Here is a 143,948-nt window from a genome sequence, read left to right on the forward strand (position 1 = left end):
CATTCCCCATTTCCGTTCTCAATTGTATTCAGAGGGATAACGAAAACGATCCTTTGTTGGTGGGCTTGGGGATAATGTATATCCATGGCGGACTGCAAATCCAGTGTTCTCATCCTCGGCATCGGTGGAAGAATCCTTATACCACAGTTGGTTGAGACCCTTGGAGAAGTCGTCGGGGTAGGATAACTTTCCAGCATAGTGGTGGCGATGCCGGGTCGTTAATATGTTCGATCTGCTGATCGGAAAGCCTGTAACTGATGCTCTTGAAGAGATACATTATACCATTATGGGCGAGGGACACAAGATCGGCATTGGCAAATGCTATGTCGTCATTCTTAAGAAGTCGACCTTCCACCACAAGATACATGTAACTCTCGGTGGGTGTATAAACAAATCCTGGGTTTCGATGTTGATTCTGATTTCGCCGGAATGTTCAGCTGGGCACCGGCTTGTGGTTCGTGTTCTCGAAACCTGATATTCCTAGAGACTTTCGTAGAAGGCGATTGTAAGGATGTCAGACATAATGTATTTATTTATAGCGTTAAACGAAATCGTGGATGATTTTGATACCAGAGCCGGAGATTAGATTGTTCACCCGAAATTGCTCAGGTTTCTTGCGTTGAACACTGGGCTGTTGAGGGGTTTTACTGCGTTTCCTGGGGCGGGACACTTTATTAACCACATGGTCGACGGCTTTGGAAGCACCTTTTTCAACACCTTCCAATGCTGCATTGGTGGCAGCACTCACGGCCTTACTTCCTAGGGTTTAAACGACAGAGAAAGTAAACATGCGGCCAGCCAAACTGGCGATTGTGTCAAACAGTCCTCTACCACCGTATGCATACTTTCGAGCGTAACCTTTCTTGATTTGCATCATTTATTTATATGATACTACAATGAAGCGCCTTATATTCCTCGATGCTGATATGTCTACCCTTTTTCAAGCATCTATAATCGACACAATTTCGTTGCGCACACCATTATTTCCTGCTCGGTATGCTGCGGCACACAGTTCCAAGCGATCGAGAAGCTGCTTGAAGTTGTAAGGAAGAAACGCAGTTTTCAGCCCTCTGCCAAACTTATCCTTCTGTCAGATGTAGGACACGATTCTCTTCCACTTGTAACTCTTATTCGCCTTCGGGGTTTACCTTGAAACATGGCACCGGATCTCTTCAGGATCTCTGCATAGTCGTCAAGGTGAACGGACTCGAACGATTCTGATTTCTTCACCATGAGTTCCTTTGTACCTCACACCATCCATGATAATATCATCGCCGTCAACGCGGTTGGCATGGGTGTGTGCACTGGTGGCCTCGAATCGTCTTGGCAGAGCATTATGATTGAGGAAAGCGCTAGTCCTTGCCATACTGGCGATCAGAATTACATGCGTCAAAATCACCTCCACCGCTATAGATTTGGTGGGGGATCGCGCGACTGCATTTCCAACATAGAATCCTCTGTTCGTCTGGATCCCACTCAATCTTGCATTTGCAGGGTCATTCGAACTTGCAGGGCTTGGGTTCCTCAGTGTCCAGATATTCGTCATACTCCAGTTCCAGGAAAAAATCTCCGAACTGATCCAATCTTTATCTTATACCTACATCGTTGTAGTGGCCACGCCGGATATGATCGAGTTTCTCAGGATCTTGCTGAAAGAGACAGATAAAGTTTGCATTCTCACGGATCAATTATTGAGACAGTTTGACGTAGTTTTGGCACAGGTCGAAACAGTCAACATTATTGTGAAAACCGCAACCAGAGTAGTCTTCACACAAAGTTTGCTTGCTCAGCATCAAATCATCAAACACCATCAGGTTTTTGCAGGCTGGATCCAACTCTCGAGGATCTGGCACATCGCTCCCTTGCTCGAAGAAAAAAGTATCGATTCCACTGGGGCTTCGGGATGGTGGTAGGAAATCAACCACATTGGCCAACGAATACGGTGATTTACACTGCGTGCATCAGGTTTCGAATATCTTCCTTCGAGATTCCTTTTCCCAGGGCTCGCCGTAGGAGATGGTAGATGGGTTGGTGAAGCGATTTTCCAAAAACATACAACCGATTGTAGTCCAGCCATCCATGTCGCAGAAGATTGTTGAGCAGGGTCGTTTTACCACAATCCGATTTTCCAATGATCAATCCTCGGATCGATCGATGTGATGGGAGATAGTGGTTGCTTCTCCTCGGGGTATTATCGCTGTAAGAAAGGTGAACAACGTCCATTTCTTTAAAGAAAGCAATGTTTTGTGTGCAATGTCGAAGGAAGACGGACACTGTAAATCTAGGCGAGGCAGTGACCAACACGGACGTAGGAGAAAGGATGGTCACTGTAAGGTTTGCGGTGCCAAAAAGTCACAGTTTATCGGTGCCACAGGTTCTGGGTTCATGAACAAGATTATTAACCGATTGCCTGTAGAAATGCATCTTCAAGGGCATAATTGTACCGCACCGGGAACCAAGCATAGCAAGCGACTCCTCCCCGATAGTACACCGAAGGCTTGATCAAATCCAAGTTATCGAGTTGACCAGGCTGCATATCACCACGATCTCTGTTATGCACATTACAAGGATACAACCGCACACAACTCCATCAGTGACAAAGCTATGCTAGCCTCGCTTAACACCATTCCCAACACTACCACACACGAACGCATGGACCGCAGCATCGTCGGACCTATCATCGGTACCAAAGATCGATTCGGGCTGGGTGTTAAAAAATTTATGCTGAACCGATAAGTTAGCTGAGAAGGTGCACAAACCCGTTCGACGCAAGTTTCAAAGGCGTCCAGTGGTAATGGGTGGAATAGATGAAACTTGGGCTGCTGATCTCTTTGACATGAGTGTCTTCTCTCGGGATAACAAAGGATTCAAATTCATACTCAGCATTATTGATGTGTTCTTCAAATACGGTTGGTTGATACCCCTCAAGAACAAGAAAGTTTGACGGTGCAGGATGCCTTCCAAGCGTTGTTCAAGGAAGGCGTTCCCGAGAAATGGACTATGTTCTACAACTAGGATATAAAGCAGCTGCTCCAAAAGCATGATATTGAGCTCTACTCCACCGATGATTCCGACTTATCCACTTTGCTACTTTTCAGGGCAATCAGTTTTTTTGGTGAGATCCATAATTTCCATTTCCAACTGATTACACTCCGATTCTAAATCATCAATGTCATAGCCCTTCATTCCATCCTTCAATTGTTGGGTCCCCCAACGTTTGGTCACATCATCCGAGCTGTCCTTGGGATATCCTAGGCTAGTAATGAGATTGTCGTTCGTATCCACACTGAGCGCGGTGTTTACATCAATATAATCATCAAGCCATTGACTCTAGTTAAACCTGATAACCCTGTGGATTTTCGGAGCTTGAGGCCGAGTGCGAGGAACTGATTAGGTTGACGTAGTGTATCACATAGTTATTTTCAGTTTGTTTCCGAGGTTTGGCACCAGTTTCTTTACCTTCTTCAGCTGTACAGCCTCCGGGGCCAGCAGGTAGTCATTGTGGTGGTCATGAAGTTCCTTGGAATATTCCAAGTCTACCTCAAATACAAATCCTTCGTCATCTTCGACAGTAAGGGTATAAAAGGTTGGCATTTTTTCGGGGTTAATCCACTCAAAACCACCGGTCAAAAAAGTAAAATCACAAAAATACTGAACTTTCCTGACTTGGTACAGGCATTTTCAAATGTAGAAAATGGTCGATTAAACCTGGTTCTATAGCGCTAACCCTCTCATAGGTACTTGCTCATAGCCCATCCATACGGGTTGTTGGCATCCACACACATCAAGTGGTTACTAGAAGTTGGCTTATCGGCATTGAATCCTTCGACGTAAGGGTTGTCGGCTTTGGCATACCGCTGCGTCGCGACGATGATCCCACCTCTGATCCCTTTCTCAAACATATAAAAAAAGCATGTCAGGATCCGAAATGAGTTCAAGTTTTAAACCGTTAGTTTTCAATACCGCATCATAGGCAAGTCCTGGTGCTGTTAGGTACCACGCGGGGTCAAGTTCATAATACTTCGAGCATACATGTCTGATGTTTTCAAACACATCGCACAGCTGTCTTTAGATACAAGTCGTGATACTCTCTCATGCTGGTGATACCCATCTCACTGCGCGTGTTCATAGTCTATCTGGCTCAGGTGAGGGTAATATAGAATGCTTTCCTGGCGGCAACTCGATCTTCTGGAGTTTCTCAAACCCATCCATATAGTCATAAGGGTACACACCCTTTCGCAAGAGTAAACTCACATCCGCAGCCTAGCCCGGCACTTCATCGGATATATCATAGCCTTCATCCATGTCTTTGCTGGTGAAGGTGATATCACATCCCATGACCTCTTTGACTCTCTGTAAGCACCCGGCGAACACCTGTGAAAGTTGTTCTGGCGTCACATTGTCCTTGTAAATCATGATACCGTCGAACACAAGTGATCCCACTTCAATGTCCTGTTCTGGCAAGTAATCAAACGCCGCTATAAGTTCCTTGTTCTCCAGACTGCACATTACATATTTCACCGTACTTCAATCGATGTTTTAGTCGGTACCCCTACGTTCCTTTGAATTCTTCGCCTGCTCAAGGTCCGGCTGCAGTTTAACAATGGAGTCTGTGATATGCCTCATTCCGTTGTAAAACTCCTGATACCATTTCTGATCCTTCGGCGTAAGCTTGACTCGCCTCCCATTGATGATGGCCAGAAGATGTGTCTTGGCTTCATCCCGAACATTTTCCGTGTATACCATTTAATCTTCCAGATACTCTTCCCTGTTTGCAATGTAGGCATCAAGCCCGGCGCAGTTGATACCGTTGTCGTGACAGTACCAGGATAGCAGTGTAGGTTGAGCATTCTTCATGTCGATGTCATAAATCTGATCTTGGCACAGGGTGTGTCTGCTCTTCTGGCTCATGTCCTGGATGCCGAGAGCACTCGAGGTCCAGTAGCGCCCGAAACCGTTCCGTTGGTAATATTGCATTGTGCTCTCTCCTCATCTGTTAACCCGTGAAAGATAGCCCTGCATGAGGGTCAGTTGTGCGTTCTTGTCCAACTGCTTTCCCTTGATAAAACGGCTTCCCAGATCAAAATTATTGGGATGTGTCACAATGTATTCTAGCTTACCGCCTGTCTATGACCTCGCGCAGTGTGATTTTCCGACCGTTTTTTGGACTGCGCGGGTATCATCCTGTACAATTCGGAATCCAATGCTTCTCTACCGAATAGCTTACGAATGTTCTTGAATACTTTTGCTGTAGTTGAGTCTACCAAGCTCTGTAAACTCGCACTCATAAACTTGAGACTGTCAACAAACCTCAAACTCTGGTAAAGGGGTTTCATTTCCCCGTCTTTAGCCTTGTACTAACCTACCTGGATTTACTTGCTGAACGAGATATACTTTTTCTCCGTGTTGGATATACATGTGAGCTGCCCCGGTGTTGATCCCATGTTCTTAATGAACAGATCTGTCGTACCCGGTCAGATTGTGAAAGAATACAGGTATGAACTTCGAGAGTTTGTACTTCAGATTACACTGGTTATGTGCTACGCCCCAAAGCTCACCATCACAGATCCAGCACTGTGTGGCTTCCCGGTGTTTTATTCTTTTCCTCTTCCGTCAAGACCATCGGCTTCTTAATGTTGTTTTCGGTGTAAATGGCCTTGATTTCTTTCTCAAGGCTTTCAACAAAGACCTGCGCCACATCTTCTCTCGGCTTCTGCATGATATACATTACCGGTGCTTTGGCATACACACTGTCTTCAAATCACTTGATATACATGTAGTAGCAAAATCCCGACGGCGTGTGCTTTTGGTAGGATTTGGTGTGTGGTTTGACGTTCTCGCCGTCCGTCAGTTTCATGATCTCCTGTGGGTTGATTCCACGTCTTTTGGGCAAATCGGTGAACTATGTTTCCTAGCATCTCCACAACTCGATCTGCAGGGGCGGCTGTGGTGTCGGGTTCAACCTTTTCGGTAAAGCACTCAAATCCGCGTACACCACGAAAGAGACTCTCATCAAGTGGGCGTTGTTGGCAAAGCTTTGGTAGATCCCGTCCTTGGGTAGCTCGATCATGACCGCCTTGTGTATGACGCAGCACTCGTTGTGGGTCACCGGGACTTCCTGGCTGTGAAAATTGTTTAAACACCTGCAGCACATGTGGGTCTCACCGTTGTGATCCAAAATCTGGCTCAACATCAGCAGGGACTTATTTTTGATCTAGCAATAGCGCTTTCGCCCGTCGACCTCGAACAGCAGCAAGTTGGTGTCTCTGTCCCGCTGTTCGCGAACGACTGAAATGCGCAGCGGGTATACTTCTTTGTCGTTTATTCGAAATACATTGACCGCCATGGTGGAGTCGGCCTCCTCAAACCTGCCGATACCTTTGAGGCAGACCGGGAACTCAATTCTTTCAAGATTGAGCTTTTCCTTTTAGCGGTAGTACTGTGTTGATATGTCCGTCGGTTTTGGGTCTACTTCGTCATGGTGCAAGGCCGAAATTATGGCCCACATAAAACACTCCTCGTCGTTATTTTTCACATTGATTACAGCCTTTATAAATATTTTGATATGAGCGTCACTGATGAGTCTTATGTAGACGAAACGCGCGTCTGGCGTACTAAATTATAATCCTGGTACCTTTGATAACTATTTACTGATGATCTGCAACAGGTGATGTTCACATTTAGTGATAATCAAGAAACCAACAATAACAACATTATTTCTATAATAATAACACGAATGTTACAATTAAGGCATTACACTCCTGACATTTTTGGGTATATTTTCAGACATTATTTTTTTATACAGAGCTCAAACAGCTACAATTTTTGGTAGTAAGAACTTATTATGATACATTATCTGACATAAAAGCAGCATATTATATATATATATAATGTCAAACAAGAGACTGCCAAAGGTATAAAGGAAAGCCATCTTTTTTTTTTGAATAGACCACAAGCAAAATTTTTAAATATGTAAGAAATATATAAAAGTTTTTAAACCTGTTCTTAATGCACTTACATTATATGTTAAATGTAAAGACTCAACTTAATTTCTGGTCAGAATTGTACTCCTGACAAGTTTGTGATGAAGCTTATCTATAACAAATTTAAATTCAACATGCTTCCTTATTTAAATAAATTGCTTCGCTGGGCGCAGCTAAATACGACCGCAGATGTCCAACCCTGAAAAGTTGGGGCCAAAATGGACACAATGTTAACGCTTGATAAAGGTTTGAATTTGGATTGTAATTAAATATTTGACACATAATAGGTTGCCACAGAATAACTGTAGTCAAAGAACTTAAAAATTGGTAACTATATATGATTTGTATTTATATTCAATTGTTTGCTTCTGTGCAATACATAATGCTGTTGCGAATTGACCCCTCCCCCTTAAATAAAACGGGTTTATTTTGCTATTGTGCAATACACTATCCTGTTGAATATAAACACCCAAACAAAATAAATTGAAAATTTTTCTGAAATCTGAAATGAGAAAAAATAGTCCCACCACCACAACTTCTTATTAACCTACCCCTCCCCCCCCCACACACACACCAATTTTTGCTCACCTCCCCCTTTCCATTACTTTAATAAAAAAAAAATCCAAATTATAGTCATAAGCAGTGTAAGGGAGGTAATCAAACATTGTTGTTTTACATTTTGTAAATTGTTTTGGATTACCTCCCTTAGACTGCTCTCAACCTTATGTTAACATTTTATTGATTTCTATGTTCTTATATTCAAGTTATTATCCGGAAACCAACCGTCTTCGGACGACGCTGACGGAGACGACGACGACGTGATAGCAATATACGACCGATTTTGCGGTCGTATAAAAATTGAAACATCTTTCAAATGCCATAAGAAAGTCGATCTGTCTTGTATTTGTGATTTTTCTGGACACTCTTTACCCAAGATTCTTAAAAAATTAAAGTGTATTTCACATAAACAGATAAAATATGTTAAAAGTTTGTTTTTCGCTCAGAAATTTAAAAAAATCAAGTGTCTAATAGGTTTATTTTTTTTTGTTAGATTGAAAATTTAAATCAGATATCACTTCTGATTTACTAAACATTCTTTTACAAACAGTCATATTAGTTACTGAAAAATATGACAGGAGTGTAACAAATGAATCAAAAACATATTTTTGTATTTTTTAAACAAAGAAAATTTAGAATTGACCGAATCAATTGGTGTGAAATTTTCATAGGAGGTAATTAGTTAATATCTGTTTTATACAAGGTTTATTAAGCTTTTGCCAAGAGATATAGAAACTTATGTTATAAGATACCACAGAATACACTAAAAATTGGTGAAATTTACATTTTTAAAAAAGAACACTGGATAGAAGTTAAAAATTGCTGGAATCAGCCTGGTTTAAAGCAACAAACATAAACATTACATTGATATATTTATTCTTGTTTATGTTTCTAAGTTGATTCATGTAACAGTATGATTTTGTTTCCTTTGAAAGTTGATGAATCCTTGAGTAAAATGTTAAAATATTAGTTTTTTTAATTTGGCATTAGCCCATGGTAGTTTTGTAAACTAATACAGATCTGCAGCATGCTCATTGATGTCAACAACTTTATCTACACAATTTTATGTAATGAAATATATCCTTAAGTCTTTAATAAAAATATATTATCATCTAATGCAAATAATATTTGCGAATCTTGACCCCCAAACAGGATCAAGTAACAATTTAACATTAACACACACACAACAAAATTAAAATACCACTCACAAATAAACTGTCACATCTACTTAAAACTATACTTTTACAGATTTTTTTTAAAACTCTTGACCATTAAATTGAACAGATACAATCATTGGTAGACTATATATTCATAAAACTCAATTGCAAAATAAGGATCACTTTTGAATTATATCAAAATTTAACCATATTGTTTTCATGTTAATAAACAGACATTGTTTGGCAGCTGCCCGAAAGCTCGACATCCTAACATCCCCAAATCAATAACCAGTGTTTCTTCGAAAATTCAGATAAAATTAACAAAAATATTTTAAAGATATTTCCTAAAACTGAGTGTTGATCATACAAAAGTTACTGTCAATCTAATGAAAAATACATAGACGGTTTGACAAAGTAAGTAATGAATAAACTATAATCACAGAGAAATATCTCGCTTTTTTGTTATTTCCATAATGCAAATTTTGAAATTAAATAGCAACACTTTAGCATGTAAGTTTTGCAAATATCCAAAGTAAATGAACCATGACTGAAGGAACATGGCTAAACAACCTCAATGGAAATGAGATGTGCCAATGCTGATACAACTGCATACCAAATACTATTGACTTAGTAGTTCCTTTTGAAAAAAACTTAAACACAAACAAATAGATGTAAACTAAGCAAAATCTCACAGTCAATAAAACCATGACTAAGGGGACAGGGTAAAGTAATCTCTATGTTAATGAGTTGTACCAATGCTAATACAACTGCATACCAAATATCATTGACCTACCACTAGTGGTTCACCATAAACCGACCTAATCACAAACTAATACATGAAAACTAAGCAAAAGTTTTAACGTCAATAGACCATAACTGAGGGAGCGGGGCCAAATAATCTTCATGATAATGTGATATGCAAGTACTAATTCAACTGCATACCGAATATCTTTGGCTTACCACTGGTGGTTCACCATAAACTAGAACTAATCACAAACAATACAGTGTTAACACCGCCGTCGCCGCCAGAAACATCAGATATCTATGTCTCGCATTTTGACTCTGTCAAGCGAGACAAAGACAAAGGAGATGCTCCTGTATCTGTACAATCAGTTACATGTATAACTGCATAGTTCAGTAATAACTTTACAATGTTTGTATGATTTTTATGACAAGCAATATATAAAGGAGATGCACCAGTATCTGTACACTTATTACTGTCTGCATTGTTGTCCAGTAATATCTTTACTGTCTCTTTATGGTTATTCTCACATGTAACAAAAAGAGGAGTAACTCCACTATCTGTACACTTATTAATGTCTGCATTGTAGTCCAGTAATATCTTGACCGTCTCTATATGATTATTCTGACACGCAATGAAAAGAGGGGACACTCCACTATCTGTACACTTATCAATGTCTGTGTTGTTGTCCAGTAAGATCTTGACTGTCTCTATATGGTTATTTTTACAAGCAATATGCAAAGGTGATTCTCCAATATCAGTACACTTATTACTATCTGCCTTGATGTCTAGTAAAACCTTACCCGTCTCTATATAATTATTGTGACAAGCAACAAACAGAGGAGACTCATTAGTTGCGCATTTATCAATGTAATCAAGTAATAAATTTACTATCGCTATTTGATTATTCTTACAAGCAACATACAAAGGAGATACTTGATCATCTCTACAAGTTTTAATGTCTGCATTGTTATCCAGTAATACCTTTACCGTCTCTATATGATTATTCTGACACGCTACAAACAAAGAAGATGCTCCATCATCTCTACGCTGATCAATGTCTGCATTGTTATCCAGTAATATCTTTACCGTCTCTATATGATTATTCTGACATGCTACAAACAAGGGAGATGCTCCATCATCTCTACGCTGATCAATGTCTGCATTGTTATCCAGTAATATCTTAACCGTCTCTATATAATTATTCTGACAGGCTACAAACAAAGAAGATGCTCCGTCATCTCTACGCTGTTCAATGTCTGCATTGTTATCCAGTAATATCTTTACCGTCTCTATATAATTATTCTGACAGGCTACAAACAAAGAAGATGCTCCGTCATCTCTACGCTGATCAATGTCTGCATTGTTATCCAGTAATATCTTAACCGTCTCTATATGATTATTCTCACATGCTACAAACAAAGAAGATGCCCCATCATCTCTACGCTGTTCAATGTCTGCATTGTTATCCAGTAATATCTTTACCGTCTCTATATGATTATTCTGACATGCTACAAACAAGGGAGATGCTCCATTGGTTATGCATTTGTCAATGTCTGCGTTGTTGTCCAGCAATAGCTGCACTACCCTTGAATGACCTTCAAGTACTGAACCAAACAAAGGACTCATACCATCACAATTACACTGATTAACATCAACGCCATGATGTAAACACCACAGAATCAAAGGAATATCATCATATAGACAACAACGAAACAGTACAGTAGTTTTGTAATTAACATCACAGATCAGTGCTAATTGTCTCTGGGATGAAATATTAACTGTATTCAAATGACAGAGGAATTTCTGTCTGAACGCTGGTATCTTCATATTGATGTTATCAAACACATGCTGTAATTTACCATTATACCAATCATCAATCATTCTTTCCATGTACATCACATGATAATAAGATGGTATCACAGTTACAAACTGATCCATGTAACTATTGCTCTGTAATAAAAATCTCTGCCCAATTACTGCACTGTCTGCATTCTTAATAACACATTGAATCGTGTGTTGTCCAAAATAATAAGCCAAGAAGTCAAATAGTTTAGTATGTATAGTTTTGTATACATCTTGTTCTTGTTTTATGAAAGTATATTGAAGTGACTTTATCTCATCAAGTAGAATAAGTGGAGAAGTATATCTGTCCAAATTACATGTTTGACAAGTGTTCTCTATGATTGTTCTTAGTTCTGTGTTAACCTCATCTGTCAACCATTTCTCTTCAAGTCTGTTGTTGAACATTACACACAATGCCAATACACAATATTTCCCAAAATGTCCATGTTTGTGCAAATTATCAATCTCCGCTTCAAACACTGAGTATGGATTCTGAAAGAAATCTGTTATATTATGATCAGGATTATCATTATATAGTTTACAGAGGAGGGGAAAACAATCATATAAATCGCTGTACTGGATAATCTCTGGTGATCTTGTTTCTAGATATAAGTCTGCTATTGACTGTTTCTCTGTTTGTGATAAACACAAATCTTTTGATAAAAGGTTACATACACATGTCCTGAAAATTGATAAGCTTTCAAATTTCTCATCCTGATAAACTTGAAGTCGACATGCCACAATTAGTTTTGTAAATTTATCCTCAATCAATTCTTCAATACGTTCCATAACTAATTCCAAACTGTTAAGGTCAAACTGGTTTATGGAATATATTCCACAAAAATCATCCATAACAAACAATGTTTTCTGATTTGGGTTGTAAAACTTAACTATATCATTCGGAGCTGTTACCAGCATAATATTATACCCTCTATCTGCCATTTTTAATGCCACATGTTGTATGATTGCTGTCTTCCCCACACCATTACTCGCTGTAATAGTTACACAACTGTTTTCCTGTACACATTCAAGTACATTTTTGGCAGCTCTGGTTTCAACAAAGTAAACATTAGTCATCTTCCATCCTGCCAAAATCTGGCTCATTTGAACTGAAATATATGTATATAAACAAATAATTCTTAGCTTTTAATATCTTTAAAACATGCAATGTACTTTGGTTGATGTTTAGCTGTTGGTATATATCACCCAATACGGCTAAAATAGTATCCGTCAGTGTTGAACGTTTTTTTTACAAATCATGATCTACTTCTTAATTTTAACTATTATAGACATACTATATAGTTCTTTTTATCCAAGACATAGTTAAATTATGATACAGAAATAAGAAGATGTGGTATGTTGGGTAATGCGACATCCATATATGAAAGACTGAATGATTGATTGTTAATTGGGTTGTTTTGTTATTTTTTAATACCACTGTAAAACTGATAAAAGTTCAGATAAGTAACTGTATGTCAACAATGAGCAGAACCCAATCCTGACACGCTGAGTTAGACTTTAGAAATAAGTCCACATTTGTTTTAGGTTCATGCATGACACTTAATGCAGACAGAAGTAATAATCAATGTTCAAGACTTGAATTTGACTGGACCAGAGATAAATATACAAGAGTGCACACGCTGAAATGTCTCGCCTTCTTTACTAATCATTGATATTATGTTGATAGACCTAAATATAAAGCTTTATTACAACTGTCACATACACTCAACATTAACCAAGAAAACGAAACATTGATCAATGAACCATGAAAATGAGGTCAAGGTCAGATGAACCATGCCAGGCAGACATGTACAGCTAACAATTCTTCAATACAACAAATATAGTTGCCTTATTGCTTATAGATTAAGAAAAACAGACCAAACCACAAACACTTAACACTTAGCAATGGACCGTAAAAATGAGGTCAAGGTCAAATAAAACCTGCGTAACAGACATATAGATCATAAAATATATCCATACACCCAATATAGTTGACCTAATGCATAAAGTATTAGAAAGTTAGACCAAAACTCAAAAACTTAACTTTGACCACTAAACCATGAAAATGAGGTCAAGGTCAGATGACACCTGTCAGCTAGGCATGTACACTTTACAATCATTCCATACACCAAATATAGTAGACCTATTGCATATAGTATAAGAAAAACAGACCAAAACACAAAAACTTAACTATAACCACTGAACCATGAAAATGAGGTCAAGGTCAGATGACACCTGCCAGTTGGACATGTACACCTTACAGTGCAGTCCTTCCATACACCGAATATAGTAGACCTATTACTTATAGTATCTGAGATATGGACTTGACCACCAAAACTTAACATTGTTCACTGATCCATGAAATGAGGTCGAGGTCAAGTGAAAACTGTCTGACGGGCATGAGGACCTTGCAAGGTACGCACATACCAAATATAGTTATCCAATTACTTATAATAAGAGAGATTTTAACATTACAAAAAAATCTTAACTTTTTTTTCAAGTAGTCACTGAACCATGAAAATGAGGTCAAGGACATTGGACATGTGACTGACGGAAAGTTCGTAACATGAGGCATCTATATACAAAGTATGAAGCATCCAGGTCTTCTACCTTCTAAAATATAAAGCTTTTAAGAAGTAAGCTAACGCTGCCGCCGCCGGATCACTATCCCTATGTCGAGCTTTCTGCAACAAAAGTTGCAGGCTCGACCAAAACCTGCCCACACTCAAGGGGAACACAAATTATCATATGACCATCAAGGCAGATGATAAACAAGAGAAAAACTGAAAAATTAGGACAAGTACAGCTATCTATAGCTATCTATAGTTCAAATAAAGCCGATTTACAATTCACTTTAAATGAGACACAGATCTTAACTTAAAATATTTACATTGAATTGAAAATTTGAAAAAGATGAAAAGTCAGGTAACTTCAGTCAAAAGAATGTGTATATCTTAACCACTCTATCATGTCTATAGACAAAGTATAGATGACATATTATTCATAGAAAATGAGAAGCTAGTGGATAGTACCAGGCTTATAATTTGATACGCCAGACGCTTGTTTTGTTTACATAAGACTCATCAGTGACTCTCATGTCAAAACATTTAGAAAGCCAAACAAGTATATATTTGAAGAGCATTGAGGACCCAAAATTCCCGAAAGTTGTGCCAAACACAGCTCAGGCAATCAATGTCCGGGATAAGAAAACCCCTACTTTTACGAATAATTCATCTCTTGCAAACGGTTAATTTATAAAAACTTAAGATTATTGGTGTAGGTCCAAAGACTCTACGACTTCCGGTTCTCTAAATAACTCCTTATAAGGGTTGATAACAAAATGATTGTATATGTTCATTAACATTGCCATCTGTTCCTGTATCTGTTCCAGTTTTCAAATCGATTCTATCTCTAACACTTTTTGAGAAAAATGCAAATAAAAGAAAATGCTTCAAGGGGATATAACTCTCAAAGGAGCCTCATATGGTAATACATCATGATGAGATCTACCTATGGTCCAAAAAAGGTCGCCAAGTCAGGAGCCTGTAATTCAGTGGTTGTCGTTTGTTTATGTGTTACATATTTGTTTTTCGTTCATTTTTTTACATAAATAAGGCCGTTAGTTTTCTCGTTTTAATTGTTTTACATTGTCTTATCGTGGCCTATTATAGCTGACTATGCGGTATGGGCTTTGCTCATTGTTGAAGGCCGTACGGTGACCTATAGTTGTTAATGTCTGTGTTATTTTGGTCTTTTGTGGATAGTTGTCTCATTGGCAATCATACCACATCTTCTTTTTTATATGATATCTTTAAAAACAACGAGGGAGGGCCATGTTGAAAAAAAAATCAATAAAAGGGAGATAACTTCTTAAGGGGATGATGAAATCCTTAACAGGGTCATCTGGTAAAACTTCATGATGAGGTCTATCGATGGTCCATTTTTGGTCTTCATAACTGCAACAGAAACAAGAGGCGGGCGTGTCAAAAAAATGTTGGAAGAAAAAAAGGAAGAAAAAAAAAGAAGAAAAAAAAAGGTTAGAGAAACAATAAGATAAGCTTATAGACAAATAAAAGAAGAATGTATCTGTGGGGTAAAGATGCCCCCTTATAAAAATGCGTCAATAAAGAGAATAAATATTTTACTTTTTGATTATAGTATCTGATAAATTGACAAAGCAATGAAAACTTATCATGACCAAAGAACCTTCAACCATGAAAAAAATAAAATCCCAAAAATGCTGAACATTCCGAGAAAAATTCTAAAACGGAAAGTACCTAGTCAAATGGCAAAATCAAATGATAAAACACATCAAACGAAGGACATTAACTGTCATATTCCTGGCTTGGTACATGCATTTTCAAATGTAGAAAATGCTGGATTAAAGCTGGTTTTATAGCGCTAAACCTCTCACTTGTATGACAGTAGTATCAATTTCCATTATATTCACAATGATGCGTGTCAGAACTTAACAGACTAAACAGGTAAAATAGTAAAAAAATGGGTACATCAGTCATCATAGTGTCACGATCTCAAAACAAACAAATATCAAACAAAAAAAACCAACACAAACAGCATCTATCAAATTTAAAAACCACATTCAAAATGAGGTTAAGTTAAGATGAAATCTGACAGTCAGAAATCTGCATCCATCGTTTTATACACCAAATGAAATGAAGTTGGTCTGTTGCTTATAGTATCTGATATATGAACCGTACAACAAAAACCTAGCCTTGATCACTTATCAATGAAATGAGGTCTAATTCAGATGACGGGCTTGTAAGATATTGCAAGGATTTATATACCAAATATATACTAACGGACTAACGTTTCTCATTTTAGAATATGCAATTCTTGTAAAAGATTTGAAAAAAAATCATTCATTACTGCATTATCTAAAAAATGTTAGCAGTTAAAAAAAAAGTTGAATTGATAACGTCATGTTTTAAGTTCAAATAATGTTGTTTTCGATGGAAACTCGGTTTTCCCCTATTAAAAATCAATGGTTTTGTCACCGTCAAATGCAATGACTGTGTGTAATGAACGCAAAAATGACTGACATAAAAGTCATTTAGTTCTGTTTGTCATGTTTGCCTATGATGTGTCATTTTAGTGTTTTTGCAACTATAGGGTTTAAACTGTAGGGTTTTAAATGTTTTTGCAACTATAGGGTTTAAACTGTAGGGTTTTAAATGTTTTTTCTTTCGCATTTCAGTATATGGAATCATTCATGGTCACGTCTGAATCTGTCTGCCACTTCATACAAGGACTTTGACCTCATTATCATGTTTTAGTCAGTCAGTTGGGATTTCACATGACAGAACCAAACAGTACTTTTCACTGAACTATGAAAATAAGGCCAAGGACAAAGGACATATATATGACAGTTGAAAACTACTTTATATGAATGCATTCACATAAAAGATATGAATCACCTGTGATCCCAATCTTTGTTGTTTGTTTAAATTATTGATGTTCATGATGAGTTTGTGTTCTTTTGTCAATGTTCCACCGATTCACCTATACATCTTAAGTGTTGGTGATCTTATATGCTTTAAGGATCTGATTATTCGATTAGTTCTTGGTTCCAAGGTACTAAGAATTTGTCTTAAATTTTGCTCTTTACTTATTTTTCCAATGATTATAATTGGTCTGAATTTGTGAATACCTTTAATGTCGCAAGGTACTGTTGATTGCTCCAAAATTGATGTTCTTAAATCTTTACATTCATCAATCATATGTTGGCCACCAAGTCTTCCTACGGCCTGTTAATATTCAAAAGGTCAGTTACATGAAACTCTTTTCATTCATTCTACTTCAAAATCATAATGACACTGTATATGAAGGCTTTTTCGTAGTCTGCTCAATAACTATAATGGTTTTCAACAGGACAATCATGTTAATTAACATCTGAATGGACACCATGCCTAATTCTCACCTTCACGCTTTCATGTTTAGGTAACCGAGAATTCTATGTACATTGTATAAACCCAATTATTTCTTTTTGCATATATTGAGTAAAAAGTTTACATAGGCGGGCTGAAAACATTACTGTCGGTTCCAACCTTAAAACCAGACATGTCAGTAAGGGTCCCAGATGGACGTTGAGCAAACAACAGGGGGTATGAATTCTCATAAATTTTGACTCCATATATTAAATCAAGATGAAAGTGTTCTGATAAAATATTGTTAAAATTCACATTTTATACACCTTTTTTCGTAAATAGTGTGCAACGAACTTTTTTTAAACATATTGAAGCAAATTGTACTAATAAATCAATTTCCATGGAATACTGTGGAAATTGTTTATTTGTGCTGTATATCATTATTTTTTTTTCGTTCATTGTTTTGAACATAAATCAAGCTGTTAGATTTCCATTTTGAATTGTTTTTATTTTTCATTATTTTCGATCATGTAGCTTACTAAGTGGTATTGGTTTTGCTCATTGTTGACCTATAGTTGTTTAAAAATTGTACGTCATATAGTCTGCGGTAGAGAGCTGTCTCATTTGGACATATCTCATCTTCTTTCTTTGTACATTTTTGACATCTGAACCAAAATCAATTTCAAATCAATTTCAAATTTCAATCTGTACACCAAGCCCCTCGTTACAAGATACACTTTCTGTCTATAAACCAGAAACTTTGAAAGTATATTATACCTACTTCTTGATGCTCATTTACGTGATAGCAAAAAGACATTTCTCCTAATTTTTAAATAAACTGTTAACACAGACATATTTCACGCCTTTTTGTAATTTTGATAATGCAAATGTTGAAATTAAAACAGCAATACTTCAACATGTAAGTTATGTAAATACTCAACGTCAATGATCCATGACTGAAGGTACATGGCAAAACAATCTCCATGGAAATGAGATATGCCAGCGCTAATTAAATATTAATATAACTGCATAAAAATACCATTGACTCTTTAAACATGTTAAACAAACTTTAACACAAACATTAACTTGTAAGCTATGTAAAAGTTCAAAGTCAATGAACCATGATGAAGGAGTGGGGCCATATTTCCATGGAAATGAGACTTACATACCAAATATCATTTACAATAAATGGTTCATCTTAAACTGACGCACTGAGTAATCAGAAACTAATACATGTAAACTTAGCCTATGTTTCAGTCAATAGACCATGTCTGAGGAGGCATAGACAAATAATCATCACGGAAATGAGATATGCCAATGCGTGTACAACTGCATACTAAATATCATTGACCTACCACAAGTGGTTTCCCATAAACTGACCTATTAAATAAAAAACGACAGTTTATCTCTTTATACTGTATTCCATAATAAAACTCACAAAGATGTGTAACAAGAGTGCACACGCTGAAATATCTCGCCTTCTTTTGTAATCATGGATATAAGGTTGATAGTCCTAAATATAAAGCTTTACTACAACTATCACATAAACTTAATATGATCCAGGAAAATGATGTCAAGGTTATATAAACCAAACATGAAATACATGTACTTCTTACAATCACTCAAATTCGATTTTCCTCTGAGTTCAGAATTTTGCGATTTTACTTTTTTCAATACACTAAATATAGTTGACCGATTGCTTATAGTTTCTAAGAAACAATCTTAACCATGACAATTAAACCTTTACCAATGAACCATGAAATTGAGGGCAAGGTCAGATGAACAATGCAATGCAGACATGTACAGCTTAAAATTCTTCCATACAACAAACATAGTTGACCTATTGCTTAAAGTTTAAGAAAAACAGACCAAAACACAAAAACTTAACACTGAGCAATGAACCGTGAAAATGGGGTCAAGGTGAAATAAAACCTGCGAGACTGACATGTACATCAAAAATATGTCCATACACCAAATATAATTGACCTATTGCATATAATATTAGGAAAAAAAGACCAAAACTCAAAAACATAACTTTGACCACTGAACAATGAAAATGAGGTCAAGGTCAGATGACACCTGCCAACTAGACATGTACACCTTACAATCATTTCATACACCAAAAATACTAGACCTATTGCTTATAGTATCTGAGATATGGACTTGACCACCAAAACTTAACCTTATTCGCTGATCCATGAAATAGGGAGGAGGTCAAGTGAAAACTGGCTGACGGGCTTGAGGAATTCATCATTTACAAAAAAAATGTGGTTATCACAATTTGGTTGACCATTATTTCACAAATGTTTATAGACATGTCGTACATGTCCATTGGTTTCAGACAAGTCATTGAACAATATGTACTGTATTGTTTTCCATTTGCTCAAAATTTGCCATAGATTTGGAAACAACAAAAATCCGCCATAGATTAGGAAATTACAAAACTTGCCATAAATTTGGGATGGCATGACGTCACATTTGCCACAGATTAGGAATCTGTCATAGATTTGGAACCCACCATGGATTTGAGTCCTACATAAATACCAGAGAATTATGTATGATTGAATCTATACACATTTTCTTGAATATCCTGAAAGTGTGTATCAAAAATGGATCACTTTCAACTTTTCTAAATATTGAAATATCTGGTTAATATCCTTTAAATTATTGAACCTAGCAATTATTCATACCTGAGCAATATCATCCCATGCTGAGCCGAAAAATGAGCTGTCAATCTTTCCATCTTTATTATGTGATATGAGGTTCCTATAGTATTTTATCCTCCCAACATCAGCCGATGGTGTAATGTCTGTAACTAACGGCAACTCGTTGTAGAGATCTAACTTAGTTAGATTTGCAAGCAATGTTATAAGTAGAGTTATATCGAACATGTTTGAATTTGGACCACCTGTAAAACAAATGATACCACATCTTGACAAAACATTCAACAAAAAACTAGACATAATGATTGCTTAAAATCGAGCAAATATGAGCAAATATTCGGGCATATTCAAGACGCCAGGATTGCAGAAGATGACAAGGGGACATGTAACTGAGCAAAAGCAAAAAATATATACACCCAACAGACAACAGATACATATATTTACTTCTATATATTAATAAACTAGAGGCTCTTTAGTGCCTGTGTCGCTCAGCTTGGTATATGTGCATATTAAACAAAAGACACAGATGGATTAATGACAAAATTGTGTTTTGGTGATGGTGATGTGTTTGTAGATCTTACTTTACTGAACATTCTTGCTACTTACAATTATCTTCATCTATAATAAACTTGGCCCATTAGTTACAGAGGAAAATATTTTGTTAAAAATTTACAAAAATTTACAAAATTTATGAAAATTGTTAAAATTGATTGTAAAGGGCAATAACTCCTTAAGGGGACAACTGACCATTTTGGTCATCGTAACTTATTAGTAGATCTTACTTTGCTGAACATTATTGCTGTTTACAGTTTATCTCTATCTACAATAATATTCAAGATAATAACCAAACAAGAGGCTGTCACAACGACAGCAAACCGGATTTATTAACATTTATTTGTGGCAATATCACAAGAACCATTACTGATGAATGGTGAAAGTGAAAATCGTCAATATCAAATTTGACCTCCATTTTGTCATCAGTATCAACATATTAAAATTTGAAAAGCTTAGATTGAATGGTTCATGAGTAAATGCAACAACGTGAATGGAAACACCATTTTACGATCTTTCAAGAACCATAACTCCTGAACGGTAAAAGTCAAAATCGTCATTATTGAACTTGACCTCTATTTTGTCATCAGTAACAACATATTAAAATTTCAAAAGCTTTGGTTGAATGGTTCATGAGAAAATGCACGGACACGACGGGAAACACCATTTTTCAATCTTTCAAGAACCATAACTCCTGAACGGTAAAAGTCAAAATCGTCATTATTGAACTTGACCTCCATTTTGTCATCAGTAACAGCATATTAAAATTTCGGAAGCTTTGGTAGAACAGTTCATGCATAAATGCACGGACACGACTGGAAACTCCATTTTTCAATCTTTCAAGAACCGTAACTCCTGAACGGTAAAAGTCAAATTCGTCATTATTGAACTTGACCTCCATTCTGTCATTAGTAACAACATATTAAAATTTGGGAAGCTTTGGTAGAACAGTTCATGCGTAAATGCACGGACAACTCCATTTTTCAATCTTTCAAGAACCATAACTCATGAACGGTAAAAGTCAAAATCGCCATTATTGAACTTGACCTTCGTATAGTTGTCAGTAATAACATATTAAAATTTTAAAAGCTTTGGTTGACGGTTCATGAGTTAATGCACGGACAACATTTGATTGCCGCCCGCCCGCCCGCCCGCCCGCCCGCCCGCCCGCCGTACATCCCCAAATCAATAACCGACATTTTTGTCACAAAAATCCGGTTAAAAACGGCAAAACTTCCTTAAAAATTACCAATTCAGGGGCAGCAACCCAACAACCGGTAGTCAAATTCGTCTGAAAATTTCAGGTGAGATAGATCTTTACTTAATAAACAATTTAACTCCTGTCCGATTTGCTTTAAATGCTTTGGTTTCCGAGTTATAAGCCAAAATCTTCATTTTACCCCTATGTTCTATTTTTAGCCATTGTGGCCATCTTGGTTGGTTGACTGGGTCACCGCACACATTTTTTTAAACTAGATACCTCAAAGATGATTGTGGTAAAGTATGGTTAAATTTGGCCCAGTAGTTTCAGAGAAGATTTTTGTAAAAGATTACAAAAATTTACGAAAAATTGGTAAAAAAATACTATAAAGGGCAAAAACTCCTTAAGGGGTCAACTTACCATTTTGGTCATGTTGGCTTATTTGTAGATCTTACTTTGCTGAACATTATTGCTGTTTACAGTTTATCTATAATTATATTCAAAATATCAACCAAAAACGCCAAAATTTCCTTAAAATTGCCAATTCAGGGACAGCAACCCAACAACCGATTGTCCAATTTGAATGAAAATTTCAGGGCAGCTAGATCTTGACTTGATTAACAATTTAACCCCGTGTCATATTTGCTCTAAATGCTACGGTTTCAGAGTTATAAGCCAAAATCAAAATTTTACCCCTATGTTCTATTTTTAGCCATTGCGGCTATCTTGGTTGGTTGGACGGGTCCTCGGACACATTTTTTAAACCAAATACCCCAATGATGATTGTGTCCCCGCTTGCATATCATATAAAGTTATGTGGTAATAACAATTGTGTATAAGTCTCATAACATTTGGTTGAGGCAAACTTAACAGAAACGAAAAAATCAGCAATTTGTCCAGTTGTAATAGGCATTACTCTACAGTTACAGCGACTCCTCCAAAATGGAAACTTTGATCTGTGTTTTGGTGTAATTAGCATTTTTTATCAGTTTAAAATCATTTGGTTGAGGCAAACTCAAGTAAGAGAACGGAAACGAAATATTCAATTTTTTCCCCATTTCTAATGGGGCATAACTCTAGAATTATTTAAAGTGACAACCCAAAAATCCCTATTTGATCTGTTTTTTGTGGAAATAGGCATTATGTTCATACCATACGCATTCACACAGTACATACCATTTGGTTGAGGCAAACTAAAGTTAGATTTTGGGAAACGAAAAAATCAAATTGTAAAAGGGCATAATTCTTTAACGATTAAAGTGATGCCCCAAAAATTCAAATTTGATCTGTTTTTGTGGTAATAAGCATGGTGTATAAGTGCCATAACATTTGGTCGAAGCAACCTCAAGTTAGAGATCGGAAACTAACTTTGAAAGTACGTACGTACGGACAAGGGTAAAACTTAATGTCCCCTCTCCTACGGGGGCACACAAAACCGGTAAGTAGATAATAAAATATCTGCATCATTGTACTAACGTTTTCATCTTTCACATGTATATGTTACAGGGAATTTGTAAAATCAGGGATTTTGTAAAATCACTGGACTAATCAGTGATTGTGTAAAATCACTAACAGTTTCAGTGGTTTTGTAAAATCCCTGAAATTGTTAGGGATTTTACAAAATCACTGAAAATAGAGCTAGGGATTTTGTAAAATCCCTGATTACAATAAAGTATAACATGCTATTAGAAATATGTTTTTCTTAATATAAAGATAGACCAAATGAATGATCACTAATGATTTAGAAATATATTTGTTTAATAAACACTGTGAGCTAGAACTTGTGTATAATGATAATGACTAAAAGGCATTTAAACGGGTATTTAGACCACTCTGAATTTGCTTATTTTTGCAAGACAAGTTTGGGTGACATCCCTACCACTATAAGCTATTGATATGTGAATTTTCTTAACTATGCTGTATATGTCTTCAAGACATACATAATATTTTTAAAACATCTTCATCTGATGAATATCGTTTTTAACAATTTTTTCAAATCTCCACATTGAAGAACTTCATACCTTCATTTATCAACAAAATATTTACTTTATTTGGATTAAAAGAGTTGAGAAATTTTAGAAACTTATTCAAAGTTATACCACTTTGTGATAGAATACATGTGTCTGACAAATGACCAAAGTAAGTAAAACTTTGTTTATTTTTGCTTGGTTAGATTAACCTATTCATAAACATGCAAGTACAAAACAAAGTATTATTACCAATATTTTCTGTTGTCTTTTTTATTATTATTTTGTGAATATAAATGTTATTTTGTAGGCAGCAAATTAATAATACAACACTTATTTGCTTTTTATATATCAATTTCCATGCAGCAATAAGATGCTTTTGATCTGATATGCATGACATATTTGCCACTGGATCACACTCCATTTCTTATACCTTACATATGTGTTTTTCTTCTCTAATGACAGCAATCAACATAATGTTCAGTTTTTATATTTGATTTAAAAAAATTGATATAATTGGTTTTATTTTCTACAGTAATTATACAGAAAAACTATAATAAACAGTAACTTTCTTTCAAACACGGTAGTGATAAGAGCTTGTTTTGTCTTCTTTCGGCTGATTGACAAAATATTCCAAAATGTTTATCATATTTTCCCTGGTTCCATATGTTGCACTTTAAATTTGACTCAATTATTTGAAGTAACTTTTGTGTGTATGTTTGCACTTGATTTCAAGACATTTGTGCCTGAGCCATTGTTCTACAGTATGTCAGTTGTTTTGTGCATGAAAACCGCTCACTTAATATTAAAATAAAGACTAGATTAACCTCAAATTTATTGAGTGTTACTGTTGTAGTCTTTTTCACAGAAATTCTTAATAAAAATGAATGAATGTATTTTACAAATTCCCTGAGTTTAATCAGTGAATCTGTAAAAAAGATCTTAATTATTTCAGGGATTTTGTAAAATCACTAGTCAAAATCAGGGATTTTATAAAATCACTAATCAGTTCAGTGATTTTACAAATTTCCAGAAATTCCCTGTAACATATATACATATAAATTTAATCATCATCTTTAAATGCCCAGCTAGTCTGTTATAATTGCTCTTATCTTATGAGAGCCCTTTTGTGTCTTGCTGGGGCCAAGAAAACATGGAAATAAATGATCCAGACATTTGAAGACAAGTTTCTATTCATAATAGATCCATTGTAATGCAGATGAATCATTCTCAACGAATATGTACTTATATTCACTGATAACCCTCCTGTATCATGAACAAAAGTTTTACACAAATTAAGCATGTTAAGCTCACAATTCAGTGAATTACATTTGTTTTCTCAATGATATTTCAATCATATGTTATTTCATCTGCGAACTTATTATCATGGGAAGTAATTTATTCAAATATGTCACCGGATCATAATCACACCTATACTTCGACATTATGTACAGGAATTAACACTTTGGCCAAAAAAAAAATTATATCTACAAGTAGTTTTGGGAAAAGCAGGACGGGATCAAACAGAAAGAGGAGGGGAGTGGATCGTAATCCTTGGCTATCGAAGATATTGTGCGCCTGACAGAGGTGGAATGCACAGATTATGTGATAGGTAACAGGAACTATTGGAATCAGTATCAGAATCGAACTTGTTTACTATTGTTTATAAATTAAAATGAAAACAAAAGGGCCTGGAATGTTGTAATTTTCTATCAACACTGTTGTTCTTTATTAGCTAGATTTCACGGGCAGTTTGTCGACGGAGAATACACGAAGGCATACTTTTTTTTAAATAAATAAGGCCGTTAGTTTTCTCGTTTGAATTGTTTTACATTGTCATTTCGGGGATTTTTATAACTATTAAATTTATTACAAGCTTCTAGTAAGTCTCTCACGATCAAACTATGTAATTATGTAATAGCTGCATGGAATATTCGATCTCATATAGTCTCATAACTTAATTTATATGTCATTGTATTTTACTATTGTTCTCTGTTGTCTATTCATGTTTTATATCATGTAATATATGTTGTTAATTTTGCCTTAGCATGTCTATGCTTTGCAATAAAGATTCATTCATATAGCTGACTATGCGGTATGGGCGTTGCTAATGTTTGAAGGCCGTACGGTGACCTATAGTATTTTTTTACATTGTCATTTCGGGGCCTTTTATAGCCTTATATGCGGTATGGGATTAGCTCATTGTTGAAGGCCGTACGGTGACCTCTAGTTGTTACTTTCTGTGTCATTTTGGTCGCTTATGGAGAGTTGTCTCATTGGCAATCATACCACATCTTCTTTTTTATATAGACATGGATTGATAACGGTCTCCGAATTTGGATATTTTCTCAAAAATTGTGTTTTCTGCTGAAAAAAGACAAATTTAAGAAAACACTACATGTATACGTCATATATCAAAAGTATTTCCTACTTTGTGTGGTTTCAAAGCGGCAATATGTTCTTTCATTGGGTTTAGTATTCACATTTGCGAAAATGTGAAAATCAAATTTCGCTGGCAAGTTAGATCATGAATGATTAAAGGATTTGTGAAAAACGGTATATCGAGCTTCAATTTGTTTAAGCAAATTATTAATTAAGTTGAAAAAAAATAACCTGCAAAGATGCACAATTCAATTTAACAAAAAAAATTAATGGATCAAACTAATTGTACAAACTGATTTTTATGTTCTTCACCTTTCAACTTTGTATTTGATTTGGCTTTTTTCTGTTTTGATTCATGTGCCACTGATGGGTTATATGTAGCACTTCTAGCATACCAAACTATAAGTACCATACATAAGCTTTTGTTATTCTTGCGTTAATATGACTTAATCAACCCTTTTCGTCTGATGCAATTCTTGACTATGGCCAATGTTCATTACATTCAATAATTTTTTTATGAAAATATAAATACTAGCTATCCATTGATATCTAGATTACTTCCCCCCAATACAAATAACTGCATGAGTACATTAATCAGTAAAATACTAACACAATTACATTAAAAAAAAGTTCGTCAAAATCTTGCTCTGGATACTGTCTTTTAGTCCCGAAAAACAGATGCATTTTACCCAATCCAGGAAGTACATTAAATTTTATGTAATTTGAAAGATTCAAATTGATATTTGAAAACTTTCAATTTTAGACTAAAAGGTAACAGCAAACATATCCAACAAAGTCCAATTACTAGATCAGTTTTAACATATTTTAACAGATTTTAACACTTGACTTGAATGGAATAGTCTATCCAAAAGTATACCCCTGTCTTAAATAAAATAGTCTATCCACATGTTTACAATATATATCAATGACTGAGTTCATTATTGTTGCAACATGCTAAAGGAATTTGACTTTTTAAAAACATTTGATCAACAATGAGCAACAGGTGGTATGTGATAATATGGAAGACTCCATTTCCGCTGAATGGTTGTTCTACTTCTGAGTCTACCAGTACGTTGTTGACAACATTTTTTTGTTTACATGTTGCACATGCTATAAATTCATGCAAAACGAATTGCCCTTAGTAACAGATAGACACAGAAAGGATCTCTTGGGTTTCTACCTCTTCCATATTTTGCCCACATTTAACTTTCTTAATATACTGGCAAATAGCTTTATAGGTTTCTGCATGGTTAAAAACAGGTTAAAAACAAGTGTTAATCTTCATTTTAATAGGTTGGTCATTTGAGATTTAAATGTCTCAAATGACTGTGCTGTGGCGATCTCCGGGGAAGCTTGTTCCAGTCTTTGTTTGCGTTCAAAAAGAAGGACAATTTCCTAGAGTCTTTGATTGCTGTTTATACCATTTATCCATGATGTTGTTTGTGTATGTCTGGATACTCTAGTTGGTCTTTGACGATACATGTTTGTGTTGATGTCTACTTTGTCGTTGACGATCTTGTACAGTATTCAGGGTTTCCGCTGGCACAATTTGAGAAAAAATAATAATTGTGGCGATAAAAAATCGTCATTTGCGAAAGAATTTGGCGAAAGAAATATTTATAACGATTTATTTCCTCCATCTTGTTTATTTTCTTTTTTTTTCAAGTTTCTCGGACTTTACCCGATCAGACAATAACGGAATTCACCTTGACCTCATTAAGATTTGGACAGAAAATCAATAATCAGCTGATTGCATTTTATAGCTATCGACAACAAAGGACTAATTAATAAAGGTGTTGATTGTATTGTTTGAAAAAAATATATGGTTAAATGGCTACCGCTAAATGTCACATACATAATTTATTTACCACTTTGCGGCGCACGTGTTTGAAGCTAACTTTTGACGTCTCCACTCCTTTTAAAGATAGTTTAGAAAAGAAAGCTGTTGTTGTGACGAAAAATGTTCAAAAGCAAGAAAAATCTCTGTTTTAAAACTTTAATTATCCTTTGACTTTAATATAGGTAATTGCTTAGGGAGTCTACTGTAAAGTCGTTTGAGTGACACACGTGTTTGAAGCATAAAATTACGTCTCAACTTTTTCATTTACGATGGTCAAGAAAAGAAAACTGTCCAAAAGGTTGGGAACAATCCCTCGAATGAGAGTAACCCTTCAATGAAATGACTACACATGAAATGAAGGATCAATTTCATTTGATAAAAGCTTTTGTTTTGTTGTAAAAACACTTCTTAGCTAGTACAAAAGGGCACATCAGTATTTTTCTTTTAAAGAAACTTTCCCAACGAACTATACTGGTATTATATGATCAAAACATGTCCATGAAATTTGGTTATATTCCAGGACTTATATCTTCTTTATTATTAAAAGTATAGTGGCCCCTCATTTAGAAAAGTTGTTTAAAATACAATGAATATTTTTCCCTTTTAAGTTAAAAAAAATTCTGTTGTTTTAAAGTAAATGTTTAGTGTTTCTTCATTGAAATGTAGACTGTAAAATAATTTTGAGAGAATAATCATAGACGCAATGGCGCGAAATCATCTTATTTAAAGGAAGTACGGGGGGGGGGGGGGGTAGAAAAAAAGGTAAATTTTAAACGAAAAATATATTTATGTTACTTGGCGAAAAAAATAATCAAGTGGCGAAAAATATATTGTTTTGGCGAAAGAGGTGGCGAAAAAAATAATTGACCCAGGGGAAACCCTGACAGTATTGCAACCCTGGTCTCTCCAACCAAATTCATTAATCATGTCCATGACACTTGATCTGTTTCTGTAGCGCTTGGTAACGTATCGTGCAGCCTTCCTTTGAACTTTTTTAATTTGGTCAATATGTTTTTGATGATATGTGGCGTATTCTAGTTGGGGCCTTGCTTGAGTTGTGTATGCTTGCTCTTTGATGCTTTTAGAGCCGATTTGTAGGTTTCTGTGCAGGAAACCAAGGCTTCTACTGGCTTTGCTGGTAATGTTGTTGATGTGTTATCCCCAGTCTAGTTCGCTTGTGATGGTGCAGCCCAGGTACTTAATTGACGTTTCATGTTTAAGAACAGTCAGCACGCTACACTTTTCTGGGTGAAACTCCAATCTTCCACTTTTCCTACCATAGTGCCAGTTTATCAAGGTCTGACTATAGGTGCCGGCAATTATTATCTGAGGCAATGGTTAGGTAGACTACTGTGTCATCAGCAAAGAAACGAACTGTTGATTTTACGTCATTCGCTATGTCATTTATGTAAAACCAAAATAGACTTGGGCCTAGGACTGGCCCTTGGGGAACTCAATCTTCTACCTTTGCTCTGCATGTCTGTTCATCCTAATCTACTACTACTTGGGATGTTTTTGCCGGGAATGCTTCCATCCAGCTGTTGGTCTTTCCCCTAATTCCATAGTGTTTGAGTTTATGTAGAAGTAGGCTATTGAATACCTTGTCGAATGCCTTCAGTAGGTCAGACTGTTTTCCCAATTCAAGGTTCTTTGTCAGGTCATCAATGCATTCTAAGAATTGCGTCGCGCAGGATCGTTTACTTCGAAATCAATGTTGTAGTGGATAAAGAATATTGTTTGCATCTGCGTGTTTCATAATGTGGCTGGTAACAATGTGTTCGATGATCTTGCAGCAAATACATGTAAGAGATATTGGTGTGTAATTTGCTGGGATGTACTTTTGACCCTTTTTTTTTGCTGGTGTGACTGTTGCTGCTCGCCATTCAGCTGGCACTTTGCCTGTCTCTATCGAAATATTAAATATAATGTTAAGTATGTGAGCGATTTCGCTTGCAAGTTCTTTGAGTGTCATTTGTCTGATGTTATCAGGTCAAGCGGCTTTGTGTGGGTTAATGTTTCTCGGTTGTTTTTCACTCCGTTGATTGTGATGAAGATGTCTCTACAGTCAATGTAATGTTTTGGTGAATCGGACATATGATTTTGATTGTAGAATTCACTGTTGCTGATGTTACTTGCTGTGGAAAATACAGATCAAAATTGACATGATTGTTCATTTAAAATGTTTGGATCTGTTTCTAAGCTACCATTTTTCTTAGAGGTGCCGCTTTTATCGCTTTTCCTATGCTTGATGCATGTCCAAAATCTTTTCGAAGTGCATGTGTTTCTTCAGGATTCTCTTAGGTGAATCGTGTTCTTATTTCTTGTAGACTCTTGCACTAGCTGTGTTAGTCCATTGTCGTCAAAGATTTCTGCAAAATGGTAATTTTGTTCTATGTGCTGTGTTCCCTGGTATAGACATTTTTTGCATAGTTCTATCCTGGGAAGTTGAAGTCCCCCCCCCCCGATCAATTGGCATGCATTTATTGCGTTAGTTTGATGTTTCAAATGTCTTTAAGACTTTCAACATCCGATTTCTTTGGGTTATAGCAGGCGCATATGTATAGATCTTTTGTGCCTTTCTGCTGTATCCGTGCCCAAATTATCTCACAATCTGTGTCAATTTCCAGTACCTCAGAGCTTAAATATCTCTTGTTTAAGGCTATTAGGACGCCTCCTCCGGTTTTATTTCCTTTCCTGTATTTGCGATATATATATTATATTCTTGCGGATATCTTTGGCTGTTTGTAATTGATTGAACTAGCCATGTTTCTGTTGCTTTTATGATATTAAGTTTGGTAATATCTATGATGTTTTCAACTTGGTGTTGCTTTTTTCTGATGGACTGACAATTGACATTCAAAATGGTGTAAAGCGCATATGTTTTTCCTTTACATCATTTCATTTTGGTGTTGAGTAGTGGCTTTCTGTTCCGAGTTTCAGCACTGTTGTTAAAAGTTTTCCAATGGGCTGAAACTGTTTTCTGTTTGGATGGATGTTGAGCCTTAACATAACAAGTTGTAGTTTGGGCTGTTGCAAACAATGCAGTCACATATTAAAGCGGCATTTTCGTCTGCTTTGAGGTAACTATATGTTCCACTATGAATGTCCTTACAATTCATGTAAAACCACTGGTTGCAGGTGTCACATTTGACAGCTCTGTGGTTCCAGGTGAAAGGTTGGTCACTGTCACATATGCCGCAGTGTATATTGTGCTTTTATTGTGTTGTGTTGGTCCTGGATTTGGGTTGACATCATTTGTTTTTGCTAATAGTATTAATATCAAGTATGATGATATTAAGTTGCATCTGTAAGGTCTTGATTTTCGTGATTTACGTTGTTTAGTCACTGTTAGCAAGCTGTTTGCTGTTATATACTGTGTGATCTGTGTTTCATCATCACGGAGTATTTATAGTTGGTCTACTTCTGATTTTTCTACAGCTATGTACTTCGCAATTGTGATTATGATGACGATTAAGCTGGTTCTGAAACGCATTTTATTTATACAGTATAGTAAGGTTAATTTGTTCTTGGCGTATTGTCTGTTAGTTACTTATTCTTGAGTTCTTGAATTGCATGAGGATGTGGATACTTCTGATCGTTGAGTGCATGTAGTAAAGACAAACTCACATAAACCCTTTACTACAGCGTCTGTCTTCAGTATTCTTTTCCTCAGTTTCTTTAATTTGCAGCTAGAATAGTGACAACAGCTCTTCTTCTGAAACTTGGAGTTGAATTTCTTCAGTCTCTGTTGCAATATGGAAGCACTCTCTGTATGTATTAAGGAGAAGTTGTTTTGTGATGACTAAGCTATGAAGGGGTCCTGGATGTACACTATCTGTTTTGTTGAGTGAGATGTTCACTGATTTTCTATAGCCTCCTCTTTTTACTTCCTTGCTCAAAAGAAGTATTTCCTGGTTTTGACCGTGTTCTTTTTTATGCCTTGGTTTAGTTCAGATATTTTGGTGTTCAAATCAATCAATAGATTGGTGTATTTATATGGCAGCCATTTAATCTGAGCCCCTTGCATGCTTTTAATAACCTAAACAAATCTTTCAAATTATGATTTGATTGAAGTCAATTGTAGCAGGGATATTATATGTTAGTTATACGTCCTTGATTGTGGTTCTCCATTTCTATCAGGAAATTCAATATCAAAGTTTCATAAAGGTAAAATATCACTTCAGTTCTTATCTGACATAAATAGTTGTATTCGGAACCATTCTTGCATTTCAACAAAACGGTGGAATTCCCTCTTTGACGTGATTCTAAATATATATAATGCTTTATTCTGATTTTCTCTATTTAAAAATAACGCGTATAAAAAAGGGAGATACCTTAACATGAGGATTTTGGGATGAAAATTAACAGATTTTTTTTAATTCAGTCTATTTGTTTGTTTTTGCTTTTATAACAGGACAATCTTAAGAATCTGAGTTGTTCCTAATGCAAAGCACAAAAATATTGATGTGAGAGCTTTGAAAGGAGTCAATGGTAAAAGTCTACAGATTGTCTGACAGCAATCATATCCCAAATACTTGTTACCGTAGGGATGGCTGTTGCAAAGTTTGGTATCATTTAGCCAAGAAAGCTTCAGAGGAGAAGAATTGTGTAATAAAATGCTTTGCTGAGCGCAGCCTGACCACAGAGGTTGAACCCTGAACAGTTGGGTCAAATTTGAACACAATATTCAAGCTTGATACTGTCTGAATAACTATTGTGATCAAATTTTTTGACATATTAATATAGGTCTCTGACACAAAACAAATGTCCAGTTCTTACAAATCTATTGCACAATACTGTGCAATTAAATATTTCTTCTTGAAACTTTTCAAAAATTTGAAATTTGAAAAATTTTGAAAAAAAAAATGTAACCCCTTAAAAAAATTGGACCCCCCTCAATTTTTTTTTAATCCCCCCTTGGAGCAATTACCTCCACACTCACTCCTAGCCTTTCCTGTGTAGTATTGAACCTTGTTAGGCTTGTAGTACAATTTCAGAGGGATCCATACACTTAAACACAAGTTATTGTCTGGAAACTGAAAAAATGCTTGTTTTTGACCCTTTTTTGGCCCCTAATTTTTGCATGAATGGGAAAATTACCTCTCACTGTCAGCCTTCCTCTTGTGATATGTAACATTGTTGTATAATGTCAGAGAGATCCATACACTTACACACAAGTTATTGTTCAGAAACTACAAACAAGCTTGTTTTTTGCCACTTTTTGGTCCTTAATTCTTAAACTGTTGGCACCATGACCCCCAAAATGAATCCATACCTACTACTTGTGGTATTAAACATTTTGGTACAATGTCAGAGCAATTGAAATACTTAAACACAAGTTATTATCGGATAATCCAGAAAGCAGAAAAATTCTTGCTTTGGGCCCCTAATTCCTAAACAGTTTTGACCATCATCCCAAAAACCTGTAGTGAATCCCAACCTTCCTTTAGTGATATTGAACCTTTTATTAAATGTCATAGAGATTCATTTAATCAAACTAAAGTTATTGTCAAGAAACCAAATATGTCTTCAGACAACGACGCAGACGACATCATACCATTATACGATCCCAAAAAATGTTTGCGGTGGTATAAAAATTAACCGACCATGACATGCGACAGAAGCCTCGGTAAAGTATGAACTGCCACTTTTCCTGTGGTCACTGTAGAGCTAAAACAAAAATTTATCAGAGCAATCTTGCACCAATTATCAGTCTACTTTATTTTCCTTTCAACAAGCGCAAATTCAACATTTCAATATTATATACTGTTTTCTTTGCATAACTGTTTTCAAAATCATTGTTCTATTTATTCATTTCTATTTATCAATAGTCGTATTTTTACCAGAGGTTGTTCTTTAATAATTATTCTTTTGAACTGCGCATTAACTACAAATTCTGTTTTGTGGATTCAGATGAGTTTCGATTACAAACTGTTGCAATTAGTATATTTAGGCCAAAATTCTAATTTCCAAGGGCATAACTCCTAGAAAATAAATTGAATCATAATTTCCTGTCGATATGCACATCTACAAAGTATGTCCTAATTATCTATAAAGTTTCATGAAATTCTGTTGTGTTTTAGGAGTTGCGAAGACATACAAATGTAACTGTTGCGTATATTGAGGTCAATAAGTTCAAAGGGGTGACTCTTAGAAAAGAAATTGAATTATAATTTCCTGTCGATATGCACATCAACGTAGTATGTCCTTATTATCTACAAACTTTCATGAAATATGGCTGTGTGGTTTCAGAGAAATTTTAATTACAAATTACATGTCTGTCTGTCCATCTGTCTAAGGACAGAAAGACAGAGGGATGAGTCAAAAACATTATACCTTGCCCAATAAATTGAGTGGGGTATAAAAATATATTATTTCAACCCTAAGACATAATTGTGAATAGTGTCCCCCCTTTTTTCTTCAAATTGGAAAAGGTACATTTTTGGAATAAACCATACTTCTGTGGTACAACATAGATTATTAAGATCAATTTATCTATTCCTCGGCTGTATAACTAGCTAAACTGGTTAACCATTGCATGTACAGTGAGATTTGGTCACAACCTTCCTTTTGTGGTTTCAAACTTAGTGTTTAAATTTCAAAGTGATTCATTCACTTAAACTAAAGTTATTGTCTGGAAAACTAAGTGTCTTCAGATGACCCTGATGACAAGAACTTGATACTATATACGACCACAAAAGTTTTTTGCAGTTGTTATTAAAATTGAATTTCTGATGATTCTCTGTAATAGGAAGTACATCACTTATTCATAGCTTTCTATGTTAAATTCCTCAATCTTATACTATCTTCTCATTTTCAAACTTAATCTAATATTTTGTGGCTTAAACCATCTGTAATTTTTCTAGACCTACCATTACGTGGAAATAAAAGGTCCCACTGGGTCTGGCTGATTACTCTTTTCCTTTTAAGGTCATTCAGTTTCTTGTAGGCTTTCCTGAGAGATGCACCTAAGCAGGATGGATGGAATTCACTGTCAAATAAAACTCGTACTCCACGAAGGGAGATCCCAGACAGCAACAAGCTCATCCTGGCATAGTTTTCTTCTTCTTGTGATATGGTTGACATGCTGTTTTTACCTATATACTCTGACTAGTTTTCTTGTTTTCTGTTATTCAAATGGAATAATGTTTCTGAAATAAATATAGATATTTTTATCTCATATATATCATCATGATCATGTATATCAAAACTCAAATTAATATGAAAACAAGAGGCTGTCAGAGAGACAGCAAACTGAATTTTCCTGCACTCAGGTCGAACCCTGAACAGTTGAGCAAGTATGGACACAACATTTAAGTTTTAAACAGCTCTTAATTTGGATTGTTTCAAAGAACACCAAGAATTCAATTTTTGATGAAATACTTCTTTGTTTAACCTTTTCTGTTCAAAGGAAAATAATATAAATCTAAAATTAGATATGATCATGAAGCACTGTCATTTTAAAACATTATTATATATAGTTGATAGTGGGCAAGAGTCATGAGAGCCAAAGTAGGATTTAGATAGTCTAGACAATTAAATAAAAAATTATTTTATTTCAATCACTTATTGACTTATTCATCTAATTGTAAAAATATCAATTTGCAAAACTCAATAAAAGTTTTTTGTTAATGTTTGTCAAAAATAAACCAATATGGTCCAATTACATGTATGGTCCAGCTCGTAATAGACTATATGTATAATGAGTATACTTGTACACCCTGATCATATTTGTTCGGACTGTACACGTATGGTTTGTCGGACCGTACAAGTATAAGAGTACAGTCTGGACTGTACAGGTACTGTCCAAATACTCATATGGTCTGGATCAACTATATGTGCTTTATAATTTTAACTTTTTTATTCAATATTTAAATAGAAAATAAATATTTGTAATAAAAATAAAATAAAATATACAAAAAAGGACATGGTGAAATGCATGGCATAAAATATATAAAAAAAAAAGGATATGATCTAAATGGTAAAGTTTTAACATAATAAATCAGAGACATATGTCACATATATATGTCATGTATGTCTCTGAATATATTAATGAATAATCTGCACAAACTGTTCACTTACAGTCATTTCCATTCCATGACTTTAAAAAAAATTTAAACTGACTAAAATAAGCAATTTTTTCTAAAACCATCAGGTAGATCATTTAATAAAACAGCAGCTGTATATATTTAAAAGAGTTCTTACCATAGGTTGATGTTCAAATCCTAGGTAGTCTATATCTATATATAATATTTGAATATCTAAAATTATCTTTACAATCTTTCAATACAATAAAGTCATGTAAGTTGTAACAACATGATGGTGACTATGTTTATATAAAATTTTAAAACATTCAATAGCCATGTAACGCACACAGCCATGTAACACACACGTCTAATTTTTAGTGATGGAACCTTCACTCCTATAACTAATTCATCATATGAACTAGCATATATATATATAGTCTTCACATATAAAGCACACTTGATACAGGTCTGAATTTGGATTGTAATTAAATATTCGACACATAATCATGATAATAGGTTTCTGACACATTATAACTGTACAGTTGGGTGCAGACCAAGCATTACATGTAGACGGGCCGAAAAAGTTAACGCGGCGTTTACTCGCGTGCACTTCATGTAAACGCCGCGTTAACTGTGCGTTAACGCCGAAATTGCAGTAGACATTAAAAGTAAACGGGCGTTTACTTTCGCGTTTACCTCCGCGTTAACGCAAAAACGGCGCGTCTTCTAATTTTGTAAAGAGTAAACGGGCGTTTACTTTCCCGTTTACCTCCACGTTAACGTGGAAAAATGGGCGTCTTCTATTTTCCTAAAAAGTATAAACGCGCGTTTACTGTTTGTAGTAAACGGCCGTTAACGCAGATTGTCATCGTAACCTGGATACACTGACCTAACATATGAAATGATAAGGAACATCAAAATTAATTGACCAACCGGTCATTTCTGCTTGACATATTGACGATAAAAGTTATTTAAAAATGTCACACATTTGTATTTAATTGAACAATAATTATAGTAAATTTCTTGTTCATCTTAGACAGACTGACTCGTAAAACAAAATTATTTGATATCATTAACCAAAACTGACAATATTTACCTCTTAACAAGTTATCTTATTCTATATAAAAGTAATTCAGTTATATTTTCATGCCATAATTGACCATATAATACGATTCCGGGTCCGTTCGCGCCCATTCACGTTCGCACCTTATCACGTTCGCCCCCTTTTACTTTCGCACCCTACACGTTCGCGCCCAATTTTAATTGGTTTTGTGTTTAATATGCAATCAAGTTTTGGCAAGTGTATTCCTATCCTATAAGTATATTTGTTGTAATTGTCCTAAATTAAAGTGAGACACCGTGTTTTTTTGTATTGCTAAATTTTATTTCATTGTTTTGAAATAAAGAGTGACTATGACAACGTTTCCTTTTGTGTTGAATAAATTTTAATTATGTTTTGGTTAGATTTTTTGTTACATTGTTTCAGATCAAAGGGGCCTATAAGCTGGTTAATCAAACCTTTTGTGTTTCATTTAAAATCTTCATTTTTTTTACCCATACCAAGCTAAATACATGCAGTATTTACATCAAATCAATTAAAAACAACTTGTGACAATCTTGATTTTCTAATTATTCAACTGGAATTTCATTTAAAATTGGGTGCGAACGGACCTTGGGTGCGAACGTGCGAGGTGCGAACGTGTGGGTGCGAAAGTGTATTGGGCGCGAACGAACCTGATACCATATAATACGTAACAATTGACAGCAATTTTTGTACCAGCCTGACGGACATGACCTCTTTTTATTTAAAATATTGAATAGTAAACAAAATTCAGTAGTTTTCATACATCAGACTAACTCGTAATATATCATTATTTGTTTGCAACACCAAAACTGACCATATAAGCAATTTATTATGTAAATCTATATAGCCGGCATAGTAAATGAGTTATATTTTGATATAAAGATTGATTGTATAATAAAAAAGGAAGCAATATTTAAATATTATGACATAATTTTTTTTTTGCATCAATTTAGAGTGACAGCATGTCCTTTTTCATTCAAAATATTGAATCACAAACAAAATTCAATAGTTTTCTTACCTTAGACTGACTCGTATAATAAAATTATTTGTCCGCAACACTCAAAACTGACCATATAAGCATTTCATTATGTAAATTTATATAGCCGCACAGTAAATGAGATATATTTTCATGTAAGAATTGATTGTATAAGAAAATAGGTAGCAATATTTGAATATTATGACTAAAAAAATTTGTTCGCATCAATTTAGGGTGCCAGCATGTACTTTTTTATTCAAAATATTGAATCGTAAACAAAATTCAGTAGTTTTCATACCTCAGACTGACTCATATAATAAAATTATTTGTCCGCAACAACCAAAACTGACCATATAAGCATTCTAGTATTTAAATCTATATAGCCGCATAGTAAATGAGTTATATTTTCATGTAAGAATTGATTGAATAATGAAAGAGATAGCAGTATTTGAGTATTATGACTAAAAAATTTTACTCACATCCATTTAGAGTGTTAGCATGTCTTTTTTTTTTTCAAAATATTGAATCGTAAACCAAATTCAGTAGTTTTCATACCTCAGACTGACTCATATAATAAAATTATTTGTCTGCAACAACCAAAACTGACCATATAAGCATTCTAGTATTTAAATCTATATAGACGCATAGTAAATGAGTTATATTTTCATGTAATGATTGATTGTATAATAAAATAGGTAGCAATATTTGAATATTATGAATAAAAAATTTTGTTCGCATCAATTTAGAGGGCCAGCATGTCCTTTTTTTATTCAAAATATTGAATCGTAAACCAAATTCAGTAGTTTTCATACCTCAGACTGACTCATATAATAAAATTATTTGTTTGCAACAACCAAAACTGACCATATAAGCATTCTAGTATTTAAATCTATATAGCCGCATAGTAAATGAGTTATATTTTCATGTATGGATTGATTGTATAATAAAATAGGTAGCAATATTTGAATATTATGACTAAAAAATTTTGTTCGCATCAATTTAGAGGGCCAGCATGTCCTTTTTTTATTCAAAATATTGAATCATAAACAAAATTAAGTAGTTTTCATACCTCAAACTGACTCATATAATAAAATTATTTGTCGGCAACAACACAAACTGACCATATAAGCATTTAATTATGTAAATCTATATAGCCGCATAGTAAATGAGTTATATTTTTATGTAAAGATTGATTGTATAAGAAAATAGGTAGCAATATTTGAATATTATGACTAAAAAATTTTGTTCGCATCAATTTAGAGTGCCAGCATGTACTTTTTTATTCAAAATATTGAATCATAAAAAAATTCAGTAGTTTTCATACCTCAGACTGACTCATATAATAAAATTATTTGTTCGAAACAACCAAAACTGACCATATAAGCATTCTTGTATGTAAATCTATATAGCTGCATAGTACATGAGTTATATTTTCATATAAGGATTGATTGTATAATAAAATAGGTAGCAATACTTGAATATTATGACTAAAAAATGCGAACGTGTAGGTGCGAAAGTGTATTGGGCGCGAACGAACCTGATACCATATAATACGTAACAATTGACAGCAATTTTTGTACCAGCCTGACGGACATGACCTCTTTTTATTTAAAGTATTGAATAGTAAACAAAATTCAGTAGTTTTCATACATCAGACTAACTCGTAATATATAATTATTTGTTTGCAACACCAAAACTGACCATATAAGCAATTTATTATGTAAATCTATATAGCCGGCATAGTAAATGAGTTATATTTTGATATAAAGATTGATTGTATAATAAAAAAGGAAGCAATATTTTAATATTATGACATAATTTTTTTTTTGCATCAATTTAGAGTGACAGCATGTCCTTTTTCATTCAAAATATTGAATCACAAACAAAATTCAATAGTTTTCTTACCTTAGACTGACTCGTATAATAAAATTATTTGTCCGCAACACTCAAAACTGACCATATAAGCATTTCATTATGTAAATTTATATAGCCGCACAGTAAATGAGATATATTTTCATGTAAGAATTGATTGTATAAGAAAATAGGTAGCAATATTTGAATATTATGACTAAAAAAATTTGTTCGCATCAATTTAGAGTGCCAGCATGTACTTTTTTATTCAAAATATTGAATCGTAAACAAAATTCAGTAGTTTTCATACCTCAGACTGACTCATATAATAAAATTATTTGTCCGCAACAACCAAAACGGACCATATAAGCATTCTAGTATTTAAATCTATATAGCCGCATAGTAAATGAGTTATATTTTCATGTAAGAATTGATTGTATAATGAAAGAGATAGCAGTATTTGAGTATTATGACTAAAAAATTTTACTCACATCCATTTAGAGTGTTAACATGTCTTTTTTTTTCTTCAAAATATTGAATCGTAAACCAAATTCAGTAGTTTTCATACCTCAGACTGACTCATATAATAAAATTATTTGTCTGCAACAACCAAAACTGACCATATAAGCATTCTAGTATTTAAATCTATATAGACGCATAGTAAATGAGTTATATTTTCATGTAATGATTGATTGTATAATAAAATAGGTAGCAATATTTGAATATTATGAATAAAAAAATTTGTTCGCATCAATTTAGAGAGCCAGCATGTCCTTTTTTTTATTCAAAATATTGAATCGTAAACCAAATTCAGTAGTTTTCATACCTCAGACTGACTCATATAATAAAATTATTTGTTTGCAACAACCAAAACTGACCATATAAGCATTCTAGTATTTAAATCTATATAGCCGCATAGTAAATGAGTTATATTTTCATGTATGGATTGATTGTATAATAAAATAGGTAGCAATATTTGAATATTATGACTAAAAAATTTTGTTCGCATCAATTTAGAGGGCCAGCATGTCCTTTTTTTATTCAAAATATTGAATCATAAACAAAATTAAGTAGTTTTCATACCTCAAACTGACTCATATAATAAAATTATTTGTCGGCAACAACACAAACTGACCATATAAGCATTTAATTATGTAAATCTATATAGCTGCATAGTAAATGAGTTATATTTTTATGTAAAGATTGATTGTATAAGAAAATAGGTAGCAATATTTGAATATTATGACTAAAAAATTTTGTTCGCATCAATTTAGAGTGCCAGCATGTACTTTTTTATTCAAAATATTGAATCATAAAAAAATTCAGTAGTTTTCATACCTCAGACTGACTCATATAATAAAATTATTTGTTCGCAACAACCAAAACTGACCATATAAGCAATTTATTATGTAAATCTATATAGCCGGCATAGTAAATGAGTTATATTTTGATATAAAGATTGATTGTATAATAAAAAAGGAAGCAATATTTTAATATTATGACATAATTTTTTTTTTGCATCAATTTAGAGTGACAGCATGTCCTTTTTCATTCAAAATATTGAATCACAAACAAAATTCAATAGTTTTCTTACCTTAGACTGACTCGTATAATAAAATTATTTGTCCGCAACACTCAAAACTGACCATATAAGCATTTCATTATGTAAATTTATATAGCCGCACAGTAAATGAGATATATTTTCATGTAAGAATTGATTGTATAAGAAAATAGGTAGCAATATTTGAATATTATGACTAAAAAAATTTGTTCGCATCAATTTAGAGTGCCAGCATGTACTTTTTTATTCAAAATATTGAATCGTAAACAAAATTCAGTAGTTTTCATACCTCAGACTGACTCATATAATAAAATTATTTGTCCGCAACAACCAAAACTGACCATATAAGCATTCTAGTATTTAAATCTATATAGCCGCATAGTAAATGAGTTATATTTTCATGTAAGAATTGATTGTATAATGAAAGAGATAGCAGTATTTGAGTATTATGACTAAAAAATTTTACTCACATCCATTTAGAGTGTTAACATGTCTTTTTTTTTTTCAAAATATTGAATCGTAAACCAAATTCAGTAGTTTTCATACCTCAGACTGACTCATATAATAAAATTATTTGTCTGCAACAACCAAAACTGACCATATAAGCATTCTAGTATTTAAATCTATATAGACGCATAGTAAATGAGTTATATTTTCATGTAATGATTGATTGTATAATAAAATAGGTAGCAATATTTGAATATTATGAATAAAAAAATTTGTTCGCATCAATTTAGAGAGCCAGCATGTCCTTTTTTTTATTCAAAATATTGAATCGTAAACCAAATTCAGTAGTTTTCATACCTCAGACTGACTCATATAATAAAATTATTTGTTTGCAACAACCAAAACTGACCATATAAGCATTCTAGTATTTAAATCTATATAGCCGCATAGTAAATGAGTTATATTTTCATGTATGGATTGATTGTATAATAAAATAGGTAGCAATATTTGAATATTATGACTAAAAAATTTTGTTCGCATCAATTTAGAGGGCCAGCATGTCCTTTTTTTATTCAAAATATTGAATCATAAACAAAATTAAGTAGTTTTCATACCTCAAACTGACTCATATAATAAAATTATTTGTCGGCAACAACACAAACTGACCATATAAGCATTTAATTATGTAAATCTATATAGCTGCATAGTAAATGAGTTATATTTTTATGTAAAGATTGATTGTATAAGAAAATAGGTAGCAATATTTGAATATTATGACTAAAAAATTTTGTTCGCATCAATTTAGAGTGCCAGCATGTACTTTTTTATTCAAAATATTGAATCATAAAAAAATTCAGTAGTTTTCATACCTCAGACTGACTCATATAATAAAATTATTTGTTCGCAACAACCAAAACTGACCATATAAGCATTCTTGTATGTAAATCTATATAGCTGCATAGTACATGAGTTATATTTTCATATAAGGATTGATTGTATAATAAAATAGGTAGCAATATTTGAATATTATGACTAAAAAATTTTGTTCGCATCAATTTAGGTTGCCAGCATGTCCCTTTTTTATTCAAAATATTGAATCGTAAACCAAATTCAAAAGTTTTCATGCCTCAGACTGACTCATATAATAAAATTATTTGTCTACAACAACCAAAACGGACCATATAAGCATTCTAGTATTTAAATCTATATAGCTGCATAGTAAATGAGTTATATCTTCATGAAATGATTGATTGTATAATAAAAATAGGTAGCAATATTTGAATATTATGACTAAAAAATTTTGTTAGCATCAATTTAGGTTGCCAGCATGTCCCTTTTTTATTCAAATATTGAATCGTAAACCAAATTCAGTAGTTTTCATACCTCAGACTGACTCATATAATAAAATTATTTGCCTGCAACAACCAAAACTGACCATATAAGCATTCTAGTATTTAAATCTTTATAGCCGCATAGTAAATGAGTTATATTTTCATGTAATGATTGATGTATAATAAAATAGGTAGCAATATTTGAATATTATGAATAAAAAATTTTATTCGCATCAATTTAGAGGGCAAGCATGTCCTTTTTTTATTCAAAATATTGAATCGTAAACAAAATTCAGTAGTTTTCATACCTCAGACTGACTCATATAATAAAAGTATTTGTCCGCAACAACCAAAACTGACTATATAAGCATTTAATTATGTAAATCTATATAGCCGCATAGTAAATGAGTTATATTTTCATGTAATGATTGATTGTATAATAAAATAGGTAGCAATATTTGAATATTATGAATGAAAAAATTTTGTTCGCATCAATTTAAAGGGCCAGCATGTCCTTTTTTTATTCAAAATATTGAATCATAAACAAACTTCAGTAGTTTTCATACCTCAGACTGACTCATATAATAAAAATTTTTGTCCGCAACAACCAAACTGACCATATAAGCATTCTATTATGTAAATCTATATAGCTGCATAGTAAATGAGTTATATTTTCATGTAAGGATTGATTGTATAAAGAAAATAGGTAGCAATATTTGAATATTATGACTAAAAAAATTTGTTCGCATCAATTTAGAGTGCCAGCATGTACTTTTTTATTCAAAATATTGAATCGTAAACAAAATTCAGTAGTTTTCATACCTCAGACTGACTCATATAATAAAATTATTTGTCTGCAACAACCAAAACTGACCATATAAGCATTCTAGTATTTAAATCTATATAGACGCATAGTAAATGAGTTATATTTTCATGTAATGATTGATTGTATAATAAAATAGGTAGCAATATTTGTATATTATGAATAAAAAATTTTGTTCGCATCAATTTAGAGGGCCAGCATGTCCTTTTTTTATTCAAAATATTGAATCGTAAACCAAATTCAGTAGTTTTCATACCTCAGACTGACTCATATAATAAAATTATTTGTTTGCAACAACCAAAACTGACCATATAAGCATTCTAGTATTTAAATCTATATAGCCGCATAGTAAATGAGTTATATTTTCATGTATGGATTGATTGTATAATAAAATAGGTAGCAATATTTGAATATTATGACTAAAAAATTTTGTTCGCATCAATTTAGGTTGCCAGCATGTCCCTTTTTTATTCAAAATATTGAATCGTAAACCAAATTCAAAAGTTTTCATACCTCAGACTGACTCATATAATAAAATTATTTGTCTACAACAACCAAAACTGACCATATAAGCATTCTAGTATTTAAATCTATATAGCCGCATAGTAAATGAGTTATATCTTCATGAAATGATTGATTGTATAATAAAAATAGGTAGCAATATTTGAATATTATGACTAAAAAATTTTGTTAGCATCAATTTAGGTTGCCAGCATGTCCCTTTTTTATTCAAAATATTGAATCATAAAAAAATTCAGTAGTTTTCATACCTCAGACTGACTCATATAATAAAATTATTTGCCTGCAACAACCAAAACTGACCATATAAGCATTCTAGTATTTAAATCTATATAGCCGCATAGTAAATGAGTTATATTTTCATGTAATGATTGATGTATAATAAAATAGGTAGCAATATTTGAATATTATGAATAAAAAATTTTATTCGCATCAATTTAGAGGGCAAGCATGTCCTTTTTTATTCAAAATATTGAATCGTAAACAAAATTCAGTAGTTTTCATACCTCAGACTGACTCATATAATAAAAGTATTTGTCCGCAACAACCAAAACTGACTATATAAGCATTTAATTATGTAAATCTATATAGCCGCATAGTAAATGAGTTATATTTTCATGTAATGATTGATTGTATAATAAAATAGGTAGCAATATTTGAATATTATGAATGAAAAAATTTTGTTCGCATCAATTTAAAGGGCCAGCATGTCCTTTTTTTATTCAAAATATTGAATCATAAACAAACTTCAGTAGTTTTCATACCTCAGACTGACTCATATAATAAAAATTTTTGTCCGCAACAACCAAACTGACCATATAAGCATTCTATTATGTAAATCTATATAGCTGCATAGTAAATGAGTTATATTTTCATGTAAGGATTGATTGTATAAAGAAAATAGGTAGCAATATTTGAATATTATGACTAAAAAAATTTGTTCGCATCAATTTAGAGTGCCAGCATGTACTTTTTTATTCAAAATATTGAATCGTAAACAAAATTCAGTAGTTTTCATACCTCAGACTGACTCATATAATAAAATTATTTGTCTGCAACAACCAAAACTGACCATATAAGCATTCTAGTATTTAAATCTATATAGACGCATAGTAAATGAGTTATATTTTCATGTAATGATTGATTGTATAATAAAATAGGTAGCAATATTTGAATATTATGAATAAAAAATTTTGTTCGCATCAATTTAGAGGGCCAGCATGTCCTTTTTTTATTCAAAATATTGAATCGTAAACCAAATTCAGTAGTTTTCATACCTCAGACTGACTCATATAATAAAATTATTTGTTTGCAACAACCAAAACTGACCATATAAGCATTCTAGTATTTAAATCTATATAGCCGCATAGTAAATGAGTTATATTTTCATGTATGGATTGATTGTATAATAAAATAGGTAGCAATATTTGAATATTATGACTAAAAAATTTTGTTCGCATCAATTTAAAGGGCCAGCATGTCCTTTTTTTATTCAAAATATTGAATCATAAACAAAATTAAGTAGTTTTCATACCTCAAACTGACTCATATAATAAAATTATTTGTTTGCAACAACCAAAACTGACCATATAAGCATTCTATTATGTAAATCTATATAGCTGCATAGTAAATGAGTTATATTTTCATGTAAGGATTGATTGTATAAAGAAAATAGGTAGCAATATTTGAATATTATGACTAAAAAAATTTGTTCGCATCAATTTAGAGTGCCAGCATGTACTTTTTTATTCAAAATATTGAATCGTAAACAAAATTCAGTAGTTTTCATACCTCAGACTGACTCATATAATAAAATTATTTGTCTGCAACAACCAAAACTGACCATATAAGCATTCTAGTATTTAAATCTATATAGACGCATAGTAAATGAGTTATATTTTCATGTAATGATTGATTGTATAATAAAATAGGTAGCAATATTTGAATATTATGAATAAAAAATTTTGTTCGCATCAATTTAGAGGGCCAGCATGTCCTTTTTTTATTCAAAATATTGAATCGTAAACCAAATTCAGTAGTTTTCATACCTCAGACTGACTCATATAATAAAATTATTTGTTTGCAACAACCAAAACTGACCATATAAGCATTCTAGTATTTAAATCTATATAGCCGCATAGTAAATGAGTTATATTTTCATGTATGGATTGATTGTATAATAAAATAGGTAGCAATATTTGAATATTATGACTAAAAAATTTTGTTCGCATCAATTTAGGTTGCCAGCATGTCCCTTTTTTATTCAAAATATTGAATCGTAAACCAAATTCAAAAGTTTTCATACCTCAGACTGACTCATATAATAAAATTATTTGTCTACAACAACCAAAACTGACCATATAAGCATTCTAGTATTTAAATCTATATAGCCGCATAGTAAATGAGTTATATCTTCATGAAATGATTGATTGTATAATAAAAATAGGTAGCAATATTTGAATATTATGACTAAAAAATTTTGTTAGCATCAATTTAGGTTGCCAGCATGTCCCTTTTTTATTCAAAATATTGAATCATAAAAAAATTCAGTAGTTTTCATACCTCAGACTGACTCATATAATAAAATTATTTGCCTGCAACAACCAAAACTGACCATATAAGCATTCTAGTATTTAAATCTATATAGCCGCATAGTAAATGAGTTATATTTTCATGTAATGATTGATGTATAATAAAATAGGTAGCAATATTTGAATATTATGAATAAAAAATTTTATTCGCATCAATTTAGAGGGCAAGCATGTCCTTTTTTATTCAAAATATTGAATCGTAAACAAAATTCAGTAGTTTTCATACCTCAGACTGACTCATATAATAAAAGTATTTGTCCGCAACAACCAAAACTGACTATATAAGCATTTAATTATGTAAATCTATATAGCCGCATAGTAAATGAGTTATATTTTCATGTAATGATTGATTGTATAATAAAATAGGTAGCAATATTTGAATATTATGAATGAAAAAATTTTGTTCGCATCAATTTAAAGGGCCAGCATGTCCTTTTTTTATTCAAAATATTGAATCATAAACAAACTTCAGTAGTTTTCATACCTCAGACTGACTCATATAATAAAAATTTTTGTCCGCAACAACCAAACTGACCATATAAGCATTCTATTATGTAAATCTATATAGCTGCATAGTAAATGAGTTATATTTTCATGTAAGGATTGATTGTATAAAGAAAATAGGTAGCAATATTTGAATATTATGACTAAAAAAATTTGTTCGCATCAATTTAGAGTGCCAGCATGTACTTTTTTATTCAAAATATTGAATCGTAAACAAAATTCAGTAGTTTTCATACCTCAGACTGACTCATATAATAAAATTATTTGTCTGCAACAACCAAAACTGACCATATAAGCATTCTAGTATTTAAATCTATATAGACGCATAGTAAATGAGTTATATTTTCATGTAATGATTGATTGTATAATAAAATAGGTAGCAATATTTGAATATTATGAATAAAAAATTTTGTTCGCATCAATTTAGAGGGCCAGCATGTCCTTTTTTTATTCAAAATATTGAATCGTAAACCAAATTCAGTAGTTTTCATACCTCAGACTGACTCATATAATAAAATTATTTGTTTGCAACAACCAAAACTGACCATATAAGCATTCTAGTATTTAAATCTATATAGCCGCATAGTAAATGAGTTATATTTTCATGTATGGATTGATTGTATAATAAAATAGGTAGCAATATTTGAATATTATGACTAAAAAATTTTGTTCGCATCAATTTAAAGGGCCAGCATGTCCTTTTTTTATTCAAAATATTGAATCATAAACAAAATTAAGTAGTTTTCATACCTCAAACTGACTCATATAATAAAATTATTTGTCGGCAACAACACAAACTGACCATATAAGCATTTAATTATGTAAATCTATATAGCCGCATAGTAAATGAGTTATATTTTTATGTAAAGATTGATTGTATAAGAAAATAGGTAGCAATATTTGAATATTATGACTAAAAAATTTTGTTCGCATCAATTTAGAGTGCCAGCATGTACTTTTTTATTCAAAATATTGAATCATAAAAAAATTCAGTAGTTTTCATACCTCAGACTGACTCATACAATAAAATTATTTGTTCGCAACAACCAAAACTGACCATATAAGCATTCTTGTATGTAAATCTATATAGCTGCATAGTACATGAGTTATATTTTCATATAAGGATTGATTGTATAATAAAATAGGTAGCAATATTTGAATATTATGACTAAAAAATTTTGTTCGCATCAATTTAGGTTGCCAGCATGTCCCTTTTTTATTCAAAATATTGAATCGTAAACCAAATTCAAAAGTTTTCATACCTCAGACTGACTCATATAATAAAATTATTTGTCTACAACAACCAAAACTGACCATATAAGCATTCTAGTATTTAAATCTATATAGCCGCATAGTAAATGAGTTATATCTTCATGAAATGATTGATTGTATAATAAAAATAGGTAGCAATATTTGAATATTATGACTAAAAAATTTTGTTAGCATCAATTTAGGTTGCCAGCATGTCCCTTTTTTATTCAAAATATTGAATCATAAAAAAATTCAGTAGTTTTCATACCTCAGACTGACTCATATAATAAAATTATTTGCCTTCTAGTATTTAAATCTATATAGCTGCATAGTAAATGAGTTATATTTTCATGTAATGATTGATGTATAATAAAATAGGTAGCAATATTTGAATATTATGAATAAAAAATTTTATTCGCATCAATTTAGAGGGCAAGCATGTCCTTTTTTTATTCAAAATATTGAATCGTAAACAAAATTCAGTAGTTTTCATACCTCAGACTGACTCATATAATAAAAGTATTTGTCCGCAACAACCAAAACTGACTATATAAGCATTTAATTATGTAAATCTATATAGCCGCATAGTAAATGAGTTATATTTTCATGTAATGATTGATTGTATAATAAAATAGGTAGCAATATTTGAATATTATGAATGAAAAAATTTTGTTCGCATCAATTTAAAGGGCCAGCATGTCCTTTTTTTATTCAAAATATTGAATCATAAACAAACTTCAGTAGTTTTCATACCTCAGACTGACTCATATAATAAAAATTTTTGTCCGCAACAACCAAACTGACCATATAAGCATTCTATTATGTAAATCTATATAGCTGCATAGTAAATGAGTTATATTTTCATGTAAGGATTGATTGTATAAAGAAAATAGGTAGCAATATTTGAATATTATGACTAAAAAAATTTGTTCGCATCAATTTAGAGTGCCAGCATGTACTTTTTTATTCAAAATATTGAACCGTAAACAAAATTCAGTAGTTTTCATACCTCAGACTGACTCATATAATAAAATTATTTGTCCGCAACAACCAAAACTGACCATATAAGCATTCTAGTATTTAAATCTATATAGCCGCATAGTAAATGAGTTATATTTTCATGTATGGATTGATTGTATAATAAAATAGGTAGCAATATTTGAATATTATGACTAAAAAATTTTGTTCGCATCAATTAAGAGGGCCAGCATGTCCTTTTTTTATTCAAAATATTGAATCATAAACAAAATTCAGTAGTTTTCATACCTCAGACTGACTCATATAATAAAATTATTTGTCCGCAACAACAAAAACTGACCATATAAGCATTTAATTATGTAAATCTATATAGCCGCATAGTACATGTAAATGAGTTATACTTTTATGTAAGGATTGATTGTATAAGAAAATAAGTAGCAATATTTGAATATTATGACTAAAAAATTTTGTTCGCATCAATTTAGAGTGCCAGCATGTACTTTTTTATTCAAAATATTGAATCATAAAAAAATTCAGTAGTTTTCATACCTCAGACTGACTCATATAATAAGATTATTTGTTCGCAACAACCAAAACTGACCATATTAGCATTCTATTATGTAAATCTATATAGCTGCATAGTACATGAGTTATATTTTCATGTAAGGATTGATTGTATAATGAAAAAGGTAGCAATATTTGAATATTATGACTAAAACATTTTGTTTGCATCAATTTAGAGTGCCAGCATGTACTTTTTTTATTCAAAATATTGAATATTGAAACAAATTTTAGTAGTTTTCTAACCTCAGACTGACTCGAATTTTAACCAAAATAGACCATATTAGCACTATATATAGCTGCATAGTAAATTAGTTTATTATATCCATGTAAAGATAGCAATATTTGAACATTTAAATTGACGAGATGACCGGTACAAATGTACATACTTATATTACCCTTTATCGATATCCCTTTCAATACACTGTACAATTTACGTCTTTTTTTTATCATTTGTCAAAACAGAATCTTATCATGTAAATCCAAGGCAAACAAGGTGAATTTCGATTAAAAATAATGGTTTTAAATACCCCGAGTTATAGTAGGAATTCGAAGAGACAATTATGAATGGGGAACGAAACAATAAAAACCATGATGTTTATATCCCATCATATTGAAATATTCTCCCGATGTCTCGGATAACCTTTCTTTTCGTATCGATATTTGCACATGTAACTTTTGGAAGAAAAATATAGAAAATCTGCCTATCAGTAAAGTTAATGGACTTAATGAAAGTGATTTTGTGCAATTTAATATTTCGAATTAAAAGAGTTTTTGAATTGTTCTGGTTTGAAACACATATACGTAAAATATTTAGACTAAAGGTCGTTTTTATAAAATAAATGTGCAAATGAACTTGAAGTTTATTTCTAAATTTACCCAATCAGTTAACGCGAAAAGTAAACATGCGTTTACTGTCAAGTGCACGTAAAAATATACTTGTAAAATCTGTACTAAACGCCCGTTTACTTTTAAGTGCACGTAAAAATAAATTTGAAGAATTCTGAAGTAAACGCCCGTTTACTACTGACTAAACGGACACATAGTAAACGCCCGTTTACTAAGGTAGACATTAGAAATTTCCATTTCAGCCACGTTAACGTAATTATAGTAAACGTGCGTTTACTAGTAAATGGGAGATTTGAAGTTAACTAACGAAATATGTGCACGCGGCGTTAACTTGCGTTTACTTTATGTAATGCTTGGTCTGCACCCAACTGTAGTCAAAGAACTCAGAATTGGATAGAGTGGGGTGCTCTTTTTTTAACCATAATTTTCCATGTTTTCTACAGTTTATGTTCAGGTCTTTATGTCATGTATGTTTTTGGAGTACATGTATGCTGATATTTCTATATAAAGATAACATCATAAGCACAATATTCTTAGCTTGAAAACGTGTTTCTTGAAAAAAATCAGCTGAAAAGTTGGACTAAATGCTCTTTGAAATTACCTGATGTTTTGTCAAAAGGAAACACATGTTCCCCTTTTTTACACATCTATTTAAAAACAAAATAACTGCAGCTTTAAACATTATTTATCAAATCAATTTCATTATAGATGAATAGCAGACATTACAAAGCTGTAAATAACTGAAATTTCAGGCAATCAGTCTAAGAATTACTAAGAAATACCTCTTTGAAATTGTTTTTTTCATTCAGGTAATTGGCCAAAAAATTGAAAGATCATTGTCCTTTAATTTTTGGTCCTTTGTGGTATTAAAGTGGTCGAAGACCACAATTATTTTGTAGTGCATTTCTTTTAAGACAATAAATGCAAATTAAAAAAATCCCACCTGCGCTTTCTTATTAAAATTTTTACAGTGTGTTGTAACTTGTACCACTTTTGGGACAAATTATATCAAAATTATAGAAAACTTCATTGGCTATAACTAAAAATTTGGACAATTTTATGTTAAGGGGGTCTTGAAATCTTTTGACAGCTTCAGAAGTGATAATTTTTAACCTTTTTCAACTGGACCAAATCACTATTTTACTTGAAATTTATTACCCAAATTTTTTTGACTGACTGTCATTTCATCCTTTGACTTACTATTTGAGGCATAAAACATGGAGAAATACTTTTGCAAGGGGTACAAAAAAAATTGGCAAGTAACACACTGTCAATGACTGTCCAGACTCTGACACTAGGGACTACATTCGTGGATAAGGAAAATCAAGGGACGACAACTGTGGTCTCAGACCAAGTGCCGAAATTTTGTCGAAGTTTAAAAAATAATCATATTTGTTATAAAAATATAAAACTATAATTTAACGGCATATTTCTTCCATTTCAATCATCCTTTGAAGTTTTTACACCTCAAAATCATAAAAATGCGAATTGTGTCCCCCAGCTAATATCTTCCCCCCACTCTACATTCTCTATATGATTTGAATTGATAATCAATTTTTATGCTACTATGCAATACACTATGCTGTAGTGAATTTTAACCCCCCAATAATTTCTTTTCACTACCCCCCCCCCCCCATTTTTTCCCAAAAAAACAATTCCTTCCCTCAAGATATGGTCAATGTAAATCTCAATTCAAATTTCCAATGGAGTTTGCTATCATAATTATATACCCATTTAATAATTTAAAAGCAGTGGAAGGGAGGTCATTCAAATTTTACTTAAAAATGTAATCGTCCATTTACCAGGACACCCTTGTTTTCCCCCCTTTGTTGCCCCTAATTTCTAAACGTTTCGAGCCATAACCCCCAAAAGCCAATCATAACCATCCCTTGCTGGTATGGAACCTTGTGGTATAATTTCAGAGAGATCCATAGGCCGTATAATAAAATATTGTCTGGAAACTAGAAAAATGCTTATTTGGGCCCCATTTTGGCCCCTAATTTCTTCACTATTAGGACTTTAGGTGTCAGACCACCAATTACTCCCTCCAATTTAGAACGTATGTAAAAGTAGTCCTACTTTGACACAAAATAGTGCTTTTGATGTCATTGTTTACTTAAACTAACCAACAAATTTGCAGAAATGAAACTTTTGGTGAAAGGGAAATATATTTAGACCATTTTGAGCCAAAATTCACTTGTCTATGAGTTTGCATTAAAAATTCAGGATTAATGCGCTACATAGTACACTAATTTAAGATTTCCAGAAAACCGGGAGTTATTTTGGTAGTACCTGTCTTTTCAAAATCAGAAATTTGTTACAAGACTTTAAACATTGGTTGAAAATTGGCATGTAGGAAGGTGATACATGTACAATTCAGGATATACCTGGTTTCCTTGAAGTTAAACTTAAGGTAAAATATTTAGAAAGCTGTGAAAATTGCAAAATTTGGTTAAACAGATAGGGATTTTTAATTGGTGGTCTGACACCTTTAAGGGAAATGCGGTGAAACCCCAAATTTAGAAAACAATTGATTTTTTTTACTTATCTGATCATATGAAGTGATAGTAGTCACATTTCAATCTTTTTGGGGGCAAAAAGTCACATATTGCAAATTTAGAGCCTTAGACCTGAATTTGTGCTATTTTTAGCTTTTCCCACCCTGACAATATGCTTTCACATAAAAAAAATGTCCCAAATTGTTATAAATGCACAGCAAGATGTTTCTGTGGTATTAACATTAAAACATGGTTATTTTACAACCCAAAAAAGTTCTTGTCATCAAGATTTAATGAAATTATTTGATTTTTATCCCTTATAGCATTGCGTCATAGCATGTATTTGGCAGATAACATAGCCTGATGTAAACATTGCAAAAACTCACAAAAATCCCATTTATTATCTCAAATGAAAGTTTTATGCCTTAAGTTGTATTAACTGATAGAAAATAAAAACATTTAAATGACCATGACTGCACTTTTGATCATTTAATAGTCCCATTACTTACACCAGGTGTAAAAAAGGGGGGTCAATATTCCTTGACTCTTCAATACCTTGAATTTTTTACTTAACCCATTGTAAAAATTGTGGAAAGTCTTTTAAGAAGTAGAACAAACAAGAAAAAAATCAACAAAACTGATCTTGATATTGAAAGTTTATGTTCCTGTAGTCCAAAATGAAATTTTCAAGTATTTTCTATCAAAGTCATACATTACAGTCAGTTTAAATTGAGCTGTGAAATTTGTAATATAAGTCACATTATGCTCAGATAGGATGTTTCTGACTTCAAATTGACTAAGGATTAAGAATAAAGCAAAGCAAAGATTTCTGAGCAACTTTTTTGGCTCTTTAGGTGTCAGACCACCAATTACTCCCTCCAATTTAGAACGTATGTAAAAGTAGTCCTACTTTGACACAAAATAGTGCTTTTGATGTCATTGTTTACTTAAACTAACCAACAAATTTGCAGAAATGAAACTTTTGGTGAAAGGGAAATATATTTAGACCATTTTGAGCCAAAATTCACTTGTCTATGAGTTTGCATTAAAAATTCAGGATTAATGCGCTACATAGTACACTAATTTAAGATTTCCAGAAAACCGGGAGTTATTTTGGTAGTACCTGTCTTTTCAAAATCAGAAATTTGTTACAAGACTTTAAACATTGGTTGAAAATTGGCATGTAGGAAGGTGATACATGTACAATTCAGGATATACCTGGTTTCCTTGAAGTTAAACTTAAGGTAAAATATTTAGAAAGCTGTGAAAATTGCAAAATTTGGTTGAACAGATAGGGATTTTTAATTGGTGGTCTGACACCTTTAAGGGAAATGCGGTGAAACCCCAAATTTAGAAAACAATTGATTGTTTTTACTTATCTGATCATATGAAGTGATAGTAGTCACATTTCAATCTTTTTGGGGGCAAAAAGTCACATATTGCAAATTAAGAGCCTTAGACCTGAATTTGTGCTATTTTTAGCTTTTCCCACCCTGACAATATGCTTTCACATAAAAAAAAAATGTCCCAAATTGTTATAAATGCACAGCAAGATGTTTCTGTGGTATTAACATTAAAACATGGTTATTTTACAACCAAAAAAAGTTCTTGTCATCAAGATTTAATGAAATTATTTGATTTTTATCCCTTATATCATTGCGTCATAGCATGTATTTGGCAGATAACATAGCCTGATGTAAACATTGCAAAAACTCACAAAAATCCCATTTATTATCTCAAATGAAAGTTTTATGCCTTAAGTTGTATTAACTGATAGAAAATAAAAACATTTAAATGACCATGACTGCACTTTTGATCATTTAATAGTCCCATTACTTACACCAGGTGTAAAAAAGGGGGGTCAATATTCCTTGACTCTTCAATACCTTGAATTTTTTACTTAACCCATTGTAAAAATTGTGGAAAGTCTTTTAAGAAGTAGAACAAACAAGAAAAAAATCAACAAAACTGATCTTGATATTGAAAGTTTATGTTCCTGTAGTCCAAAATGAAATTTTCAAGTATTTTCTATCAAAGTCATACATTACAGTCAGTTTAAATTGAGCTGTGAAATTTGTAATATAAGTCATATTATGCTCAGATAGGATGTTTCTGACTTCAAATTGACTAAGGATTAAGAATAAAGCAAAGCAAAGATTTCTGAGCAACTTTTTTGGCTCTTTAAGGGAAATGCGATGAAACCCCAAATTTAGAAAACAATTGATTTTTTTTACTTAACTGATCATATGAAGTGATAGTAGTCACATTTCAATCTTTTTGGGGGCAAAAAGTCACATATTGCAAATTTAGAGCCTTAGACCTGAATTTGTGCTATTTTTAGCTTTTCCCACCCTGACAATATGCTTTCACATAAAAAAAATGTCCCAAATTGTTACAAATGCACAGCAAGATGTTTCTGTGGTATTAACATTAAAACATGGTTATTTTACCACCAAAAAAAGTTCTTGTCATCAAGATTTAATGAAATTATTTGATTTTTATCCCTTATATCATTGCGTCATAGCATGTATTTGGCAGATAACATAGCCTGATGTAAACATTGCAAAAACTCACAAAAATCCCATTTATTATCTCAAATGAAAGTTTTATGCCTTAAGTTGTATTAACTGATAGAAAATAAAAACATTTAAATGACCATGACTGCACTTTTGATCATTTAATAGTCCCATTACTTACACCAGGTGTAAAAAAGGGGGGTCAATATTCCTTGACTCTTCAATACCTTGAATTTTTTACTTAACCCATTGTAAAAATTGTGGAAAGTCTTTTAAGAAGTAGAACAAACAAGAAAAAAATCAACAAAACTGATCTTGATATTGAAAGTTTATGTTCCTGTAGTCCAAAATGAAATTTTCAAGTATTTTCTATCAAAGTCATACATTACAGTCAGTTTAAATTGAGCTGTGAAATTTGTAATATAAGTCACATTATGCTCAGATAGGATGTTTCTGACTTCAAATTGACTAAGGATTAAGAATAAAGCAAAGCAAAGATTTCTGAGCAACTTTTTTGGCTCTTTAGGTGTCAGACCACCAATTACTCCCTCCAATTTAGAACGTATGTAAAAGTAGTCCTACTTTGACACAAAATAGTGCTTTTGATGTCATTGTTTACTTAAACTAACCAACCGATTTGCAGAAATGAAACTTTTGGTGAAAGGGAAATATAATTAGACCATTTTGAGCCAAAATTCACTTGTCTATGAGTTTGCATTAAAAATTCAGGATTAATGCGCTACATAGTACACTAATTTAAGATTTCCAGAAAACCGGGAGTTATTTTGGTAGTACCTGTCTTTTCAAAATCAGAAATTTGTTACAAGACTTTAAACATTGGTTGAAAATTGGCATGTAGGAAGGTGATACATGTACAATTCAGGATATACCTGGTTTCCTTGAAGTTAAACTTAAGGTAAAATATTTAGAAAGCTGTGAAAATTGCAAAATTTGGTTGAACAGATAGGGATTTTTAATTGGTGGTCTGACACCTTTAAGGGAAATGCGGTGAAACCCCAAATTTAGAAAACAATTGATTTTTTTTACTTATCTGATCATATGAAGTGATAGTAGTCACATTTCAATCTTTTTGGGGGCAAAAAGTCACATATTGCAAATTTAGAGCCTTAGACCTGAATTTGTGCTATTTTTAGCTTTTCCCACCCTGACAATATGCTTTCACATAAAAAAAAATGTCCCAAATTGTTATAAATGCACAGCAAGATGTTTCTGTGGTATTAACATTAAAACATGGTTATTTTACAACCAAAAAAAGTTCTTGTCATCAAGATTTAACATGTTTAATGAAATTATTTGATTTTTTTCCCTTATATCATTGCGTCATAGCATGTATTTGGCAGATAACATAGCCTGATGTAAACATTGCAAAAACTCACAAAAATCCCATTTATTATCTCAAATGAAAGTTTTATGCCTTAAGTTGTATTAACTGATAGAAAATAAAAACATTTAAATGACCATGACTGCACTTTTGATCATTTAATAGTCCCATTACTTACACCAGGTGTAAAAAAGGGGGGTCAATATTCCTTGACTCTTCAATACCTTGAATTTTTTACTAAACCCATTGTAAAAATTGTGGAAAGTCTTTTAAGAAGTAGAACAAACAAGAAAAAAATCAACAAAACTGATCTTGATATTGAAAGTTTATGTTCCTGTAGTCCAAAATGAAATTTTCAAGTATTTTCTATCAAAGTCATACATTACAGTCAGTTTAAATTGAGCTGTGAAATTTGTAATATAAGTCACATTATGCTCAGATAAGATGTTTCTGACTTCAAATTGACTAAGGATTAAGAATAAAGCAAAGCAAAGATTTCTAAGCAACTTTTTTGGCTCTTTAAGGGAAATGCGATGAAACCCCAAATTTAGAAAACAATTGATTTTTTTTACTTAACTGATCATATGAAGTGATAGTAGTCACATTTCAATCTTTTGGGGGGCAAAAAGTCACATATTGCAAATTTAGAGCCTTAGACCTGAATTTGTGCTATTTTTAGCTTTTCCCACCCTGACAATATGCTTTCACATAAAAAAATGTCCCAAATTGTTATAAATGCACAGCAAGATGTTTCTGTGGTATTAACATTAAAACATGGTTATTTTACCACCAAAAAAAGTTCTTGTCATCAAGATTTAATGAAATTATTTGATTTTTATCCCTTATATCATTGCGTCATAGCATGTATTTGGCAGATAACATAGCCTGATGTAAACATTGCAAAAACTCACAAAAATCCCATTTATTATCTCAAATGAAAGTTTTATGCCTTAAGTTGTATTAACTGATAGAAAATAAAAACATTTAAATGACCATGACTGCACTTTTGATCATTTAATAGTCTCATTACTTACACCAGGTGTAAAAAAGGGAGGTCAATATTCCTTGACTCTTCAATACCTTGAATTTTTTACTTAACCCATTGTAAAAATTGTGGAAAGTCTTTTAAGAAGTAGAACAAACAAGAAAAAAATCAACAAAACTGATCTTGATATTGAAAGTTTATGTTCCTGTAGTCCAAAATGAAATTTTCAAGTATTTTCTATCAAAGTCATACATTACAGTCAGTTTAAATTGAGCTGTGAAATTTGTAATATAAGTCACATTATGCTCAGATAGGATGTTTCTGACTTCAAATTGACTAAGGATTAAGAATAAAGCAAAGCAAAGATTTCTGAGCAACTTTTTTGGCTCTTTAGGTGTCAGACCACCAATTACTCCCTCCAATTTAGAACGTATGTAAAAGTAGTCCTACTTTGACACAAAATAGTGCTTTTGATGTCATTGTTTACTTAAACTAACCAACAAATTTGCAGAAATGAAACTTTTGGTGAAAGGGAAATATATTTAGACCATTTTGAGCCAAAATTCACTTGTCTATGAGTTTGCATTAAAAATTCAGGATTAATGCGCTACATAGTACACTAATTTAAGATTTCCAGAAAACCGGGAGTTATTTTGGTAGTACCTGTCTTTTCAAAATCAGAAATTTGTTACAAGACTTTAAACATTGGTTGAAAATTGGCATGTAGGAAGGTGATACATGTACAATTCAGGATATACCTGGTTTCCTTGAAGTTAAACTTAAGGTAAAATATTTAGAAAGCTGTGAAAATTGCAAAATTTGGTTAAACAGATAGGGATTTTTAATTGGTGGTCTGACACCTTTAAGGGAAATGCGGTGAAACCCCAAATTTAGAAAACAATTGATTTTTTTTACTTATCTGATCATATGAAGTGATAGTAGTCACATTTCAATCTTTTTGGGGGCAAAAAGTCACATATTGCAAATTTAGAGCCTTAGACCTGAATTTGTGCTATTTTTAGCTTTTCCCACCCTGACAATATGCTTTCACATAAAAAAAATGTCCCAAATTGTTATAAATGCACAGCAAGATGTTTCTGTGGTATTAACATTAAAACATGGTTATTTTACAACCCAAAAAAGTTCTTGTCATCAAGATTTAATGAAATTATTTGATTTTTATCCCTTATAGCATTGCGTCATAGCATGTATTTGGCAGATAACATAGCCTGATGTAAACATTGCAAAAACTCACAAAAATCCCATTTATTATCTCAAATGAAAGTTTTATGCCTTAAGTTGTATTAACTGATAGAAAATAAAAACATTTAAATGACCATGACTGCACTTTTGATCATTTAATAGTCCCATTACTTACACCAGGTGTAAAAAAGGGGGGTCAATATTCCTTGACTCTTCAATACCTTGAATTTTTTACTTAACCCATTGTAAAAATTGTGGAAAGTCTTTTAAGAAGTAGAACAAACAAGAAAAAAATCAACAAAACTGATCTTGATATTGAAAGTTTATGTTCCTGTAGTCCAAAATGAAATTTTCAAGTATTTTCTATCAAAGTCATACATTACAGTCAGTTTAAATTGAGCTGTGAAATTTGTAATATAAGTCACATTATGCTCAGATAGGATGTTTCTGACTTCAAATTGACTAAGGATTAAGAATAAAGCAAAGCAAAGATTTCTGAGCAACTTTTTTGGCTCTTTAGGTGTCAGACCACCAATTACTCCCTCCAATTTAGAACGTATGTAAAAGTAGTCCTACTTTGACACAAAATAGTGCTTTTGATGTCATTGTTTACTTAAACTAACCAACAAATTTGCAGAAATGAAACTTTTGGTGAAAGGGAAATATATTTAGACCATTTTGAGCCAAAATTCACTTGTCTATGAGTTTGCATTAAAAATTCAGGATTAATGCGCTACATAGTACACTAATTTAAGATTTCCAGAAAACCGGGAGTTATTTTGGTAGTACCTGTCTTTTCAAAATCAGAAATTTGTTACAAGACTTTAAACATTGGTTGAAAATTGGCATGTAGGAAGGTGATACATGTACAATTCAGGATATACCTGGTTTCCTTGAAGTTAAACTTAAGGTAAAATATTTAGAAAGCTGTGAAAATTGCAAAATTTGGTTGAACAGATAGGGATTTTTAATTGGTGGTCTGACACCTTTAAGGGAAATGCGGTGAAACCCCAAATTTAGAAAACAATTGATTGTTTTTACTTATCTGATCATATGAAGTGATAGTAGTCACATTTCAATCTTTTTGGGGGCAAAAAGTCACATATTGCAAATTAAGAGCCTTAGACCTGAATTTGTGCTATTTTTAGCTTTTCCCACCCTGACAATATGCTTTCACATAAAAAAAAAATGTCCCAAATTGTTATAAATGCACAGCAAGATGTTTCTGTGGTATTAACATTAAAACATGGTTATTTTACAACCAAAAAAAGTTCTTGTCATCAAGATTTAATGAAATTATTTGATTTTTATCCCTTATATCATTGCGTCATAGCATGTATTTGGCAGATAACATAGCCTGATGTAAACATTGCAAAAACTCACAAAAATCCCATTTATTATCTCAAATGAAAGTTTTATGCCTTAAGTTGTATTAACTGATAGAAAATAAAAACATTTAAATGACCATGACTGCACTTTTGATCATTTAATAGTCCCATTACTTACACCAGGTGTAAAAAAGGGGGGTCAATATTCCTTGACTCTTCAATACCTTGAATTTTTTACTTAACCCATTGTAAAAATTGTGGAAAGTCTTTTAAGAAGTAGAACAAACAAGAAAAAAATCAACAAAACTGATCTTGATATTGAAAGTTTATGTTCCTGTAGTCCAAAATGAAATTTTCAAGTATTTTCTATCAAAGTCATACATTACAGTCAGTTTAAATTGAGCTGTGAAATTTGTAATATAAGTCATATTATGCTCAGATAGGATGTTTCTGACTTCAAATTGACTAAGGATTAAGAATAAAGCAAAGCAAAGATTTCTGAGCAACTTTTTTGGCTCTTTAAGGGAAATGCGATGAAACCCCAAATTTAGAAAACAATTGATTTTTTTTACTTAACTGATCATATGAAGTGATAGTAGTCACATTTCAATCTTTTTGGGGGCAAAAAGTCACATATTGCAAATTTAGAGCCTTAGACCGGAATTTGTGCTATTTTTAGCTTTTCCCACCCTGACAATATGCTTTCACATAAAAAAAATGTCCCAAATTGTTACAAATGCACAGCAAGATGTTTCTGTGGTATTAACATTAAAACATGGTTATTTTACCACCAAAAAAAGTTCTTGTCATCAAGATTTAATGAAATTATTTGATTTTTATCCCTTATATCATTGCGTCATAGCATGTATTTGGCAGATAACATAGCCTGATGTAAACATTGCAAAAACTCACAAAAATCCCATTTATTATCTCAAATGAAAGTTTTATGCCTTAAGTTGTATTAACTGATAGAAAATAAAAACATTTAAATGACCATGACTGCACTTTTGATCATTTAATAGTCCCATTACTTACACCAGGTGTAAAAAAGGGGGGTCAATATTCCTTGACTCTTCAATACCTTGAATTTTTTACTTAACCCATTGTAAAAATTGTGGAAAGTCTTTTAAGAAGTAGAACAAACAAGAAAAAAATCAACAAAACTGATCTTGATATTGAAAGTTTATGTTCCTGTAGTCCAAAATGAAATTTTCAAGTATTTTCTATCAAAGTCATACATTACAGTCAGTTTAAATTGAGCTGTGAAATTTGTAATATAAGTCACATTATGCTCAGATAGGATGTTTCTGACTTCAAATTGACTAAGGATTAAGAATAAAGCAAAGCAAAGATTTCTGAGCAACTTTTTTGGCTCTTTAGGTGTCAGACCACCAATTACTCCCTCCAATTTAGAACGTATGTAAAAGTAGTCCTACTTTGACACAAAATAGTGCTTTTGATGTCATTGTTTACTTAAACTAACCAACCGATTTGCAGAAATGAAACTTTTGGTGAAAGGGAAATATAATTAGACCATTTTGAGCCAAAATTCACTTGTCTATGAGTTTGCATTAAAAATTCAGGATTAATGCGCTACATAGTACACTAATTTAAGATTTCCAGAAAACCGGGAGTTATTTTGGTAGTACCTGTCTTTTCAAAATCAGAAATTTGTTACAAGACTTTAAACATTGGTTGAAAATTGGCATGTAGGAAGGTGATACATGTACAATTCAGGATATACCTGGTTTCCTTGAAGTTAAACTTAAGGTAAAATATTTAGAAAGCTGTGAAAATTGCAAAATTTGGTTGAACAGATAGGGATTTTTAATTGGTGGTCTGACACCTTTAAGGGAAATGCGGTGAAACCCCAAATTTAGAAAACAATTGATTTTTTTTACTTATCTGATCATATGAAGTGATAGTAGTCACATTTCAATCTTTTTGGGGGCAAAAAGTCACATATTGCAAATTTAGAGCCTTAGACCTGAATTTGTGCTATTTTTAGCTTTTCCCACCCTGACAATATGCTTTCACATAAAAAAAAATGTCCCAAATTGTTATAAATGCACAGCAAGATGTTTCTGTGGTATTAACATTAAAACATGGTTATTTTACAACCAAAAAAAGTTCTTGTCATCAAGATTTAACATGTTTAATGAAATTATTTGATTTTTTTCCCTTATATCATTGCGTCATAGCATGTATTTGGCAGATAACATAGCCTGATGTAAACATTGCAAAAACTCACAAAAATCCCATTTATTATCTCAAATGAAAGTTTTATGCCTTAAGTTGTATTAACTGATAGAAAATAAAAACATTTAAATGACCATGACTGCACTTTTGATCATTTAATAGTCCCATTACTTACACCAGGTGTAAAAAAGGGGGGTCAATATTCCTTGACTCTTCAATACCTTGAATTTTTTACTTAACCCATTGTAAAAATTGTGGAAAGTCTTTTAAGAAGTAGAACAAACAAGAAAAAAATCAACAAAACTGATCTTGATATTGAAAGTTTATGTTCCTGTAGTCCAAAATGAAATTTTCAAGTATTTTCTATCAAAGTCATACATTACAGTCAGTTTAAATTGAGCTGTGAAATTTGTAATATAAGTCACATTATGCTCAGATAAGATGTTTCTGACTTCAAATTGACTAAGGATTAAGAATAAAGCAAAGCAAAGATTTCTGAGCAACTTTTTTGGCTCTTTAAGGGAAATGCGATGAAACCCCAAATTTAGAAAACAATTGATTTTTTTTACTTAACTGATCATATGAAGTGATAGTAGTCACATTTCAATCTTTTGGGGGGCAAAAAGTCACATATTGCAAATTTAGAGCCTTAGACCTGAATTTGTGCTATTTTTAGCTTTTCCCACCCTGACAATATGCTTTCACATAAAAAAATGTCCCAAATTGTTATAAATGCACAGCAAGATGTTTCTGTGGTATTAACATTAAAACATGGTTATTTTACCACCAAAAAAAGTTCTTGTCATCAAGATTTAATGAAATTATTTGATTTTTATCCCTTATATCATTGCGTCATAGCATGTATTTGGCAGATAACATAGCCTGATGTAAACATTGCAAAAACTCACAAAAATCCCATTTATTATCTCAAATGAAAGTTTTATGCCTTAAGTTGTATTAACTGATAGAAAATAAAAACATTTAAATGACCATGACTGCACTTTTGATCATTTAATAGTCTCATTACTTACACCAGGTGTAAAAAAGGGAGGTCAATATTCCTTGACTCTTCAATACCTTGAATTTTTTACTTAACCCATTGTAAAAATTGTGGAAAGTCTTTTAAGAAGTAGAACAAACAAGAAAAAAATCAACAAAACTGATCTTGATATTGAAAGTTTATGTTCCTGTAGTCCAAAATGAAATTTTCAAGTATTTTCTATCAAAGTCATACATTACAGTCAGTTTAAATTGAGCTGTGAAATTTGTAATATAAGTCACATTATGCTCAGATAGGATGTTTCTGACTTCAAATTGACTAAGGATTAAGAATAAAGCAAAGCAAAGATTTCTGAGCAACTTTTTTGGCTCTTTAGGTGTCAGACCACCAATTACTCCCTCCAATTTAGAACGTATGTAAAAGTAGTCCTACTTTGACACAAAATAGTGCTTTTGATGTCATTGTTTACTTAAACTAACCAACAAATTTGCAGAAATGAAACTTTTGGTGAAAGGGAAATATATTTAGACCATTTTGAGCCAAAATTCACTTGTCTATGAGTTTGCATTAAAAATTCAGGATTAATGCGCTACATAGTACACTAATTTAAGATTTCCAGAAAACCGGGAGTTATTTTGGTAGTACCTGTCTTTTCAAAATCAGAAATTTGTTACAAGACTTTAAACATTGGTTGAAAATTGGCATGTAGGAAGGTGATACATGTACAATTCAGGATATACCTGGTTTCCTTGAAGTTAAACTTAAGGTAAAATATTTAGAAAGCTGTGAAAATTGCAAAATTTGGTTGAACAGATAGTGATTTTTAATTGGTGGTCTGACACCTTTAAGGGAAATGCGATGAAACCCCAAATTTAGAAAACAATTGATTTTTTTTACTTAACTGATCATATGAAGTGATAGTAGTCACATTTCAATCTTTTTGGGGGCAAAAAGTCACATATTGCAAATTTAGAGCCTTAGACCTGAATTTGTGCTATTTTTAGCTTTTCCCACCCTGACAATATGCTTTCACATAAAAAAATGTCCCAAATTGTTATAAATGCACAGCAAGATGTTTCTGTGGTATTAACATTAAAACATGGTTATTTTACCACCAAAAAAAGTTCTTGTCATCAAGATTTAATGAAATTATTTGATTTGTATCCCTTATATCATTGTGTCATAGCATGTATTTGGCAGATAACATAGCCTGATGTAAACATTGCAAAAACTCACAAAAATCCCATTTATTATCTCAAATGAAAGTTTTATGCCTTAAGTTGTATTAACTGATAGAAAATAAAAACATTTAAATGACCATGACTGCACTTTTGATCATTTAATAGTCCCATTACTTACACCAGGTGTAAAAAAAGGGGGGTCAATATTCCTTGACTCTTCAATACCTTGAATTTTTTACTTAACCCATTGTAAAAATTGTGGAAAGTCTTTTAAGAAGTAGAACAAACAAGAAAAAAATCAACAAAACTGATCTTGATATTGAAAGTTTATGTTCCTGTAGTCCAAAATGAAATTTTCAAGTATTTTCTATCAAAGTCATACATTACAGTCAGTTTAAATTGAGCTGTGAAATTTGTAATATAAGTCACATTATGCTCAGATAGGATGTTTCTGACTTCAAATTGACTAAGGATTAAGAATAAAGCAAAGCAAAGATTTCTGAGCAACTTTTTTGGCTCTTTAGGTGTCAGACCACCAATTACTCCCTCCAATTTAGAACGTATGTAAAAGTAGTCCTACTTTGACACAAAATAGTGCTTTTGATGTCATTGTTTACTTAAACTAACCAACAAATTTGCAGAAATGAAACTTTTGGTGAAAGGGAAATATATTTAGACCATTTTGAGCCAAAATTCACTTGTCTATGAGTTTGCATTAAAAATTCAGGATTAATGCGCTACATAGTACACTAATTTAAGATTTCCAGAAAACCGGGAGTTATTTTGGTAGTACCTGTCTTTTCAAAATCAGAAATTTGTTACAAGACTTTAAACATCATGGTTGAAAATTGGCATGTAGGCAGGTGATACATGTACAATTCAGGATATACCTGGTTTCCTTGAAGTTAAACTTAAGGTAAAATATTTAGAAAGCTGTGAAAATTGCAAAATTTGGTTGAACAGATAGGGATTTTTAATTGGTGGTCTGACACCTACAACCCCCAAAATCAATCCCAATCTTCATTTTGTGTTTATAAACCTTGTGTTTAAATTTCATAGATTTCTATTCACTTATAAATTTACTAAAGTTATTGTTTGGAAACCAAGTGTCTTCAGATGACACTGACGACAAGGAAAAGGACAAAGAGGACGAGGACAACAACGTGATAGCAATATCTTCATGTATGAAGACAAAAAGTCTGTGGAAAACCGATTATTTTAGGGAATTTTCTAAGTTCAAGGACCATAACTCTGCAGAAAATCATCAGACCGGAACGAATCTAACTTGAAGAACTGTAACTTGTCATGATAAAAGTCTACAATAATTATCAAATCAATATCTTCAAGAATAAAAAAAAAAGTGTGGAAAAAAGATTATTTTAGTGAAGGACTATAACTCTGAACAAAATCATCAGACCTGAACGAGTGTTGACATTTCCGCGTATTTTCATTTTTTGGTGGTTTTTTTTACCCTCCTGAAAACGATTTGGAACGAAATGCAGAAAATTTATGAACATTTAAAAAAATGTATTTAGATTGATTTTTCAATGCCCTTTTGTTTACCTTTTACGCTTTTTTACGAAAAGATCTATAAAATAGAGACATCTAAAATACAAGGGAGATAATTGATGTCGAGATCAACTCGTACCTTTTCCAATTCGTACCATATATATTTTTACTAACTCGTAACTCTTTTTATAACACTAAATTGTGTGTCATTTAATCATGGGTTATACCGTAAATTTAATCGCTATTTTGTACCTCATAATTGATGTAGTGACATGACTTTCTCAAGTGCCTTTTTTCCTCAAAAATTAATTAAACTATATACTGTACACAATAGATGGTACACACCGGGGGTACACAACGGTTATGACACAGTGAACCACTGTTTGACTTTATTGAATCCGAAAGTAATGTATTATAAAAAAAAGTGTTCGATATAAATGCGATATTAACTGACAGCAGGGAGCAGTATAGACATTAGACATTATTTATTATACCAATCATGGGCCCTTGTCGGGCAAGATACAAAAACATCATAATACAATGATTATATAAACATTAGTGAAATACACAATAAGTAATACACAAATAATAAATTGATAATATGAGCAATGTAGGATATAATTATGGTAAGAGGCATTGAGTGCAATGAGGCCGATTTGATATTAAAAGAATATGATATAAAGTTTATTAATACGGAAACAAAAAAAGTTAAAAAAGTAAATCAATTTATCATATATTTACTACTAAATACAACAATTTTGTATATCTAACAAGTGTGGACACAGATCAGTCTGGATAGTATGTTTGGATGTTTGATAGTGTTTTCTGACAGAAAGGGGTCTTTGGTTCCCCCATAGGTTTCTATGTTGAACTGTGATGCACAGTGACATCAGACCTGTAAAAAGCACTTACAAAGCAGTGTCTTTTATTTATATTTAGTTTTAATGTCATGGAGGAGAAACCAATTTGTAATCAGTGCCAACAGTTCATAGATTTTATATAGTGAGACATTCCTTAAGCTGCAGAATACACCATGGCTGGTTTCCATTAATGTCAGTGTCCCAAGAAAACGTATTTTGATTCTTTTTGTTCTGATGTTTGAGTGATTCAGTGACGTTGTCAGTCAGAATGGTTGTATAGCAGGGATGGGGTCGATTACTTTAAAATGTAATCGATTAAATTACAATTACTTTGCTAATAAAATGTAATCGATTACATTACAATTACACCCTATTTCATATGTAATCGATTACATTAGATTACTTTTCTTTATTGTAATCATGATTACTTTAGATTACTTATGATTACATTGTATATTGCTATATCAAAGTTTTTTTATAACTTTTTATCCGCTTATTTTGGTGATTTTTTTTAAAAGCCTTAATTTATTCATCTTTTAAAAGAATTTATAGACAAGACAGTTACAGTTACAGTGTAACATGTGTAATTTTATAAAATAGCTATAGACAAGTGTCCTTTCTCTATGTAAAAGATGTAACTTAATTTTTAACTACAAATTGTAACCAACTGCCTAATTAACAAAAGAACTGAAAATAAGGAAAAATTAATTAAGTATAGTTTTATTGTCTGTTGGGACATAATTGACACATCCATTAATGTTTTTACAGGTGTTAATCACTACTTCCATTTTTTTAAACAAACAATGGGTGGGCTTGGGTATTAAAATTTTATTGTCTTAATAACGATATAAATAAAGTTAAAAGTGGTTGATTGTCATTATTTGTTTGAAAATTTTTAATACTTGATCTAATTGAAATTAATAGAATTATTGTCAGGTGAAAACACAAAACAGTTTTGTAACTTAGGAAAGATTATACATTTCTCTTTATATTAAGCAACAGTTTATTGTATTGATGAAACTTCTGACGTCACCTTTTGTTTACTATGCATATTGTTTGCAATATTTATGCCATATGTATACACTGTACATGTACAAAATGTACTTGTTTATACTGGTGAGCCTTAAGGCTAATAAATTTGATAAAGAATAAAAATAAGAAAGCACATATTATACACGAATTTATGGAAAATAAAATTCATTCAATTTTGTCAATAAATGAAACCTGGTTTTAACTTCCATTTTGAATTAAGTGGGCTTATATATTTATGCCGACCATCAAAGTCAAATAGGAACTAAATGTTTTCTGCATTTGAATTTCAATGTATTTATGTAAAAATATTGGGTAAACTAATATGAACATGATGAAATTGGAGTTGATATCAGAAGTTTTCAATCAAGGAAAACAAATGCTTTCAAGGCATATTCTTGTATCATAAGAGCTCAATTTCACTAAGAAATATTGGACAGTAAATTTCTTTTTGTAAACTGTTAAAACAAAATAAAACACTTGGTTATACAAATTTATTATATAGATGATCACATTAAACAAGGTCCCATCATTGTGATTACTTAAGTTTCATGATTTTTCATTCAAGCTTTACATTTTCTTATTTTCATCTTGTCTATCAAAAACTATTTTCATATTTATACAAGATTTGTAATCATCAAGTAATCTGATGAATGTAATCTTAAAGTAATCTAAAAGTAATCATGATTACACCTGTTTTTTGCCATGTAATCGATTACATTACGATTACTTGTAATCAGAAATGACATGATTACTGATTACATAGGATTACACTGCAAAATGTAATCGATTACAGCTGATTACGATTACTGATTACGATTACCCCATGCCTGTTGTATAGTGCCGACATTCTTTGAGTGCTTCGGGTATATAAATATGTACAGTACTGTAATTGAATTTGTGCATGTAAAAAAAATATACTTGCTAACATTAACAGTATTTATAAATGAATGATCATTTAAACTCTATGTTTATGTTTATAAAAAGTGTTACAAAACCACCTAGCATTATATTGTTAGTAGAATTATATTGCTGACAGTTGTGATGATCCTACCTTACAGCAGATCATGTGCTATTTGAGTTGTGTGTCAAATTTTTATTTCACAAAGAATGCATACATATTTTTTAAGGGGCCAGCTGAAGGACGCCTCCGGGTGCGGGAGTTTCTCGCTACACTGAAGACCCATTGATGGCCTCGGCTGTTGTCTGCTCTATGGTCGGGTTGTTGTCGCTTTGACACACTCCCCATTTCCTTTTTCAATTTTATTTTTATTTGGATAACAATGAACTGAATTCAAAGCAAAGCAATTCAAAATACACTTAGACAAAAAGCTCCATTCAGTGATATACTTTGTGATAGATTAATACTTATGACACTTATAATGAACATTAATCCGTCATAACCACCTCTACGATCATTGATGATCTAGCAAACATGCCAAACTACATGGATCAGAAGTCTTAAAAAAGACAATTTTTTTTATATTATATATACGTATCAAAATTAAAACATATTTAGTTGTGGTCAAAGCATTCAGTTGTCACTTCATGCGCACGTTAATGATATATGCTGAGTGTCCCTCTTTTTTTGAATAATATCCACTTGACATTTATTTTAAGGAATATGACAAAGTAGATCGAGAGGATGAACTTCTTTCACCAAAATAATAGTATGCATGTATTTTTAAAATGATGTTGATGATGGCCTGATTGCAATCTAATTAAAATATTGATCTCTGATTACGTTATACTATATGTAGTATCAGAGATCAATATTTTAATTAGATTGTAGTATAACGTAATCATAGATCAATGTTTTAATTAGATTGGCCTGATTGTAATTTTCTGAGGTTTGACATTTTATTTTTAAGCTGTGTTTTATAAATGCAGTGGACTTTGGTGGAACATCAGATGAAGATTTAATTCATTTCCTACTATTGTGTCCGGCTTTACACCAGCAGAGAAAAGAAACATTTAGCAAACTCAAGTCTTATGTGATTTCAGTTATTGTCACAGGATATTGGTCTAAGCAATTTAAAGGACATTTGGATCTGATAAAACTTATTGTTGACAGCTCTTTTCTACTGCCATTGCTTAGACATAGGACTGAACTGGACAAAATTCAAAGATTGGCTACGGACATGTGTTATAGACTCCATTCTCAGCGTGTATGGAAATTACAAGGAAAATAATAACTGTGTACATGTAGTTAAATATATGTATAGACAATACATTCAGTGAAATAAGGAAAGATATGAAATGAACATTATGTACATATGTGTATAGGTAGAGGCAGGGGTGTCCTGCTTTCCATTGTATAACGAAGCGTCCTACATTTTTAGATTTTAGGTGCAGTAAATCTTATAAATAAATATTGATAGGGCCTAGATATTTTTACCTTTTAATTGCGTAAATTATTTTATCAGTCCTTAAATATTTTAGATTTTATCCGTGTACAGTGAATCTAGATTTTTAAAGTTATTTGGGGAACATTTTTAGTGTATAAGTTTTAATTAACTCCTGTCTGGATAATATCCGTTGAGGAGGTGTAATAATTGGAAGGATATACATATAGAAGAAGAAGAAAAAGAAGAAGAAGAAGAAGAAGAAGAAGAAGAAGAAGAAGAAGAAGACATGCCCAAAATTAAATATCAATAGGCCATAAAAGGGGGGGGGGGGTGGCCAACTAATCCTTATGGATGAGATGTTGTAAATCAGACAACCACACACCAAATATTGTTGACTTATAATTAATGGTTCCCCTCACCTTGAACTCAGAGGCGGATTTAAGGGGGGCAGGGGGCTCGGTCCCCCCTTTTTCGGGAAAAAATTTGGTTGCTTATAAAGGGAATCACTGAAGCGTGACTGGAGCGGGCCCCCTCTTAGGTCAGTCAGTGGGCCCCCACTTATGAAAATTTCTGGATCCGCCACTGGAACTTGCTTTATAAAAGTACACGTACATACACCCGGTTCATACCGAGTATCATTGAATTCTAATAAGTGTTTTATGTTAAACACAAATAGTAATGTGGAGTTATTTCACTGATAAATGTAGGAAGCCGTAGTATAGAGAACAACTAACCATCGGTTGAAGCACTGACAATCATATTCAATAAAAATTGTATTTGAATCACGAATTCAGTCAGGATCCTACTTCGTCAAAATTATCTCCCCATTACGCCAGTTCATTTTCACAATCGTAGAAATGGAAGTCATTGTAGGGATGACGCGCTACCAATTTTGCTCTTGGAAACCGATAAATTTATCCACATTGCACCAATACGATCCTTATATGTCAGTTATATTTTAAAAGACAAATGTATCAGCTAGCTAATGAGCATTAGTTAATGATCTTGTCTGCATTGTTTCAACTTAAAACTATTGTCTGATCGGTTGTCAGGTGGAATTTTCGAAAAATCATAAACATTTAAAAAAAATCTAATTAAATATTTCGTGGAAGGGCAGACTAGATTTTTTTAGTGGCTGAAGACTATAAACCATAGTTATCACACACAAAAAATTAGAATTTTTCGAAGATATGCATTTTCATCATCCAACTTGTAAGACTGTCGTCAAGTACTTTCAGTAAAATAATAGCTATTCGAACACACCTTCTCTGTTTTTGTGACTCATTAGATAGGTATTTCACTTGACCCATATTATTTCATCTTTTAGTACTGTTATTTTTTGTGTTATAAAGTCAACCTGTAGCTTTAATATATAAAAATGATAGAATCTGAAGCGAGACGATGTATGAAATATTCTTACTTTGTACGATACCAAGACAAAATACTCAACTCAAACACGCCCTAACATAAAAAGGTGCACTCGATTTTCTCTTTTCGATACAATTGTTACCTATTTTTTGGAATTTTTTCTTCAGTCACATAATGGAAGGGCAGACACGAAAATTACTGAACTAATAGATTGATATGTTTTCCGTCCGTGGTATTTTTTTCAAAAAAATCGGAGATTATGCATTTTCGTCATCCAACTTGAAAGATACCAATGTCGTCGACTTGATATCTAATTGTTCTGCTTAATTATGTACTAGAAAAATTGAAAACTTATGCAAATGGTGTTTTTAAAATGAAACACCTCGTTATTGAGAAGAAAATCGCAGTTTTGTTTGTTTCTATTAACTTTTAAAAATTTTGTCACTATAGTAAACAATACAGTAAATATTTATCGCCTTCTCTAACAAAGAGCTTCGATTCTTTTGTTCTATTTCAACCTGGTTTCCTACTGAATTGTGATTATAATCTTTAACAAATTGTTACTGTCATCATGGTCATTGGCTATGCCAAAAACAGCAAAAAAAAAATTGTACCTTTTGACTTACATAATCTTTAAAGACTTTAATTGTTGCAGCAAGACAAAACAAATAGACAACTTTCGAATTTGTTGCATTTCCAGACTCAAAAACTTTGCTTTTAGTGAACATCATTCGTGAGATTAGAGGCGTCGTCACTTCTGTTCCAATGTCGAGCGATTGGTTGATAAAAAAATAATGCTATATTAGTATTGCACGAATTTTTATGAAAATTAAATTCTTATGATTGATAATCAGCACTTCTGTTATTAAAGAAATGCTATTAGGTATCTTTTGGAATAAACATTTTTTATATGTATAATGACGATCAAGAAGACACTTGATGAACTGTCCATGGATACAGGCAGTCCCCGCTATCTGGTAAATGACGTCATAAAGGCGTGTATGATCGGCGAAATTTTCAAGTGAAGGACATGAACACAACTCTTAAAAATGGTCTAAATTGGGAAAGGGTTCAAATTCCTCACCTACAATTTCAGCTGTTAGTGTTAAAGTGTAATGGTGACTGCCCACACGAAAAGAGGGGTCTCATATCATCCCGGTACCACGATTTCCCGAGAAATACAAGAACCTTTATAATATCCCCAAAACAAACTGATATATCCCAATAACAAGATTTTTTATGGTGTCATGCTACTTATTTATACATTATTAAAGAATATTAATTAAAGATATTACTCGTTTTTTAATGCCAGTAAAATAAGCGAGTCAATTTACATCATATATTTTTTTTTTATTTCATAAACGAAATTATATTTATCTAGATAAACCGCCCATGTATTATTAGTTACATGGTGTGTCAGTGAACTAATACGATATATATGGGGTCAGTAAATCCCATATGGGATGAGAGCGAAGCTCGAATCATTACTTAAACTGCTTGATAAATGAATTACACATGTATTGACAATTCACTTGGAAATTCAACATATACTCCCACGAAACTTACCAAAGAGAAAATCCTGAATAATCATAGGTCTGTTACATGTTCCTTTTGGAATTTCAATCAAAGATTAACAACTGGATCGTACATCACTCTATAGGAAACCTAAACTACATATTAACGTGTTCATGCAAATAACGGTGTATTGCTGGGTCTTCCAAGTGCTTCACAAAACTATTATTAATATCAATTTTATCAGCAATTAAAGACGGGCTTCAAAGTTTTTGTGAAACTGCATATTCTAGAGGTGGCATGAAGCAGATGTGGATACTAAAAAAATCACTATACACAAGTATTCTGCATTTTACACTAAAAGAGGGAGTTGGTATTGACAAAGAGAGTCAGTTGAAACAAAACTTTTCGACAAATGAGATGATTTCAGCTTCTCAATTGTGAACTTTCAATTTCTATGTAGCAACATTCCAGCAGCACCTGCATACGGAGTATATATCTCCTAATTGATACGATATTCCCGGGCTTGTATTTCCTATCATAATTTCTTTGGTAAAGGGTTACTTCTCAGAAGGAAGCTATTAAAACAAAGGTTCCAAATGGTGAAGTTGAAATCATCCTATCATAACGTTTACGGACGCCATCACGGGTTGGTTGACCGTTATTAAATATCTGTTTCACAGATGATATAGGATATGTTCCGTATGTCGTAATTACAATCCCGTTCCCTTTTCACGAATGTGACCTACCTAATTAGACTACCGGGTATTTACCGGATTAGTAATAATAACATGAGCAAAACGACGGGTGCCACATGTGGAGCAGGATCCGACGACCCTGCCTATCAACCAAGATGACCGCCATGGCTAAAAATAGAACATGGGGGTAAAATGCATTTTTTGGCTTAAATCGTTGTGTAATGCGTCTGAAACAGATAGATACATCTTCACCCGATGAACATTGTTTAACCCGTGTCAGATTTGCTCTAAATACTTTAGTTTCAGAGCTACAAACAAGTCAACATGACCAAAATTGTCAATTAACCTCATAAGGTGTTACTAGTATCACCCGTTTAAGTTAAAAGTCAGTTTTTCACATTTTTTTTGGTAGTTTTTTGCAATCTTTTACAAAAAAGATCTCCTCTGAAACTGCTGGGTCAAATTATTCCAAATTTAGCCTAAATCATCCTTAGGCTAATTAGGGTATCTAGTTTTAAAAATGTATCCGATGACCCTACCTATCAACCAAGATTGTCACCATGACTAAAAACGGAACATAGGGGTAAATTGCAGTTTTTGGCTTATATCTCTTACAAATTTTCATCAGAGGAAAATCAATCTATGCTGAAATTTTCAGACGCATCTGACAATCTGTTGTTGGGTTGCTGCCCCTGAATTGATAATTTTAAGGAAATTTTGCAGTTTTTTGTAATTATCTTGAACATTATTATAGATAGAGATAAACTGTAACAGCACAATTGTTCAGCATTGTAACAGCTACAAATAAGTACACATGAATTATCAATATACATCAAAAGAAGTAATTGCCCTTCAAAGTAATTCTTTTGTAATCTCTTACAAAAATCTTCTCCCATGAAACTACAGGGCCAAATTAATCCAAATTTGGGTCAAATTAATCCAAATTTGGCCTAAATCATCCTTATATAGGGTATCAAGTTTAGAAAAATGTATCTGATGACCCTGCCCATAAACCAAGATGGCCATCATGGCTTAAAATGGAACCTGTTGGTGGGTTGCTGCCCCACTGAATTGGTGATTTTAATGAAATTTTTCAGATTTTGGTTATTATCTTGAATGTCATATAATAGATAGAGATAACCAGTAAACAGCAAACATGTTCAGCAAAGTACTAAGTTCTACACATAAGTCAAATGACCAAAATTGTATACTTCACTTCGACTACTGGACTCTTAGAGGTCACATTATATGTTAAGTTTTATATCATCACTTGAAGGATTATAGGTTCATATGATAGTACATTGTGTTTCACCTAAACGAAAACCCGTTTCTTAAATATCTAAGTGATATAAATTCAAGTAAATAGGTATTCAGAAATATTCTGCAAAATATATTCTAGTTTAACCCCACCACGTTGTGTATCTGCCTGTCCCAAGCCAGGATCTTGTAATATAGTGGTTGTTGTTTGTTAGTGTGTTGCATATATTTTTTTCGTTCATTCTTTTATACATACATTAGTCCGTTAGTTTTCTCGTTTTAGTTGTTGTACATTTGTCATTTCGAGATCTTTGATAGCTGACTATGTGATAAAGGCTTTGCTCATTGTTGGAGGTCGTACGGGGACCTATTATAATAATTGTTATTTTCTGTGTCATGTGGTCTGTTGTGGAAGCGTTAAATATGCTTAAAAAGCCTGAAATTACCAGTGCATAATATTTTTTACAATGTTTTATAAAATATTAAAAAAAAATGTACATATTAACAAACAAAAATTCACAAATCGATCTAGAAATTATGATATTAAGGAAAAAAGAGGGCGATATTGTAAATTCTACCATCAGGAAAACGTCTACCCCGTGGTTATGTCGGCGTTAATATAAAAATGAGATAAAGACAGGAGAAATGGGGAAGCTCAGAGGTAAATGAATCTTTTTTGAGGTGTTCAATTCATTCAAAGCGATTCGTTTTGTCAAAAACAAAATAGATTGGAGACGTGCAATATAATGCTATGTGCGATAATACTGTCATGTGCTCAACACTCGAACCATGTGGGCGTTCGTCAACAATTCTATAAATTGGATGGGAATAATTGACCAACATGGGAGGAGTAAGCAATTCAAATTTCTGTTTTAACAGATTAAACGATAAAGTTCCTCAATCATTAACTTACTTATTTCTATATTAGTTGTTTTGTGCATTGCGATAAATTAGAAGCGGTTAACCGATAAAAAATAGCGGTTGACCGATATTTAAATAGCGATTAACCAATATATATATATATATATATATATATATATATATATATATATATATATATATATACAGCGATTAACCGATATGTAAATAGCAATTTACCGATAAAATAAAAGCGGTTAACCGATGCATATAGCGGTTTATCGATAAAAAAAATAGAGTTTAATTGACATATAAATAGCGGTTAACTGACATATAGATATCGGTTAACCGGTATATAAATAGCAGTTAACCGATAAAAAATACATTTTGAACCAAATAATACACCATAATGCAATACAATTATAAAATATTATTAACCAACTAAGTGCATTATAGCCAAAAGGGACTGTTTATTAAAAATTACATATTTTCTGTAATGACCCTGTTTTTCTGTAATGGCCCTGTTTATTTCTGTAATGGCCCTGTTTTTCTGTAATGGCCCTGTTTTTTCTGTAATGGCCCTGTTTTTTTGTAATGGCCCTGTATTAATGCCCAGTTTGTCTGTATTAAGCCCTGTTAGGGTTTTTAATAAAGTTAATAAAACTAAGTTGTAAAGAGTATAATACCTTTTTGTATTTTATTTTATTTAGTAACCAGCAACCAACATTAAAGAACCATATAAAGGGATCACTGTTCATCCTGTTTTTTAACAAATATCTCTTTCAACTTAATATCTTGGATATTTGGTATATTTAAAGCTTTATAATGGTGAAGTACAAATTATTTTGTTCAAACTAAACTGTCATTAAAAGAGTAAGACAGTACATCAAGTTAGCAGCAACACATACACTTTTGTTCAGTTGGTTAATAAATGTATTAAGAAATGGGTGCTTTTATAATGGCCCTGTTATATGTCCTCGGTCAGTAATAATGGCCTCGGATGTCTGTAATAGCCCTCGGCGTTGCCTCGGGCCATTACAGACTTCCTCGACCATTATTACAGACCTTGGACAGATGGCTCATGGGTACAAAAATTTTAGCAAAAAATTAAACTTTTATTTTTTTCATTACAAATTTTATTTATTACACTATTAGTTGTAACTTTATGATATGGTACAAAAAACAACCCAAAAAATTGATTTGGTTTGGCCCCAAATGACTTTAAAAATTGAAAAAGCTCCAAATTATCTCCCTTTGGTGCAAACATGCCATTTTTTGGCCTTAAATCTGAAATATCTTTTTTAACTCATCGGTGACCTATATTTTTTATTATTATTTTCAAATAAGCTGTACATAAACTAAATAATTGTAAAATTTAAGTGATTTCTTATCTTAGGTTATTTTTTTATTTCGATATTTCCTCTTTTTCTCCTATTAGTTCAACAGAAAAAAGGACATTAACAAAAATGTATGCTTCTTCCAGAGGCAGATTTTAGCTTAAATGAACGGTGACCCCATTTTTTTATTTCATTTTTCTTTTAAGTATATGATAAAGTTCATTTATGAAAAAATATAGCGAATTCCTATGTTAGAAAAAAAAATTCATTTATACCCAGGAGCCCCCTTTAAACAGGAAAAAGACTTCAGATACATATACTATTATTTGAAACTTGGATCTTAATATCTAACGAAAAACGGAGAATGCTACTCAATATGAAATAAATAAGGTTATTTTGGTTTAATAAATTTTCTAACGCATGTATCGGGAATTGTATTTTCAATTTTTGATTTCTAAATAATTCGAGATCAGGTTTATCGACAGGGTCAGTGTCGTTTCCTTATGCATTTATATCCCACCATGCAAATCAGCATTGAGTCAAAATGTGACATCAGAAATAGTACATATTATCGCTATTTTGTGCATTTTTCCTTTGGTCTTTTTTTTTGTGATAATTTTTCATATCATGTTACTCGCTTGAGATGGAAAATTATCGCTAGAAACTAAGGAGGCACGTGGCGTTGCTAAGGAAATTGACATGAAATTGACATCGTCATCGGTATTAACAGACTATCATTGGTCATATCAACTCGATTGCTTTTCTCGGTTTCGCCGTACCGGCTTAAGCGAGAAAATCAAATTGAATACGGTTGATATGACCACGATAATCTATAAATCGACAAACATATCAGGCAACCAGTCCAGTATCTCAGACCACGAGCATATGTTTCGCTAGTGAACTGACAATCAGGGCTGATATGCATAAAACTTCTAAAGTTAAGATTTGTTCCGAATGGACGGATTCTTAATTCTACATTTATTACGACAAATTAGTACTACGAAAGGATATCTTAACTTAAGTGGCTTTATGCATATCTGAATATCTGATGTATAAATTCACTTAAAATTTTATAGAGATGACTTCTAATACATGTTTTTTGCATAACTTCCAAGCACAATTATTGGTTTCTATATAAATATCTTTAACATCATAAAATCATAGCATTTACAAGTTAAATTATTTGTTTTATGACCCAGGGGTAGACAATTTTCTCTGTTTCCCCCCTGGGGCCTCACATTTTCTAAATTGTTCTGCTGTTTCTACATTGTAGCAATATGGAATATTTAGTACATATTCAGGATAGAAAACACTATTGTAAGTTTAGTTGAGCTAGTTTGATATTTCTAGCTTGTATTTTTTATGCCGTGGTGGCAAAAAAGCAGATCTAGGTGTTACAGCTTACTTTTGGGTTATCGACAGGATAAAAACACCCCACTAATAATATCCAGGAGTATCTATGAGTTTTAATGACTGCGAAGAGTAAATATAAGCACTTCTAAACAATTAAACTTACAAATCTAATATGCATGCATATATTTGAGTTAATTTCACTAAAATCTGTGAGATAAACCAAATTTGGTTAAATTCGGTATGTTCTCGTAATTCGCCCAATATAGGTTGCATTTCTGTAAATAATGGCAATGCATTTTCCCATAGGAACACCCTTTACGGCTAAAACTGTACCACTTTTACTATGAGGTTTTGAAAAAAAGTTTGTATGCCCTGAACTTCTAAGAGTTTAAACTAACACTAAATTTCTTAACTCCCCCTACCTCGACTGTTAGGTTACCACATATTTCAATATAAACAATATTCACATGTATTTTTACTGGTAACATTCCCAAGTTATGTCTCTATGAGATGCAACCTACAGATCAGAACTGGGAACCAGTATGTAAACAAAATTTATTATCTATGAATATTCTAAATCTCCCCAAAAGAGGCGTCGTTCAACCTGTAGTAATTTTTACATCAGAGGCCATCAGAGGCCCTTGAGGGCCTCGGGTGTATTGCCATCGCCTAATTTTCTATTTATAGATATGCATATAATAAGTTTTGGTTTGATAACCGACATATACAAATTATAGACCCGCGGACATCATAGTGCAGAATAAAATTCCTTATCGCTTCTTTTAAATTCATGTTTTCAATGGATACTCCGATTTTTTTGATTTTTTTAAATGCAAATTAAATTAATAATATGAAAATGTTTTGTCGTTAGAAATATTCGTATATTAATCAAACGATCTTCAATATCAATGACATACCGAAAATTGTTGTTGCGGATGAATACCACGAATGCATATTCATCAAGTGGGCAAGAGCGAGCTTGAAGAAAAACGAGAGAAAATCAATTCACGCAATTATACACAGAAATTAAAGGTAATTATATTTCAATTATTTGATTTGGAGTAACCTCTTTAAACCGTTTGTACAAGGACGTATATTTAGATTGTTAGTTATACGTCCTTGGTTTGTAGCATAGATGTCTATAATATTAAGGTAGCAAAATCAGGAATATTTAATCTGACGCAATATTAAAATAATTTATCAGGCCGCGTCCCCCGCAGCCATTTTTTTTGTATTTTTGAAAAGACCAGCAGATTGGGTAGGAGTAACAAGAACCTGCAAGGCCCTTAAAGACAAGGTTACTTTTTGTGCATTCTTTTTTGCAACAATTTTTTTTTTTTAAAAAAGATCTCAACAATTTTTTAAGTTAAATTTCTTTTCTTCGTTAATAACAAGTAGATTGATCACCTGGACACACACGTGGAACTATTTTCTGTTTTTTAAGGTGAATCCGGTCCGTTCGCGCCCATTCATGTTCGCACCCACTCATGTTCGCCCCCTTTTCACTTTCGCACCCTACATGTTCGCACCCTAAGTCCGTTCGCACCCTACATGTTCGCGCCCAATTTTAATTGGTTTTGGGTTTAATAACTTTGTAATCAAGTTTTGGCAAGTAGTATTCTTATAAATATAATTGTTTTCGTTGTCTCAAAATAAAGTGAGACAGCATTTTTTATTGTGTTGAATAAATCTTAATTATGTTTTTGACAGTGTATTGTTAAAAAAAATAATATTCCTTTCTAAATAAAGTGGGATTCTGTCAATGTTTTATTTTGTGTTGAATAACTTTTAATTATGTTTTGGTTAGTTTATTACTATAACTTTGTTTCATTGAATTGTTTCAAAATGGAGCCTGAGATTCTGACTACTTTTTTTTTGTGTGTTGAATAAATTTTATCATGTTTGATTATGTTTTGGTTATAATAGTGTATTGCTATATTTTATTGTTTCATTGTTTCAGATCAAAGGGACCAAGCTGTTAAAAACAATTATCTTTTGTGTTTTTCATTTAAAATCTTCAATGTTTTACTCATACCAAGCTATAAATACATTCAACAATCCTGATTTTCCAATTATTCAACTGGAATTTGAATTAAAGTTGGGCGCGAACGTGTAGAGTGCGAACGGACCTTGGGTGCGAACGTGCGAGGCGCGAACGTGTAGTGTGCGAAAGTATATTGGGCGCGAACGGACCTGATACCTTTTAAGGTACTGTTTCGGATTTTCGTTCCTTCTCCGACTTAGTTTGTTAACAGCATTAGTATATTTGATTATAGGCGACCGCCAATTCAAGGATTCGGAGGTTTTTAATGCACCTACCTAACACACGGCTATATGATATATCATTTGAAAGGTCTTTTATCGTACATTCAGAATTGCCTGGTCGTCAAATTGGGAAATGGTCACATTTTTCTAAAACCGGCAAAAAAGGGAGAAAAAAAAATAAAAGTCATAATTTGACGATATTGTTCGAAAAATGCAGTTTAAAAACAAATTCATCTGCAATATTATTTGAAATATATCATTTGAAAAACTATAGTCTATCTAGTTTTTGTTTCTGAAATTTTTTTCTACAAAAAAGTGTTTAAAATGAAAAAATCTCGTATTTTTGTGAAAATCATAGTTTTTACGGGTCTTGACGCAAAACGCTCGGTAATATTTAATTTTGCATCGAAAACACACAAATTCTATTGGTTTTATATTAATAACATATATAACTTGTTATATAAGTTCTAATGTTTTGCCTAGCATGTTTTTTATACCGACAAAACATTGATAAAACTATATGAAAACATACCGTAAAACTGCTTCAAAGCGCATATTTACCATGTTTACAGCACAGTTAAAAATATATGTTATTTTGGTCTCCTGTTAGTTCGACAGTTATAAATACATTATGATTTAATTGTCTTAATTTGTAACTACCACTATCATCGCATACGGAACTTAAGTATACAACCAATTATTTTTGCTGGTAGAGCAATAACAAAAACACAAAATTATTAAAAAAAAAAACATATTTATAATGAATAACAGTGACGCAAAACAAACTTTATGTTGCCCCTTTGCTCAAATGCTCTTTCGTTAGTCAATGGTATCGTTTGCATCTTCATCATCGTCATTTATTTGATCTTCGAGGTCGAGGTCCTCTTTAGAAAATATATTTTGGCAGGTATCACTACCCTGACATGGACAAAGCTCGGTGCAAAACATCTGCTGCTCTCGGCAAATACATGACTTGCTACATATATATATTCCCTTGCAAGAACATATTTAATCTTGCAGGAAATCGGACGTCATCATGCCTAAAAAGTAGACTGGATCCGGGCCATGTGAACTCATTTTCCATCCGTATTCATAAGGAGACAAAGGATTTGGATGATCGAGATGTGAGGACATCCAAATTTTCGTTTGAAGACATGATCGCTAAACATGTTCTTTGAATGCAGGTTCGCTTGGTGGCAAACGCAACAAACTTGTGTCTTTGCATGTTGCAAGTTTAACACGTAACTTGTTTAAGTCAACATGTGATGATTAGAAGCGAATTTGTCTTTTGGGTCATACAAGCTTGAAATAAGCTCTCTGGCTGCTGACAATAATGTTGAAAAATCGAAGTTTTGAAGGTTTGTAAACTTACTCGGAGATTTTCTTATCAATTTGAAGACGGTCTTTTTGCCAAACCCAAATAAAGCGGAAGTGGTATCACAACCAGTTAAAGCATGAACTGCAGGGAGAATATTAGCTAGTAAAGGTGAAAGAGATTTACTTAACTCATGGATTGGTATGTACCTTCTACAGTCCCTAAGAGAATTAGTTGACCCCGTCAAAAACCACATTTGTTCAGTCGACACAAGAACCTTGAAATAATGTACACAGAGCACAAGAACATCTGTATCGAAACACTTGACTATGATTCGTCCCCTTTTGTTCAACTGTTGAAATATTTTATCAGAGTGTAAAACATGAAGCAAGATTCTTGTGTCTGCTTCTTCGTGCGAACAGAAAAGGTCTGGGAGATCGATTGCATGCTCATTAGAGAGTTGTCGCACTATTTCTGGATTGGAAAATGCACCGGCAAGAACTAAAAATGTATTTTCACCTGGAATATATCAGACAAATTGCTGCTCAGATAATCACCAAGGAAAGTAATCAATGCTTGCTTGTTTTTGTTGCTTGATAGAAATTTTTTCCAGTCTGGAACAGTTCGGCCTTCAGCGATATGATAAACTTTTTGCGTAGATGTTGTTGCCGATCGTCTATGACGCTCTGCTGATTTTATAGAATGTTCAGTGTCATAGCGATCGAAGACATCAACAACCTTGTCTGTAAATCGGAAGCATGATTGTAACTGCATAATATAAGATTTGGCCAAGTCTCCAAATGTGGAAATTCTTTTCACATCAAATGACTGAACTAAGCTCATGCCATCTCTTATTAGTACGGTAGCACTGTGGTCGAATGGAGGAATGTTAGGTACTGATCCTACTAAATTTTCCAATTCATGGGCAAGATCAGACTTATTTGTCTTTCTCATAGTTCCATCGTCATGAAATAATGCAGTGGGAATGGGACAAATTGGATAGGACAAAACAGTTTCCACAGATACGTCATCTCTACAATTAGTAAGAGATAGTGCGCGTCTAAACACAAGATCGGGATTCAAATGACCTTTTACAACTTGCCCATATTTGCAATTTAAGTTGTACTTTGGGATTCATATCTGCAAAGGTCTTCAGTCCTGATCTTTTGATAGGATGGTAAAAGCTTCCTGCCTTATCTGTTGATAGAGATGAATCAACAAATATCTTCATTTTAGTTCTTCCAGTTTCAACTGATTTTAACAGTGAATCTTCAATGTCGTGACATGGCATGGAGACCAGTTGAAATGTTAATAAGCTGACGGGGGTGATTATCAACGTCAAATGGATTTGTCATATTTTCTGTTATATAAACAATTAGATCTTGTACATGTTTTTCATCCCTTTTCATTGCAGCTGGTTTTGCTTCATCGTGACATTGGTCATGAACCTGGGAAAGACCCGCACGTGCTCTCATTGCCGATGTTATATGACTAAGCACATGCCTTGTAAGATTCCATCTTATCAATGAAGCCTTCTTCCTTGTTAAACCAACAATACCACCGTCTCCTTTTGAATCTTTTATCACTGTTTTTTCTGTTGCCATGTCGCTCCAAACGCCATTGAACGATCCAACTTTTTGACGAACAGAGAAGAAACCCATCGAAAAAAGACCTTCTGCCTCAGTTGGTAGGTTTAGCATATCTAAAAGGTAGACAGGAGTCCATCTGGAATAATTGTTTTTGTTGGCTACAAAGAAGTAAGGAAGCATTGAGAAAACAGAATGCAAATGAAGAGACCAAAGGCCATTTCTTTCAGCTCGGATATTTATCAGCATAATTTCAAAAGCTTGTAGTAGCATATCCCAATAACGAAATGTAGGAGAAACCTGACCACCCCATTCATTTTTGACCCAAGGTCGTCATTCAGAGCTTTTTCTAGACTTTGAAGCATGTCAAATGTACGGCCATTACTCGTAAAACTTTCATGACACTCTGTGAGGCCTACAAAAAGGCTTTCAGGGATTTCTAAACATTTTTGTTGTCTGATCCAAACAAAGAACGAACAGATCCAAAGTGTTTTCAATGTCTCATAAAGGAGTGTGAGTCCTCTAACTGCACGGTTGAACTGTTTTCCAGAAAGCATTTGGTCTACTGTTGCAGCTGCGTACATACCGGAATCAACTAGCAGGTCGCGGAGACCACCATATCCCCATATCTTACCTATTGATGAAATAAAACACGATAGGGTATGAAAGCCACCAAGACGTAAAATGTGTGATTTAAACTCAGAAGGTCTATCCCATTTTACCTGTTGTGCCACTGCGTACAATTGTAAATCAAAAGTTTGAATAGAAAATGGTTGACCAGCCTTCTGGCACATATCAGCACACCTCTTCATTGTTGTATACACAGTGCCCATGTCGGAAGGTTTTGCGTCAATGATTGGCGGATAGCTAACAACATGATAAGTGGTACTAATATTCGAGATCTGCTTGTTGAATCCAGTCTAGAATGGAATTTGTTGTCCTTCAAACGAAGGTTGTTTGTATGGAAGGTCAACAATAGTCCTTGATAAATTTCTAAGGAGCACCCAGATAAGATCAGAGGTTTCAGCATAGGGAAGTACACACGCAGAAAGCTTTGAATAAACGTCATTCTTGCGGCTAGGTTCAGCTCTTTGCTTTGGCTTTGTAAAAGGAGCACATGTGGAAAGGGAAAATACTTTCTCGTCTATTGGCAGGGTTTTTATGCGACCTCGGGCGACTTTTTGGTGTTCCAGATGCTCAGTTTTACCATTTTTCTCCTCACATACCTGGAATACCGCTCTTGCTATTGAATGGAAAGTATCCTTTCCATCAATTGTTTCTGCATTGATGTCGACATTATCAGCTCCTTCATGTATGACTGAGACTGTGCCGTTATATTGGCGAATTCCACTGGGAATGTATGTATTGTTTTGAACTTGAGATAATTCAGAGCACGCAAGGCTTGTAAGGTATCGCCGTACCTCATGATATGATGCACAAAATCCATGCGAATGTAATGTCTTGATTAAAGCTTTCGACCCATGCATATGATGTAACTGTAATGCAAGGCCAATGTAAAGAGGTGATAAAGCTTTTTTGTGCAATGAAACTATGCATTCAGATAAAGCTAAGCTCTTCCTTATACTTTCAAATGGAATGTCAGATAAATGGTTTTTAATATCTACTTGGCTGTGAGAGTCATCGATAGGCCAATTTATAAAACCAGTCAAAACAGAAGGCACGGTCTCTAGAGATTTAGATAAAGACATTTCATCAACTGAAGGATAAGTATCCATAGGGACAACGGCATTTTTAATCTCACGTCTGAGAATTGAAGCAGCTGAATATAATATTTGATTTTCGTCGGTTTGGTCGTTTTTTGAAGTGCACGCAGACATCTGCAGTTAAGTAAACTTTGTTTCGGCCTTGAAACGAATAGCAGTTCTAACTGCCTCGCGCAATGTGAGAGAACTACTATATACAAAGTTAGACTCCCCTTGACCGTGATTTACATCAACCACAATATGTTCTCGAAAGTGATTTTTTAATCTGAGTTGAAGTCTATAAGAAGTGTATTTAGATGATACGTCTTCTGGCAGAAATGATTTATATTTAGAAAGGAGATAAGACAAGGAGAACACCATTTTGTGAACGAACAATTCTTCGCTTATAGACTCAACAAATGAGGTAAATGCTTTATCGTACATGGTACCAGTATTATTTTCATCGGTTTCTGCTTTAATTTCTTTTTCTCGCAAAAGGTATTTTGTTATGCAACCAGAGTGATATAAAGCATTTGATGTGAAATCTTTATCTGCAATTTGAAAGAGCATTTCATTGTCAGCATGTTTAGTTGCTGTTTCAAAAAGGCTTTGAACCCTCATAGACGAAGAAACACGATGAAGTTTTCGATCCTTTTTAAAAGTCTTGTTTTTACAAAAGATGCAACACAAAAAATCTAGTGATAGCCTAGATCTAGTAAGGATATTTGGAGCTGAGATTTGGAGATGCACATGAACTTGTAGTTTCTGCTTGAGACTGCTGTTGCTGGACTTTTGCAGCAGATATACAACTTGATGGAGACGGTATATTGTGTTTGCTTGTATATGTCCTGTAACAAGTTTTGTGATATTTTATGTTGTTCATAATAATGTCATCTAATTTATCAACCTCACTCAAAAACAACCTAAACACACCATCTTGTCTTTGCCTTACAGCATTCATTAAGGTTGTAAAACCTCTATCAGTTGTCATACTGAGAGTCTCTTGTGTAATATTTTGACATATTATACAGCGTTGCCAATTTATGGACATGCGACCGCGTTTCAATGGAGGTGGTCCACATTTAACACTTTGCTTTGACTTTGACACTCATCCATGATGAGTAATTATGATAATATTTAATGTAAGAATATACTATTCTACAAAATGCAGTCTGCTGCTTACATATCACCTGCCAATATCGTTAGTAATGCGTAAAATGGTCTTTCGTTAACATATATACGAATAATTATTTAATAATATGTTAAAACACGACTTGAGTTTTGGCAACTCAAATGTTACCTGTGCATACTATTAATAGATACTCGATTTATATAAATTTTGAGCGTCTGGGATAAACACGATACAGATCCGGAATACCGCTAAATAATGCAGATTTTAGAGAAGTCGTCAAACATTTATTATTCGTCATTGAGATTCGAGGTGTGTCGCAATCTTTTCAAGGTATATGGAATTTATAAAAAAACAAATCATGAGAGTTTTAATAAGTCATTGGCTCTGACAATCTTAAAAAAATTGGATATTTTTTACATTTTAGGGTTGGTCTGACAGATGCCTCTGAATTAACTAATTTTTCATAAAATCTTCTTTTTTTTTGGATTCGATGTCTTTTTAGAATGTATTCAAAGCTATCTAAGACAACAATGCAGATATATTCAATGTTAAATTTCGCCGTATAATCCAAAGAATTTCGACATGTCTGTGTTCTCGTGAGATTTACAAGAAACGTGACCATATGGAACTTTGACGACCACCCAAATCGTATGCTCTAGAAGTTTTTCTTTCAAATGATACCAAAATAAGCTGTGTGTTAGATAGGTGCATTAAAAACCTTAACGAGAGGCTTTTTCTCAAATCGGCACTCGCCTATTAATTATGTCCCTTGACTGGAAAAAACGCGGATTTTGTTAATGAATTTGTAAGTAATTCTAATGTATAATTATTGGTTGAAATTATTGTATTTTGTGTAATATTCAGAGAATCTTCGACTTCTTATTCTTCCAATAGAGTTGGACTCTTTTTGAGTGTGTATAATGACTCTTGCTCGTAAAATCAAGAGTCTTAGGTGTCATACCACCAATTAAAAGTCCCTATCTGTTCAACCAAATTTCGCAATTTTCACAGCTTTCTAAATATTTTACTTTAAGTTTAACTTCATAGAAACTAGGTATATCCTGAATTATACAGGTGTCACCTTTCTGCATGCCAATTTTCAACATGCATTCAAAATCATATAAGAAAGAAGAGAGCTCCCGAAAGGAGGTACCACTAAAAATAACCCCTGGTTTTCTGGAAATCTTAAATTAGTATACCATGGAGCGCATTAATCCTCAATTTTAAATGCAAACTCCTAGACAGGTAAAATTTGGCTCAAAATGGTCTTAATATATTTCTCTTTCAACAAAAGTTTCATTTCTGCAAATTTGTCGATTAGTTTAGGTGAACAATGACATCAAATGCACTATTTTTTGTCCGAGTAGGCCTACTTTCACTAGCCTATGGATATATTGGGAGAATCCTTACAGTTTTGGAGATATAAATATAGAGTAACTGTCCTGTTTAAGTCTTCCTTGTAGTATTGTATAATTTTGACCATACTGTACATGACATGTATTGCCAAAATTATATGATAATTTGATGACATGTGCTAATCATACATTACAGCATTATTTAAATTGTGTAACCATATCCATGTAAAATTCTAGTAATTTGAATTAGACATTTGTTCACGCATACATGAGTACTTGAATTGAGCAAATACAATCAGTTAACTTTCACTACGAGCACCCATGAGATCTTAAATTGAACAAATATGATCGTGTTGTTTATTCTTTAGTTTTCTATGTTGTGTCATGTGTACTATTGTTTTTCTGTTTGTCTTTTTCATTTTTAGCCATGGCGTTGTCAGTTTGTTTTAGATTTATGAGTTTGACTGTCCCTTTGGTATCTTTCGTCCCTCTTTTACATGTATGAGTGAAATTTGAGCTAGATCTACCCAATTGAGTTAGATATATCAATATCGAGACTAATCTAAATGGTTATTTGAGCACACATGAGGCTATTTATACTAATGAGAGCGATATTGGGATTCTGCATGAGCAAACTTAGCAAATCTTTATTGAGACAAACCTATGAGCGCTATGCCGTGCATACATGTATGACTGCAAGAGATATTGTAAAAGTTTTCCGGAACCCCAGATTAAAAGTTGAACTGCAACATTGCAAAGGGTCAGTGTATTATTTTATTTTATCAAAATGTTAAATGTTTAAAATGTTTAATGTTTTTTGTTTATTTATTATTCTGTGGAAATTTAAATCTCAACAATCTTTCTGTGAGTTTGCATGAATAATTCCATGTTTTAATTTGTACCAGAAGCCCAAGTCACGCATAAGTTAACAGGGATTTAAAATGTCCACGATTAAAATTCCACATGTACATGTATATTCTAGATAATTTAAATAAAATGTTCAGCAACATTTAAAGGAACCTATCTATTTTAATTCCCAAACATAATTGTTATTACTTAAGCAACCTTGTTAACAGTTTAGATTTCTATCAAATCGAATGAGAATCCAGGAGTTTTAAAGGGGGAGGGGTCTAGCAAGTCAACATTTTGGGACGGGTAAAACTATATAAAAAAGGACTACACATTTACCATACATGAAACTCCTTGAAAAGGGCGTGCCTTCAGCTCCCTCTTCCCCCCAAAAAATCTGCCTCAGCAATTTTAAACCCTCTTACGCTGTATATTCATGTAGCTGTACAGTGGAGCCTATGGGACTACAATCTAAGTAGACATCACACATTTATACATTTTTTTAAATCTGTTCTTGACAATTTTTTGTTCATTTAAAAATATAGGGACAACATAGTTGGTATATGTGGGTTCGATTCCCATCCTAGGCATTCATTTATATTGGCTGGTGCAAAGCGGGCAGTTTAGCTTAGTGGCCCCACACTGACTCTGTTGTTCATATGTCACTTAAAAAAATCAGGCGGCCTCCTTCAGGTCTTGCCATCTTTATTTTTCTTTTTGTAAATCATACACAACAAAACCATTGAATAATTGTGAAAATTATACCACAGATAACTAAGTTAAAACTTTAATTGTTTTTGGCATAATTAACCTTGGCTGCCATCCAAAAAGTTTTTATATTGATGAATTATATATATCAGATTTGGATTCTTTTGGTCACAAAACATTTTGTATACTAGGTGGCGGCCAAATCTTTATTCCTAAAGGCTTAATTTCGGGTCTGAAAATTGCCCAAAATCATATTTTGACAAAATTTGGAATATAAAATGTACTTTTATGAAAAGAACTGATTTATTGAGCGTTAAGACTTTTGAAATAGACTCATTTACGAAACCAAATTGTGAACTTTTTGGAGATTTATGTTAAAGTTTATATTTTAGGCCATTTTGGGCAATAAGTGAAACTTGTCCTTTGAATCAGTGGTTTCACAATAACCATACTAAATACTAAGTATCTGTTAGAAGATAGCTCTTTCACAGTAAATTGTTAAACTTAAAGATAAATATATACCAACAATGACCAATATTAATGATGGAATGAGATTATACATGTATATATACTGTTTTATATTGTTACATGTACAGTACATACATGTACATAAATGAAAATTAACACCAAACTGTTGTCATTATTCATAAAAAAAGAAACGAAAAGGGAGGTATGATTGGTAATCAGACACCAGCTCTATACAAAATGATGAAAAAGAAATAAAGCTTACCATACAGCACTTTTACAATCAGAAAAAAGCTATACATACATCAGTAAGAAATAGCCATGAAATGACAAATGTTAAACAATATATATACAAGAAACCTAACTAATGGCCACATCAATGTACAAACGGAAAATCAAGATATACACCACAAAATTACAAGCCCTGTTTTACATGCTTCTTACTAAGGACCGACACATTCATATGGAAGTTGTGTTCTATATGTATGGTGCAAAATTGTCTCCTTGCTTAAACCAGTGGTATCCAAAGTATTAAATCCAGAACAAAGTAAAAAAAGACTAACAGTTGAAAAACTATCCAGATGTTGTGAAATTCAATTAACAAAAATACCATCATTAGCGAAAGGCTATCTACATATAATACATTGTAATATTTACAATGAAACATTTAATAATTAGAAAACAGAACCTACAATGTACATGTATAGCTGCTGATTTTTTTTTAATTTTTTTTTTTAAATATTATGGATAAATGATTGACTGTGTTGCAATAAAACCAAGATAACTCAGTGAAGCTATTTATGAACATTTAAAAAGTTTTTGTTGACTGCAACAAAAATCTAGAATAAGGGATAGTAATATTGCTGTGTTAACATCCACTTGATTAGCGATTGATCCAAAAGATAAATGTTTCAGAAAGTAGAAGACCTGGATACTACATGAACAAACATTGTTAATAAATGTCATTTGAAGAGCAGGATCTGTTTACCCATCCAGAGCACCTGAGATCACCCCCAAGTTTTGGTGGGGTTCGTGTTGCTCAGTCTTGAGTTTTCTATGTTGTTTCTAGTGTATTTTAATTTGTCTGCATGTCTTTTTTAGTTTTAGTCATGGAATTGTAAGTTTATTTTCGATTTATGAGTTTTCTGTTCATCTGGTATCTAGCTCCAATATTACAATTTATCTGTTTTAATATGATTGTCTTGAACCTCTTTATCATAGTTCAGTGAGTGACTATATAGCTACTCGAAGAATTGTTTGCTATGTTGATTCTCTATTATAAGTTATATGCTAACTATTTTTGTATGTGTGCAACTATATGGTCATAATGCCAATCTAACAGTTCTCATTTGACATAATCATTGATAATTCACAAAGTTAAGTTTCCTAGTTCAAATCAGTATCTCAGATATGATATATATATATATATATATATATATATATATATATATATATATATATATATATATATATAAAATGACTGAATAAATAGTCAACGATCAATCTTACAGGGCGATGGATCATGTAATATGATTCTGTACACTACAAAATATAATATATAACAAGTCAAAAAGGGTACAACATCACCATTAAATAACTATAAAATACACAAATATTAGATATTTCGGATAACAGATATCCTTCTTCGGTAATTGCACAATGACAAATGAATCATGTCAATTCAAATTGAGACTCTATCAAAATCTTGATTTATACAATTTAAGCGAACGCTGGAACAATTTTAAAATTTCCAAACACACCGCAAAGACTACAGAAATATGCCAAAAATAAAAACAGTTATTTACGATGTGAAATGGCACAACTCTAGATTTCCAAAGGTTGTGACAGTTGAGATGTTATAACTGCATTGAGGGCAGTCCTCAAACAAAAAAATCAAAAATGTCCTAACCGATCAAGGATGGTATAAATTAGACAACGGTAGGGCAATTACAACAGAAACTACATATTTAAGCCTCCCAAACGAATATCAGTATAATACTGATTGAAAAAATAAGTATTGTATAATGAGGTAAAATAATTGAACGTGGCAACGTACTTATACATCATCCCGAATCAATGAAAACCTGTAATTTAAACTGTTATTTTAAAAATAATTTCGAACTGTAAAGCCAGTACTAAATCCGGCGTAAAGCCAGTACTAAATCCGGCGTTGATCTCAAAAACCTTACCATCACGATCATAGACCACAACGAGGGTTGGTCGAAGGTCGACAGAGTCGCTCGGGAAAGATTTTGGATAAGAAAGTTACGAAAGTTACCCCAGAGGGTATAAATGAAAAAACATAGAACGAGTCCCTCATTTTCCTGTGACTACCTGTTTCAAACAACGCCGGATTTAGTACTGGCTTTACAGTTCGAAATTATTTTTAAAATAACAGTTTAAATTACAGGTTTTCATTGATTCGGGATGATGTATAAGTACGTTGCCACGTTCAATTATTTTACCTCATTATACAATACTTATTTTTTCAATCAGTATTATACTGATATTCGTTTGGGAGGCTTAAATATGTAGTTTCTGTTGTAATTGCCCTACCGTTGTCTAATTCATACCATCCTTGATCGGTTAGGACATTTTTGATTTTTTTGTTTGAGGACTGCCCTCAATGCAGTTATAACATCTCAACTGTCACAACCTTTGGAAATCTAGAGTTGTGCCATTTCACATCGTAAATAACTGTTTTTATTTTTGGCATATTTCTGTAGTCTTTGCGGTGTGTTTGGAAATTTTAAAATTGTTCCAGCGTTCGCTTAAATTGTATAAATCAAGATTTTGATAGAGTCTCAATTTGAATTGACATGATTCATTTGTCATTGTGCAATTACCGAAGAAGGATATCTGTTATCCGAAATATCTAATATTTGTGTATTTTATAGTTATTTAATGGTGATGTTTGTACCCTTTTTGACTTGTTATATATATATATTATATATATATATATAAGTCTGAAAATTACACCAAACAGTGTTAGAGTTAGATTTTCTACTGACAAATTTTTGTCCGTCCCTCAGCGGGATTCGAACTCACACCTTTGATACACTACAGCACCAACCGCTTATATATATATATATATATAGCAAATTATATTATTTGTACTATATTGTAAGGTGAACATATCTGTCCGGCAGGTATAATATAAACACCTGTCATTTATCAATAATTCAACATAACTTGAGGTCCTCTGATGTTCAGTACTTCAGTACTTTGATTTTTTAGATTTAGCGACTTTGAAGATTGAGATGTGCAGATACCCGTTAAACGAGTTAAGTATTTTTTACTTTTCCATTTCAAAGTTTCATTATTTTTTTTTGTTATCGATGTTTCCCAATGAAAGCTTTAAGCCTAAATAAGGAGCAAAGCATGGCGCCCAGAATCTGAACAAGCACATAGGAATAGAATGTAGTAAAAAAAAATTAAACTGTTAGTCTAAAGACGAATACGTTAACAACAAAACCTGAGGACAAAACAGAATAAGAGATAGGGTTTATCAGATATATATATGTTCCGGACCATATGAGTATTTGGACCATACACGTATGGTCATGACCATATGGGTATACATGTATGGTCGGGGTAATTAACACTCTGTTACATGTTATTTTTAATACTTTTAACATCTTCATATGGTATGACCGTGCATCAAAAAGACGCTATCATATAGGTAATTTTATTATTATATTATAATAAAAAGATAAGCTAAATAAAAATTAGAAGTTTCACCTAGTTAATTTTACTTACTAGTCAAAACTATAATAAACACATTTTATACTTATGGTCATTACCGATGGTCATTACCGATTTGTTATTACGAGTGAATGACAATATTTCGACTTAAAAAAAATCCAAAAATTTCATAATGAACTGAACAACATTACACAATTAAGAAGTTACTGGAAAGTAACATAGTTTATTTAAGTGGTTTGTGAATATGATGTATTGCAGTCATGTTACGATATTTGAGATCTGTAGCGCGTCTTTTAAAAAACACCGTAGACATATCGGAATGGCCCAAGACCTCGGTGTCACTGTACGCAGAGCTACAAAAAGGCTAGCTTTTCACTCGCAAACAAAAGGTGTAAATGAAAAGGATCGTGCACAACCAAGACTTGCAAATGCCAAAAATATATGATACTGTATGGAAGTAAATGTCACCCAAGCCTACATGTAAGAATGTAATTAAAGATGAAAACTAACTATGGCATCAATATTTAATTTTTACGTAGTATTTGTATTATAAAAATAATACATTGTCATGTTACCATAAAATGTTTTTAGATAGAGTTTTTGTATAATTGAAACTTTTATAATGTAATTTAAAAATATATATACCTATATGGTCCAAATACTCATATGGTCCGGCCCGTTAATAACCAAACGAGTATTATACTCACATGGTTCGACCATACGCGTATGGTCATGACCATACGTGTATGGTCCAAATACTCATATGGTCCGGAACATATATAACAAATCAATAAAACTGACATAATACCAATATGATGACTTATTTATTAAAGAATTGAATGCTTGTTGTTGTCAATTTATTTGTGTGTAAGAGCGTTGACCAAAGCACATTTTGTACAGTCCTTAAAGATGAGTAAAAGACGCATTCAAAATTAATAATTACATTTTTTGCTAGGATCATGAAAACACTATTTGTTCTTATATGTTTCAACAGTTGTTGGCATGACACGGGTTATGTGTTATATTAAGGTATATAGGAAATATTTTGTTTGAGACAAGTGCCTGTGGGCATGTCAGTTAACTGCTAGTAGTCTGTTGTTATTTATGTATCATTGTCATTTTATTTACTTTCTTTTGTTACATCTTCTGACATCGGACTCGGACTTCTCTTGAACTTAATTTTAATGTGCGTATTGTTATGCGTTTACTTTTCTATATTGGCTAGAGGTATAGGGGAAGGGTTGAGATCTCATAAACATGTTAAACCCCGCCGCAATTTTGCGCCTGTCCCAAGTCAGGAGCCTCTGGACTTTGTTAGTCTTGTATGATTTTTAATTTTAGTTTCTTGTGTATAATTCAGAGTTTAGTATGACGTCCATTATCATTGTACTGGTATAAATATTTTTTAAGGGACCAGCTGAAGGACGCCTCCGGGTGCGGGAGTTTCTCGCTACATTGAAGACCCATTGGTGGACTTCGGCTGTTGTCTACTCTATGGTCGGGTTGTTGTCGCTTTGACACATTCCCATTTTCTTTCTCAATTTTATTCTCTTTTATTTACATATGCACTTTATTGTTGAAGCTCGTATCATCATGAATGTTTTTAAGTGAAAATTAAGGTTAATTTGATTATATCGAAAGATTGCTGTTGGCCAATCAAAATAACACACTGTAATGAAACAAACAGTCATGTAATGTAAATTATTAATAAAAAGAACATTAAACACCTTAGCCTAGAATTCTACTGGATTTTGGATTTGAAATTTTCAAAATAATCCGCATTATAATATTTTATAGGATAGAGCTAAATAACTTAAGTAAAATCAATGATAACAAATTATTAATCATCTATCCTTTGAAGATTTCCGAGGTAGTGATCATATTATTCTGAACAATTATCGCTTTGACTGACGATTAAGGCCAAAACCCTTGACACGTTATATTACCATTAATCTCCATAAGCTTCTACGAATATCATGTATAGAAAGTGGACACAAGTTAATTACATTTATGTAATCCTTTGTGTGCGTACGTGCACATGACGCCACTACCAACACCCTCCACTGTCGCCTGTCTTGTGCCTTTCTTTCCGCCTCTCACCATGTCATTCCCATGATTCTCATTTTACTCTCTATTGTACGTCTCCAAGTTTCTTTTTGTCTCCCTCTCTTTCTTTTCCCCTCTGCTGGTGTCCAACGGAGACCTATCCTTGTGATGTCATGTTTGTCTTTTCGTAGAACATGGCCAATTCATTTCCATCGCCTTTTTGAATTATAGGCATATGTCGTCTGCAAAATCTAGATCTTCTAAGATCATCGACCTTCTAGGTCAAGATCTATAGTTGTTTTTACATAGGCGGTTATGGTAACATTTTTTCCTGTAGCTCAGTCCATATCGTAAACTTGGATATGTATGATAGCTCGTTTCGAAGCTGTGACATTTTCACGTATGTGGTTAAATTTTCGGGGTACGAAGTGAGATTACTTTTTCCGTAAATTAGCATACCCCGAACATCCTTTTGTGATGCGGTTCCTTGTTGTAAAATATCCCCTTTTTAACACGATAAGTTCTTTGAAAATTTAATACTTTGAACACATTTAATAGCTCCATAGTTTTTACACATTTATTCTATATTCCTGTACATTCCTAATCACCACAAATGGTTAAGTTCAGTCATTTGTAAAAAAAATAGAAACATGTCCAATATCACTACACAGAGATTTTTTCTTTACACGTGACTTTTGAGTTCCTCATTTCGAGGCGCATTAGGGATGTTGTCCCATATTGAAATCCATAGTTCTGATTTTTCCAAATATTTTTTTACGTGATCTTCATCGGTATGACATTTTGAATAAATCTGTGTATTTTTGTCCATTTCTGAAAAAAAATAAAGTTTTTTCCAGCACTGTCAGGCAATGACACTTTTATCGCTATATTAATTTGTTTTGAATACAATGTGTATGCATAATTAATTTCTTCCAGTTTACCTACACTAGTCAAAAGAAGGACACAACATCTGAAGGTAACCTTAATTTCAATACACAGACCCTGTATTCATAAAATTTTCTGGTGCCTAAAAGTGCATTTTGACAGAGAAATTATGCAAAAATGAAGATTTCATAAAAAAAAAACAACACCAAAATACTTAATTAATCTTGCCAGTGGAAACCTGGTATTTTATACTGTAGAAACCACTATAAACTACTGTAAAAGTCATTTGCATCATATAATAAGATTGCAATGAAGTGCAAATTTTCAAAACTTGTTCTTTCACATAATTCTATTTGAGAAAAAATGTTTTTTACATGTATTTCAGTGAAAATCTTTTATCAGTGAGAAATCGACATGAGGTTTTAAAGGAAACATTGTGACATTACACGTAATATGGCGTCACTAAATAACGACATTATAGCTAATTATAGTTTGCAGTGTTACATGAGGAAAAGTTTTATCGCAAAGAAAGAAAAATGCTTCTCCCATGTGGCTTATCAACCTTCATTTAAATCTTTTATATAAGAAGCAATGAGTGGTAGCTAACTAGCTTAATAATTGAAAAGGTGCAGTAATGTTGTTTTCAAAAGGTTTGACCCTCCCCCTTTTTCACTGAGAAAAGACAATATCTTGTTGTTTGCTAGTGTGCATTAGAAATAATAATTCATGATTTTCTTAGTACATGTACAAGTTTGTCTGTTTATTTATTTGCATATGATATCTACTGACCAGGGGTCAAATTATTGGATAAAAGCACATGAGATGATCGATGTATCTCACTTTACTCGTATGAAGTGTGTAATCTCCCTTGATTATCAGTTATTCCTGTAAACCGGAGTGATAATTACATAACAAAGACTGTATTGTGTTATGTTTTACTTCCAGCTAAAACTATTTAGTTAGTTCATGTCTTTTTCAATTAATAAACAACTTCCTTTCGGATCTCTCGGGAGTAAACAAAGTTAGAATTGTGCCTAAAAAAGTGTTCAGCCCCGTGCCAGTATGCATTTTAAAAGCGAAAATTTCATTGAATATTTGCTGGTATTTATCAATAATGTTTATCTAAAACCATCTGGGATATCTAGGTATAAATAAAAAAGTACTAACCATCATTTTCACAATTTTCTCTGGTTTACAAGGTGAAATCATCCATAGATCACTCTGAAAAGTTCTGGTAATCTTCTTCTAATTTGGGTCAAGGTCTTTACACGTGACTTTTGAGTTCCTCATTTCGAGGCGCATTAGGGATGTTGTTCCATCTAATTCCAGTTACTCTGTTCCCAAGTATTCTTCTCACGCGAGTAAACCGTGTTTATTAAAAAAAACGGTAGGTGTGGGTTATCATATTTTAAATACATGGTAATTTAATTGATACAATGTTGATGCAATTTCTAATGCATTTTTGTTCTTTAATGTTTACTTATTTTGTGTTATATCTCATCTCACTATTTTTATTACCACCTTTTATAAGTATTGAGTATTACGATACATTTGTACTTCTGTTCTCGTACTAGAAACAGCAAATTTATTTTTTTGTAATTGTTTTCCCCTTCTCCGTGTACTCCTTACAAAATAAATGTAAATATTACGGAATTTGATGACACTGTAGTACAAAGTGAGAGGTTTAGCGCTCTAAAACCAGGTTTAATCCACCATTTTCTACATTTAAAAATGCCTGTACCAGGAATATGACAATTGTTGTCCATTCGTTTTTAATGTGTTTTGTCATTTGAGTTTGCCATAATAACGGATTTTCCGATTTGATTTTCCTCTGAGTTCGGTATTTTTGTGATTTTACTTTTTACAACAAAATTGTTATGTATACCTAGGTGTGTACGGTATTTTAGTTACCGTCATGTTGTCAAAGGTTATAGATGTCTTTCCTATATTGATGTAACATCACCCGTAAGCCTACTTGTTTTTGTTAATATGTCTTTTGATTGAGTTAACCATTTAAATTGATATTTTACATTGTGTCTTCCTATGTTGTGATGTTGCATCGCTGTTTCAGGTTAGAGTGAAGGTAACCATGAAACGAGATAGTAATAGTAACAGCGGTTTTATCAAGACCCTTGCTAGTCCTGTCCCTCCATCTTGCAGGAAAACAACCATTGAATCCATAAAGAAGAGAACACTAGTTATGAAGTACACACAAATTATATCAAATATATTTTAAAGGACATTTACAAACGTATAAAGCAAAATTAATACATAATTATATAAATAATGACTCATTTGAATTTTGCATGAAAAAAAAATGATCGATGCTTTATGCATTATGACAATACCTGTATTTCATTCATTTATAGATTTAAGTTTTAATAATTTGAAACCCTAAAATATCAAACCCTGAATAACATGTTTGATGCTTTTGATATCCTATTCACATTCTCTCTTGATCCTATACTGACAAGTATTTTCGGTTTTAAAAAAATTACCAACTTTTAGCTCAATTTTATTTCTGTAAAATTTTGTGTGACACTTTATGGCCAAAAGTCCCTACAAACAATGCCGAATATCTCTTTAAGACGTCATCTTAAATTTGATATTTTTACATAAAATAGAAATCTGTAGCACATCGCTACAGTGGATTAATCATACTATTTTTGTATCGCTATTTTGAATAGCACTAAAATCTTGTTGGTAGTTGACTACATGTTCATTTTTGTATGGGTGAATTAGTAGATGGAGATAGGAAGATGTCGTATGAGTGCCAACGAGAAAACTTCCATCCAAGTAACAATTCAAAAAAATAAACTATTATAGGTCAAGGTACGGCCTTCAACAAGGAGCCTTAGCTCACACCGAACAGCAAGATAAAAAGAGCCCCAAAAAATACTAGACTGTAAAACCATTCAAACTGAAAAACCAACAGTATAATCTATATATAAAACGAGAAACGATAAACACTCATGAACCACATAAACAAACGGCAACTACTGAACATCAGATTCCTTAATTAGGACAGTTGCAAACAATTGCAGCGGGGTTAAACGTTTTAATGGTACAACACCTTCTCGCTTACCAGAAAAAATAATGGAGCATTACAACATAGAAAGATGGATGGATTTTTAGCTCTTTATCTTAAGATATTGGATTAAAAATAGTTTGGTTTATAATTGATAATGTGTCGAATTGCGAATGCAGTTTGTATTAAGGTGGTACCCAACACTTTCACTAAAATTAATTTTGCTCGTTTAATTTTCATAAAACTTTAACAAATTATTTACTTTGCATTGACCCTTTTACAAAATTATCATAAAATCAAAAAATTTGAACGAAGCGTTTTATCAGAAAAATTACACTGGTTATATAGCAGTTTGACAAACACTATTTTTTATCATTGTGAAGCTTGATATTGCCTTCACAAGGCAACGTAATTAAACATTTAGCTGATATTACAGAGTTATCTCCCTGTAGTGTTAGGTACCACCTTAAACTTGTATAGTTACGTGGTATTTATCTCACCTGTTAAATGACTTCAGCAATGACCTATCTCAATCCCAGTGAGAAAAAAAAAACATAAAAATAGTTATGGTAAATTGCATACGAAAGAATCGATTTTCTGAATTTTATTCTTCTCAGGAACGCTACATTTGTGTACTAGCAGAAATTTTTAGAGTCAAAGATGTAAAAAGTAAAATTACAAAAATACTGAAACGAAAAATCCCTCATAAAAAACAAAATCAAAAGCTGAAACACATCAAACGAATTGATAACAGCTGTCATATTCCTGACTTGGTACAGGTAATTTATTTTTTAAGTTTGGTAATACAAATGTTACGTATTTGTATTTCTGATCATGCATGTGTATATAAATATGCAGGTCTTTGTCTATGAAATGAAATATTACTAACATGGCAAAAAGGAAAGGTTAATAATCTTTTTTTCGCATTGACCGTCCCTCTTGTATCTTTCGCCCAAATTTATTCTTTTGTAAAAACTTACTGTTTGCAAAGTATTAATAGTCATTTTATATAAACTTACTGTTTTCAAAATTATAAATTATTCTAAATAGTAAGGATGTTCTTATCCCATGCAGAAAACCCTAGCCGTATTAGGCACAACTTTTTGGAACTTTAAGTCCTCATGCTCTTCAACTTTGTACTTGTTTTGGCTTTCGAACTTTTTTCAGAGCGTCACTTGTCATTGGTTAGTCTTGTGTGGACGAAACGCGAGTCTGGCGTATTTAATTTTAAACCTGTACCTTTTGTTAGCTATTACTAGTGTTTTTTCTCTGTCTTATATGTTCTGCAATTTATTTGTATGGTAGTCCTGTCATGTAATATTAAACATTGCCATAAAAGCAGGAGGTTTTGCATGCCACAAAACCAGGTTCGACCCACCTTTTTCCTTTTGTTAAAATGTCCTGTACCAAGTCAGGAAAATGGCCATTATTATATTATAGTTCGTTTCTGTGTGTGGTACATTTTAATGTTGTGTTTCTGTTGTGTCGTAGTTCACCGCTTCTATTTGATGTGTTTCTCTCAGTTTATGTTTGTAACCCGGATTTGTTTTTATCAATCGATTTATGAATTTTTGTTGCCTTTATTTACCACAGCGCTATAACATCCTGGGGAGAACACTGATGGTACTTGATACCCACAGGGAAAAAAATGAGAAGAGAGCTATATTGTTGAGACCCAAGGTGTATAAATCAATAAGATGCAGAAATGTAAAGCATCACCACTCAGTTTATTCAGAACTGAACCAGATAAAGAGCTTTATCATGTGTGTGGCTCAATTAAATTTGTAGCTTGCATCTGTATTCGAAAGTGATCAATACGTATTAGGAAAAATCTATATCTAATAAACCATCCAATGAAGAAAGAGAATAAAGAATCAGTCATCATTTATCAGTACTCAAGTTTCAAATGAAATGGTAAGCTGTTTTATGTATTACGTTAACAATGTTTATAACTTCAGAGTAATAGCTAATTTATAATAATTCGCAAAATTGTAAACCATGCGAGCTTAAAAAACTGGAATTTAATATTTAGGTTGTGTTTGCGATTATTTTAGCATGCAAACGAGTGTACTTTCCTCGCTATTACTGATATTTTATGATCTTGCATAGTAATGTAAAAATACACTATCTGTGCCATTCGTCGACCATTTTGTTGAGCGGTATATAGTGTCATATTCATTCTGAAATCTAACATTCTAATTGGTGTTATGGAGGTATAACTTAAAGTGAAAGATTAATAATTTCGATTTTAAGAAATGTCAAGCACGTCAAGCTTACAGAGAGCAAATGAAACAGAAAGTTATCTGAATGAGCCAACTCTGTCGCCAGCTTTGATTATAATTTTGATAACAGGGCTTTCAATTTTCATTTTAAATGTCTCCTGCCTTGTAGTTCTGTCAAAAGAAAGGAAACTGAAAGAAAAAAGGTTTTACAAGTTAACAATGTGTTTGAGTGTTAGTGATTCCTTAATAGGTTTAATTTTAATTCTTTTAAGCATCCGCACAATTTATCAAATATTAACCGGAAATGGACTAGCGCCATTTTGTTTTCTTTTAACACCATTAGCCACATCAACCGTTTTGTTTTCTTTACTACAGACGTTATGGATTTGTTTGGAACGACTAGCTGCTACATTCACAGCAGCACATGTTTTTTTTCATAGAATTCCCGTTGTTCCTGCAACTTTAGTAATGTATTTAATTTGTGCAATATTTGTTTTTCCAATGTTTATTGTGTTTGGAGATTTCTGTTTTCCGTCATGTTCAATTCAATATATTCTTCTAAAGGAGAGATCAACAGTTTTATTCATTGTTCATTTAACGATGTTAGCGATCATATCAATCATAGTAATAATATATATGACTATTATTTTGCGCGTTTATTTATCATGGAAACGAGTACATCCCCATCCGTCAGAAATTCAATTGCAACAAATACAAAATAGTTCTTCTATACGGAATAGACGGAAATCATCGCTCACAAGACAACCTGTCCAGAACATCCCTACAAGACACTGTAGAAATACAAGTGCTTTATCGAACTCACAGAGACAGTATCCTATTGGAAATGGACGATCTATATCAAAACGAATTTGGAAAACCTCTGTAACACTTGGTATGCTTGTGTTCATCATGCTTTTGTCGGTGTTACCAAAGGCTGTATTTGGATTGACGCAAGTTTATAAACCATATGATTTTAAACTGCAAAATGATGTCGGGATTGTAGACTTGTTTTTATTTATTAATCCTTTGATGGACCCTGTTGTTTATATGTTAAGATTGTCACCGTTCCGAAAACTTCTTCTAAGTAAGTCAACCCGATAATAAGTTGTTACTATCAATCTTTGTATGTCACTGTTTAAGACCTGACACTTATTAAAGAGTATTGTTTACATATTGTCCGTTGATATATAGAAATTAATAAATACTTTTAGTGATTTGAATACACATTAATTGTTTCAGCCTATAATTACAGGCATTGCAATACAGACCTTGAAAACAAATAATTTGTTCATGAATATCAACTAGGGATCCTACTTGATGACATTGTGAGAATGGTATTTAGTCAGATCTTAACGGGAAGTTATAATTTAAAAACTGACACGGAAAAAAAGGAATCAAGGTCAAGATTTAATTTAGAAAAAAATGTTAATGCAAGCATACTGTCGTGTAATTTGACTTGTACTGTTAAGAGCAAATAATGATTATCGATTATATTATATGTATGTGTTGATACGTTAATCATGAGTTATGAAATACAAGAAATTGTTTCTTAAAATGTCCTGTACCATGTCAGGAATATGGCAGTTGTTATCAAATAGTTCGTTTATATAGATATAGGAAATGTGGTATGAGTGCCAAGTAGACAACTCTCCATCCAAATAACAATTTATAAAAGTAAACCATTATAGGTCAAGGTACTGACTTTTATGTATGTATGCGTTTGTTTTTGTTGCGCTTCAGTGTTTCTGTTGTTCCGTTATTTTCCATTTATAGTGAATGTGTTTCCCTCAGTCTAAGTTTTTATCCCGGATTTGTTTTTTCACCAATCAATTTATGACTTCTGATCAAAGGTATATTTTGAGCCTTTTCTGAGTAGATTTTACATTCAAATAAATATTTGTTACGGTGAGTAATCATTCCTTGTCAGTCGCTCGCCAATAAAATAACAAAAATTAAAATAATAATAATACCAAATTACAAGGAAAGTCCCTTGATATAGATGGCAAAATCAAAAGCTGAACATATCCAACTGTTTGTTATATTGTAATATTTTCAAAGAAGCTGGAGCAGGAAATATGGGGTTAACTAATTTTTTTAAGTATGTATCATTTGTATGAGAGAGTCACATTCCTTTGTACTTTGTTTCAATTCCAACAAGTCTATCGAACAATGCGTGTATTATGTGTATTGTCTCCCTTGAACAGTTTCATAATTTCATCTTTTCATATGGTTATTTGATTTAATTTTTGACACAATTCATGAATTTAAAGATTTTGAAATTTTGTTAGTTATTGAAAAGTAAAAACACAAAAATACTGAACTCCGAGGAAAATTCAAAAAGGGAAGTCCTAAATCAAAAAGCAAAATCAAAAGTCCAAACACATCAAACGAATGGATAACAACTGTCATATTTCTGACTTGGTACAGGCATTTTCTTATGTAGAAAATGGTGGATTGAACCTGGATTGAAGACATTACTGTATGATTTAATTTTGGATGTTACGCGTCTTTTGATTGGCTGACGTTATTTTTTTTTTATCATCTCATAGCCATAATTTTGTCATGTGACCGTGACATCATCAACGTCTTATCATGGTTAACTACTCTTTAAAATGGAATTTAGAATTAAATTATAAGAAATGACTGTAATATTTTTTCTTTCTATTCAAAATAACATAAAATCCTTAAATACATATTATTTCATTTATATGTTTCGGGATGATTTATAATTATCAAATACCAATATAAAGAAAAGTTCAGAATTATGTACATATTTATTTTCATAAAAAGTTAGTAAATTCCTTTAAGAGACCATGTTGTGTCTTTGCATCAGTTTAATTCTGGAGTTGTTTACCTTTAAAGCTAGCCGAATTAAGGTATGTTATCTATTTATAGTATTCTCTCTGTACCTAGAATTTTGTTCTGTGTTTAATATGAATTGATGCCCTTGGTTGGGCTGTTTTCTTCTCTTTCGTCGGATTGTTCTATCTTTGAAACATTCCACGTTTTCATTCCCTCTTTTCCCTCTTTGGGGTTCGTGTTGTTTATTCTTTAGTTTTCTATGTTGTGTCGTGTGTGCTCTTGTTTGTTTGTCCTTTTCATTTTTAGCCATGGCGTTGTCAGTTTGTTTTAGATTTATGAGTTTGACTGTCCCTTTGGTATCTTTCGTCCCTCTTTTATCTTTCTACTACCAAGGATACACTATTTTAAGTTGTTGTCCGCATTATATATCATACAACAGCATTGATTCTGCTCTTTGTAAAAGCGAAGATTTATTGTTTTAAAATTGCGTATAAAATTATGTCAGAATTCAAACGAAGCAGACAATTGTTGTGATTCATCTGCGCTACTTGATTCCCTTAAGACAAATATGTGTAGGCTGAATAACACACTCCCCACTCTTTTTCAAACACACATCAGCACAAACACATAAACATTAACAGAACACACAAAAAAAAACACCACTTAAGTATACTTTTATATGGTTTAGTTGGAAATTATGAAAATGAAAAAAAAGTTGTCCACATAAAAAGAATGTTACTTTATTCAATTACAAGAACATACAGATGGGTGCAAGTCAAATATGTACAAACTTTGTGTATGCTTTCCAAGTTACAATGATACATTTTAAGCAGACGTGCAGTTAATGGACCTATGCCCAGGTGTTGATATGGACAAGATTTTTGGGACAGGTCTGTTCATGACAGATTATCGTCTTTAAAACTTTTCATATTAGACCTGAGCTTTTATAATGTATACAATAATCGCATTTGGAAACATGTTTCTAAAGCATTCTTCTCCCTTTTTGATTTAGAGGACTTATTTATGAGCAGATGTGAATTTGAGTTTTTAAATTTAAAAGCACCTCTTTTTGATATAGAAGTGCTATCTGCTTGGAAACGTTTCAAGGGTATTTTCATCCCGTTAAATGCATTTCATGTTAGAAAAGAATTTATTTGGTTCAATCCGTTTATCAAGGTTAACAGAACGAGTATTTTTTACAGATCTTAGTACACGAAAGGCATAAGGTTCATTAATGATATTGTAGATGATAAAGGCGAATTTTTGTCTCATGACGCTATTAACAAAAAATATAATTTGAATGTTACTTTTGTAGACATTCTTTCTATTAAACTTGCTATACCACGTGACTGGAAAGATTTGTTATTACAACAACACATGTCACCTAAGAGCAACTCTTTTGGATTCGTTTTTGAGCATGAGAATAAAAAAATGCCTATTAGCAAATTATATACTAAAGATGTATATTCACTTTTTATCGATCGGGTAAGTGTTTCTCCTATTTCACAACAAAGGTGGGAAGAAAGTTTTAATATAGAAATTAGTGATGAAAAGTGGAACAATATTTATTCACTAGCTTTTAAATGTACTATTGAAAGCAAACTACAAGCTTTTCAATATAAAGTGTTACACAGAATAGTCTCACATAATTATCTCCTTGAAAAATATAAACTTTCTTTAACTAATGAGTGTGCCAGTTGTAAAGAAATAGAAACTATAGAGCATAAATTTTTTGAATGTATAGAAATAAAACGATTTTGGAGAGAATTTTCTAATTGGTGGCATTTAGTTTTTGGAGTAAAATTTTTTTTAAATAAAGACAGTGTCATTTTTGGTATATTGAATTCTGATAACTTAGTGTTAAACTATTGTATTTTACAGGCAAAATATTACATTCATTATGTAAAGTACACACAATTAGACAGATTGTTTATATCTGTGCAAGCTTTTCTCAAATTTTTGAAAAGACGTCTGGAGATATTAGAATATTTATATCTTTCTAAAGACAAGCACGAGTCATTTGTCGACAGATGGGGGGAATTTATGGAAGTTATTAATTAAATTTTATTCTCGATATGATCATGTATATTTAATGTATTCCAAAGTATCTTTTACTTGTATCATATACCGATTATTCACATCATTTACTTGTATTTGTTTTTACTATGTCTTATTCGTAAAATATCAATAGTATGACTATGCCATATGTCAATCACTTATATATTGTAAAAATGTATGTATGTATGTATGCACTGTAGCTTGAACACCAAAAAGATCAATAAAAAATAAAAAAAAATAATCGCATTTTTCTTTTTACCTAGTATAGCCTAGCTAATTTCTATACGATACTTATAAAAGACTACTCAAACATATTATTTAGAATTAGAAGTTCTTTTTCATTTCATATTCTTACATGCATTTACTATTGGCAATATAATGACATACTTGTGATCGACAAATATACATGCAGGTGTCATGAACATTGAAATATTTTCTTTTAATTAGAAAGGTTGTCCAACGCTTCGAGAAAATATTTTTATATGATGTGATATAAACATCATTGTAAAACATTGTTTCGTTTCCCACGTTTTTTACTGACTACTTCCTAAATATAACTCGAGGCATTACATGAATTATTCATCGTAGTTCACCTTTTTAGCCCATTCGTCTCAACTCGGCCGATTCCGTACCCTCATCTAGAAGGAGAGTAGCGGATTCTACCGAGGATTGCCGAATGCTTGTTAGCTTTGGTTTTACGAATCAGATTTCGACCAAATGTTCATACGAAAATTGTAAAGTGTCGGGCTATATAAGGTGTTGTCTAATTATGAACCATCGATTGGGGAGCAATCTGTTTACTTTAATTGGAAAGGATGGGGGGAGGTGATGGGTTGTTTTTCTGAGGAAAAATATTTTTGCAAAATTAAACACTATACGGTATTAAAAAAACCTGAATTTAGAATATTTGTTTGTGTCATCAGCTTAAGCAGAATTCATCAAATTATAAATCAGGATATTTTTTTTATAAGATCATACATATACAGATTAGAACGGATATAGTATTAATAAACATTAATATTATGATTGAAATATCACTAACGTTGTTAAATAAACAATAAATGCAACAATTAAACTAAAGAATATATCAATCCCTGAAAACAAAAATAAACATGGGTTAGACAAATGAAGCACCACAGTTGCAGGAACAAGGACTATTTAATAACAGAGATTTGTTGCAGCTGGACATATAGCAATTAACCGAGTCAAACAAATCCGATACGTTTGTAGTAAAAAACAAAACAGTTTCGGCAACTAGTGTTAATTAACAATTTAAATGGCATTTATCAACTCCGGTTATTGTATTGTAAATCTTGCAGAGGCTTAGTATTGATAATATTAAAACTTTAACAGAATTACTTCTACACAAACACATTAATATTTTGTGGAATTATTATTCTCTGGTTTCATATCTTTTGTCAGTACTATGGGGCAACATATGTTCAAATATTAAATTGTGAGACCCGCAATAAAACATTTCAATCACTGCTGGAGAAGTAGGTTGTTGCTCACAATACGTGCCGCTATTATTTCCTTGCTGTATTTGTTCAGTTATGCTTGTACTTTTCGACAAAGATAAAGAAATCAGATCAACGAAATGTCATGACTTATTTTTGCAAATCACTGATCTAATTGTAATGTCAAGAAGACGCTCTACATAGCCTACAAAAAATTGTTGATATAATATATTATTTTATTTGGAGGCTCATATTGTTTATTAAAAAATATTAATATTGGCCATAACATCAGATGTATAGTATGAATCAAAACAACAATTTAAATATTAATGTTATGACTAATTTATAAAGGTTGTACTCAACACCTTCACTGAAATTAATTTGGCTCGTTTAATTTTCATAAAATTTTGAAAAGTATTTACTTTGACCCTTTTACAAAAATATAAAAATTTCAATACATTTGAACCAACCACTTTATCAGAAAAATTAAACTGGTTATATAGCAGTTTGACAAACACTTATTTGGATCATTAATATTGCCTTCACAACGCAACGTAATTAAAACGTTTAGCTGATTTAACAGAGTTATCTCCCTGTAGTGTTAGGTACCACATTAATTAAAGAATATTACATATCTGAGCCTAGATTACTAGCTTATTAATTAAAATATTCGAAATCATCCAGTGATTTTTATGGGGTACAGCTTTATAATCTTAGTAAAATCAATAATAATAAGAACTGATTAATAATAAATACATAATTAAACTATATCAATCACCTAGCTTTTGAAGATATCCGAGATAGCGGTGCTATTATTCTAAACCTTTATCACATTCGCTCACGATAATGGACAACACCCTTGACACTTTATATTACCATTAATCTCCTACAAGCTTCTACGAATATCATTGATAGAAAATGAACACGAGGAAACCGTGTATATTTAAAACATGGTAAGTGGGCGTATTGGATTTTAAACACAGGGTCAATTAGAGACTTTTATTTTAACACATCGCAGATCATCCCCATTTTTGGGTCTGGTTTGTGTTGCTCGGTCTTAAGTTTTCTATACTGTGTCTTGTGTGCCATTATTTGTCTGTTTGTTTTTTTATTTTTTAGCCATGGCGTTGCAGTTTATGTTCGATGTATTAGTTTGACTGCCCATCTGGTATCTTTTGTCAATCGTTTAGTAGTACCGTAGTTAGTATTAGAGTTACTGTTACAATTTCATATTTTTCCAGACAGAAACATATGCTACAAACGGTGACTTTTCTCACTATTGATAATAAAAAGTTCAGGTTAATGTTGTGTTAACATTGTGGTTTCAAAGTTCCTTGATATGAATGTTATTGTTGGCCTCTGGTATCTTTCGCCCCTCATTTAGTAGTACCGTGGTAAGCATAAGAGTTACTGTCAACATTTCGCGAGGGTGGTTTTTTTTTCAGACAAAAACGCATGTTTACAAGTTCTGTTTAATGTTGTGTTAACATTGTGGTATCAAAGTGCTTTGATATCAATGTTATTGTTGGCATTTTTATTGTATACACAACCAGCGCAAATTTGTAATATTGAAGATTTGATCACAGCGAAGTCAACCAGATACCAAATATTGCTTCAATAATTCACACTTAACAAAACAGAAAAATATTTTTTTTTTCAATAGGGGCGAAAGATACAAGAGGGACTGTCAAACTCATATATTGAAAAGAAACAGACAACGCCATGGCTAAAAAATAAAAAGACAAACAGACAAAAAATTGTAAATGTAAACAAGACACAACATAGAAAACTAAAGACTAAGCAACACGAACCCCACCAAATGACGTTTAAACTCCATATTTAGCAAGTCAGTTAAACAAATTCGTTATACAGTATTAGTTAAAACAATGTATCTTTAGATAAAACAACATTAAACGATATGATACCAATGAAATAAATATTAAAAAGATTCAGAAACCAGCAAATTTGCTTTGACAATTCTATCTCCTTGTTCAGTACTAGTGTTCTAGTGATTTAATACGATATATATGTTACAGTGAATTTGTATAATCAGTGATTATGTAGAATCCCTGAAATTTTCAGGGATTATGTAGAATCACTGGTTAGTTTAGGGATTATATATAATCACTGAAAATTTCAGGGATTATGTATAATCACTAGAAAAAATGTCAGGGATTATGCATAATAACTGAAATGAAGAATTAGTTTCTCTTTTTTGATATTTTTTGTTTTTCCTATTTTTGGTAGTAAGGATTTTATTTTTAGAATTTTTTATCACTGGCTTGGATGGGGGATATTGTTACAAGGAAGGCTTTGGGTAACAATATTGTGGCGAATGTAACCCCATCTTTGATGGGATGGGTCAATAAGGTTTTGTCATTATAACCATATAATATGTTGTTTATAAATAAGATTTATTGATTTCATTATACATGTTTTTCATTGTGTTGCTTCTTCGTCATTTTAATAATAAATGACAGTTTTCAATTCTTAAATATTTGTTTGTTTGTCATTCTTTCATCCCATCAAACAGAGCAAGCCTGTGTTGACAAAAATGCTAATTTTTATTAAAAATGATTTTTTGGCAAACTAGGCGGTACAATGGAAAGCGGCATAACTCTTTGTTCTTATTTGGTAGAAACGCAAACACCAAGTTATTCCTTCCCCTGATCATGTTATATGATCTCAGAAGGCGCTTCAGTTGCAGTTAGAAGTGACAGGAAAATTTTGGAACTAAAAATTATACCCACCATCCCTCCCTGGATAGCTAATTCGGATTTTGTCATTATGTTTGAACCAATTTAAATTGAAATATTTTAATTTTGTTTAATAATGAATATTGTGTATTCATGTTTTATTTGGTTTAACAATATGTCAGTGTTTATATTCGAATGTAACACCATCTCTGATGGGCGAATGTAACCCCATCTTTGATGGGATGGGTCAATAAGGTTTTGTCATTATAACCATATAATATGTTGTTTATAAATAAGATTTATTGATTTCATTATACATGTTTTTCATTGTGTTGCTTCTTCGTCATTTTAATAATAAATGACAGTTTTCAATTCTTAAATATTTGTTTGTTTGTCATTCTTTCATCCCATCAAACAGAGCAAGCCTTTGTTGACAAAAAAACAATATTTTAAAATGTCAGGCACAATATTTAAAAACAATCATTTATTTTTACAAACTAAATTTGGATGGCACCGACTATTGCACTCTTGTCCTGCTTTTCTACATGCACATCTGTTGGTTTCACATCTGTTTTTACCGAAACATCCACATTTTAAAAATCCCTGTCCTTCACATATTGAATCGGATTTTACAGCACGTCTTAAGGAAATAAAATTTTCGGTACACACATCTGAAAGGTACCAAAAAATGGAATCAGCAACCTCGAACTGGGTTCTTGAATATGATCCGAGCAGGATACCATGTTTTGTGGCCAAGCGATATCCTTTTTCAGTCTTTTGATGAACGATGGCCATAATGTTTTTTTTCCCTTTCCTCTGTCAACATGCGGGATTGGTATCAAAACATTACAACCAATGTCAGCCTCCTCTAAAACTTTGTTCGATATGTTGATCATTCGTTCTGCCTGTTTTTCTGTACACATAGTTGCATTAGTTCTCTAGGTTTGTATTTCTTGTTCATTTGTACACAAAAAGCACAAAACAGATGTCACATAACCTTCTTCACCATTTGCTTTACCACAAATAGCATGCACTGTTGATGTACAATTTGAACATGAATGTGCATTTGACGCTAGCTTTTGACAAACATCACTATCAATTGGAATATTTATATTATTGATTTCCATGCCTTCTTCGTTATCACGAAATCCTGTATTGGTAATATCTTTCAGATCATCCTCTGTATTTAAGAGCGAAATTATTTCATCTCGCAAGGAGGATGTTGTTAGGCCAACCTTTGCCTCTACTCCAAACATTGCTTTATACGGTGTGCGTTTAATGCCAGAGTGGTAGCTTTGATTTTTTTGAAATTGGACAAATTTAATTCCAACAGGCCAATCTTTAACACCATTATCCCACATCCATGTAATTGTCATATCTTTAATATCAGCATTTGCACGTTCGACACTTCCTTGACTTTGAGGGTGTCTTGGCTTTCCGTGAACGATTTTACACTCTGGCCATTAATCTTTTAATTGAGAAATAATACTCGCAGTAAATTCAGCACCATTGTCACTTTGTAAAATGTTGGGGGCACCAAAAAGAATAAATATATCAAGAATCTGCATTGCAACCTCTGCTGCCCATTTTGATTTCAGAGGCCGAAGAGCCACAAATTTAGTCATATTATCTTGGTAAACCATAATGTACTTAAAATCGTCAAAACTTAATGATTGCATATCAACTAAATCCATTTGTCCACGTGAATTGAATTCTTTGCTAACTATAGGTTTAACAACAAGTCCCTTACTTGCAATTTTACGCTTCTTTAATTGACATTCTTCACACAACTCCTTAAAAAGTTCCACAGCCTCTGTTGAAACATTGGCATATTTTCTATTTGCTTCCTTGATCATTTTATCATTCCCGCCATGCTCTGTTGCAATGTGAATTTTGTAAACAATGTTATACATATCCTCCAGACAAGCGTAGTATTTAATATCATCATCAGAGGAACTGCGTTTTCTGATAATTTTCTGTATGTCTCCACATTGAAGGATTTCATACCTAAAATAGTCGAAATATAATTTGAATCCTTTAGTATTATCAACAATTTAAATAAAACGATTCAAGATAACTACAGGAGAACAAGCTTTACTGTACCTGCCATTTGTGTTATTTGTTTTTCAATCAAAATCCCCCCCCCAAAAAAAAAAAACAACAACAACCCGAACCAACCACGCATTTGGTATCCCTTTTATGAGGGGGTACATTTGAAGGGCACATATTTTTTATTTGTAGAAACTTGAACCTAGGCAAAAGAACTGTATTTATCTGCAGAAAGCTAAAAAAAATCTTCACTCCCCCTCCCCACACACACAAATAGTTTACCCGTTTACCCAGGAGACGCAAATCGTAGAAATGGTACATGTACTTTTGATTCTGTCAATCTAGTTATACCAGTATTGCTATTCACAAAAAAAATGTATTTGTTCAGATATTTGTTATTACATGTATTTGTTTTTTGTAATTATGTAAAGAGAGTGATCTGTATAAAAAAATCAAAGTTGAAATGACCCTTTTAACTATTTGAACAATTAAAAAAAAACTTACTTTGTCAGCAGATAGTAATAAGCAGGAGTTTTGTCTTCTTTACTTGGTTCTTTAGTCATCAAATTAACAATATCATTGTATTTATTCCTTGTCCATATCTTGCATTTTGTTTTTTCCTCAGCAATTTGCAGTAACTTTTGAGCATACGTTTGCTCTAACCCAAGCAACATCTGTGCCTGTGCCATACTTGATTGTTTGAGAAATAATGAGGTTTAACAATTGAATTAAATATCACTTGAAAAACTGTTCACTTAAGATTAACTTAGTACATGTAGTAGAAGATCAGGAATAAAAACTGTTCACTAAAATCTTTCAAGGAATAACAAATAAAATTGTAATAATTTGTCTATATTTATTTTTTATCAAACAAAGGATCTTTAGATTATTGGTAATCCCTGAAACTATATTAAAGAATTGTAGAATAATCATTAAAATATTTATTTTTGTTATCAAACAAAGTTCATTTTTACTGTTATATGCGGGTATGTCTATTGTAGAATAAAGGATCATGGGAAAACTGTATTTGTTTATGTTTTGAAAATATCAAGTTAAGTGATTTGAAGATAAGTTTTAACATATTTTCATTGTGATATGTCTTTATAATATACAAACATAGCATTAAAGTTCAAATAAGTGTTATAAAAGCATCATAATATAGCATATCCATTATTGAAAGCGATCCATTTTAGCTATAGATGCGATGAATTATCACTGTTAGTGCAGTCATTATTAATGTAGAATTTTCAAAGCTGCGAGGAATTTTTATTGTAGAATTATGTGATAAATGCACTTGCAACAAACGAAAAAACTTAGTTGATGACTTTAGGATTTATGATACATGTATTTTCAAATTGAAATACCAACTCCTCATTCATTCTTCATCAAATATATAGCTTTTCAAACTTGTAACAAAAGCGATTCTCAAAATGAAAAATTCTAGATCCGCGAATGGATACTACCGCAGAGGTAAAACCATACACATTTGGGTTATTGTACACGAAATGATTGCTACAATTAATTTTTGTTGATTTTAGACCCTTTGGAACTCTATGTGGGCTGTTTCAGCAACTAGACAAAAAATCCCCAAACTAGATACACGGTTAGATTCAGCATGTCAACGAATCCCAAATATCTATATTAAAGGACTTTTGTCTTTAAATTTGGACCCCTCAAAATTGAAAAAGGGACCAAAAATATTTAAAAAAATGCATGCATCGGATACATTTGTTATTGAATGCATGACTGTAACAATAGGATTGATATACACAAATATCTTATTCTGGGGGTCTCATTTGGGGGGGGGGTTCTGATCCCGGATCCCGCTTACTGTTTTGGCAGATTCCCGTATTCCGCTTATTGTTTTGTCAGATTCCTGTGTCCCGCTAGACTTCATTTCTCGTTTTTCACGACACAATCATTTGACATTCACCTGTCACGCTTGCAAAAAATCGGCAATCCGGCGTCACGCTTATACCCAAATGCGACCCACTATTTTACTCTATTCTGAATCATATTAAGCCCATTATACATATATTAAAAAAGTAGTGTGGATTTTTTTATACCTTTTTATCCCGTCTCGTTTCGTTTTTGAGCCATATATAGATGTTGTATGTGACAATGAGACAACTCTCCATCCGAGTCACAATTTATAAAAGTAGACCATTATACGTAAACATACGGTCTTCAACATGGAGTCTTGGCTCACACCGAACAGCAAGTTATAAATGGCTCCAGTGTAAAACCTTTAAGTGTCATGGAAATGGATAAAAAAAAAAGGATAAAGATCCCTATACGCTTTATAAGAAACTAAATGGAATACATTTGAAATAAATGTTATTTCTATTGAATTTATTAGAGTGTTTTAAAACCAAACTTTCCTCCGTAAGTTAAATTTTATCAAATCTTTCTCTTACTTTATCTATTGTTTGAGCAAGTCGGCTAAATTAAGGCCTTACAGCTAATTTCATAATGCATGCAAAGCAAAACTTTGGTTGGCTTGCTTGCTTTGTTTGTTTAATTGTTTATACAAACTTTGTAAATAAGATTGACATTTTTAAACAATATGATTAGGCATATGATAGTTTAACCTGTATTTTTAATATTTGAATTAAATTGGGTGTTATCATAACGATTATCCAATAAAAGAAAAACAAGCAAGTCAACTAAAGTATTGCTCTACATGCTTAAAGAAATGAGTTGTAATAGATAAAAAAAAAAAAAAAAAAATTAAACTGTCAATTGTTCTTGAACAATTGAGAGGTCTTTCCTTTTGTAATGTAAAATAAATGTTCAAAAAGACGTAGAATGTATTGAAAAGCTTTTAAAACACACTGAAAATCCTTTAAATAAGGTTAAAAACACTAAATTCGCTATATGGGACATGACCTTGACCTTTGACCTTTTGACCTTTGTCAAGGTCATTAGTCCCCAATGTCATTGCTGAAGACCCCATGGGTCTAGGACCTTTGGTTATATAGAAAAAGCTGATTTAGTCTTTTCAGAAACCTAAAACAGGCTTTATGCCCCTTAAAAAAAGGTCAAATCTCTCCGGTCAAAATGTAACAAAGTTGCGCGGTAATGACCCAAACATTTTCCACTATTTAAAACTTCTGTAAGTATAATGGTTGCTGAGATTATCCCATAACAAGGTGTTAGGTCAAAGGTCAAGGACAACATACAAATTTGACCTTGAGGTATTTTTCAAAGTCACATGAATTGATGATGAATGGTGAAGATCCTAGGTCTCTATGACTTACGGTTTCTGAGTTTTGGTGGTCCACCGACACCGGTTAATTTTCATAGGGGCATAACCCTACCAATGAGTCGTTGAATCTTTTCGATCCAAATGTAACGAAGAACTGGGGTCTGGTCCTGAACAAATTTCACCCTTTGTTTTTTTTCTACCTATTATGGTTACGGTGTTGGAACGATAACAAGGTTTTTTGGTTTCGGAGGGATTACTCCGAACCGACAAAATATTTCGACTAACAGGGTGAGTTCCAGATAGGTATTCATGACACCGATACAAAGTGTGAACATGAAAGCGACACGTCTTACGGTTTAGGCTGCTAACTTCGTCAAAGTTTGGCGGAAGAATAATAATAATAAACAGAAGAAATACAGTAAGGTCTTTCCCTTTTGTAAAAGGAAAGACCTTAATTATACAGTGAAAATGCACCGCATATACAGTACTAATGATTCGCTCCACAGTAAAAATGAAAGAGTAGTATCATTATTCGACAGTAAACATGACTAGCATTACGAAATCATCATAGTGGAATTTAGTTAAATATGAAGAAACTGAATGACAAAACATATTCTACGTTATACAACTTTATTAATTGTATTAAAATGAATATTTTGTACTGCAACAACATCTTACCTGTTAGTTATAAAACACCTGCACGATCTGTTCGTGAAATGTCATAAATATTCACCTATTTTGGTATATATTTCAAAGCTGGATGGCTTTAGGCGCGATAAAACCCCGCTCGCATCTCTTACTTTGTTTTATTAGTATTATGTATTTCTGAACATATACATTTTAACTAATTTTCTTCATTTTCTTCGAAAGTAAAAAAAAGGTCGTCTGTTTATTTATCATTCTACATTAGACATTTATCATGTTTATAGCATATACAGTAAAAATGATATTTTAGGATCCGCACTTTACATACACTGAACTTCTATAAGTGACTAGCTCAATTTTATTTTTGTAACACTTTTTGTAACATTTGATCATGTTAATGGTAAAGAGCTCTCAAAAACAATGTGGAATATCTCTTTAAGACCTTAATGGAAAAGTTGCTTTTTACACATTTAATTTAAGGCGAAGAGTATGTAAAAAAACTTATCATAGATACAAGAATTACTTTTTTTATTTACGCCAGACACGCGTGTCGTCTACAAAAGACTCGTCAATGACGCTCGAATCAGAAAATGTTTAACAAAACCTAACAATTGCACACCTCATGGGAATTTGAGAGGGAAAAACGTGCGTCTATATTTGCTCGAGTTATCTCCCCATCGCCGATAAATGAAAAATGGTCACATGAAAAAGAAATGACTTCGTGTGGTCTATCATGAATCCAAACATGTTTTCCTGTGTTAATTTCAAAGAAATTTCAAAGAAATTATCAGAAAGACTCCAATCAGGAATCTGAGTATTCTGACCTGTTGAATAACTTCATCAGTGAGCCATAGTTCGCTCGGTGAGTGTTATCTCATATAAAATGAAAACGATTTCTTTAAATCTTACATCAGGCACGCTTAAAGCCAAATATTTCAAAGCCAAACATGTATAAGAACTGGAACAGTTTAAGAGATAATGACCTCACCTTTTATTAAAAGCGTGACTGAAATTGGTATGAGATAGTGATAAATACGTAGGATAAAATTTATATCTCACAGATCATCCAATGAAGAAAGAGAATACATAATCAGATATCATTAATCAGTACTTACATTTTAATTGACAATAATATTGCTTAATAATGCATACCACAGACAATATCCTATCTCTTTAGAGTAAAAGTCAACATATAATAATTTGCATAATTGTAAACCATGCAAGGTTCTTAAATAGATAAAACAAAACTCTTGAATTTAATTTTTTGGTTGTGTTTGTGATGATTCTTTAGCTTTCACACGAGTGAAATTTCCACGTTATTACATATCTTCTTGAAAGTTTATTTCAAAGGCATTGGAATGTTATTAAACACTGCTAGTACCATTCAGCGGACATTTTGTTGAGGTATATCAAGTTTCATATTTATTCTGAAATCATACATTTGATTTGGAGTTGTGGAGGTATAACCTAGTGTTAAAATTTTAATATAAAGTAATGTCAAACATATCAAGCTTACAGAGTGCTAATGAAAAAGAAGCTCAAGTGCAGGAACCAACTATGTCGCCAACTGTGATTATAATTTTGATGACAGGTCTTTCAATTTTCATTTTAAATGTCTCCTGCCTTGCAGTTCTCTCAAAAGAAAGGAAACTGAAAGAAAACAGGTTTTACAAATTAACAATGTGTTTGAGTGTTAGTGATTCCTTAATAGGGTTAATTTTAATTCTTTTAAGCATCCGCACAATTTATCATATATTAACCGGAAATGGACTAGCGCCATCTTGTTTTCTTTTAACACCATTAGTCACAACAACCGTTTTATTTTCTTTACTACAGACGTTATGGATTTGTTTGGAACGACTAGGTGCTACATTCACAGCAGCACATGTTCTTTTTCATAGAATTCCCGTTGTTCCTGCAACTTTAGTAATGTATTTAATTTGTGCAATACTTGTTTTTCCAATGTTTATTGTTTTTGGAGATTTCTTTTCTCCGTCATGTTCAATTCAATATATTCTTCTAAAGGAGAGACCAACAGTTTTATTTATTGTTCATTTAACGATGTTAGCGATCATATCAACCATAGTAATAATATATATGACTATTGTTTTGCGCGTTTATTTATCATGGAAACGAGTACATCCCCATCCTTCAGAAATTCGATTGCAACAAATACAAAATAGTTCTTCTATACGGAATAGACGGAAATCATCGCTCACAAGACAACCTGTTCAGAACATCCCTACAAGACACTGTAGAAATACAAGTGCTTTTCGTAACTCACAAAGACAGTATCCTATTGGAAAAGGACGATCTATATCAAAACGAATTTGGAAAAACTCTGTAACACTGGGTATGCTTGTGTTCATCATGCTTTTGTCGGTGTTACCAAAGGCTGTATTTGGATTGGCGCAGGTTTATAAACCATATGATTTTAAACTGCAAAATGATGTCGGGATTGTAGACTTGTTTTTATTTATTAATCCTTTGATGGACCCTGTTGTTTATACGTTAAGATTGTCACCGTTCCGAAAAAGACTTGTTTGCAGGTAGGCAAGATAAAAATTAATCTTTATAAGCTTAGACATTTCGCTTTAAAAGACCTGCCTTTTACTGTTGAGTGTTTTTGTTTACATATTGTATGTTGATATATGTAGAAAACAATAAATATAATGAGTGCCAATGAAAACGCAAGACTTTGTTTTTTTTTCTAAATAACATTTTTATACAAAATAAATTTTCTTTACAGTAATTCTTATTGACAGTTTATTGGTTTATCAAAAGATAAAAGACAAACAAAAATGTATAATTATCACGATTCGATTGCAATGCATTCATGCAACACAACGCTACCATTCACCTAATTTCTCAATAACGAATGTGTCCAACGCTTGCTACAATGCAATCTCTACAACGACGTGGCATTGACCTGACCAGACGTCGGATACGGTGTTGTCGAATGTTTGTCCATTCATCCTGCAAAACAATTTCAAGTTGGCGCAGCATAACTGGTGGTGGCTGTCGTCGTTTTACTGCTTGTCCAATTTGATCCAATAAGTGTTCAATTGGACTCACATCCGGCGAAAAGGTTGGCCATGGTAATGTCTGAATATGGTTGTTAGTAATGAACGCAGTTGTGAGTCGTGTGGAGTGTGGACGAGTGTTATCTTGTTAAAAAAAGATCAACATCTTAATGCCTAGCCATAAACGGTTTAACGGTCGGCCGTAAATCTTCAGTAATGTAGCGTTGGACGTTTAAATTGCCATTGATAGTGATGAGTGGAGTTTTATTGTTGAAGGATAATCCTCCATTTACCATGACACTACCACCACCCCAACGATGTCTCTTTGGATACATGATTCTGCATAGCGTTCTCCTCTTCGTCTCAACACACAAGTTCGTTCATCACTACGGCGAAGATGGGATCTTGATTTGTCCTTTCATTAGACAGTTGCCTGTGTAATCATCTCTGACGCTAGTATGTTTATCTAATGCGATTTTTGCATGGTACTGCTGTCAGCATCTTACCACGGAAAGGCCGCCGTGCCCTTAATCAACTTCGGTGCAAACGGCGTCTTACCATGTATGCTCCAATTTGTCTCGTATGAACGCCGACAGTCTCTCGTGATGATTGGACAGCCGTAGGGAAACGATATCGTAGGTGATGCTGAAGACCAATGTATCGGTCCTGTTTGGCAGTAGTTGCTCTCTGACTTCCATGACGTGACCTATCACTCAAAGACCCAGTATGGGTAAATCTGTGCATGAATCGGGTAATTGTTGAGGCTAAACACTGTATTCTGCGTGCAATATCACGACTTAAATTGCCTCATTGTACCATACCCAAAACTTCATGTCTCTGGTAGTCTAAAGTCTTGGCATCTATGCCTTAGTTTTGCATTGGATTACAAAAAAGGTTCGAAAATTTCAATTCTTAAGCCAGGCTGTACAAAATAAACATGATAAAATCACTCGTGCGTAAAATAGCGGTACACTCGACTCTCCCCCCCTTTTTTTTGTTACCAAGCACGTAACTTTTGTTCTACAATCATTCCAGCATAAAGATGTCGAAAGGAGTCTGACATTTCATTTTCAAACCGAAATAGTTAATCATTTTCAAAAATATTTATATTTTTCTAATATTTAAAATTTACAAGTGGTGCGTTTTCGTTGGCACTCAGTATACGTTTAGTGTTATTAATTTTTTTCAACTTCCTTAAAGTCATTATTATTATAAATATTAATAATTATGGGCAATGAAATGCGTATATAAAGGTTGAGAGTGAACAAGATTTTTCATATTTTACCTTGAATTTGATCGTCTTCATTGACTGAATAAGTTCAAATCTTTCACATAAACCAATTGAATCGACTGAAGTAGACACTTACGTATATAAAAAGTGTTCAAATCTTTGATCAGACGAACCTGAAGTTTAAGGCCAAAATCGGCTTTTACCATACCTACTCTTTTGATAAGCATAGGTACTTTGAACTAATTTTGAAACCGTTGTCATATATATATTTTTTTTAAATTCACTAAACGTTTGATTTATCTTTTAAAGTTTATTGATTGTTATAAGATATATAGGTAGAGGTTTACAAATATAAAAATCAGTTTTCTTGAGGAGAAAAAAAATTTGACAAAAAACATATAGAAAAGAGAATGGCGAAAGATACCCGATAGACAGTCAAACTCATTAATTGGAAACAAACTGACAACTAAAAAAATAAAAAGACAAACAGACAAATAATAGTACAAAAAGCACAACATAGAAAACTACAGACTACGCAACACGAACCCTACCAAAAATTTGGGGCGATATCAGGTGCTCCGAAAGGGTAAGCAGATCCTGTTCTACATGTGGTACCCGTCGTATTTCTCGTGTTATTACAAACCCAGTGAATAGTCTTATTTGGTAGGTCACATTCGTGGTTTAAAGGGAAGTGGAGTGTAGTAACAACATAAGAAACATATCTGATATCATCTGTGAAACAGTTATTCCATAACAGTCAATAAACTTGTGATGGCATCCGTAAAGTTTACGAAGGGATGATTTCAACTTCACCACACTTGGAACTCTAAACGATCAGGAATAGAGGCAACATTTTAAATTGACATTGTTTAAAGAAAGTTGCAATTTTTTATCAAAGGAAATGATAAAAATCAAGCTTGGGATAATATTAGATCAGTTAGGACAAAAGATTCTAACAGTAGATACTTATAAAGTATTGTAATGTCCTACTTAGATAAGGAACAAGTCGTCATTTTTATTTCTCTGTTGATCTATAACATGTCATGGTTAAACTATATTATTATAAAACAAATACCGAATTAATATATTGAAGCATGACGAAACAAGTGTTTTTGCGTGAATTTTACGTCCAAGTACAACTCTGCACACACAAAAAAAAAGGCCTGCAAAAAAAAATTCTCCACAAAAATCAACTCTGCACAAAAAAAAAACTCACAAAAATCAACATAATTAAACAAAATTCGAAGTTGATCTGTAACGTGTAAATAACATGTATATACTAAACATCAAGTCAATGTCTTCAAGCATGAACAAAGAAAGTGCGGAAAACTGATCACAGGTGTCAAATCTCTAAGTTCAGACAAACAGACAGACAGACAGATTGATGGAAAGAGTGCAAACGCAAAGTCTGCTTCGTCATTGCAGGACTAAATACACATAATTGTAACATTGTCGTCACCTTTACCAACCACTACAAATAAACAAAACTTGAAAGATCTGACTAATACAACATTTTTGTCAGCTAATGTTCCTAGACACAGATAACAACGAGAAACATTGTATAAATGACCTATATCGAAGAGTCTGAACTATATTTGCTGTTAATAAAACACAAGTTGAGTAAAATGTCATTTATTCAGAAATTAATTTAAAATGCAGCAACTTACATCTTAACAATTATAATAGTACTGCATAAATGACGACTTTAGTAAGCAAAGGTGGGTTGAAAAAGTGTCACACCGTAACAAAATAAACATAAAAATGACAAAAATTAATGTGAGTTGAAAAATTAACTCACCAACATATGTATATACAAATTATATAAACACAACACGAATATTGTCATTAATTCATGTTTAAAGATCTTTAAAGAAAAAGAAATGTCCTATATGATAACACTTTTAAAAAAGGGAGGGAAATGGGAGGGTTTCAGATAAAATTCAAAAATGTTTTCTCTCTCCCAAAACAAAGGCGAATGTAGAAGTTTGATATTCATTACCGATCTTAAGAACTGACCAATCAGATAATGTAATAAGATGATCATGCATTGAACGTGATGCAGTCTTTGACCTCATGTTGATATACTTGAACAAAGAAATGCCTTCTTACACACATGGCATTAATAAAAATAAATATTATCGGAAATTCCAGCCAAAAAGTCTTTTATTTACAATAAATGTTATTAACATGAAACATTTTTCTTGTTTGTCAAATAGAAACTAGAAACATCCTTGGTTATGAAAGTCTATGATAATCTAATTAACGCTATTTTGATTTTACGTTGTTGGGGTTTACATTGACAACGGCACGTGTACCCTTAGTAACTAGTGACAGTTTTCTATCTTATGCGACTAGCATGGTAAAAAAACATATCACCAAAAAAGAGCAAACGAAAACAAATACACAAAATAGTAATAAATGTTATTATTGGTTGATTACTATTGGTTAAATATTCCCTTGCATATATGTCCTGCATATTCAGTACGAAAACAAATTAACAATAGTTACAATAAGTTGCTTATGTAGAGTGAGTCGCCTATAATGAAATACGGGAATTAATGTTGCCACTGATACGTGTAAACATGACATAAAAATGAATACGGACAGACAGTAGACTACATTACTGAGTTTTAACTTATTATTGTGGGTACCATTTTTTTAGGATTAAGGAAAACGTAAATGTTCGTGGATATCTTATTTCGTGTTTTTTTTTCGAAATTTGCATACAACCCTTAGGAAATTTGTCATTTGTTGAACATATAATTTCATAGTTTTAAGCCTTTTCCAAAGAAATCCACTAAAATTAGTATCCAACGAATAATAATGAATCCACAGTATATAATAATACGTTTGAGTCTTAAACGTGAGTATAAAACAACAAAGTACAAACAACGGTCACAAAACTCAACACAAAACTAGATATTAGCAAGACAAACACGAACGGATTATGGGGTTGTACTCATGAGCTCCGGATTATGACTATCACATATTTTTTTAAGATTCAAAAATATATCATTTGATTACAAACTTAAAAGAGGGACGAAAGATACCAAAGGGACAGTCAAACTCATAAATCTAAAACAAACTGACAAAGCCATGGCTAAAAATGAAAAAGACAAACAAATAACAGCACACATGACACAACATAGAAAACTAAAGAATAAACAACACGAACCCAACCAAAAAACTAGGGGTGATATCAGGTGCTCCGGAAGGGTAGGCAGATCCTGCTCCACATGCGGCACCCGTCGTGTTGCTTATGTGATAACAAATCCGGTAAATAGTCTAATTCGGTAGGTCACATTCAGGAAAGGGAAGGGGATTGTAGTTACGACGTAAGGAACATATCCGATATCATTTGTGATACGGTTATTCCATAACGGTCAACCAACTCGTGATGGCGTCCGTAAAATTTACGAAGGGATGATTTCAACTTCACCATTTGGAACTCTTGGTTTAATAGCTTCCTTGTGAGCAGCAACCCTCTATCAAGAAAATCATGATAGGAAATGCAAGCACGGGAATATCGTATCAATTGGGAGATATATACCCCGTATGCAGGTGCTGCTGGAATGTTGCTACTTAGAAATGGAACATTTACAACTGGAAAGCTGAAATCATCTCTTTTGTCGTAAAGTTTTGTTTTCAACCGACCCTCATTGTCAATTTCTAGATGTAAGTCAAGATATGAGGCCGACTTAACTGTATCTGTAGTATCCTTTATCTCTAGCTCGATTGGATAGATGCGTTCCATAGTCACCATTTTGTCATAGTCACCAAATTTTGAATTATTTAGTGAAAGAACATCATCTACATAGCGAAAAGTAGAGTTAAAGGATATTGTTAACTTCTTATCTTTCTTCCTAAGAAGTTCCTGCATGAAGTCAGCCTCATAATAATAAAGAAACAAGTCGGCAAGTATAGGGGCACAGTTTGTTCCCATTGGAATGCCGACAGTCTGTTGAAAAATACGTCCTCCGAACGTAACAAATATGTTGTCAATCAAGAAATCAAGCATCTTGATAATATCAGTTTCAGAGAATTTTTTGTTCGAATCAGAGTGATCCTTCACAAAGTAGGATTTATCCCTCCCTAAGACAAGATACTTGTATCTACGTTGGCCATTCTTTTTTACGAAGCAAAGCAATACCAACTCTTTCAATTTGTCTTTTAGTTTTAGTTCACGTCAATATAATCTAAGTGAAAATAGTAGGCATAAATTTATGAAAATCAACATTCAAACAATAGAAAGAAAATTATAACATTTTAAACTTCATTGACGACAACTCCATTGAAGCCGGGTAAAAGATTAAAAAAATTACATAAAAATATACTAGAAATATTATAAAGCAAGTAACATCAGCATATCTATCAGGTATCCAATACAAAATTATATTTCATTTGTAATCAGACTTATAAATTATTACAAATATTTCTATTCTTGTAGTTATTATAGTAGACAATGACTTAAGAAAAAAGATATTACTTGTTACCGTTTTGGAATATTCATATAGAAAAAATAATCATTATGAATCTGGCGCTATATGAAAACTAAGACATAATTTGATTGTTTTTTGTCGTTTTATGGAAATAAAACTTGCTAGAAGATTTGAATTCAGTTAAGATAAAGACATAGAATATTACAAATTCAACAACAACAACAACAAAACATGTATCACAGATATAGCATTACCTCATTATCAGGTCAAAATAATAATACATCCGCCAAAAGCTAATATTCACAATCATCATACGGAGAACAGGTTATTTTGTTTCGAGGGCAGCATTTGATACACTTATTTTTATAAACAATAGTAATAATTAAAACTTTAAGCTGGTTGAAAACAGTAAGTGGCAGGTAGTGATTTCGTTTTCTATGTTTTGTCATCTGTACTATGATTTTTCTGTTTGTCTTTTGATTTATAGCCATGTCTTTGTCAGTTTATTTTCAATCTATGAGTTTGACTGTCCCTCTGGTATCTTTCGTCCCTCTTTTATTGAACGGTGACATTTTAAAACTATAATTATTATAATAGTAACAACGTCTTATCCAGTGTACTTAGATATAGGAAGATGTGGTATGCGTGCCAATTAGAAACTCTTCATCCAAGTCACAATTCATAAAACTAAACCATTATAGTTCAAGGTATGACCTTCAACACGGAGCATAGGCTCACACCGAACGGCAAGTTATAACGGGCCTTAAAAAATTCTAGTGTTAAACCATTCAAACGGGAAAACAAACGGAATAATCTAAACAAAAATCGAGAAACGAGAAACACTTATGAACCACATAAACAGACGACAACCACTGAACATCAGATTCCTGACTTAGGACATGTGCAAACAATTGCATACTAGTCGTTTTCCGAACGGTGACAATCTTAACGTGTAAGCTACGGTGCACAGCAAACAATGAATATATATGAATAATTCTACAATCCTGACATCATATTGAAGTTTAAGATAATATTGTTAATGAACCTGTGCCAACCACCAAAAACAAAAGGTATTTAGTAACACATAATGGACACAAGCATGCCAAGTGTCAAAGATGTTTTCAAAATTCTGTTTTGATAATGATCATCCTTTTCCACTAGCTATATATGAAACGGTCATTTGAAGATTGTAAAATTATTTGTATAACTACTTTGTCTGGTAGGGATGTTCTATATAGCTTGTCTTGTGTATATCTTTTCGGAATAGAAGAACTGTTTTGTAATTGTTGTAATCGAATTTCAGACGGGTAGTGATGTACTAGTATCCATGATAAATAAACGCGCAAAATTTTCAAATAGATTGATTTGATCACTATCTATTTTAAATGAACATTAAGGGCGTTCGCTCATCATTTTCAAAATAATTAACTTTTCAAAACACTAGTTTATATTGATAGGGAATTAATAAAGGAAGCAACAAAGCAAAATAAAATATATATGTCAATGCACTTGTTTTCGAGATATTAGTCATTGCCATTTTGGCGGGAAAATGTTCTCGCTTGACTTTCCATAGCTTTACCATTGACAAGTTTAAGTTCTCAAAAACTATTAAACAATAATTAAAATTTTATAAGACTTTTAGTGATGGATAATCATTAATACATGTAGGAGATTTATAAAAAAAAAAATGGGAGTAAATGGGCAAAATGTTTTAAGGCATTCAAATGGATAAAACAACTGGATTCCGAACAAACATCTGATAAAAATTCAAAAAATGACAAGCGCACATCCTTAAATACAATTGTTAATCTATCCTTTCGAGCATGTACTGAATTGAACATGCCGAATAAAAAATATCTCCAAAAGCAATCAACAATGGAAACACAAATGTTGCACAAACTAAGTACCGCACTAAAGGCGCAGACACAACGCGATTTGTCTTAGAATAGTATTTGCAGCTGATAATGTAGCAATAAGTCGTTCCAAGCAATCTATAACGTGTGTAGAAACAACAACAAAGTGGTTGTTGTAGCTAATGGTTTTTTTTTTATCTTTCGATAGAACTACAATGCAAACCACCTTAAAAATGAATCTGGCAATACCTGTTATCAAAAATACAATAAATCCTGACGATATAATTTTGACTTGTTTATGACTATCGGTCTTCTTTTCGTTATAAATTTCTACCGTTTTTAATTAAGTGCTCGGCATTATTAGAAATATAGTTGATAAAATGTTTCAGTGATATAGATACAATGGATAAGGGTCGATTCTTGGAAAAGAAACCATGAGCCCGGTGGGCGAATTTTTTTTTTTCATGAATCAACGCTTATCTATTGTATCTATAACTGAAACTATTGTGGTCATGTCTTTTAAAAATCAATGTCTATTCTTAATTAGAAGGTATTGTTAGTGAGTTTAAATAATCATGGTATCGTGCCAAACCATCCATTACAATACATTAAATATGACAATTAAAGATCCTTAGAGATCTTCATATTATCAGGCATCTGAATATTATTTGGTTTTACAAAATAAGATATATTCTTACCTTTTTCTATTAAAATTGAAAATGGAAATGGAGAATGTGTTAAAGGAACAACAACCCGATAAAGAACATGAACAGTCAAACCTGTTTTAAGAGACCACTTAAAGGTGAGCAAAAATGTGGTCTTTTAAAACAGGTTGTCTTTTAATACAGGTTCAATTTGTATGAAATGTACTATAGAGGGAACATTAATTGGTGGTCTTTTAACACAGGTGTTGCTTAATACAGGCGGTCTCTTAAGGAGGTTTGACTGTATATAGTGCATATGATAATTATGTTTTCGAAATTTCTAGCAAGAAGCTTGATGCTAGGCGCATCACGATTTTCTAGCAAAAGAATTTGCAAATTAACATTTTTAAAATTATGTAGTAAAACAGATGAAATCATTTTATATTGATTTATAAAACAAAAATGGACAAATAGAATGTCATCATTTTTGTTTCAAACATAAGTCAACAATAAACCGATAATAAACGACAAAACTCGCTTTTATCACACAAAATATCGACAATAACATATAAAACAAAAAATGGAAAAATAAAGAATAGGGGCAACAAAAGAGGGACGAAAGATACCAAAAGGACAGACAAACTCATAAAATCAAAAAAATCGAAAATAAACTGACAACGCCATGGCTAAAAATGAAAAAGACAAACAGACAAACAATAGTACACATGACACAACATAGAAAACTAAAGAATAAACATCACAAACCCCACCAAAAACTAGGGGTGATCTCAGGCGCTCCGGAAGGGTAAGCAGATCCTGCTCCACATGTGGCATTCTGGATTCGAACCTAAACAAAAAAATCCTTACTTTTAGCTCATTTATCTTAACCATGAAACTTCGTGGCTACCAACACATGCTATACATTTGCCTATTATGTATATATAAAGGTACAAGCAATGTATGTCCGTTGAACCGATGCATATCATATATTCATTTGTATATATTAAATTGACATTTAAATCGTAATCGATTGAATTGGTAGCCCATAGTTTTCGTCGATATGTTGATGTCAGTAACGCGTAACAGAATTCATTGACGGGTTCGATTCCCAGTGAAGGCATATAGAAATTACAAAAATCAAAGGTAAGATTTTTAAATATTTCCATTAGTGAACAGACATCAGTAAATTAATCGATTCAAACTTAATGAATGATGGACGAAAGATACCAGAGGGACAGTCAAACTCATTAATCAAAAATAAACTGACAACGCCATGGCTAAAAATGAAAAAGACCAACAGACAAACAATAGTACACATGACACAACATGGAAAACTAAAGAAAAACAACCCGAACCCCACCAAACACTAAAGGTGATCTCAGGCGTTCCGGAAGGGTAAGACGATCCTGCTCCACATGTGGCACCCGTCGTGTTGCTTATGTGATAACAAATCCAGTAAATAGTTTAATTCTAATTAGGTAAAAAAGGAAACAATAGAAAATAATCTAGTGAGTCCATTTCAGTGATGGATTTAGAAAGCGTTGATTATAGAAAAAGAATGCACGGGAAATGAAAAGACTTACGTCACAACAATGGTTACAACTCGGTAATATTTCGATAACACCTATTCTAATGTGTTATTTCAAAGATATTTGAATGTTCTAAATAAATCAAAACAAATTCCATTCAGGTGATTTGATAGTATTTAATATCATTTCTTTCTCATGCTTTTGATACAAAAATTTACAAGCATCTTGATAGAGTCTTTGGTATATAGAAGACGTAATGAACAGAGACCAAACATCAGTATTATATCATGTTCGTGTAAAAGCGGTCGATACTAAACATCTGAGGTTCTTTTGATGTTTTCAATGTATCGATTTGTATCCCAAACCTTATGTTTCTGCTGCTGATAAAAGTAATGTTACACAAAGATACAGTCTTTGATGTTGTCATAGATATATGGATACGCATCTGATAAAACCCAGGGAATCTTTCAGATTGAGGAAAGCATCTTTCTGTGTCCTTGTCAATGTTCAGTTATAATGTTTGTCTTTTTTTTAACTTCAGCTCTTCATAATTAGCATTCAAACGGCAAACCTCGGGGGACTCCGCTGCTCTTCGTCTATCTATTAGGTGGAGGCACGGAATCGGCCGAGTTGTGACGAATGCATTGGCATCAAGATTGGATCTATTTAATTTTTCACCTTATATTTTACTGTAGAACCATTATTAATCGAAATGTACTTAAATCATATATATTGCAGGAAAGTTATTTATCGTTGATGTTATAAGTGGCATTCGTCCTGTTCGACAATAATCTTCACCTACAGATGACAACAACTACGTAAGGTAAGATGTATGTGGTGGTCACAAAAGTAGTAATACTTGTATATATAAGTTGTTACCATAACTTTTCTTAATTTGAGTAATGAAAACTGTATGTTAAACGTATTTATCAACATTGTTTTCTAGTTTAATTGTTCAGTATTTATTGATTTAAATATCCTAACGAACAAAAAGTCCGAAAACGCTTTGTGTTAATGTTTGATACCAGAGCATACATATGATGATGTCATGCCGTTATACGGTCTTTAACTCGGAGTCTTGGCTGCCACTGCACAACAAGCTACAACGGGCCCAAAAATTACTAGCGTAAATAAAGTCAACAATAGTATACTGCTATTCGAAATTCATAAATCGATAGAGAAAAAAAAATCATTCAAACAGGAAAACCTGAAAAAATAGTCTTAAATATATAAAAAACGAAAAACACTTATGAACATATCAACTAACGACAACTACTCAACATCAGTTTCCTGACTTAGGACAGGTGCAAATAACTGCAGCAGGTTTTAACGTTTTAATGGTACCAAACCTTCACCCCATCTGAAACAATAGTGTAACATCACAACATAAAAAGACACACTATAAAATATCACTTGTAATGGCTTTACTCAATCAAAAGACATATTGACACAAGTGAACGTACACTGAATGTAACCATAAAATGAATACATACGACAGTAGATATGTTATTACAGACATAATTGATAAACTATAGAATTCATTATTTCATAAGATACGACCATGGAACTAAGGAAAACATGCGTGAAGTTCCCAGGTGTAACAGCAACCAGAGGCTATGAATGTCGTAACGACGATCATTAACCAATCAAATTCCTAGAAATATAATAAGCCGTGGATAAATATATATTTAAAGATTTTTATTGTAGGCAACCACATAAGAAGTTTTAAAACCATGCAATAAAGATGAATGTAAGTATAAGCAGAAACGCTTTTTTTTTTATTAAAAGGTGTGTATATTAGTGATCGAGCCAAGGCGCGCAACCGGGCGCACAATAAAACTCAGATGCAAAGATGTCCAGATGCAATAATATTGAGGAATATAAATGACTTACTAAGTATAACACGTATTCCTTTTAAGTTCACCTGACCAAAAGGGTAGTCGACGTCTGTTAACTTTTACAAAATTTTCTCTGCTGAAATTATGTGACGAACTTTTACCAAACTTGACCACAATGCAATCAACATTAGGGTATCTAGCTTTAAAATGTGTCCGATGATTACCGCCTTCCAACTAAGACGAAGCCAACAAAAGAACAAAAGGTTAAAAAGGCAAGTTTAGTCTATTTCCCTTATATTTAAAAAAAATATTGATAGAGAGAAACTTAACCAAAAGATTCAGCAAGACAAGATCTACATTTCAGAAAAAAAGGACGGAAATCATACGACGACTCATTCGTGGAGTAATTGCCTTTTAATGACGATTTTTTCCTTTTCTATATGAAACAAAAGTTATAAATGATAGAAAAGTGTATAGTACGTAAACTTTATAGTCTTGAGTGATTAAGTGTCCTTCAATCAAGAATATTTTTTTACACACGTTTGTGTTTTTAGCAAAATTTAAATAAGATAGAGAGAAACCAAACAGACTAAATACTAGACAGAAATTAAACCAAGAGACTTTTGTCGTTAATTATGTTCCTTTGTTGTATAGTGTCCTTTGTTGAATATGCATATAGACCAAGGTAAGCGACACATACCCTTTAGAGCGTTTAGTTTAGTTTCGTATTTGGCGTAACCATTATTCCTTTTTTAGTTTAGTATTTTGGGTAACCATTATTCCTGTGAATTTTCGTATTTGACGTAAACATTACTGGTTAATTTTCTTCACTTCATACCATCCTGAAATGCATCCCATATAGATTGGTTGATTTATGAGGCGGCTGAGATACAGCAACAGCTATTGACTTAAATGAGATAACTAATTACAGACTTGTATCGTCTCAGGATAAGACATCAATGCCGGAAAGTTGACTATGTATATTTCAGTTCCGATCATTTTTCATTAATTCATGTACGTTTATTATGCATATATTGCACACTGACATTTAATATTGAAATATCAATTTTCACTACATATTTGTTTGCCTTGTTTATCTGCAATATACAAGAACTGTTTAGCTTAACCGTGTGTATATGGGCAATGTTTACAAAAATGCATCATCTGTATTTTATAACTCCTGCCGATCTAGGCACACCTCCAGAGATACATACCTTTAGAGTAGTGTCTATTTGTTAATGTTTTAAAATAGATCAAGTAAAGTGAGAAAAAACCATGGGTGTATAAAGCACACTCTGATAGTTAATCCATTTAATATCATTCAGTATCTAATAATACCATATTTCCAATACAAAATCAACAACCACATACACGCATGTTACCTAAAATTAGGGTAGAGCGAAGCAGTTCATAGCTTTTTAGAAAGCTCGAACTTGTGATATCAGTATGTTTGTTGATTGGATCAGTATGGTTCTGTACGAAGTCAGATTTCCTGTGGTTTTTTTTTTTTTTTTTTTTTGGAAAAGGCACCTTTTAGTAAAAGAAAATGTCGTTCAATTAAGTAAAGTGAAAAGCAGAAGCATAGACAAAAGTTTGATTTTACTGAAAGTTCGTGATTGCCACTTTTTGAGTAGCCCACAACAATAGCTCTAAAAAAGATGACCTGTACACATTTTCTTTTACGTTTGAAGTTCATCGTTACAGTGCATAGAATATAGAAAGGAACTTAGAAAAAAATTCTTGGTCGAACATGCATGACTATATGATGAACTGCATTATGTGTTTTTGTTTAAGTCTAGGTTTCCAGTATAAAGTCAAAAGATCCACATCGTCTTTTTATTGCGATAAGAAGGAAGAAAAAGACAGATTTTCTCATATCCGAAAATCACTAGTTCGTAAATTACAAAAAGTATCAATGGGATTCCTATATGTATGTACAACGAATACTAAACGTTTTAGTTAATTATTCTAATATATGTTATATAAAATTGAGAATGAAAATGGGGAATGTGCCAAAGAGACAATAACCCGACCATAGAAAAAAAACAACAGTAGAAGGTCACCAACAGGTCTTCAATGTAGCGAGAAATTCCCGCACCCGGAGACGTCCTTCAACTGGCCCCTAAACAAATATATACTAGTTCAGTGATAATGAACGCCATACTAATTTCCAAATTGTACAAAAGAAACTAAAATTAAAATAATACAAGACTAACAAAGGTCAGAGGCTCCTTATATATGAATATAAAACAAACCTTATTCGACAATTTGTCCGCTGGAACAATAACATTGTTGTCGTGAATGAAAACAATGCCATCCACAACCCTTTACTTCGTGAAAAAGTAGATAGCTCTTTTGATCGTGGCACATCGTACTCTTTGGAAGAATTTTTAAATGGCTTACCAAACAGCTTTACTCAATTAAGATAAGGATGTCAGTTCTGGTTCATAAGTTTCGCGCTAACTCAATTTTCTGAATTAGTCTTCCATCACATTAAATCATCCCAATTTATACAAAGAAAAGTAACAATCCAATAGAACAGTGTTTTTTGTTGTTTTGTTTAATTTTTGCTTGCATTTGCAGGACACAAATACATCACTAGAGGCTACAAAGGTTGATGATGCAGTTACGATTTTATTAACTACACTCTCCTCAGTGACAATCGTAGTGCACATCAGTTACATTGTGGTATGTTTTAAAGCTTTGAAGAAAACTTTTTACAATCTAACAATTCTTGGTCTTTTTTGTAGTGACATCACTTTGGGGATTACATCAGCACTGTTTTCGCTTGCACCTTTCATAAAGTATAAAAGCGTTGGACCTTGTCTCCTGCAGATATTTCTAGGTTCGTTTGGCATTCAATCAAATTATTGTTTGATATTTCTTCTGTGTTTACAGAGGTACTTAATAGTGAGGTCTTTTAACTTTGGAACCAGTGATATATTTGATAAGAACAAATTTTTAATCATTGGAGTATCAATGTTCGCTGTACTGATTCTATCGCTTTCTGGATCGATATTATCACCTCGTGCCGAATTCAAACATATTTGCAGACCTCCTTTTGTATATGTGGACAGTTTGTATATTTTTATTATTATTTTACCAGTAACAATTACTTCTGTTCTTCTTTTGACATTATCAATACTCACTAGTTTTCGCATATGGAAATTATATTTCAAAGGAACAATAGCACCGTTTCGAGTATTCAGCGAGGAAATTAAAAAAACTGATTGTCTGCATTCAATAATCGTGACAAAAGAACAAGGCACTCAAAAAGCCCTATGTGACAACAGACAAGGTGACGACAAAGTAGAAGCCATATCGATACAGGATATAAAAATCCACCGCGTTCAGTTCAATGCCAATGACAGCTCTGAAAAAGAAATTTCATGTCGGATTTTATGGGGTAAAGATCACGGCGTCTTCAATTGTCTACACGGTATGACTAGCCAAACAACTAAGAAGCAATCACAGTTTGACAACACTTACAGCTTTAATCAAGGAGTAACGCCAAACTGTATGCCGGAAGTGCAGGAAACATTACACAGGAATTCAGAAGTAGAAAAAAATGACAGCATAACAAAAGAAAACAGGAAAATAAATACGACAAATATGCCAAGCAAAACTTACACTTGTACTACATCATCTGACGTCGAAAGTTCTGCTGCTTCTACAAGTCATACACACATGATTAAAACCCGGGAGATCAGGGCATTTTTGACAACTATTATTATTGCTTTCCAAACAATAGCATTAACAGGAACGTTTGTGGCGTCTTATTGGATAGAGATGCTTTCGAGTGTAGAATTAACACTACAAACACGACTTTTACTTACGATCCCATTTCTGATTAACTCATTTTCAAATCCTTTTATATATGCTTGGAGAATACCAGAAATTAGACAAGAGCTCAGACGACTGTTCAGAAAGACAACTTTATAATATTGTTATTAAGAGCAGTACAAATATCATAAAACGGAATTTTCTAATTTGTTTTCAGAGAAAATGCCATTGCCCAATCCAAATGATTGTACAAACGTGTACGTGCAATTTGAACTTGTTTATTTGTAGTTGGGTGATTCAACAATACGTTTTTTAACTTATGATTAATAAGACGAACAAATTTCCTCCATATTTTGACACCAAGGGGTAGATTATAAAATTGGTAAACAGAAAAAAAAGTAATTGGGAAAAAAGTCACTTAAATCCAAAGGAAAAAGGTCACAGGAAAAAATATGTACCACTATTTATAAGAAGCATGTTGGAATGCAAATGAAAAATTTAATTTCTAAATCTATGAAATAAATAAATAAAAAAATGAGGTTTTGATTCGTAATAGTAATAATAAAAATACTTGTATCAATGTATCAGATCAATTATTATCAGTGACATATTTTTTAATTTATATAGGAAAAGTCAACATTGAAGTAATTTTTTCAGTACACGGGCATTGTACAGGTTTTATTTTGCTTTGCGATTTTTATCGTAATTTTTAAAGTTTAAGAGCATCAGTCTTGTAGAAAAATATGATAATCTGTCTAACACACATTTCTTTCAAAAAAGATATGAAACAAAATAATTACGACAAAACATGTATCAATACACGGGCCAGTATAGATTTTCGTTTGCTTTGCGATTTTTATCGTAATTTCCAAAGCTAAAGAAAAATATGCTGAGCATTTCAAAAATAATCTTCTTCAACGAGAAAGATTGACAAACTTTGCAAGGAAGGTTGTTAAATATATAGTGTGTTTTTTTTCTTTATATATGTAGCCATTTGACAATTTCTAACAAAATATATATAATAGAAAAACAAAAGGATATGAGGTATGACACAGTACATGCACAGCAAATAAAAGCACAAAATAAGCAAAGGAATAGATGGAGGATTTCATACCAAATGTGTATTGCGAATTTTTCACTAATATATATATGTGCAGACCATATGCCAATTTCATGCAAAAAATATATTGGGACCTTTTTTCCTGTACATTCCGAACGTCAACAATATAGCTATATCTTTGCATATTGTTTTATTGTTATTCATATTGATATTGTTATCAGTAAATTAAAAGCAAACTAAATACAAGTATTATTGTAATATATATATATATATATATATATATATATATATATATATATATATATATATATATATATAAGTACGTCTGAGTCAGTGACAACCCTACAACAGATGTATCCATCGGATCGCCATCAATGATGGTGATACATGGCTGTGTACATAATGTATATACAACTCGTCTAAACATCAACCCAACAATGTTAGATCTGTAAATTTGCTTTCGCAAATTTTTGGTTCTTCCCTCGCCGGGATTCGAACCCATGCTACTGTGATATCGTGACACCAAATCGCCTGCACTGCAGCCGTCCCGCTAGACCACACGACCACCTGGGCTCTCAAAAAAAGAGCTTTCGGTGGGCATGTGTTACCTTTCCACGTCAGTTTTAATCTAGCGGCGTACTACAGTACATGATATATAAGGCATGAAGATGTTATTGTTACAGATCAGCTAAATTATCTATAGTAAAGGATCCTACAAATTAATGTAAGATACAGTCACAGAAAATAATTATATTCATAAGTACGTCTGAGTCAGTGACAACCCTACAACAGATGTATCCATCGGATCGCCATCAATGATGGTGATACATGGCTGTGTACATAATGTATATACAACTCGTCTAAACATCAACCCAACAATGTTAGATCTGTAAATTTGCTTTCGCAAATTTTTGGTTCTTCCCTCGCCGGGATTCGAACCCATGCTACTGTGATATCGTGACACCAAATCGCCTGCACTGCAGCCGTCCCGCTAGACCACACGACCACCTGGGCTCTCAAAAAAAGAGCTTTCGGTGGGCATGTGTTACCTTTCCACGTCAGTTTTAATCTAGCGGCGTACTACAGTACATGATATATAAGGCATGAAGATGTTATTGTTACAGATCAGCTAAATTATCTATAGTAAAGGATCCTACAAATTAATGTAAGATACAGTCACAGAAAATAATTATATTCATAAGTACGTCTGAGTCAGTGACAACCCTACAACAGATGTATCCATCGGATCGCCATCAATGATGGTGATACATGGCTGTGTACATAATGTATATACAACTCGTCTAAACATCAACCCAACAATGTTAGATCTGTAAATTTGCTTTCGCAAATTTTTGGTTCTCTCCTCGCCGGGATTCGAACCCATGCTATATATATATACATTAATTGCTCTACAATCTGTCGATACCTGTATCTTGGTATTGGACAAGGTAATGTTTTCTCTAACTTTTTGTAAAATCCATTTCATGTTGGATGTGTTTACTGATTGATTATTTATTTATTATTTGTTATTGATTATGAGCTAGGTATCAGTAACTGTGATTACTCTCAGATATGTACTTAAAGTCTATTTTTGATGGAAGGATGCAAGTACCCAGCCACGTCCACTATGTGTTTTCTATTTGTATTCATCTGATGAATAGAACCTTTTTCGACTGATTTTTATAGTTTGTTCTTATTTTGTACTGTTACACCTAATAGTGTCCACTTTGGAGGGTAGCCCTGTCGAACATTAGGGTATGACGTCCCGATTTAAGGCTGAAATATTGCGTCGACGTCCCAATTTCAAGTTGTACATGGTCCAACTCTAGGGTATGGCGTCCGTGTTCCAATTTGAGGCTCAAATATGGCGTCGGCGTCCTGATTTTAGGTTGAACGTGATCTAACTCTAGAGTATTATGTCCCAAATGTAAGGATTTAATATAGTGTCAGCGTTTAGGGTTTAGACCCAAATATGGCGACGGTGTCCATGTCTAGGGTTTACGGCTTGTACGGCGTCGGCGTACCGATTTCAGTGAAATGGTCCAACCCTAATGTATGATGTTCGCGTCCCGATTTAAGAGTCAAATGTGGCATCAGCGTCCAGGGTTAATGCGCATTTATGACATCGGCGTCCGCTTCCGATTGTTATGGGTTTTAATGTTCGGCTTTCACTAATAATAATAATAGTACTCAAGACACCAAATAGAAAAGTAAACACTCAGCAACACGAACACAACCAAAAACTGGGGATGATATCAGGTGCTCTAGAAGGGTAAACAGAACATATTCCACATGTATCACCCGTCGTGTTGCTATTGTTATAACAAAACCGGTAAATAGTCTTATTCGGTAGGTAACATTCGTAAAAAGGGAACGAGATTGTAGTTACGACATAAAGAACATATTCGATATTATCTGTAAAACGGATATTTCATAACGGTCAACCAATGCAACTCGTGATGGCGTCCTTAAAATTTACGAAGGGATGAATTCAACTTCACAACTTTGAACTCTTGTTTAATAGCCTCCTTGTGATCTGCAAGGAAATCATAGTAATTGTATAGTTGCAATTAAAAGCACAATCATAAACGCATAAGAAATTTGACAAATTAAAATTAAGTAACATTTGAACTCATGTACTACTTTTACATCTACATTTTCATACCTTCCACACTTTTGATTTCAAACACATTTATAACATGTATATTTACAAGAGAGTAAAATGGAGCACGCAACAAATATTTTGGGCTGGAAGTAAGGAGGTGTTTTAGTGCAAAAAAGAGCAAAATACTTATCTGTATAGTTATGATAATGCTATCAAAAATTTCTCAATTATGCAGTTGATGAATTCAAATATCGTGTAAGTGTAGTTGATGAAATCACATTCCCCATTTTTAAGTGCAGTTGATGAAATTGAATATCATTTAATTCATTTTCTAGTTTTGATTTTTGAACTCGGGAATATCAAAGTTGAATCTACTCACAAAATATTTGTATTCCTCATCTCAGATATGGACTTTAACGCAGCCTTTCGTGTCATTAACTCATCCATGAGTTTTATGTCAAGATGTACTTTTTAAAGGACACTCTTGACTATTTGAGATGCATCTACTGACAATTTTTTTCTCTCCAAGAGTTGAATCTCAAAAATGGACTTTAACGCAAACTTTAATCAGTCACTCATATATGAAATGAAGGTTAAGATGACCATATTTTATCAGGACCCCTTAATACTTCAAGACGCATCTACAAAATATCATGACTATGACTTATACTTCCACAGATAGATGGACTTCAAATGGGTGACGGACAGATGAAACACTATATCTCTACCCAAACTTCGTTTTTCAAAAGATATGAAAATTTTTAACCAAACAAATGTCAAATAATTCCTCTCAGTAAAGGTTGGGAAATCTTCGACAAAATGTTTTCATTTCCATACGGTTTTGGTGAAATTTTGAAGTATCAACAAATAGACATGAATACTATGGATGTAGCTTTGTGTGATATTTAGAAATGATTTCTGCTCAAACAGACGCTAGGGGTCGATTTGAACTTACTACCAGTTATGAGGAATATTGCTCATTGAATGCCTCATGGTGATTTGAAGATGGAGGACAACAATAAAAACGTTCCAATTTTGGGTTTTACTAAGTATTGTTATTTATGTTGTCTTATATAGATATAGGAAGGTGTGGTGTGAGTGCCAATGAGACAACTCTCCATACAAATAACAATTTAAAAAGTAAACCATTATAGGTTAAAGTACGGCCTTCAACACGGAGCCTTAGCTCACACCGAACAACAAGCTACAAAGGGCCCCAAAATTACCAGTGTAAAACCATTCAAACGGGAAAACCAACGGTCTAATATATATAAAAAACGTTCCAATTTTGGGTTTTACTAAGTATTGTTATTTATGTTGTCTTATATAGATATAGGAAGGTGTGGTGTGAGTGCCAATGAGACAACTCTCCATACAAATAACAATTTAAAAAGTAAACCATTATAGGTTAAAGTACGGCCTTCAACACGGAGCCTTAGCTCACACCGAACAACAAGCTACAAAGGGCCCCAAAATTACCAGTGTAAAACCATTCAAACGGGAAAACTGTACATTTTCGCCATATCCCTTCATATTTTTATTTTATTTATAGGTAATCGACAGACAAAAGCAATTCTTACATACTACAATGAAAAATCAGAAAGCTTTTAACGGATAGTAAAGCAAATTGTTCCCTTCGGAACACCTGAGAAATCATTGACAAAATGTCACATGATTTGGAATTGATCCAGAAAAAAAAACATCTTTATTATTCATTTGTAGTTTCAGGTTTAACACATGTTCTAAACTTAGATTTTAATTTCCCCAAATATTGCGGACGGAATAGAAGACACCTGTTTATTTTCTGCACCTCGAATTGAGAACTCAGATTTTGATGACATAGATTTTACTTGTTCTGTGATAAATGTCATAGGTCTTGATTCTTACTTTCTGTTAAATGTTTTGTGGACGAAATCTGATGTTGTTTTTTTTTGGTTTTGGTTTTTTTTTTTCAGTTTTTTTTTTACTGCCAGCTTTGTTCTTCGAATTATGTATAAAAGTTGCACTAGTGGTCGATTATCCTGTTGAATCTTAAAAGATTATACTTTTCACATGAATATAAATTATCCTAAAATTTTCTATTTCATTAAAAACAAGACATGCCAACGTCTTTATAGTTCAACACACTAAATTCCCATTCTTGGAGTAGGGGAGATAACTCGCCTAACCAACGACGCACGTTTTTTGTCCTGAATTACACTACAGGCATGCAATAACGTACACTTCGCAGTGCGTTAACCAGTTCATTACTTTGTTGTGTTGTATATTGGTATCATGATGCTTGGTTGATTGTTTTTTTGCGATAAATGTCCAGTGGCAAATATTTCATGCATACACAAGACAAGAAAAAGTTAAAAAATAAATGCAATAGGTAGTTTCTTCAAGGTATGATGACGTGGATGACGAGGGGATTTGAACTGCCACTAGATATTAGGGAATGTTAGATAAGGACAAAACATTAGCCTTGCAACTGGCAACGTACAGGCTACAGAGAATAGTTGCAAATGTTCTCTAACATGCAGAGAGTGAAGCATTCTCTCTGCATGTAGCATCGGATTTCACATTCCCATTTTAACCCCATGTTCATGATAAATAATTAAAAAAACCATTAACATATGCTGTTACTGGTCAATGTGTATTAATTTAAAAAGATGCCAAATCAATCTATGGATAACAGACGGTTGTAGGGCAGAAATAGTATGCTTGTCAAACAAACTACAGTTCATGGTCATAAGTTATTTAAATGCTTCTACTTTATGGATCAATGAGAAATTGATTCTGCAGGGAAACGACTTGGTTTTTGATTTTTGAGTTGGAGATGCATTATAGAAAAACTTATATGATTGGTAAATTGACTTCAGAACTGTGAATCTTTGTGGTTAGGCTATATGTCAAGGGAAGGGAGGGGGTAAATACTGCATAAAAACCTGTACTGTTAATTTAGGTATTAAGTAAGAAGCTTAATTTGCTATGAAGTGTCCTATATTGAGTCACGGATATCTATAGTATAGTTCTTACTAGACGAAACCCTGATAGGGTTAGTTGAGCCACGGAGTTGATTGTTCACACATATGTTTCATTCTTGTCAACAGGGCATTGAATTCAAAAGATAAGGTAGCAAACAAAAAAGTGTCCTAACAGATCGACGGTCAACAAATAATATATAATTGCAAGAGAGGTAATTGTTCATACATTAGATTTCTACGACCTAACGTTGATCGATAACCAACATTTACTAGAAAAGTACATAACTAGTCCAGTTGAATATTTATTGAAGTAACTTCACTGAGTATTGGGTATAAAGTAAAGGCATATAACCATACACTTTGACAAAACTGTTCAAGCATTTATGTCTTTCGTCCAAGTGATTTTGATCAGAAGATATTGATTTATATTTTTTGCAGCTATGGCAAGGCTTCATTTTACATTGCACCTAAAAATAAAAATAAAAAATCATCGTTTTAGTTTTCTTAAATGATGAAAATAATACGTATACGATGTAAAATGAATATAACATTTTAACAATACATTATATTTTGTACGCATGTAGTTCTTAAAGTAAACAAAAGCCAAAATATTCTCGAGAAAATGACATAATTCACCAAGTTCAACCCAACATTTTTTTTTAAATATCCTGTACTAGGTCAGGAATATGGCAGCTGTTATATGATAGTTCGTTTTTATGTATGTTTTTGTCGTTTGTTTTTGTTGCACTTCAGTGTTTTTACTATTTCGTTGTTTTCTCTTATAGTTTATGTGTTTCCTTCGCTTCTAGTTTGGAACTCGGATATGTTTTCTTTCCATCGATTGGCGACTTTTGAACAGCGACATACTTCTGTGTGTGTTTATAATATTTCGTATGGGCTTGTATTATATTTGCCTGTGGGTTTAAATTATCTGTTCATCTAAAAATGCAAGAGTTTATCTCTAATTGAGGTAAATTATATGGCCTTCCAAATATCGTTTTGATTCCTAACATCACTGAAGAGACATCAATTGTCGAAATCCAGATATGGTGTACTAATGTTTGCACCTTTCCTTCTTTATTTTTGCAGTATCTTTTTCGCAAGTTTATAGTTTTCTGTTTGGTATTTGATTAATTATTAAGATTCATTTTGTTACATCTGGATCCGTTTATTTGGCAATCGCCAACTGCATTCAGTAAAAATAAAGAACAACCATGTACGATCGGCTAGTCAAATGGATTTGTTTAAATATACTTTTTCACCTTTTTTGCCTTTTGGTAAATGTTGTT

At 32.7% G+C, this 143,948-nt stretch overlaps 1 protein-coding gene across 2 annotated transcripts; it reads right to left on the reverse strand.

Moving 5' to 3' along the window:
* Window positions 1-8,016: 8,016 nt before the first annotated feature.
* Window positions 8,017-67,016, reverse strand: LOC139492493 (ankyrin-1-like). 2 transcript variants are annotated; one of them, XM_071280668.1, is made up of 5 exons: window positions 66,944-67,013; window positions 34,648-34,926; window positions 19,861-20,078; window positions 16,954-17,050; window positions 8,017-12,394 (listed from the first exon to the last, which is right to left on the reverse strand). In XM_071280668.1, the coding sequence occupies exons 2-5, from the start codon at window positions 34,859-34,861 to the stop codon at window positions 9,741-9,743; spliced, it is 3,183 nt and encodes a 1,060-aa protein (XP_071136769.1). In that variant the 5' UTR covers window positions 34,862-34,926; window positions 66,944-67,013; the 3' UTR covers window positions 8,017-9,740. The 2 variants fall into 2 exon arrangements, with proteins under 2 accessions (XP_071136769.1, XP_071136771.1); XM_071280670.1 differs by lacking the exon at window positions 16,954-17,050 and having other exon boundaries at window positions 66,944-67,016.
* Between the last annotated feature and the right edge of the window lie 76,932 nt (window positions 67,017-143,948).

This window comes from Mytilus edulis, chromosome 10 (genome assembly GCF_963676685.1).
Source record: "Mytilus edulis chromosome 10, xbMytEdul2.2, whole genome shotgun sequence".
Classification (NCBI taxonomy): Eukaryota; Metazoa; Mollusca; class Bivalvia; order Mytilida; family Mytilidae; genus Mytilus; species Mytilus edulis.

Excerpts from the sequence above, each read along its gene's own strand:
- LOC139492493 (XM_071280668.1), bottom strand. The coding sequence starts at position 34,861 with ATGTCAACCATATCACAAGAAGAAGAAAACTATGCCAGGATGAGCTTG. Across the intron at positions 20,079-34,647 it reads CCTTTTATTTCCACGTAATG|GTGGTCCAAATTCAAACATG; the intron begins GTAGGTCTAGAA and ends TTTGTTTTACAG. Across the intron at positions 12,395-16,953 it reads AGTACCTTGCGACATTAAAG|TTCAAATGAGCCAGATTTTG; the intron begins GTATTCACAAAT and ends CATATATTTCAG.